This window comes from Capricornis sumatraensis, chromosome 9 (genome assembly GCF_032405125.1).
Source record: "Capricornis sumatraensis isolate serow.1 chromosome 9, serow.2, whole genome shotgun sequence".
Classification (NCBI taxonomy): domain Eukaryota; kingdom Metazoa; phylum Chordata; class Mammalia; order Artiodactyla; family Bovidae; genus Capricornis; species Capricornis sumatraensis.
The window spans coordinates 43,551,186-43,690,116 of record NC_091077.1 but is presented as its reverse complement, the minus strand read 5'-3'; the positions used below and the strand labels follow the sequence as shown (position 1 = coordinate 43,690,116).

At 56.4% G+C, this 138,931-nt stretch overlaps 5 protein-coding genes across 8 annotated transcripts; 4 read left to right on the top strand and 1 right to left on the bottom strand.

Moving 5' to 3' along the window:
* Window positions 1–31,686: 31,686 nt before the first annotated feature.
* On the top strand, window positions 31,687–62,088 carry TCF3 (transcription factor 3). 3 transcript variants are annotated; one of them, XM_068979398.1, is made up of 18 exons: window positions 31,687–31,775; window positions 34,868–34,940; window positions 46,930–47,003; window positions 47,221–47,299; window positions 49,641–49,708; window positions 50,813–50,942; window positions 51,198–51,247; window positions 52,457–52,559; window positions 52,639–52,802; window positions 52,884–53,013; window positions 53,344–53,402; window positions 53,503–53,581; window positions 54,304–54,377; window positions 54,724–54,882; window positions 54,969–55,071; window positions 57,273–57,402; window positions 57,557–57,792; window positions 60,007–62,088. In XM_068979398.1, exons 1-18 carry the CDS (start codon window positions 31,704–31,706, stop codon window positions 60,147–60,149), a joined length of 1,926 nt encoding a protein of 641 aa, XP_068835499.1. In that variant the 5' UTR covers window positions 31,687–31,703; the 3' UTR covers window positions 60,150–62,088. The 3 variants fall into 3 exon arrangements, with proteins under 3 accessions (XP_068835499.1, XP_068835497.1, XP_068835498.1); XM_068979396.1 differs by lacking the exon at window positions 57,557–57,792 and adding an exon at window positions 59,582–59,808 and having other exon boundaries at window positions 54,721–54,882; XM_068979397.1 differs by having other exon boundaries at window positions 54,721–54,882.
* A 12,515-nt stretch (window positions 62,089–74,603) lies between these two features.
* On the top strand, window positions 74,604–83,116 carry MBD3 (methyl-CpG binding domain protein 3). Of its 2 annotated transcripts, none has more exons than XM_068980251.1 (7): window positions 74,604–74,665; window positions 78,874–79,033; window positions 79,531–79,668; window positions 80,490–80,580; window positions 80,847–81,024; window positions 81,659–81,856; window positions 81,940–83,116. In XM_068980251.1, the coding sequence occupies exons 1-6, from the start codon at window positions 74,652–74,654 to the stop codon at window positions 81,849–81,851; spliced, it is 774 nt and encodes a 257-aa protein (XP_068836352.1). In that variant the 5' UTR covers window positions 74,604–74,651; the 3' UTR covers window positions 81,852–81,856; window positions 81,940–83,116. The 2 variants fall into 2 exon arrangements, with proteins under 2 accessions (XP_068836352.1, XP_068836351.1); XM_068980250.1 differs by having other exon boundaries at window positions 74,618–74,761.
* Window positions 83,117–88,296: 5,180 nt separating this feature from the next.
* MEX3D (mex-3 RNA binding family member D) lies at window positions 88,297–96,368 on the top strand. The gene is made up of 2 exons (XM_068980572.1): window positions 88,297–88,900; window positions 94,448–96,368. Exons 1-2 carry the CDS (start codon window positions 88,297–88,299, stop codon window positions 95,815–95,817), a joined length of 1,974 nt encoding a protein of 657 aa, XP_068836673.1. The 3' UTR covers window positions 95,818–96,368.
* A 10,945-nt stretch (window positions 96,369–107,313) lies between these two features.
* Window positions 107,314–114,191, bottom strand: PLK5 (polo like kinase 5 (inactive)). Its single transcript, XM_068981079.1, is given in 16 exon segments — window positions 107,314–107,415; window positions 108,207–108,318; window positions 108,418–108,541; window positions 109,412–109,463; window positions 109,466–109,563; window positions 110,103–110,189; window positions 110,427–110,475; window positions 110,629–110,729; window positions 110,887–111,013; window positions 111,144–111,342; window positions 111,967–112,062; window positions 112,160–112,247; window positions 112,363–112,502; window positions 113,126–113,244; window positions 113,397–113,510; window positions 114,078–114,191. Coding segments are annotated over 16 exon segments (1,722 nt in total).
* A 12,422-nt stretch (window positions 114,192–126,613) lies between these two features.
* On the top strand, window positions 126,614–131,663 carry ADAMTSL5 (ADAMTS like 5). The gene is made up of 12 exons (XM_068981078.1): window positions 126,614–126,669; window positions 127,062–127,134; window positions 127,235–127,326; window positions 127,559–127,619; window positions 127,763–127,871; window positions 129,206–129,333; window positions 129,680–129,791; window positions 130,121–130,207; window positions 130,334–130,497; window positions 130,697–130,886; window positions 130,960–131,031; window positions 131,362–131,663. Exons 1-12 carry the CDS (start codon window positions 126,614–126,616, stop codon window positions 131,661–131,663), a joined length of 1,446 nt encoding a protein of 481 aa, XP_068837179.1.
* The last annotated feature ends 7,268 nt before the right edge of the window (window positions 131,664–138,931 follow it).

Sequence of the window (138,931 nt, the reverse complement as noted above, 5' to 3'; positions counted from 1 at the left end):
AAGGACCACCCATTCTGAAAGCAAGAAATCAAGTGTTATTCAAGGTGCTAAAATGCACAGCTTTCTCCTTTCTCCCTCGGTGTCTCTCTCTCTCTCTACTTGTCATGGTTTTTTCCATGAGCTTTTGCAATTCAGTGTCTTTTTAAAAAATACATCAATAATTACTTACTTTTTGTTTTTTCTTAATGTATATTTTATTCAAGTATAATTGACTTACAGTGTTTCAGGTGCACAGCCAGGTAATTCAGTTATACATATATGCATATTATTTTTGAAATTATTTTCCATTATAGGTTATTACAAGATATTGACTCTAGTTCCCTGTACTATACAGTAAATCTTGGTGGCTTGTCAGTGTCTTTTAAGTAAAGAAAAATTACAAGTTTGAATGGTCAACAGGAACATGACCATATATTATGTGCAACACAGATCGTACACACAGATACCAGATTGCATGTCCTGTAGGTGCAGAATCACATCAAAGACACAATGGATTTCACACCAGAATCACACCAAAGACATGCGGGATTTCATAGACTGTGCATGCATGTTTTGTTCTCATCAGAAGAGATGAAACAGCCCAAAACCTGGGTGTTTTCATCTCACACTGGGTGTTTTCTTCTGGACATGGAAATATTCTGCCAATGCTGCAGAGGCTGGTGATGCAAGCAGGGCGGCAGGAACTGGGGGGCTAGTGGTCCGTGTGTGCGTCCTGAGCTCAAGCCTTGCTCCATAGTCCCCATGGACGTCACTTACCAAGCACAAGGTCAGAGATCAAATGATCAAGAAGAAGCTCAAGATGGTGGCAGCAGAGTGTTAAACCAAGCGTGGAGGCCTGGGAGACTGCATAGGTCCCCTGCTTGCAAAGCTGGCCCTGCTGGAGAGGCCTAGTACACAGCCAGTACTCGATAAATGCTTTTTGAGTAAGTGAGTGGTGGGAGGAAGTTGGAGATCATCTAATCCCAGGGGCACAAAATGTTCCTGCAGTCGCAGAGGCTATGAATGGTGTCCTGGTTGCAAGGTAGGCACGGGATGAGGGAGGGTGAATGCGGGGCGGGGGGTGTCCTCTGTGGTGGTCTGAATAGTGGCCCCCAAAGACATCCACCCCTAACTGCCAGGCCCCAGGGACACGTCACCTCATGGGGCAGAGGGGACTTTGAATAAGGGATTAAATTAAGGCCCCTGAGATGGGGATGACCCTGGATTCCGGGGGACCCAGTGTCATCACAGGGTCCTTATAAGAGGGAGGGGGGAGGGTCAGAGGCAGAGAGAGATGCCGGGCTGCTGGCTGTGAGGATGGAGGGAGGGGCCGTAAGCCAGGTATGCGGCACCTCTAAAAGCTGGAAAAGGCCGAGCCGGTGCTCCCTTGGAGTCTCCAGAGGGAGCAGCCCTGCCCATGCCTGTGAGACCCATGTCAGAGTTCTGACCTCCGGGACTGAATCAATGCATGTGGTTTAAAGTGCTAAGTTTGCGGTGTTTATGACAGCAACAACAGGAAGCTCACACGTCCTCAAGCAGCAACCCCACCTGGAGTAGATGACCCCACTTTCATCCATCCAAACCAATGAAAGTGTGAAAGTCTTAGTTGCTCTATTGTGTCTGACTCTTTGTGACCCCCTGGACTGTAGCTCGCCAGGCTCCTCTGTCCATGAGATTCTCCAGGCAAGAATACTGCAGTGGGTTGCCATTTCCTTCTCCAGGGGATCTTTCTGGCCCAGGGATTGAACCCAGGTCTTCTGCATTGGAGGCAGATGCTATTACCATCTGAGCCACCAGGTAGCCTTCTGCAAAGCGATTGTCTGAAAAAACATTGTTCTACTGCGGCATGTAAAGATTTGAAGTCCCAGTCTGACCCCATCTGCCCACTTGTCAGATGGGGAAGCTGAGGTCAAAGGGGGAGTGAGAGGGTCTGAACGATGGTCTGGCTGAGTTGGGCTGGGCATCCACCTCCTCATGCCTCTTGGTTTCACAGCCCCACTTTCTCAGGTGGCCATTTCTCCCCAGAGGATGAAGGTGAAACTCAGGAGCTGTGATGGGGCAGCCCCTGTGTGAAATAACTTGGTGGTTCCTGAAAAGAAACAGAATCGCCGTGAGACCCAGCAGCCCCACTGCCAGGGGTCACCCAGAGGAACGGAAGGCAGGGCTCAAACAGAAATCTGGGGACCTTTGTTCATAGCAGCCAAAGGTGAAAGCAACAGAAGAGACCACCAGCAGGTGACAGGTAAACTGTTGTGGTCCCTCCACACACAGGAGCGTCCCTCAGCTGTCGAAAGGAGAGAAGCCCTGACACTCGCTACCACGTGGACAGACCCTCAGAACACGATGCTCAGTGAGAGAAGCAGACACAGAAAGACACACAGGGTGTGATGCCACTGATGGGAAACGTCCAGAACAGGCCGACCCACAGACACAGAGAAGGAGTGGTTGTCAGGGGCTAGGATGGCAGCAGGTAGGGGTGGCTGCTGATGGGAACGGCCTTCTTTTGGGGTTGTGCAATATTCTGGAGCCAGGGGTGGTGTTTGCGCACCATTGTGAATGTACTGAAAACTAGTGAATTGTTCACTGCAGAATAGTTAGCTTTACCTGAAGTCAATTTTACCTTGACTTCAAAAAATCCAGAATGGCAACCTGAGGCTGTGGCTGCCCTGGGGGTGGGACCGCAGAGCCAGGGGGCGATGATTGTGTAACTTCCCAGGGATCCGGGAAAGATCCCATCTCAACTACCCCATCTCACCTCCTCTCCCACCATGACCGAGGACTCCAGTTCCTCTGCCTCCAAAACTTCTCACTTTTTTTTTCCTGTCTGCTTCTTAGAACCATTCTGATCTATGTGAAACCTTTGATATCTGTGGCAGAAATTGGGCGCTGGGGATTTCGAAAGCTAAAGGGACCTATCAGTGATTTCCAAGGGGGTGCTGGCATGCCCAGAAGTTAGGGATGCGACATCCTGAGGGGAGAGTGGGCAGAGCCTTAATGGAGAGGGTTGCCCCACAGAGACCGCTCCAGTGGGCCTCAGGGACACCCGTGGGGGGCTGCAGGCCTGAGTCTAATCCCCTCTCCCACCCCCCACCCACGCGCTCTGGATCCTGGGAGAACTGGTTTTCAGGTGGGGGTGGGGATGGGAGGATTGGGGGTCTCTCTGACCAAGGAATATTCCTCCTTTTCTGCCCAGTTTCTCCCAACACCAGGGCAAGGGCCCCCCTTTTATCTCAGCCCACCACTACTGGCCACCAGAGCCCCACCTTCCTTCTGGACCACCTGGGACATGTAAGGACTCAGGTGTGAGCACTTGGGCAAGGATCGGCATCTTGCCTCCCAGGGGGCCCTGGGAGGGACCCCAGCTGTGCACAATAATCAAGCTGGTCAGCCTGGAGCCTATGGCGTTCACTCCCAGCCTGACATCAGAGTGGCCCAGCCACCCTAGGGCTGCCAACAAGACACCAAGGTGGGGGGGTGGCCCAGGATTGAGTCTGCTTCCTGGGCGTGGCACCCAGAGAGGTCAAACTTTGGAGGGTCACCTGTGTCTAGCATGACCCTGGGCCAGGGCAGCCAGGGAACATTTGGGAGGAGGAGCTGTAGGTCAGTGTGCCACCCCCTCTGCAGGATGGGGAGGAGACAGCGGGCAGGGCAGGCAGGGTGGAAGCAGTCCCAGATTTGTGCTGAGTAGACATGAATTCTGGGCTCACGGGGTTGTCAGCCCAAAGCAGTGAGTGAACCCAGGGAGGGAGGGGCTGAGGGCAGGGCAGAGAGCCATCAGCTCAGAATCTTGAGGGACTGGACCGGGGGGAGGTGGGCCCAGGGCCTGGAGGAGAAGGATGGCAGCCCCCTGAGGAAAGGCAGGAAGTGGGAGACACTGGCCTGGGTGGAGGGCTATGACTGGAGACGGGGAAGACGGGGAGTGGCAGGGGGAGAGGGAGGACTGTCAGGGGCCGGCGTCCACAGTGGTCCAAGCCCCCTGCCCGTGTCTGGCTGCCAGCATCTCCTGCTCAGGCATCTTCCCGCGTGGTGGGGGAGCATTTCTGAGAAGGGGAAGGAGTCCCTCAGGGTCTCGGGGTTTCTCAGAACTGTCTCCACCTTTTCTCAGAATTGCCTCCCCCAGACCTATCCCCAGGCCCCAGCCTAGCACACATCAAACTTCCACTGCAGGCTCTGGGGAGGAGGTGAGCTCCCTGTCCTTCTGGGGGTGCAAATAGCCCAGAGCCAGGGGCCCAGCTCAAACGGGGCAGTCCAGTCAGCATGACCATTTCAGAGCTGGGAAGACCGAGGCTCACAGGTACACAGACCTACGGTACATTCAGGGAGTTTAGAGAGATGCTGATCCCCTAAAGGGAAGGAGCAGCCCCTCCTTTCATCCCCTCCCTGCCTGCCTGCCTAACAGCTCTGGGGACACACCGAGGGGAGGGAACCTGACCTCCCCTCCAGGAGGCGAAGTTCTAATGGAGGTAGAGCTCATTTCACACGGGTCACCTCTTCGCTCATATCCAGTCCATGGCTCCAACCTTCAGAAGCCAGCCTCTTGGCACAAACCATGCCCATTTCACAGGGGGCGGAAAACAGGCTCAGAGAGCCCAGTGGCTGGCCTCAGGCCCCTAGCAGACCAGTCAGGTGGGACATGGATGCAGGGCTGGCTGTCACTGGGTGTGTCTGCCTGGGACCCTACTCAGCCAGCTGCACCTTGACCATCATTTTCCAAAGGCATCGTTTTTCTCTATCTGCCAAGATTCTTCCTGTCAGGCCCAGAGAGGAAGGTCAGTTGGCCCAAGCAACAGGGTATGCTGGGAAGCCCCTCTTGGCTGCATTGGACATGTATTATTATTATTATTGGTATTGTTTGCTTGGTGACTTTGGCCACCTGGTGCAAAGAGCCAACTCATTGGAAAAGACTAATGCTGGAAAAGGTTGAAGGCAGGAGAAGGGGGCAACAGAGGATGAGATGGTTGAATGGCATCACCAACTCAATGGACATGAGTTTGAGCAAACTCAGGAATTGGTGAAGGACAGGGAAGCCTGGCGTGCCACAGTCCTTGGGGTCACAAAGACTCAGACATGACTGAGTGACTGAACAACAACCGGATCCAGATGGGGAATCTGAAGCTTGAAGGGGGCTCCCTATGCTGACCCTTCCCCTGGGTGGGACTTTGTCTGCCGTCTCCCCAGGGTGGAGCTCATGCTGGGGGTGGAGGGGTCACCCCCAGCCTCCCTCTCCTGCCAGCAGAGCCCCCATTAACAATCTCTTTTCCAGGCCAGTCCACATGAAGCCCCACTGCACAGAAGGATGGATTGAGGCCAGCCAGGTGGAGGACCCGCCTGTCTGGGTGGCTGTTTGGTGCTGGGCCAGGAGAAGCAGCTTGCTTCCAGACCTGGCTGAGCTCACAGCACAGCAGACGCGACCGGCAGACACACAGGGCTGGGATCCCAGCTCAGTGGCTGGGCCTGAAATATGTTTATGAGTAATAATTCCAGGCAGCCCCCAGCCACTGAGATCGAAGCCTTCTGTCTGGGCTCTGGCAGCTGTGAGGGGTAGGGACAGGGAGCCCCCCTCAAGTCACGCCTCTCCCCTCTGGGTGGGGTTGGTCCTGAGGGACTCTCCAACCCCCTCTTAGAACGAACCCTAATCTGGCCACCTCTCTCCACCTTTGTACCCCTATAGGCCATGGCACCCCTGTTTCCCGCCTGGACCTCAGTCCCCCACCTCCACCCCTCTTTCCTCCTTCCTGGGACAACCTCCACCGGGAACTAGAAGGATTTCCGAAAAGACAACTGCACTGTAGCCCCTCACCTCCTGAAAGCTCCCCCCACTGTCCCCGAGCTCCTCGTGGTTCCCTCCCTTCTCGGTAAAACCCATATCCTTGACTGCCCTGCCCACTTTCCACCGGGGTTTTAGGGGTCTTCAGCTCCCCACCCCCCACTCTGCCTCCACACAGCAAGCTTCTTTGCTGTACCCTCTTCAGGGCCTTATGCACATGTGCAGAACCGAGTCTTCCTGTCACCCAGCTAGTCCCGTCTCCTTCCTCAAAGCCCTCCCCTTGCAGGACTTCCCTAGTGGTCCAGTGGTTAGGAGTCTGCGCTTCCATTGCAGGGCGCATGGGTTCAATCCCTGGTCGGGGAACTAAGATTCCACATACACTGGCCTCATCACCAAAACAAAAAAAAGTCCTCTCCTTGGGGAGCCCTCCCTGCCCCCCAGGCAGAGCCTCTAATACCCCTTAGGCTCCATCCCCTCCCCATTCCGTTCCTCGCTCGGGCCCCACTCTACCCCACAGGCCTAGCAGCCCGTGTCCCCCGACTTCTAGACAAGTCTCCCGGGTCTCAGTTTAGTCCAAATTCTTCTCCTGTCAGGAAATACTGCTACTGAAGCTCTGCGCTCAGAGGGGTGACCCTTCCAGGCCACGCCCCATAGCGGTCACTCCCACAGAGGCCACGCCCCACATAAATTCGGTGTGATGCAAAGCCAAGTGAAAAGTGAAGTCTCAGTCCGACTGAGTGAAGTCCGACTCTTTGCGACCCCATGGACTGTAGCCTACCAGGATCCTCCGTCCATGGGATTTTCCAGGCAAGAGTACTGGAGTGGGTTGCTATTTCCTTCTCCAGGGAATCTTCCCGACCCAGGGACCTAACCGGAGTCTCCCGCTAACCTGGGTCTCCCGCATTGTAGGCAGACCTTTTACCGTTTTACCATTTTACCGTCTGAGCCCCCAGGGAAGTTTCCAGCTGCAACCCCAGGCCCTCACCAAATGCCCCACCTCACTGTCTGCCTCCCAACTCCGGAATGGCTCCAGGTTTAGGATTTTTCTTGAACCTCTTCACACCTCCCACAGTCTCCACCTGCGATCTACCCTCAGCCACCCCTCCTCCTTAGCCCTTCCGCCAGGTCTCAGCCCAATGCCCCCATTTCCAGGAAGCCCTCCCTGAACCCTCCATGGTTTTCTAAGTAGACATTCATTTGTTTGTCTCTACCTCGGAAAGAGGCCACTTCCCACATTCTCACTATAATGTTCCCACCGCCCTGACCCGGGGTGGGGGTAGGGGGGCCGGGTTGGTGCCCAGGAGGTTTTCATGATACCTTTGTGTAGACATGCAGGAATGTGGGGCCTCAGTCCCCATTCAGAGGGCTCCTGGGGACCCCTGCCTGGCCGTTTGGCCTTGGCAGGGCAAAGGAGCTGCCAGCACCCTTCATGTCCTAGAATTCCTCCGCCCTGTTCAAGAGCACTGACTCCAGAAGACTTGGAGTGCCCTCTTTCCTCATCTGAGTTTGGGATACAGGGTCTCCTGGGCGATTCTCCAACCCTCCCTGCCCCTCTCCCAAAACAACCGGTGCATAACCAGTGCCTCAGGTGACCACCCCCAAAGTCCCAGCCCTTGGAGCAGGAGACACCTTGAGACATGGTTAAACTACATCCTGGAGTTTGATGCCCACTTTACATGGCCTCTTCTGCCCTCAGCTGACACATTCAAAAACTGGAGTCTTGTAGCCCTTCACCAGCATTAAATTAAGTGATACTTAGCCCCAGGATGGCCCCATGGCCCACTGGAGCATTACTATTACCTTACTCCTTCCTTTGCAGGCTCCTTGCCTGCCTCCCCTCATCTGAGCATCACCCCACTTCACAGATGTGGAAACGGAGACCCAGAGAAGGGCCGCTCCTGCCCAGACTCCCGTGGCCGCCTGGGCCTGGTTGGAGAAGATAAAGCCGTGAGCCATTATCAGCCAGAGTGACTTGACGGATGAGCCAGAGGATTCCTTGCTGCCGTCCAGCGGCCCATCGATCGGGCACTCCAGCCTCCGTGGCCAGCCACGATTAATTTATGTGGGACTGGAGAACACTAATTAAGTCTGTTTAAAAGGAAGTTAACTTTAATACCCTGACTGCCCACCTTGTGCACTGTCCGAGTGGCCAGGAGTTTCTTCGGGCATTGTGGAGACCCCAGATGTGGACCAGCGCTGGTCTGCCACACATGACTGGTCCACTCCTGGCCCTGCAAGCCCCAGCCGTTCCAGCTGTTCACCAAGGCAGTGAAGGCCCTCCTGGGTGCACCATGGGAGCCTCCGCTGGCCTGGGAGGCGGGCCCAGCTGTCTGGACGTGATGTGGGCAGGACCACCGCCCCTCACATGCCAGCTCCAGCCCTGTGCTGTCACCTCTGAGCGTGAGGTCAAAGGCTGGTACACAGTAGGTGCTCAGTTAATCCTCACAATGTCGCTGATTCTCAGTGGAGCTTCTAGCTCCCACTTGCACCCACAGTGGAGTTATAAATCTGGGAGGCAAATCAGGGGCCGTGCCCTCCCTGGCTTGAGCACCCCCCATCCCACCGCAAGCCCTCCTCCTGCAAGAGAGCAGAACCCTCAACAGGTCCTGGAACCTCGGCTGCAATCTGAGCCTCGCTGTTGGGAAGATGCCCTGGGGGAGGGCATGGCAACCCACTCCAGTGTTCCTGCCTGGAGAAGCCCATGGACAGAGGAGTCTGGCAGGCACAGTCCACGGGATCACAAAGAGTCAGACGTGACTGAAGAGACTGAGCACAAGCGCACGTTTCGCCACAGCCAGGCAAGATTTCTAAGAACAGGAGGGCTTTCCAGACCTCTGCACCTTTGCAAGCACTGGTCTTCCTACCAGAAATTCCCTTCCTCTTCACTTCCTCATCTTTCAAGTCCTCCCCCAGGTCTGGCTCTCAGCCCCTCCCTGACCCCCTGCCCTACCCCCAGACCTCTTTCTCCCACCCTGACCTCCACGGGGCTGGGAATGACTGTGTCCAGCTCTCTCTCCACCCCATCTGGACTCATCAGCTGGGGCCCCAGGTCACCCAGGGATCAGAGAGGTGCACCCTGGGGGGTGTGAGTGAATGAATGAACTGACCAGTTCTCACCACACCCCCGCAGTGAGATATTCTCATTGTTATTGTTGTCAGGTGTGCCTGGCAGGGAAGCCTGCTGCTTTGGCTGAACCTCAGTTTCCCCATCTGTATAATGGGCACTGCAGCCATCAGAGGCCAGACCAGAACCAAGATAGAGGCCACAGCTGGGAGGGTGGAGGGAGCTGCGGGCTGGCCTCCCCAGGGCCCCTTGGACAGGCCCACTGAGGGGACCAGCTGAAATCTCACAAAGTCCTGGGCTCGGTGGTGGGGGTGGGGGGGTGGGGGGTGCTGGGCTGGAACTCAGCCTTCAGAGTGAGCAACAGACAGAGGGGGTTCTGTGGCTGCCAAGACAGGGAGGGTGGAGGCCCCAAGACATGGCCCCGTGGGCAGCAGGGAGGTTGTAGAGCAGGAGCGGGCCCTGGATGAATGACTGTTAGAAAAGTCTTGTGTGAGAGGCTTCCTTGGTGGTCCAGTGGCTAAGACTCCATGCTCCCAATGCAGGGGGACTGGGTTTGATCCCTGGTTAGGGAACTAGATCCTGCATGCTACAGCAAAAGAGCCCACATGCCACAATTATGATCCAGTACAGTCAAATAAATATAAATCTTTTAAGAAAAAGAAGTATCTTGGGTGAGAGAGATGGAGACCAGGATTTCGAATCCTGGCTTTGACACTCACCTGCTGTGTAACCTAGCCACACGGTGCCTCAGTGTCCCCTTCTGGAGAAAGGAGACAATGATCATGTCCATGACACACTCAGGTCCCTGTGGCCAAATAGGTCAGCCAGGTGAGTTTGGCAAGCTTCTCAGATGGCTCAGTGGTAAAGAATCTGCCTGCAATGCAGAAAACCCAAATTCGATCCCTGGTAGGGAAGATCCCTATAGGAGGAAATGGCAACCCACTCCAATATTCTTGTCAGGGAAATCCCATGGACAGAGGAGCCTGGTGGGCTGCAGTCCATGGGGTCACTAAAGAGTCTGATACAATTAAGCACACACACACACACCACCAGGCTCTTGGTGGAAGAAGAGAGAATAAAATCTGCCCCAGGCCAGCAGGGATCTAGAAATTCCTCAGGGGCGAGTTGCCTGCCTCCCTTTGCAGCTGCCATGCCTTCCTGGAAGAGAATAAAGCTGCAAACCCTGAAAATCACAGAATCCCAAGATCCTGATATTCCCAAATCTCCGCATTCCAGAGTTCTGAGATCCCAGAATGGCAGAGAATGGGATGAGCAATAAGACGGGTACCCTGGAGTCTGTACACCTTCTACACCCTCATTCTTGTGTCTTTGCCATCTCTGTGCAGATTTCAATGATTACCTTATTTTTCTTTCCTTCTTTTTTTTTTTACAATGGCAGAGTCCGGAGCAAGGGGATTGGAGAGCTTTGTGATGTGGATTTCCTGTCCCTGGACCTGTTTCAGAGACGCCAATCACAGTGTCTCAGAGTTGGGGGTCCCAGAAGCTGAGCCCAAGACCAGCTGAGTGAGGGCAGGTTATGCAGGAGGCCTCCTGGGAGGGAGCTGGCGGGACACGCCCCAGAGTGGTCACTACCAAGGACAAATGACAGGATTTATCCATCAGGATGTGGAGGGACATCGCCCCTCACCTCTGTTCCCTCCAAAGCACAGAGGGGGCCCCAGGCTCACTGGGGACAGACAGCTGCAGCTGTGTTGAAGTGACAGGGGCCCCAGTGCCACGACCTGAGACCTCCCAAAGTGTCTGCTGCAGGGTGGGGTGGCATTTGCTGCCTGTCACCCACACTCTGGGCCAGACAAGTTCCCTTCCTTCAGTGAGGTGAGGCTGGCAGGGAAAAGAGAGGACAAACAGATAAACAAATCACCAGGACAGGGTCATGGGTGCTAGAGATGTGATGGGGACGCCTTTGAGTGGGGAGGGTCGGCAGGGGTCAGCGGAGACAGATGCATCTGGATTTCCTCTGCAGGGCACTGAAGAGCCATAGACTGCTCTTGAGCAGAGAGAAGAGGAGTGTGATCTGATTTTTGTTCTTGAATGTTCCCCCAAGTCCAAGTCGGCAGGCAGGCCAGGAGTGAGGGAACGATGCACCAGGCAGAGGGCACAGTACAAACAGGGAACAAGCCAGCCTTGAGCATTTCAGCCCGTGGCTGGCTGGTGGGACTGCACAAGGAGGGCCAGAGAGCAGTGGCATGTCCTGAGGGGTCAGCCTGAGTTCTCCCCACCCTCCCCAGTTGCTACAGGGCCTCCAGGCATCTCCCCCTCCTGCTCCAGCCTTGGTCTCCTCATGGGCACAGCATGTTGGTGTAACCCTGAGCTGCTGGGACATATCACCTGTACATCAGCTCCCCGGGCCCCAGAGACCCCTAGACCTAGGCCCGAGCCCCTTGCCTGCAACCCCAGCCCCACCACCCACCGGCGTCCCCTCTCAGGCAACATCTTCATTACGGAGCCGAGTTGTTTAAATAAATGAATTAATATTGACGAACCATCAGTGACCTAATAAATGATTAGTTAAGGCGCACATACATCACGCCGCAGGGACGCCGGGAGCCCTTAATTACTGCTTCTGAGGGGCCAGCAGGGCCATGGCCACTGCCCTGCACCCCTTCCTGGCCCTAGGCTCCTTCCTGGCACCCCGTTCCTCTGGGTGTCAGGGACTGGGCAGGAAGGCAGATCGTGCTCTCCATCCTTCCCCAGTTCAGATATTCACATGGTCTCAGAACAGCCTCATCCCAGCTGGCCTCCTCCTATCCCCAGGGTTCCTTCCCTCCCCGTGCCCAGCCTCACCCCTCCATCACTCTAATGCCTCCTGGGGTTCCCCAGTGAACTCAACAAAAAGACCGCAGACCTCCCCATGGCCCACAGGTCCCTGCAGCCCAGCCCGGATGGTGTCACAGTCTCCCTCCTTGTCCTACCTCCTGCCCCACTGCTGCCCCCTCCGGACCTAGGCCACCCTGCTCACCTCAGCCTGCAGCACCTGGGATGGATCTCGATGGATCTGTGGGTGGGACCACCTCAAGCCCAAGCCCAGAGGCAGTGAGGGGAACACCCAGCCCCAGGGGTACTGGTCCTCCTCTGGTCCAGCACCCCTGACTGCCACTGCCCCAGCAGGATGTGAGTGGAGGGCCCGAGGGAGGCATCATACCTGAGGGACTGGTGGGTTCATTCACTCTCCTCTCCCACCAGCCGGTGTCTGCTCGCCATGGTTGCCTGGGACCCCAGACTGAAGGACACAGCCAGACAACAGACTCTCCCAGCCTGCATTCAAATAAGGGCTGAGCCAGTTTCTGGCTTCCCGGAAACCCAGCCCTTTGGGAGTTTACAGCCGGGTAACACTGTCCAGAGAGGGCAGGGGCTGGGCCAAAGCCACAAGGCCCAGCAGCCTCAGACCCCGCTCTGGGAGGTGCAGGGAGTATCTGCGGAGCTTCTCAAGTCATTGAGGCTGGGAGATTGTGGGCTGTCCTCTCCAGCCCCCAGAGGCTCTTCATGCCCCAGAGGCTCTTCATGGCTGGGGGCTGGGCACCCGGAAAGGCCATGGCCACGGGCACCTGGGAGGGCCTGGGGAGGGGGTGAGCCGGAGCTCAGAGGTGGGGAGATGTGACTGCAGCCAAGCCCAGAGACAGGGAAGCAGAGAGAGGGGCAGAGAGACAGATGGACAGGGAGAGACAGATGCAGAGAGACACAGGTTTACGAAAGGACACAGAGAAGGCAGCTGGGAGAGGCCCACACTGCGCTTTGCAGGGGTGACTCCAGGAGGACAGGTGGGCCCCTCACCCCTCCTGTGGCCCAGCCCCCAGACAATCCTTCCCATGGTCACTCCTGGGCCTTGACTCTACATTTCTAATTTATTAAAAAACAATAATTTAGAAATATTTATTTAAAAATTTAAATATTTATTTATTTATTTAAATTCATTTGGCTGCTCTGGGTCTTAGTTAGATATCTACTTCCCTCACCAGGGATAGAACTGGGTCCCCTGCCTTGGGAGCTTGGAGTCTTAGCCACGGGACCACGAGGAAAGTCCTCCACCTGCTTCTATCAAGTGCCTGCTGTGTGTGTGTGTGTGTGTGTGTGTGTGTGTGTAGGGCCCTTCTGGTTGGCTGGTCTGGGGTCCCCTCCCACTGTGGGAGGGCAGGGGCATGCTCCCTTCCCTGGACCTCCTTCTCCTGAGACCCTTCGCACAAGGATCAGTCCCCTTTCCTGTGGATGGTCCCAAGGTCACACTGTCTGGTTGTAGCCCACACCTGGCTCGTCCCACTTTTGCCTGAACTGTTTCCTGGCTCCTCCTCAAAGCTCTGGGAGACACCTGGGCCTCTCCTTGGCTCTGGGCCTTAGTGTCTCCGCATTCAGAACCTCAGGACAAGAGATCAACCCCTTTCCTCAGAGACAAGCTGAGGGTCAGACACAGATGGATCTGGGTTTAGAATCTCGTCTTCTCAGCTCTTTGAGAAAGCTCCCCCACCCCACCTCCCTGACCCCATTTCCTACTTTGTAGACCAGGTTGGTCATATTCCCAGCCTCACAAGGATGTTGAAGGGATGAAAGCGGTAGCTGGGGCATACAGTTGGCACTCAATAAATGCTGAGAATGATTGGATAATAGAGGTTTTTGGAATGATGAGGCTGGGCGGGTAATCAAGAAGTGACATCCAAGGACTTTCCGGTGGCCCAGCGGCTAAGACTCTACCCTCCCAATGCAGGGGGCCTGGGAACTAGATCCCACATGCTGCAACTAAGACCCAACTCAGCCGAATAATTAAATAAATTTTTTTAAAAAGAAGCTACATCTGGTCTAAACTGTTGTTATTTAATTTGCTGCTTGATCCCCAGGTTGGGAAGATCCCCTGGAGGAGGGTGTGGCAACCCACTCCAGTATTCGTGCCTGGAGAAGCCCCATGGACAGAGGAGCCTGACGGGCTACAGTTGGACATGACTGAGTGACTAAGCATAAGCACTGTTGCTACTGCTACTGCTAAGTCGCCTCAGTCGTGTCCGACTCTGTGCGACCCCAGAGATGGCAGCCCACCAGGCCCCCCTGTCCCTGGGATTCTCCAGGCAAGAACACTGGAGTGGGTTGCCATTTCCTTCTCCAATGCATGAAAGTGAAACGTGAAAGTGAAGTCGCTCAGTCATGTCCGACTAGTAGCAACCCCATGGACTGCAGCCTACCAGGCTCCTCTGTCCATGGGATTTTCCAGGCAAGAGTACTTGCCTGGAATGGTAACAAGCACAGTTACCATTATTGCTAAGTACTATTATTTAGTCAATTGACAAACGTTGACTCTAAGAGCATGTGGAACTGGGCTTCAGGGCGCCTCCAGGGTGAACGTGGGTGGACGCAGGGATCCACTCTTACTGCAAGTCCTGCAGGTAAGCTCAGGTGAGGGTGGGTGGGGGTTGCGCCTGGGCACACAGTAGGTGGTTAAGGAAGCCACTTGTGGTCTCACGCAAGTGGGCAGGCTTGGATGAGTGGAGCTTTCTTCCCAGGCTTCAGAATTTGGTGATGGAGGTGGCGCCCCAGCCACAGACTCGGTGGCCCATCAATCCTCCCCGCTCTTTGCTTCCCACTCACCACCTGCTCAGCCCACATTTGGGGAGGGGGTTGTAAATCTGCCTTCAGACCAACCCACCAAGCTCAAATGCCTCCTAGATGCCTTTGGCGTTGCAGTACAAAGTAGGGTTGGTTGAAGGGCTTGTCCCCGCAAACCAGTCTCTTCCCTTTATAAGTGACTCACCTGGGAGGTGCCCCAGGAATCAGAGGGGGAGGGGGGCAATTCGTGGGGAGGGAGGAAGCTACATGTTCTGGCTCAGCCCCTGAAGCTTGCAAAAGCTCAGGCCTCAGTTTCCCCATTTGCAAGATGGAATCATAGGCTCCCCCACCCCATACCAGTTGTCACAGTGATCAGAGTGGACTCAGATAAAGGCTTCGTAAGACAGCAGGGATGATTATTTATGATAATAATACTATTCAATGACGTTTTTCTATATAGTGACTGTTGAATTCACGCTCCTCACATACATAAGGTGCTCAATAAATGTGCTGGACAAAAGCGCACCCCTCTGTGCGCCCCAGTTTCCTACTCACAAAACGGAGGAATCGATTATCCACCCCTAGTATCTGGAGCACAGGGCCGCCGGCACCCGGGAAGCCCCCAGCATCGAGCCCCGGAGACCCAGCCCCAGTACCCTTCGGGGAGCCGTTTACAAGAAGCCTGCTTCCCCCAACGCGGCCCCCGCCAGGCTGCCGTTCCCAGCCGGGATAATCTAATCGTGTTTCCAAGGCTGCAATCGATAACCCCGAGGCCGCGCCAAAACGAGTCTCTTAAAGGGCCAGCAGCCCCGGCCGGCGGGGAGGGGGTCCCCAGCTGCCCCCTAGTGCCTGCCGCACTTTTGCATCAACAGAGCCTGTCGCAGAGCCCCCACCCCTGAGGCTGTGTGGTTCTGGGCCAGTAGCCTGATGTCTCTGAGGTGGAGGTGCTTCCCTTGGATAGAGGGGCCCAGGAGGCCCACCGCAAACCCCCTCCACATCTTCACCTCCCGGATGGGGAAAGTGAGGCTCGAAAAGAGGAGAACACGAATGAGGTTATCTTCTGTGCTGTACTGCACCCCTAGCGTCCCCAGTCAGCCAGCGGAGGGCCCCCCCCATGCCCCATGGCTACCTTGGCCCTGCCTTGCTTCCCCCAGGGCCAGGGCTAACCTGTCCCAGGATCTATACAAACGCACTTAGTGATCAATGTTCTCACAGGCCAGGTTCATCGACCTGTACCCAGGGGCCTCTGTGGCCCTCACCCCTGTTGGCTGCTCTGCTAAGCTGTCCCCACGGCCGCTGAGGAAGGGAGAGAGCCCATTCCTTCTGGTGTGTTTGGGAAACTTCTATGACCTGATCCCAAAAAGGAAAAACCTAAAGGCCCCTGGAGGTAGACTCTTCAGAGCTGTGATGGTACAATGTTCTAGAAGTGGTGATGAGAGGGGTATATTCTAGAAGCATTGATGGTGGGCTATTCTAGAAGCTGTGACAGTGGGCTATTCTAGAAGTGGTGATGGAGGAATATTCTAGAAACAGTAATGGTGGGATATTCTAGAACCTGTGACAGTGGGCTATTCTAGATGTGGTGATGGGAGGAATATTTTTGAAGCAGTAATGATGGAATATTCTAGAAGCTGTGACAATGGGGTATTCTAGAAGTGGTGATGGGAGGAATATTCTAGAAGCAGTGATGGCGGACTGCTCAGTAGCAGTATTGGAATCTTCCAGAAGCTGTGATAGCAGCCAACTCAGGAATGTGGACTTGCCTGGCGTGCTGTGGACACAGCCCTGATTTTCAGGGCCAGCTGTGACCAGGGCCCAGTCAGGCGTCCTTGTTGTTAGCTGCAAACTGGGACAATGACTGAGCCTTCCTCCAGGTCCTCGCACGTAGTGACTAGTGCTGGGAAGAACAGGCCTGGGCAAATCTTGAAGTCAGTATGTGCCCAGGGCTCACTTGACCTCTTACTCTGCTGACCATACCACCAGAGACCCTCTCTCCCTCTCCACGCCTCGCCACCGCTGCCCTGGCTGAGGGACCCCTGTCCTAACCCCACAACATCCCTCCAGCCCAGACCCCAGGCCTGACCCTACTTCCTTGTCACCTTCCGGGTCCAGGGTCAGGGCTACCCGGGTGAGAGGAGATTGATCCAGCCACTGACCCCATGGACACTGTTGCCAAGGAGATGGCCCCCTGTGGCTGGGGGTATGGCCAGGCCAGGGGTGACCAAGGGACAGAGGGAGAGAGGAGAGGGAGGTAGGGATAGAGGGAGGGGACAGACAGGCAGAGGGAAGGACAGAGGCTCAGGGGAGAAGCACAGTAGAGGGATACACTGCTCATATCAGAACCTCCTGAGCAGCTTGTCAGCTCTGCCAACCGCTGCAGGGCACCCAGGAACTGGCATTCACCCCTCCCTGGAGTCCTCTTTTGATGCACCACTGATGGGCTTTTGTCTGTACACTTGGCCTGGACCACTCGCCATCACCCTGCCTCCATGGCAGCCTCTCATCCATTCACCCCCAGGAGACCAGGTGAGGCATCCTAGAAGAGGGACCAATGGAATAGGGCCCTACAGGATGAACAGAAGTTTGATGAGAGGAGAGGGAACCATTAGGGAGAGAGATGAGAGTGGAGAGGACACGGGGGCGGCTGGATATCAGGCAGGCTCTGCCATGGTGGAGCCTCTCCAGGACCGGCTGACAGTGGCTGGGTTGTCAGAGCACGGCATAGATTCCCATAATCAAGGGGACCGTGGTTGTGTCCTTCTGCCAGTTTCTCAGGTAGGTGTCCCTGGGATGCCAGAAATCAGGGGTGACATCACAGAGCATGACTCCTCATGGGGGACAGGCAATAGCCAAGACCCAGATTAGGACAACAAAGGAAAGGAACAAGCTTTCCTTGTTCTTGGACGCGGTGGAGGGCAGCACTGGCTGGAGGTGACATTGAGCTGGGGACATGTGAGCAGCTGGGGAAGTTGGGCCAGAAAGAACGGCCACAGCAAAGGCCCAGATGTCAACACAGCCAGACGCTCCCTGTCTCCTTGTAGGTGACATGTGACACCTGCAGGTGACACAGAGCCTGTGACCACCAGCGGGAGGAGATTGGGTGGAGGCCAGAGAGGCAAGAACGGGAGAGCAGGGAAGGGGCAAAATGCACGTCAGGACCTCAGGGAGGACCTGTTAGAGAGTTCTGACAGCTGACTGGTGGGAAGGGGTCCTGCTGGGAGCAGTGTCTCTGAAGGGGGACTTGAGTGTGAGCTGTGGCTGTAAGCACAGGTACATGCATGTGTGTGTTAGTCGCTCAGTTGTGTCTGACTCTGTGACCCCATGGACTGTAGCCCGCCAGGTTCCTCTGTCCATAGGATTCTCCATGGGGATTCTCCTCCAGGGGATCTTCCCTACCCAGGGACTGGATCCGGGTCTCCTGCATTGCAGACAGATGTTTTACTGTCTGAGCCAGCCACCAGGGAAGCCCTGACATGGAGATATGCATTAACATCCCCGAGCACACGTGTGTATATGTGCCCCATCACAGTGCACACGTGAGCATGCACATGTGTAAACACTCAATAAACATGCCAGAATACGTGGACACGTGTTTGCCAGGACTTGCGCATCTGCAGATATGCCGGGCAGTACTTGGAGACGAACAGGTAGGACCCCTCTCAAGGGCAGGCAGACAGATCGATGCACAAAGGAAATGGGGACGTCTGGTTATGGCAATCCCAGGTGCACACGCGTGGATAAACAGGCCTCACAAGTGCAAACAAAATTGTGCCCGCCTGTGCCCAGACGCGCCAGGTCCTGAGCACACGGTACCCAACCAAGCTGTTGCAGGGCAACGTAAACACGTTCGAGCACATGAACACGCCAGCGTGCCGGTAGGACCGAGCGCGTGAGCACAGCTGAGAGCTGCGTACACGCGAGCACAGTGCACTCACACGTGGGAGATCCCAACCGGGCACAAGTGGACATCACAAGCGCAGCGAACACCCAGAGCCCACAGGCACCGGGCACGCACGTGCGCAGACGGCTACCGGGCGCAGCAGGCCTCCGCGGGTTTCTGGGCAGCGGACGCCCCCTGGTGGACACTGGCCCCGGGGCCCTCAGTGCGTTTTTCCCGGGCGGCGTAGGGGAGTCTCCCCTGCCCCGCGCTCACACCTTGCACCAGGTCAGGCCAGGGGTCTGTGTGGACATAAAATGTTCAGATTAGGGTGACAATGGAACGGGAAGCTTTGGAGCAGTCACAGGCCTGACGGGAGGGATCTGGAGAAGGTCAGGACAGGGCAGCCGGGTCGGGCCTCCATTTCCTTCCTCATCATTGAAGCCTCTCCATCCTGCCCATTGCTGCCCGCGCCCCCAGGCCCGTGGACTGTGGCCCGCCTCGGTATCCCTGCACCTGAGGACTTCCTGGGTCCCCCAGCGCGCGCTGTGCTCCTTGGAGTGGGGTCTCCGAGGCCGGAGGAAAACCTCAGACCCACCTCAGGGCACCACCAGGTGGCAGCACGCGCCCAAGTGCGCACCTCAGGCCTGAACCGCCGCAAAGACCCCCAGGGTCCAGCCCCCATCCCCGCGGCCAATGGGAGGGGAGTGGTCTGAGGGGGGGACCCTGTGTGACCTCGCCAGCCTGTGCCTCGGTCTCCCAGTTTCGGGATGGGGACCTGGAGGGTGACAGGGCTAAACAGGCGCGCGGGCAGGGTGGCCTGGAGGGCCACAGCAGAGGTGAACTTGTAGGGAAAGCAGAAGCATCTGGCGGGGGAGCAGCATGTGCAAGGGGGAGCTGGAAGGAGTCCTGAGGCTGGGCTGAGAGAGCCTAGGGCCACAAGTGGGGTAAGAACGCCCCTCTCCCCGACCGGGGCTGCAGGGAGTGGTGGTGGGGAGCGGGGTTTCCGGCCTGAACTCAGAAGATGGAGATGATGCTGGATCCAGAGTCTATGACGGAATCCAAAGATTTTACGGCAGAGTCTGATCCTCAGTTCTCGACTTTCCCACCATGGGATGCTCAGGATAGAGCTCCCGACAGAAAATTCCAGACTTCCCATTGCCCCACAGCCCCCAAGGTTGATGCCCCAATTTCAAGAGCAAAAGGCACAGAGACTGGGGGACCCCACCCCTGTGACCCAAGGGGCAACGGTTGAGATGGAGGGACAGGGATCCTGTATCTGGGGACCCAGGCCCCCCTTCCTTACTCCTGGTGAGGAATGCCCCCTCCTCACTCCTCAGCAGTTCCAGCGTTTCTGCACCTTTAAAACAACGTGGCAGAATTAGCAGCTCCACCCTCATTAATATGCAAAAATGCAAATCAAGGGGGTGATCAAGCCACAGCCCCCTGGGGATATTTCCTCTGTGTCGGAGTCTATTGTCAGGGAGGTTTCAGGGGATGGCTGTACTGGCAGACGTGGGGGAATGTAGAGACTGGGCAGTCAGGGCCCTGGGGAGGCAGTCACCCTGCTCCCTGCTCACCCCCAGTGCCCTCCTGGCTGCCTGCACACTTCCGGGGTGGGGGAGGGGTCTTCACGTGGGGCAGTGGGCAGATCAGTCTGCTTCATGACCTCGGGTTGAGGACCCAGGAACTTGGCTGAGGGTTGCCCCAGGCATCAGGGCCTTTGCATTGGCTGGGCTTCTCCCCACCCCACCCCACCCCCCTGCAGGATCACTTCTGGCCTCCGTATCCCCTCCCCGGGACTCTCTCGTGTCACTAAAGTAGGGGACCCCCCCCCCCAGGACAGGTTCAGATTCAGATGCCTGTAAAGTGGCTCCTTAGTGACTGTTTCTTCCCAGACTGGCTGTGGCCCACCCTACCCCTGGCCCAGAGACGATGCCCACAGACTTTGCATCTGGGAAACTTGCTCAGGGTCCCCCAGCCCACAAGAGGGTTGTCCCAGGCTCCCTATCTTGGGAGGGGTAGAGACCACAGCGGGGGTGCAGAGGTGGGGGTCCTTCAGTTCATGTGATTACACCCAGCAGGTGGAGGTAAAGGGGAGATCCTAATGACCTGAAATGGGGCTAGTCCCCCAGCTCCAATGAGAGACAGATAGACAAAGAAACACAGAGAGGCAGAGACCAAGAAAGACAGAGACACACACAGAGGGAGATGGAGAGACAGAGGCAAAGAGAGAAACAGAAAGAGAAGAGACAGGGAGATACAGAGACAGAGGCCAAAAGAGAGAGACAGAGACAGTCCCAGGGCAGCCCCACCCCGCGGAGGTTCCTAACTGGCACAGGGCCAGGCGCCAGCTGCTGCTCCCCCTCCCCCACCTCCCACTCGCACTCCGAGTGGGGGTTGGGCCCCAGGAGCCCCAGCTGCTGCTGCCACACACACAGGCCCCAAGACCCGTTAGGCGCCCCACCAGCTGCCCTAGGACCCCACAGCCCCCTGAGCAGAAGGAAATGCCTTTGCCCTGGTGGAGAGGGGCTGGGCAGGGGGGCACTTCTAAGTGCCTCTCCCTGTCTGACCTCTGGCCTCTCCGAGTTGCGATTTTCTCACCTGTGAAATGGGGACCACTGTCTTGCCCAGCCTCTCCACTGGGTGGGCTGGACTCTGGGGACAGTCTGGTAGGGATGGGGGGCATTTGCCCTGCAGGAACTGGGAGGGAGACATTGAGCAAGCAAAGCTGACAGTCTTGGGGATGGATGGGTTGAGGAGAGAATGAGGGAGAGAGGTGCTCTGGGCCAAGAGGCCAGCCATGCAAAGGCCCTGAGGTCAGCATAAGTCATGATGTCCAAGGAGCAGGGAGGGGGCACCAGCATGGATGGGGGGTCTGGGGGGAGCTGGCTGGAGCACACCCTGTAGGTGACCTCAGTTTGCTCCTGCTCTGGATTCTTCCTGCACCCCCAACCCCAGGGCCTGCCTGGACCTCAGCCCTGACTGCAAGTGTCGCTGCCAGCCTGACACAGCCAGACCCCCAGGCAGGGAAGGAATTAGGAGCTGAGGAGTGAATTTCTTATTCTTTGTGCCTGTGTGCAGACCTTATAGGTGATGCACGGAGGGGTTAGGAGCCACCTAGGCTGGCAGGGGGTGGAAGGAAGCCTAGGAACACTCTGGGGCCAGGCCCCGCCCACACAACAGGGTCAAGGGAAGGCCCAACATGAGAAACCAAGACCCTGGTGGTTCTGGGTCCAAGGCATGCCCTCCACGCTTCTCCAGGTTCCCCGCAAAGCGGGGGAAACTGATACCTTTAAAGGGGCAGTTCTGTGACCCACACAACCCAGTTCCTCTGTGCAGTGCCCGGGGCCGTCCCTGCCCCTGGGGAAGGGGCCGCCCCTCAGGGCTCCCCCAGCACCTGCCAGGAGACCAGGCGGCCCAACCTGGTCCCTGGTGGGTGGTGAGATCTCCAGTCCCCTTGAACTGATGAGAACTTGGGCTCTGAGTGAGGAAGTACCCATGCCAGACTCTCTCTGCAGTGCTCCCTGTACTTGGCTTAGGCTCAAGGTCACCCAGGGGGCCCCTCCCCAGAGCACCAGGGGTTTTCCCCCAGAGGACCCAAGGGGCATCTGGAAGTCTGCCCCCTCCAGGGAACTCCCAGTGAACCCAGTTCCTGAAAGGAATCTCGATCTCCCCTGTGGAAACCCACCCCACCCCTTCCCATGGCTCTTCAGAGACCCAACCTCAATCAGGGATTGACAAACTTAAAAATGCCAGAACAGACACACTCACACCGAAAACACAATCCAACCTCTAAGTTCATCCCACCTCATGAATATAAATATAAAATAAGAACTGAAAGTTCCCCCCCACACCAACTCCGCACCCAGAGTAACCGCTGAACCCTTGGGGCATTTCCTCCTCCTGTGTTTTTTTGATACACACATTTTTGCTTCACACAAACTGTGCTCCCAAAATGGTGCTGTGGGTCTCGAACTTATATCTAATCTGAACAGTCCACCTCAGATGTCCTTGGCTCAGAACATGCATGCAACACTCCCCTGCCCCATCAAGCAGCTCAGTTTTCCCTGTTCAGCCACGGCTGGGATCCTCTCTCATCCCTGGTGGTTGGTATGTGCTGTTTCCGAGTAATAGCTGCCACAAACCACATTCTAATGAACACCCCTGCTTGCACTATCATTTTTAATAGATTTCTGAGTGTTAGGGCTGGAATTAGAGAGGGAGTCCAAAGGGATGCAGAGCTTCTTTATTAAGCACACCCTGAGGACCTCCACACTTAGCTTCACTATTGCAGGACATGATCAATCTTTTATCATTTTGGCAACTATCAGAACAAAATGTGGTTTCTTATTTGCATATTTGTTTACATTTCTTTTGTCACGAGTGACTTTAAGCTTCCTTTTCTGTCTCTCCAGCAGCCATTTGTGTGGCTCCACATGTAAACTAATTGTTCCTTTCTTTGTCCAGTTTTCCATTTTGGTGCTTTTTTATTGATTTGTAGCAACTCTTTGTATATGAAGGGACATAAATCCTTATTCTGTTACTAGGTTGTGTTAGGTAGGTAGAACAGGGAAAAGGAGTCCAAAATGGCAGTGGCTAAAAGACAAGGAAGGGAAAAGCCCACAAAAATAGAACAAAAGAAGGTCTGAGCCAGTGAGGACCTCCTGGCTGGCCCAATTTACATAGGACAGGCCCAGGGAGAGATACACATACAAAAAGAGGAGCCAAAGCTAGCTCTCTCTCTCTCCCCTCCCCACCACCCCCGCACGCTGGGGTGCTCTTCTCGTCGTGTCTTTGGATCGACGTGCCCTCATGCCTTGAAGATGGATTTTCCTGCTATCTTCTAAATAAAATAGAGCTGTAATACTGAGCTGTAACACTGATTTGTCTAAGAACTATAACATGGTCCATTCAAGACCTGAGAGCTATAACACGGTCTATCCAAGACCTGAGAGCTGTGACACTTCATGGAGGCTTTAATGTCCATCACTCCAAATCTTTGTTGTAACGAGACAAAGAACCGAGGAACATACACTCGCATGACAGTTGAAAATAGTTTCTCTCCATATGTCACATCTCATCAGTGTGTGTGTGTGTGTACTAAGTCGCTTGGTTGTGTCTGACTCTCTGTGACCCTATGGACTGTGGCCTGCCTGGCTCCCCTGTCCATGGAATTTTCCAGGCAAGAAAACTGGAGCAGGTTGTCACTTCTTACTCCAGGGGATCTTCCCAACCCCAGGATCGAATCCTCATTTCTTGTGTCTCCCACATTGGCAGGTAGGCTCTTTACCACTGCACTACCTGGGAATTCCCATCTTGTCTGTCGGTTTGTTACATGTCAGAGGCATATCTACAGAGTCACATTTGAAGACTTTTGTCCTTTTGTAGCTGTGGCCTTTGTGCCTTTTCCACCCCTAAGGAAGGCAAGGAGGTGGGGGGAAGTGGGCAGCCAAACTTTTCAGTTCCCTCCCATCCCTGGAGCACAGAGAGCTCAGCTGATTAACAGACCCCCCTCCCCCCAACATCTCTGCCACCTGTGCAGCACCAGTAGGGATCCCAGGAGATGCCCAGCAGAAAACCTGCATCCTGTTAATGGGTGACCCCATTGACCTGGCCCTTGTAAACACCCACCTAGGGACCCAGCCCTCAGAGGGTTCTGGGGTGCAGAGCTCCAAGATGACACGTCCAGCCATGCACGCTGGCGTCTTACAGCCAAGGCTCATGGTGGGGAGTGGGAGGTGGGACTTGAATCTGTTGGCAAGCGAGACCAAGAGGCTGGGAGCAGAGCTCATGGGCTGTGTGCTCCTCTAGACATCCACCTGCCTGGCTCCACGTCTATCCCCAAGAACCAGGAGCCCCACTGGACCTCAGCTGCCTCTCTGCCACTCCCTGGGCCTGTGCTATCCCCAGGATGCTCTGAGCCTCATGGGGCAACAGTGAGCAAGAAAGCCTGAGCCTTGCCCTTGGGGGCCCCTGATCTGGTTCGAGTGATAGGGTGACAGAAATGGCAAAAAGATGAATGGTGACAGGAGTTATAAGAGAGGAAGGGGGCCTGGCCTGCTCTGGACAAGGAGGCTTCCTGGAGGAGGCAACACGGAAACTGAGGGCCGAAGGATGAGAAGGAGCGAGCCAGGCACAAGTGAGAGAAAGGATGACCCAGAAGGAGGGCACAGCCAGGGCAAAGGCCTGGTAACTTACGGTGGAAAAGGGGAAGGAGAGACCGGTGTGGGGTCCTGGCCCCACACAGGGTGGCCAGGACTGGGGTGGGTGCTGTTCACTGCCAAGTGCTCTCCAGGGCCCCCAGCACACACTATGGAAGGGCTTTTCCACCCCAGGCCACTCCCAGCCCCAGCCCCATGCCCTCTTCCTGAGCACCCTCGCCAGCCTGGGACCAACTCAGCATTTCAGGTTCAGCTCCCCTGTCTCCAAGGAGACCACATTGCCCCCATGACTTTCCCCAGAATCCTTGAGTAAAACCCACACACCTTAGTGTGGCAAGGTGCTAATCGCCAGGACGCTCTCGATTCCAAAAGGCGCCAAGAAACAGGTGAGGGCTTCCCTGGTGGCTCAGATGGTGACGAATCTGCCTGCAATGTGGGAGAACTGGGTTTGATCCCTGGGTTGGGAAGATCTTCTGTAGAAGAGAATGGCAACCCACTCCAGTATTCTTGCCTGGAGAATTCCATGGACAGAGGAGCCTGGCAGGCTACAGTCAATGGGGTCGCAAAGAGTCGGACATGACTGAGTGACTAACACACACACACATGCACACGAACAGGTGAAAGAGCATGGGCGGGCATGTGGGCCATGTGTAGGAGGCTGGCCTGCCTCAGGCAGGGGCTGGAGCCTTAGTTTCCCTGTCTGAACAATGGGTGGTTCCTGCTGCCTCCCACAGGAAGCTCAGGAACCCCCATGCCTCCAAGGCAGAGGTCAGTGGGGCCACAGGCGTGGGCAGTGGGAATCTGGCAAGATTTCTTGTCCCCTGCCCTGCCCCCCTCACTCCATCCACCCCCAGGGGAACTGGGCCGGATAATGCCTGGGGGCTGGTCGGGAGGCACCCCATGTTTGCACAAGCTGCCCCGGAATGTGGTGGGACAGGCCCCCGGGGGCCCTGAGTCAGGAGCTGTGGGCACCCGGCCAGGAAGGGGAAGGGCTGCCCTGGACAGGTGGCACCAGCCCTGGGGGTGGACAGGTATAGGGCAGGGAGAGGTGGTAGTGGGGGGCCCAGGTGGGAGAGGTCCAGCGCAGTCAGGCTTGGTCCAGGGTTGGGGGCTCAGCCTGGGCTCAAGGTTCAGTCTAGAATAGGGGAGCAGAATTGGGGCTCAGGTTGGGGCTGGGGTTTTTAGATTAGGGTGGGCACTCATTCATTCACTCATGAAGTCCTTCATGGCCAAGCCAAGGCTCTGTCCCCTGGGGCCTGGACAGGGCGGGAATGTGGACTTCCTGTGCCCCATTCATCTGGTCCCTGGCCCTAAGATACCCCTGCTCCAAAAAGGGCACCACTATTCACAAACTCAGGTCCCCAGCCCACACCCAGCGCCCATGGATGGCTGCCTTCTCACCCCCACCCCCGGGTAAGCCTTCCATCACCCCTCAAACCTACCTCCAGTCCACCCAGCTCATTACCCCCAGGACCAACCCTTTGAATCCACCTCCAAATGTAGCCATGGGACCATGTCCCCCCTCCTGCTCAGACCCCCACCATGACTCCATAGCGCACCTGCCATGCAGACCCAGTGCCCCTGACTGACCGTGGCTCCTCTCTGCTCTGATTCTCTGGGCTCCAGCCTCATGGAGTCCTAAAGTACACCACACAGTCCCTTGCCCCCCAGGCTCCTTGTTCTTTGCCCACTGACCATTCTCCTGGTCACACCCAAGTGTCGTTGCCCCAGGGAACCCACCCCAGAGAAGGGAACTCACCCCAAACTCTTCTGATAACCCGACAATGGAAAGCATGAGGCTGGGGCTCCAGGCACCCTCCTGGCCCACTGACGCCCCAGGACAAACCAGGTCCAATCACTGGGTCCCCACCCCTCCTTACGCCCGTGGCTCTGAGCACCAGGGAAGGCAGGCTGGGAGGTGGGAGCATGGCCAGCAGAGCTGCTGCTTGTCCATCATCCGCTTTGAGCCCTCCATGGCCAGCACTTCCTCCCTCCTCTGAAGAGGGTAAGAAGCCCCCCACCCCACATCCAGGGAGAGCCCCTGGCCCCAGGCCCAAGAAGTACACCCTGCAGAGACCTCCCTCTCAGAAGCCAGGGAGAATGAATGAATGAGGGAACCCCAATCAGATCTGTGTGGGAGGAGTCACGGAGAGCATGGACAAGCCAGGGCCAGGCCCCTCCAGGGGGTCCAATGGCCCATTAAGACCCCAGCTCTAGGCAGTTGTCCCCCACCCTGTGCCCCCCCCCAATTAAGGACCATGAACCAAGGTTTGTGTAAGGGGTCTGGCTTGATTGATAAGGGCCCCTCCCTTACTCCTGGGCTAAGGAACAGCAGGGCGGGGCTGGGTGGGGTGGGAGTGGGAGAGTGCGTTTGGGGGGTCCGTTCACACCCAGGAGAAGGTGCCCACTCTGGAGACAAATGAAAATGATGTCAGAAGAGTGGCCCTCAAGTCCTAAATCCATGGTTAACTCAGGCGTACCAATCTACTGTCTTCTGGAAGTTTCCATCACCATTGCTGTGTTCTGTCCCCAGCGACCCCACTCACTAGTGGAATTCTGTCCTCAACATGAGTTTTCCGAACCAGAGTTGGGGTTGTCTTCCTCCCGAGGTTCCCAGGACAGCACACAGTAGGTGTGACTTGGGTGGAGGGAGGAAGCCCCTACTGGAGGAGGCAGGTCCCTTGCTCCTGCCTGGCCCCAGGTCTCTGGCGGGCACCAGAGGAGAACAAAGGCCAAAGTCAGACAGGCGGGGGTGGGCGGGCTGTGGGCTGCCCTTGAGGGGCCCCTGGCACCAGCTGCTGGCTGCCTGTCCCTGTGCCAGTGCCCTGTAGGGCACACCCGGGCCTCAGGGCTGGGCAGAGGCGGCAGCCAAGGGGGGGTGGTGGTCCCCCATGGGCTGCTCCACCCGGTGACTCAGCCCCAGGCTGGGCCTCCCCAGGGAAGACAATGGTGGCCTGTGGGTCCTGGGAGAGCCTCCTGGCAGGTGTGAGCCCCAAGGTGGACTGGACCCCAGGGAGGAGCTCTCTGAACCTCAGTTTCCTCATCTGTACAATGGGTTTATGGGTTTAATCACTCAGGATTGAGGACCTGACAGCTGAACATATGGATAGAAGAAGTACATTTGGGACTAAAACAGCGGGCCTCTGACAGTTCATCTTGCCTTGGAGGAAAGGAGTAGACAAGTCATAGTCATCACTGCGATCCCACACCCAGCACCAAGCTTGGCATACCCTTGGTGCTCAATAATTGCATGGCCTATGAATGGATCATTTACCCCCTTCAGGGGGTGTGTCAATTCCAGGAATACTGGCCCCAGTTCTGTCTGTACAGGTTAGACCCTTAGCACTGTCAGGGGAAAGCGTGCTGGCCCACCTTGAGTCGGCTGGGGGTCCAGAGGGTCTGCAGCCCCAGCCTGGTCCTCAAGAAAGCCTCCCAGGATAGGGGCAAGCCAGAGCAGACCCTGAACTTGTGGGATCAGGGTTGGTGTGGGGAAAGGCTGTGGTCTGGGAGCCCTCACTCCATAGATTTGGGTACTCCAGTGCGGAGAGGCCACAGGATAGAGGCACATGCCCTTGGCACCTACACAGTGACCATCACTACACTCTCCCATTTGCCTGATGGGAAAACTGAGGCCCAAAGTAGCAAGAGCTTGAGCAAGTGATCCCAGGTGGGATGAGAGATTTGAACCCAGACATCCCCAAATCCTCAGTCCCCTCTTGAGACCTGTGGCACATGGCAGCACTTTGGCGCTGAGGGTCAAGGGGAGGGTCAGCCCGGGCCCCATATAGCAGGAAGAGGCTTTATTAGGAGCCACCTGAGCTTCCCGCCTGCCCTGGAGTCGTCTCCCCTTCCCCTTCCCCCTGGGCTCCCACTTTTCCCCCTTGCTTTCAGTCCTGCTCCTTGAATCTAGGGCCTCCCTGACTGCCCTGAACTGTGGGGACCTGGGGCTCCAGATGGGGTGGAAAAGCCTTTCAGGCAGAAGGCACAGCCAGTGCAATGGCCTGGAGGTGAGAGTGAGCCTGGAAGGTTCTGGAGGCCACTATGGCTGGAGCCCCTTGGGCCAGCGGGACATTGTCTTCTTCCCAGCCTGGAAGGGACTGTGATTTTATCTCTGCGGACACGGGGCGGGGGGGGGAGGGGGGGAGCACAAATCGTGTTAGAGTGTGTTAATTTTCCTTTATAATAATTATTATTTCCATTCTGTAGCGTCTACGATTCCCAAAAGCTCAAGAGCTCCTGGCTGTGGAGTGAACTTGGGATCTCAGTGAACTCACAGAGAGTCAGAAAGCTTTGTGAGGTCTCATTCAGTTCAGTTCAGTGGCTCAGTCGTATACGACTCTGCGACCCCGGAACCGCAGCTGAGACTGTCAGGTCTCAGTCCAGCTCAAACTCAGGCCCAAATCCTATTTAACAGATCAGTAAATTGAGTCTCAGGCAGCCAAAGGCAACCAGCAAGTCAGAAGCATAGAGTGGGTTCCACGCGGAGCTCTCAGACCCTAAAACGGAGCTAACGCCGTGGCCGCAAGGGTAAAATGGGTCTGATTCGTTCACTCCGGGCATAGGATGCCCGCTCGCAAAACCCAGCACTAGGGGCCAGACCTAGAAACTCAGATACGACCAAGACGAAGAGACTGTGCGGGCGGCCACGCAAACCCGAGAATAAAACACCAGCTGTTCCCCGCCCCGCACAGCTTCTCGCGGCCTTCAGCTCGGAGAGTCCCGCCTCTTCGCTAGGCCGAGCGAAGTGGGAGGGGAGGAGGCGGGGCCTAGTCACGAACTGCAGGCAGCCTTGCCAATCACGCTTTCGCTACCTCCGATTGGCCCCGACCTCTCCGCCTTATCTTTCCATCTCACGGCCCTTCCCGCTTGCGTCACAAGTATACTCCCAGCTCTCGTGCGCCTCCGCTCTGAAAGATAGTTCCTGCCTCCGCGCCCCCGCCGTTGGCCGACAGATCTCTGGCGCTCCCCTTCCAGGCGCCGGGCTCCGCGGGTCCCCAGCCGCATCTAGCGTGCGCGTATGGGCGGGCGGCGGCGGCGGCCGGGCGAGCGGGCGGTGGCGGAGGGATCCGCGAGAAGCGACGGGGCGGGGCGCTCGGGGCGGGGCCTGTCGAGGACGGGGCGGGGCGCGGGGCAGGGGGCGGAACATGTCTCCCGCCGCAGGAAGATGAGGCAGCGGCCGCGGGCGTAGCGGGCCGGACCGAGCCCAGCGACGCGGCAGGAGGGCACCGCGGGCTCGTCGCACGCCATCTCCGCCAACTCCAGGGCAGCGCGCAGGGCCCGTGGGGCGGACACGCGGGGAGCCGGGCCACGCGCCGCCGCCCACGCGCGCCCCTCGGGGCCGCGACGCCTCTTTGTCCGGGGGGGCCGTTCATGCCACCGCCCCCCGCGCGTTGCGGGCCGGGCCGCACCGAGCAGGTGAGCGCGCTGGGACCCTCCGCCGTGCGGTGCCCGGCGGACCGGGCCTCTTCGCGCGGCGCCGTTAAGCCGGGACCCGGGGACGCCGGGCGGGGGCGGGCTGGGCTGGGGGCGGCGCGGCCGGAGTCATTGTTCTCCAACTTTGCGCGCCGGAGGGGGCCGACGACGTGGAGAGCGCGCTCGGGCCCGCGCGCCCCCGCCGACCGGCACTTCGGGAAAGTTTGCGGAGCTGGGCGGGGGTGACGCGGCGCCGCCCAACTTTGTGGCGGGGCAGCAGCGCGGGGGCCGCGGGCGCCCCCTTCCCCGGGGGCCCGGCCGGCGGCGGAGTTTGGAGGGGAGCGAGCGAGGGAGAAGGAGCGTCCTTTTGTCTGCGGGGAAGGTGCGCCGCGCGCCTGCGGGCTCGGGCCGGGGCCAGGCTGGGGGACACATCTGCTCTGCGCTCCGCGGGCGCGGGCGGCGGGTGCGCCCCAAGCTTCAAAGGGCTCCCGGGCCGCGCCGCGCCGCCCGCACCGGCTGCGGGGGGTGGGGTGGGGATTGGTTTCCCGGGCCCCCTGCCGCCCCTTCCCCCCCCCCCGAGGACGACGGTCCTGCCCCTCTCCTCCCAAAGTGGCTTCGAGCCCCCCAAAGTCCTCGTGACACCCTGGAAGTATCTCACCTCCCCCAGAGAAGCATGTTTCAGCCCCCCCTCAGGTCTGCTTTAAAATCGGTTTCAGCCACCCCACGAAGAAGTGCGGTTTCGTACTCCTCAAAAAAAGTCAGTTTCACACGCCCTCCAAAAAAGAAAAAGCTTCGCGGGGGAGGGGGTGCGCCGGGGCATCCGTTTCACACCCGTCTCCAGTTGGCAAACAAAGCGGGGGTTTCTCCGCTTCTGAAGTCGGGTCTCCCTCCACCTCGGAACCCTAGCTTCCCTCGTGGCCCCCACGGTTTCTGCTTGCCGCCCTCCTCCCCCCTGGGGGCCCGGGAGGAGACCCTGGAGGGGCCTCGCTGTCTGACTGTGGGACGGGGACCTGTTCTCTCTCTTCTGGGTGTGGGATGGTGCCTGGCAGGTGGATTCCCCCTCATTCTAGAATGGAGCCCCTAGGGACCTTGGGGGGATGGGGGAGACTCGGGTCTTGGGACCCCCTTCCCCCAGGGCAAGAGATACTTTTAAAGTTGCTTAAAAATAATTGCCAGATATATCGTGACAATAAAACACCCTAGGGTGGTGGTTCTCTTTTCAGAGTTCGGTTGTTTTTCGTGGTGGGAAGTTTTGTGGGTCGGTCCCTTTGCGGGACACCCCCGCTGCCAGTGTAGTCGTGGGACAGGAAGGGGGCTTTGCAGTCTTGTGAATTTATTTTGCTTTGAGTTTGGGGGTGACTAGGCCTTCAACGTGTTCTGACAGCTGTTGGGGGGGGGGTCACCAAGTTTCCCTTGGGGCGGGGCTGGGTCGCCCCTCCCTCTTCGCGGGGGCGGGGCCGGGGCTGGTGGGAAGCGTGCGGGTGGGAGGAAATAGGAGAGGTGGCGGGGAAAGGGGCGGGTTCTGACCTATCTGGGAAGGGACCACTCTGCCCCGCATCCAGTGTAACATTTGCAACTTGATTCCTTGGTGATCGCTGAGGGAGTTCAGGGGATCTGCTCTGTGCTGCCTGAACCCCGTTGTTCAAACTCCCCCATGGCCCTGGGGAGGAGTCTCTAGGGGCCACAGTCCCGGAATCCTGGCTGCGAAGGACCCAGACCCTGGGAGCATTTAGAGGGGCTCTTAAACGGCCTCCCCATCTGTCCACCTCGGCTGTCCTCACTCATGCCTCTTCTCTCCTTCCTCCTCCCCTCTGCCTGCACCCGTGGTGGCCACCACGCAGGGCTGTCTCTAGGCCTAAGGATTTGACCCCGGCCCCTCGTTGCCCCTGGAGAATGAACCAGTCGCAAAGGATGGCGCCTGTAGGCACGGACAAGGAGCTCAGTGACCTCCTGGACTTTAGCATGGTGAGCGACCCTACCCACCCTTCCTCTCCACCTAGCTCTCCAGGGCCCTAGGACCATGGGAAGAAGCCACTGCCAAAAACATCTCCAGTATCTGGACCTCAAACTTGTTTGGGTCAAAGGACCCCAGGTGGGGCTGGGGGGATTTAGGGAGCTGCCAATGGATGGGTTGACACCTCCACAAAAGGGTGCAGCTTCAGGGCACCTGTCACCCAACTGTATGCCTTGGCACAGAGTGGGTCCAGCCCACTCCTTTACAGCTGGGGAAACTAAGGCCCAGAGTAAGGGTGGGGCTGCCCAGGGCCCTCAGTTCCTCCTTGCGGAGGCTTGGCCCTGAGACCCCAGCTTGCTTTGGGCATGCAGTGATCTTGACAGTGATCTTGCTTCTGATCTATAGGATGGTGTGATCAGGGTTATTCATAGCACTGTCGATGCAAAAAAATGGGAGTGCCCAACGTGGGGGCCTTCTGTGAATGGAGAGAGGACACACTCAGTAGACGTGTGATTGTAGTGCAGTGTCACCAGGAGCTGGGGTCGTAAGTGACCAAAGACCTTGAGAGGAATGCACAGGAATCTGGAGGGATGGGAGTGTGGGGTGTGGCAGAGGATGTCCCTACACTTCCCAGGCAGTGTGCTCCACCAGCCACAGCCTGTTCCCTGGCCAGGTGGATGGAGCTTCAGAGAGGGTGCTGGCTTCCGGAGGTCACATAGCTCAGACAGGCCTGGGGGTTGGGGGCTGGAAGCTAGAGCTTCCCTTGGAGGAGTGGGGGCCTTGGTTTGCCCATCTGTAAGGTGGGCTGCCTGTGACAGAAGTAAGCCTGGGGACTGCATGTGGACTTCCTAAATCCTGCCCCTCTCCCTGCCCCACTGAGCACCATTTTGGTTTGATTCTTTTGGTCTGAATTTGATCATCTGCTGGTACGAGGCCTAGGACACTGAGGTCTGTCAAAAACAAAAGTCCCCAAGCTGAAGCCACCCTGCGGAAAAACAGCCCTCGGGACAGAGCGGCCGCGGCTCCGGAAGGGCCAGGCTGGTATTTTTAAGCCCCGTTTTATTTTTTCCTCCGCGGGTGAGTAACCAGGGGTGCTACTCAGTTGTTTTTTTGTTAAACTGACAAGTCACAGACTATTGGGCTGGAACAGACCAGCTTAGGGGTCAGGGGAGGGGTTGGCCCCTTCCCCCTGCCACCCGACAGCCCCAACCACTTGCCCACCTCCCCTTTCTGTCTGGAGGGTCCAGACTGCCCCCTCCCCCACCAGCTCAGAGGCAGCAACCCACTTCATGGATAAGGAGACTGAGGTGGAGTGGGAAAGGTGCCCAGTGTCTATCCTCTGGGGAAACCCAGAACTGGATCTTTTTCACTGTCCTTGTCATCATGGGGAGAGAGGTCCAGACACAGCCCCGGTTGCGGCTCACAGCTCTGCCTCCCACCTGCCCCATAGAAGTTGACTTAATTTGTTTTTTTAAAACAACCTAATTTCGACTAAAACAAAAAGATTTTAAAGGGAAGCGTATCTTTGGGGTAGGTTCATGTGAAGGAAATGAGGTAACTGTCACTTAAACACCAGAAAAGAAAGCTGCCCCCAGCTGTTAAGATCCGTGTCCTCCTGGTCTGGGGCTTCTTGTTAGATGGGTGATCTTGAGTGCATGTGGGCTCTGAGCACTGTCCCTCAGGTGAGCCTGAGGTTGTCCCCAGCCTGATGATGGCCTGGAACAACTGGGGGCCGGGGAGGGTGCTGTGGGCAGGCGCTGGCACGGTGGTCCGACTGTACTCCTCTGAGCCCTGTGCATGCCCCCATGTGGTTGGGTTTCACAACAGCCTACGCGTCCTGAGCCCTGAGTCCCATTTCACAGAAGGAAACACTGAGGCTCTGAGCAGTGCGGGGCTCTGTCTGGGCTGATCACAAGACTTGAAGCACCTACAGGACACGGCCCAGTGCCCCCTGTGGCAAGTGCCACGTCAGCGGCCCCCGGCACCCTGGAGGATGAAACAGAAATGGAATTGAGCCCCTGCTCCTCTAGGGGAGCTTGACTAATGACCCCCAGGCCTGCCCCTCCCCCGGCGCAGGCCTAGGGTCCCCAGTGGGAAAGGGGCCCACCTTGAGGACAGGGCCCTGGGTCCAGTGAGCACCGCACTGCCCCCAAAGGGGACACAAACCCCAAGAACGCACATCCAGCCTGGGTGTTCACCTGCCATGAGCCTCTGCACTCACCCTGCCAGCTTAGCCTGTGGCCTCAGTTTCCCGTTCTGTAGAATAGGGTGTGCAGGCAGAAACCCCCTTCCTGGTCCTTCCCCAGGCTCGTGATGCTACCCCCAACAGTCACACCCACAAACCCCACACCCTCACCTCTTGGTTGGCCAGGGAGGGTTTGGGGGCCATCAGCCGCTCCCCAGTTAAGTCCTAAGCCCTGATTCAGGCCAGTCTGAGTCACTTGGGGCCCAAAAAGAACCTCTGAACTCAGACCCTTGGGGCAGGGCAGGACTATGTTTTGTTTTTTTCTATGGCACAAGGGTTTGTTGATGTTGGGTTTTCCCAGTTAATGCTGCTAAGCTGTTTAATCTTGAGGGACTTAACACCGTGGGTTTGGGTGAGTGAGTGGGGAGGCCAGTGGGGGTTGGGGGGTGATGTTCCCACACTGGGTGCCCCCACCCTCAGGAGAACTGCCCAGTCACTGGCAGGGAGGGGTACAACCTCAGAGCAGTGCCTAGAATGTGGGGCTGCTCCCCGTCCCGGCAGTGGAGCCTGGGTGTCCTCCCCTCACCCTGCCACTTGCGGGATCGGACACAAGGAGAGGTGGGAGCCAGGCTGGTCAGGGAAGGTCAGGGTCGGAGGCTGGAATACCAATGCCTGGGGGTCCGTCTGAGGTATAAATGATCACTTTTATTTAAAGCTGGAACTTAAAAGTGTATCCTTTCTAAGAATAGGGATTATATCAAGTGCTCTTAATTCATCTTTGGAAAGCGGTAAACAGGAGTTTTTGAATTCCACTGGTGACTTTGATCTAGGAGGTGCTCCTTGGGGGTGGGGGTCCCAGTGGGACAGGACCCCGGCAGAACTGTGATCCCCACTTACCCTCTCCCTCCCTTCCTGCAGATGTTCCCGCTGCCTGTGGCCAACGGGAAGAGCCGGCCTGCCTCCCTGGCTGGGACCCAGTTTGGAAGCTCAGGTAGGAGGACCCCATTGCCTCCTGGCTTTGTGTTTGAGGGAGGAGATCACTGCTTGGAGGGTGGGCCAGGCAGCCTAGGACCACCACTGTTAGGGGCTGGTGCACCAGGCACCAAGGGAGGAGGTGTTTGGGGGCAGTGCTCAGGCCCATCAGGTGGTATGGGGATGAGGGGCTTGGGGTAGTGTTTCCAGGCTCACAGGTAGGCGTGAGATGGGGCGACAGTGAGCCTGAGGGAAGCTGAAGAGCCAGCCGTTGTCATGGTCTTCTGATCTGCCATGGGGCTAGGGGAGGGAGTCCAGTGGTTAGCGCAGAGTTGTTGTCCGGGCTAAGGTGGGCACTTGGGCCTCCAAGGTCTCCCTGGTCCCGGTGGGTTCTGGGTCTCCAGTCCCTCCCCAGGGGGGAACCCGAGGCCAGAAGGGGTGTGGTGTGGAACCCCAGCTCTCCACATCCTGCCCAGCTCCTGGCTGTTCTTGGTCAAGTGTGTATTTGGCACATTCTGTATACAAGACCAGGCTTTGGGGTGAGCGACTGGCCTGGTGTGCTCTAGATCTGGGGGTTTGAGTGTTTACACGGGATTGTCCCTGGCACTCCTGGACGAGCTGGTCACCCCTGTGGCACCAAGTACAGAGGGTGGACAAGGAGGATAGACAGGCCGCAAGTAGCTTACAGCAGGGGTTAGGCAGCAGAGTGCTGGGAGAAAGCTACCCCGGAGCCGGGCAGAAGGGCCGTCTCCGGGGAGATGTCTGAACTGAGGCTTGTGAATGCCGAGCCCCCGGGGCAGGACAGTTCCTGAGGTGCTGGAGGAGCAGAGGGAGGAAGGGTGGGCAAGTCATGGAGGGCCTGGTGGGCTCAGGGGAGGACTCAGGCTTTTCCCCTAGGGAGGTGGGAGCCCTGGAGGGCTGTGGGCAGAGAGACGAGCTCAGTGCGTGTTGGGGAGGATGGCTGGGGGTCATCTCCTTGGGAAGGCTGGTGCTGTATGTGGACTTCAGTCTCTTTCTACGGCCCTGGGATGGAGGCTGTGTCCTTTCATGTCTCTGGGGTCACGATAGAAGTGTCTATCTTCTCCAGATTCCATTGGGGTGGCTGCAGGGAGCCGGCTGGAGGTGGAGAGGGTTTCGAGGGTGGTTTGTGCTCACTCACCCCCACCTCCTAAAGGTGGGGGTGGTATTGTCTGCTGCTGCCCGGCACTGGCCTTCCTCTCCGCCGGAGGAAGTGGCCTCAGGGCTGGCTGGCGTCCTCCTGAAGTGTGGAAATCCCCACCGGCCACCCTGCCCCCCAAACAACCCTCAGGAGCTGGGGTTGCTGCTGCTTTCCTGCTTTAAGCAGAAGGCCAGGTCCTGGGAGGCTTCCTGGAGGAGGTGGCGTTGTCCTTCCTCCTCAGGAAGGTGAGGTGGCTCCCTCACTTTTCCCCAGGCCTCTTCCTGACCTCTTCCCTTTTCCAGGGTTCGCTTGGGGCCAGGAGCCCCCAAGGAAAGTCCTCCAAAGACACCCCACACCTGGCCCAGCTTGGAGGCCCCCCCGTGGGTTTTTCAGGTTGATTTTCCATGGTTCTTGCAGACCCATTTCACTTACAGCCCCATCTGACCATGTTGGATGGGAAGGGTCTGGTCTTGACCCCTTGTATGTCAGGGCTAAGCTTTCTTGCCCACGAGGGTGTGGTGTGGCTGGACCAGCCCGAGGTCCCTAGTTCGTTTCAAGCCATTAGTGCTGCCAGGAGTGAGGGAGGGGACCTGGGGCTGGGAGCCCTAAGACCTGAGCTCAGGGGCCCCCTCCTTGGTGTCCTGTCAGACACAGGGCAGGCTGTGTCACCTGACCCAGGTGACGTGCCTGCATGCCTGTTTCCTCATCTATAAAACAAGTCTCCCTGTCAGCTGATTCGATGAGTCCTTAGGCGTGAAGGTGCTTTAAGACCTGAGACATAGGGCCGTCTCCATGTCTGCCTTGAGCTCACAGTAAAGGGGGGTCCTGCTCCAGATGTGAGAACCCCAGGAACAGAGACTGGCCCCGTTAGGGGGCTCTCCCTTGCTCCTTCCCTGGTGGAGCTGGAGACCCCAGGAAGAGGCCAGGGATGAGTGTCGGTGGTCAAACTGCAGGATGGGGCTTGGGGAAGCCCCCTGCTTTCTGAGCCTGGGTCACCGCCCTCCAGACAGGCAGGGTTGCCTTAAGGGGATGAGAGCTCCAGGGGGTCCTGCCAGCCCAGTCCTCCCTTTCCGCTCTGTACATCCTGGCTCAGTGTCTGCTTAGAATTCCTTCAAGCCCACTTGCATTTTCCTAGACCTGCTCCAAAAAAGCACTTTGCATCAGAAGAGCAGCTGCCCAGGCCGTGGGGAGGGGTCTCCAGCAAGAGGGTCTCGGGTTGTATGGGCTGAGCAGCCACCCTGCCAATCTGTGCTGTCTCTGTCTAGAGACTCTGTCAAGACATGGAAGACACACTAACCTGACGTGGAGGCTTGCTTGTGTTAGATTAGAAGGCTGTAGAATGAGAATAGTTTTTCCACCCCTACCCTTTTGGGAAACCCCGAGGCACAGCTGTCTCAGTGGCAGCACCTCCTGTGCCCAAATATAGGGTCAAGGGCCCCCTACTCAGAAACGTCAGGAGGCACTGGCTGACCCCAGAGGAAGGGCTTCTCTGTTGTCATGTCTCTGCAGCTCTCCTGGTTTGTGTTTCTAAATGTTCATAACACATTCTTGGTACAAACCTCACAGGCAGGCAAGGCGGCATCCGCCCTGGGTCAGCACGGACGTGTGGTTACAGCCTTAGCCTAAGCTCCAGACCAGAACCGCTGGCCGTGGACCTGTGTCCATGGTGAGGATGTCCCTCTGGCATCCCAGGGTCGGCTCTTACCCACCTCTTCCAAATCCGCCTCTTTAGCGGGCACTAATGTGTTAATGAGCGATTATCTTTCCAAAAGCATATTGGTCAGATGGGTTATTTTATTATGAATTTCTGATCACTGTCTTGAGCCCTTCTCCCTTTTTACTTGGATTTAGTCAGCATTTTATTTTGAAATCACAATATATTCATGGGAAGTTGTAAAGAAATGTGCAGGGCAGCCCCAAGCCCCTCCCCAGCCTACCCCTTCCCAGCCTCCTCTCATATGACACGGAATCAGGAGACCGACCGTGGTACAAGCCACAGAGTTTACTCAGTATTTTAGTTTATTCATGAGTCCTGCGTGCACCATTTGTGTGTCTGAGGCTCCGTCCAGTTGTATCCCACATGTAGCACCATGAAGCCACCCCCACGGTCTCTTCAGGACTATTCCATTGCCCTACGACCTCCCACCGGCAGCCATTCACCCCTCCCCACCACGTCACCCTGGCAACCCTTGATTTCCTCTTCTCCATCTTCCCAGCTTTGCTGTGTTGAGGATGTTGCATACATGGAACCACACAGCATGGAGCCTTCTGGGGTCAGCTTTTTCCACTGATCACACTTCCTTGGAGACCCATCCAAGTTGTTGGATCAACAGTTTGTTCCTTTTTATGGCTGCCTGATGAATTTTTAAACAACAGCAATAGTAACACTTACCAGCAACTTATATCAGCATTTCTCAAGCACTGTACTCCAGGAACCAACCCTAGATCATTCGTTCTGAGTCCTCAGTCCTCCTGGGGTGGTGAGACAGGTGCAGTCATCCCCCCCATTATACTTAGGATAAAGCTGAAACTTTGAGAGTTTAGTAACCATCCCAGCTAACCACCCAGTGCTGTATTCTCTTTGTAGCGTCCTGTGCCCTATACTGTTCTTACTGATTTGCAGGAGGCTTTTATAGGAAGGATATTAGTGTTTTGTGATCTGTGTTGCAGCCTTTTTCATAAGTTTTAATTTATAACTGTTGTTGATGATGTAGATTTTCAATTCCTCTCAGTGGTTTACAGGTTTCATTTTTATGTTGTCAAGTCTTTCCATTTGTTCTAGCCTTGGTGCCATTTCTGAGAAATTTTTAAGAATTAGATGACAGTCCATTCTGCAGGGCAGATGTGACGGTCATGAATGTGCCTGTTCCTCATTCCATCAAATTGAGGAATATACAGGAAAAGACGCTGGAGGGCAGAAAAGGACGCCTTTACAGCTTTTGTGAGAGCAAAGAAGTGAAAAATAAGTGGGAGGTAGAGAACCTCAATGATAGAGTGATCAAGATTGAACTTACATAGCAGTTCCTGGCCAACGGCACATATCCTGCTAACCTGTGGGACTGCTCAGAACAGACACTCTTGGGCCCTTTTCATCAGAGATACTGATGAAAAGCCTGCAATGAGGCCTGAAAGGCACCTTCAGTTAGAAACACTTATCCTTCAAAGGCCATGCCCTGTAAATAGGAATCACACTTCTTATAAAAATAGATCACATTTCAAGCATAATAAAAGGATGTAACAAACAAAAGTGACCAAAATATAATTCCTCATATTCTTGAGAACAATGCAGTAAAACTACAAATAAAAGACCAAAAAATGCAGAAATAAACAAAAAGCCTAACTACTTGGAAATAACAAAATTCCTTTTGTCTGCCTGTTGAGTTAAAGAGGAAAGTACAACACAGCCAGGCTAGACAGAAATCAGCAAGAATGTAAACATAAGAAACAGGTGCAGTCAAAGCTGTACTTGGAGAGGAATCATAGTCTTTGACAGTCTTCAGATACAGTGGAGAGAAGTGGAGTAAGCATTTAATTTAGGAAGTTCTAGAACAGAATAAACTCAAGAAAATCTTTCTTGGTGGTTCAGTATGCCTCAGAGCATTTCCTAAATTGCCATTTAGCCATGAATTTTTGCCTTAAATTTTTACTTTCCTATAAAAATATGAATGTTTTACCTCAGTACTACCCAGTGTTGGTTACTATAGCTTTGTGGTGTATTTTATAGTCTTACCTCAATTTTTGTTTTCCAGGTCCCCACCCACATATTTTGAGATATGCTGATTCTTTTCTTTGATCTTTAGAATAATTATGTCTCCTCTCATCTCACATCCCTTCAAAAAAAAAAACCTGTCAGGATTTTGATTTTATGTTAAATTCATAGATAAGTTTAGGAAGAACTGTTTGTCTTTATGGTGTTGCATTTTTACATTGTAAGAACCTGGTGTCTTCTCCCTTAAATTTCAACCCTTAGTATTAAGTTTTTAAAATAAACTTTGAAAACTGAAATTATAAGGCACTTAATCACTTTATAGTTTTTGATTTTTTCTTAATTTGGTCACATAATCCTGCAGTGAGGGTTGTTTCTAGATGTTTTAGGACTTTCTATACTGTGGTTGGAGAGCCGACTTACTGGAAAAGGCCCTGATGCTGGGGAAGAGTGAGGGCAGGAGGAGAAGGGGACGACAGAGGATGAGATGGTTGGATGCCATCGCTGACTCAATGGACATGAGTTTGAGCAAACTCTGGGAGATAGTGAATGACAGGGAATCCTGGCGTGCTTTAGTTCATGGGGTCACAAAGAGTCAAGCATGACTTGCAACTGAACAACTGTTGTTTGGAGATCTTTTTCATCATATTTTCTACGTGGTTGCCTCCTGACATCCCCTAATTAGGTTCTTCCCTTGGCTTGGTTTTCCAAGTAAACCACCTATAGGCACCCGGCTTCCTCCATCCTGGTGAGGATGCCATGTGCCTTTCTCATCAGCCAGTGTTTCTGGAACCACACAGGCATGTGCTGTTGTGCTGTTTGGCTGTTGTCAGCAGGACCGGGCCTGATCCTGGCTGTTGATTTGAGATAGATCTCTCTGACTGTTCATCATGTTCCGGGCATTTCCTTCTGGTCCTATACAACTATCCACATGAGTGATTGGCATCATCGTGGTGTGTTGGGCATCCCAGGACGGCCCCTGCTGTCCTCCTTCCCCACATCCTGACTCTGTCCAGAAATTAATGGTTTTTCTTACCCTGAAGCACCCTGAATTTCGCATTTGGTCTATATCCTTGTTTAACTGCCAGACCAGATCTGCCAGCCTCATGTTTGCGTTTTGCATGTCATGTGGGGTTCAGCCTTTTTATTTTTTAAATATTTATTTATTTGGCTGCATCACAGGTTAGTTGCAGCACATGGGATCTTTCGTTGTGGCATGTGGGCTCAGTAGTTGTGGCACATAGGCTCTCTAGTTGAGGTGCATGAGCTCAGTAATTGTGGCACATGGGCCTAGTTGCCCTGAAGCATACGGGGTCTTTGTTCCCTGACCAGGGATTAAGCTCATCTTCCCTTTGGTGGCAGAGTCTTGCTAAATTGGAAGGCATAGTCTTGACGACTGGACCACCAAGGAAATCTCCTTGTATCTGTTTATTGACTTTTCTTCCAAGGAGTCTACTTCATTGTGGAATTGATGTTTATCAGTTGACTGCTTTTCTCTGCCCTATTTCTGTATTGTTTTATTTTACTTTCTCACTTTCTTTATTTTTTGGCCATGCCATGTCGCTTGTGGGATCTTAGTTCCTCAACCAGGGATCGAGCCCAGGTCCTTGGCAATGAAAGCTTGGAGTCCTAACCAGACCATCAGGGAGTTCCCCACTACTTCTGTGTTTAGTCCTCCTTTTTTGTTAAGTTTTTCTTTTTACTTTTGAATTGAAGTCTCATTTGTTTACCTGTGTTGGCTTGAGGGTTATAAATTTCCCTCCGAGGACCACTTTGGCCATATCTCGTTGGTTTCAATAATGTGTATTTTCATTATTTTTAAATGTAGATTCTTGATAATATAAAAAAAAATTTTTTTTTCCCTTCTGGTCAAGTTCTTTCAGAGATTTCCAGTTTTCCAGTTGGGGAGTGGAGGGTTTGTTCCTCGACTGGCTCGTTTCTGGGTCAGTGACGCAACAAGTAACCATGGCTTGGGCTGTTGCCACTGCTGGGGAGGTGCGGGGTCTTCCTGCTTGCCTGAAATGGCCCTCTTGTCATTCTTTCCGAGGCCTTGAAGGGGCACTTTGACCCAGAGCTGTGAGAGCTTCGTCTCTGCTCATCGCAGTCAAGCTTTTCATTTGTCCAATGTCAAGGACACAGGACAGTGGGGTCCTGCCCACTGTCAGCAAAAACCCACCTTCCATTCCAGCGAGAGTTTGAGCCTTGAATTCAGACTTGTGTATAAATGTCTTGGTCCCTCCATTTCACTGGTGTTATTTGGTATGTCTGTGTGCATCTGATCGTCTTCCCGAGTCACTTGTTCCAGAGCGCTTTTCAGGTTTCAGAAAAGTCGAGTCTGCATCCCTCTCACACTTTTCATACACTGATGGTAGTTTTTCTTCCTTGCCATCCGGGTCTGGTGTACTTTCTTGGGTTGAGTTTGGCAGCCTGTGGTGGTTTGCAACTCTATTGGTGGGGGTCCAGGGGGATCCTCCTGGATCAGGCTGTTACTTCCCCAAAAGTGAAATCACATCTTCGTGCTCTGCGGGAAAGTGACCTTCCCCTGGCCTCCTGTTTGGTTTGAATACATTGCCACTTTTTAAAAATGTCATTTCTCTTTTCAAGTCCTGTCCTGTGTGTTTGTATCCAGCTGGGAAACACGTGTTCTTGTTATATTAATTCTGCCACTTAGGAGACCTCAGTTTCCTCATCTTTGAAGTGGGGATGATGGCAGCTGCTCAAGGGTTCCTTGGGAGAAACCATGGGGAGTCCCCCGGGCAGTGCAGCACCTGTGCACTCCGGTGCCCACTCTTGGTGGGATAGTGTCTTAAATTCTGTTTAATGTGTGGGTCAAAGGTGCCCGCTCATCACTTCCTCCTGACTGGAGTGGCCTGTGCTGGGATTACCCTCCTGCCTGGAGCGCTTCCTTCTGGATGTTCTACAGGGAGGGGCTGCAGCTGATGTCACCTTGCTTCTGCTTTTCTGATGAGCAGCACCTGGGCACCTGCCTCCTGTGAGTGGCAGTGGGTTGGGATGGGATTGGGGCTGGTACTCCCCAGGGAGGCCTCTATATACCTCCCTGAGCTTCAGTCCCATGCGTTGTATTATTGCGTGGGGATGCGAGCACGTGGTGTCCAAGAGGTGTGCGCATTCCTCCAGCTCTTCACTTTTCCCTTTGAGCAGCTAGGTTGTTTTTAACTCGGTGTTTTTGAGTTTGGGTGATTTTTCCCTTGTCCTCCCTGGACGCCTGGGGTCTCAGAATGCCCCCTTCCTTGGTGTTTGGGGGCATCCCCAGAGCCCGCCCTTGTGTTTCATCACCTCTTCTGCATTGTCACTTCCGCCTCCCCACCTCTGATGCTGCTTTTGCGAATGTGCTGCAAAATTATTAGTTTCTCCTGTTTCCTTTCTCCCGGAAGCCTTATCTTCTATCCTTTTCAGGGAACCCACAAGCTCTGCAATTTCCTTGGGAACGCACATGCGATGGTGGTAGTCTTAGATACCCTTCTGTTTCCTGGGATCGATCCTAAATCCATGAACATGGCTGTCTTCCGTATTCTGGTTTTGTTTTGCCCTGTGCCTGTTTTTGCAGGGAATTCCTGACTGGGATTCTGAACTTAGGTTTGGTGGTGGGATGGAGTTGAGACCCTCCCACCCGGCCTGTTAGACTGGAACAGAAGGGGGTCTTTCTGCTGTGGTTTATGAGGAATCTGAAATTCATAGGAGGGGCGGGGCAACTTCTGCACCTGAGGGACCCCGTTTCTCTGCATTATCATCTGTTTGTGGGGCCCCCTCCTCCACCTGAGGGCCAGCTCCTTCCACTGGGGAAGCCCCTGGGGTTAGGGGTTTCCTCTCCAGGGGTTCATGAGAGGTTGGGCTGGAGTGAAGCCTTGGTTTGGAAGTGGTGGGGTGTTACTCCCACTGACTTTCTCTTTAGCCTCAAATCTTGCTTGGAGGCAGTGCGGGAGCCCTTTAGGTGCTGTTAATTTTTTCTCAGGTGTGATCATGGTGTGTGTTGTGGTTTATATCGTTATTATTTAGTTTTTATTTGGGTGGTTCACATGTCCAATGCAGCAGTCGCTAGCCACTTACGTCCATCTGAGTGTGTGTTAATTAGCCCCTGGTGGTGGTGGGAACTCTTCCCCAGTCCTGGAGGCCACAATGCAGGCAAGTAGTCACCACATGTGACCATGGGAGGATGGCACAGCAGATGACGTTTTGATGGTTTCAGTAGCTGTCGGATCAATGGAGGGGGCCACGGGTGTCTGTGGAGGTTATTTGGGGGCTAGCCCTGTGCAAGAATCGCTGGGGACAGAGGGGGACAAAGGGTCATCAGGTGTGGGGACCACCCAGGCAGACCTTGGGTGGGGTCGAGATCTGCTCACCTGCTGGGGGTCAGGTAGGAGTGAGCTGGGAGAGAACTGTGGTCAGGGAGGAGTCTGGTCTCTACCCTGAGGGCAGTGGAGAGCCCTGGTAGAGGCTGGAGGGAGGGAGGAGAGCTAGCCTGCCCAGGGTAGTGGGTGCACAGGGAACCTGGGGGGACACTGGTGCAGGGTGGTGGCTTGACCCAGGGGACACACCCTGGCTGAGCCAGGGTCAGATTGCAGAGTGAGCGTTGGAGTGAGGTGGGGAGAGGATAGCTCCTTGGATTTAGCCTGGGACCCAAGGCCTGGTGCTGCAGGATAGAACCCCCAACAGCGACCATGGCTGTACAGCTGCAGGTTGAGGTGGGGACACTGCAGGGCCCTGCTCAGCTGCCATGACCATCTTCCCCACACTCCAGGTACCAAAGTCCTCTGGTCTGGCTGCTTTATACAGGGGGACTGGCTCTAGGATTCTCCATGCTCGGGTCAGCTCACCTTTCTGATAAAGAGCCAGACAGTATGTGCAACTAATCTACAATGACAAACACTGTTGTAGACAGTGTGGGAACAAATGCCCGTGACCTTGTACTAATAAAGCTTTATTGACAAAAGGAGGCAAGGGCTGGACTTGGTCCAAGGTCCCAGTTGGCAGACTTGCTGTGGAGGAATCACCCAGTACCGAGGCCCCTCAGAGGCGCCCTCCCGCCATGTCTCCTGGCCAAGGGGGCAGCCAGCTGGGGTGCGGGCTGGGCGAGTCCCTCTGTGCCGCACCTAACCCCCCAGCCTTGTGCTCCGTCCATCTCTTGCCTCTTGCCGGGGTGGTGGGCCAGGATTGAGCAGAGAGGTGATTTTTCTGGGTGCGGCCCTACCACTACTTCATCTCCAGCTTTATTAAAATAAGAGTGTGATTATTTAAAAAAAAAATACACTCAGACTGTGAAGTCTTATTCTATTAGTACATATTAATTGGAACATGAACAAGGGATGTGTTATGAATATTCATGATGGGTTATTAAAATGTGTAATTAACCCGTGTGGGGGGGATAATTTAATGGGAGTAGTGGGGGAGGGGTCATCCCTATTTTTGTCATTTCTAGGAGGGGGGAGGCTGGGCCTGGGGGAGGAGATTTTTACCTGAAAGGGAAGAGCAGGGCCTGATTGCCTCTGCCTGAATCTTGTGGGGCCTGTGTTGGCTGGGTCCCTGGGTGTCAGGCCCCAGGAGCGCCCCTCAGCCCTGCCAGGCTTTGGGGTGCAGGGAGGCTTGGCTGTGGCCTTGGACCTGGCCTCCTGCTCTTGCTCGAAGTTCCTGGGGCCTGTTGTGAATGCCCACGGGAGTGGGGGACCTAGAACAGAATGAGTTCATCTAGGAGAGGGGCTGTGCTAGAGGGCAAGGGGACGACAGGTAAGCAGGTGTGGAGGGAAACTGGGGCTCAAGTGCTGGCCCTGTGCCCAAGGTCACCCCCCACCACCAGCTGCTGTAGTTCCCGTAGTCCAAGTGAAGGCCCAGAGCCTTGGGGAACAGATACCCCAAACCTGGTGGCAAATGCTGGATGGATTCATGGAGACCATGGGAGCTCCCTGTATGACCCCCTGCTTACCATGGCAAGTCTCAGCCCCCCATCATAATCCCACTGGAAATTTTTGATTAGAAAACAAAATCTTAAGTGAGCTATGTGAATATTCATCAGAAGATTAATATGCACGATTATGCAAATTAGACAGCAATTAAACACCAATTCTCCAGGCGAGATGATTAACACAAAGGCACCAAAATAGGAGGCTGCAGTTTGAAGTAAGTTTCTGGTACAGATGAGCAAAGGAAGGCTGGGTGAAGGTTCCAGCTAGGGTGTTCTGGATGTGTACCATGCAGGGTCAGGGCGGGGGGGAGGGCTTGTCTTTTGGCACAGCCTACAGTGCTGGGCACGGCCCTCCTCCCATCTCTCGCCCAGCCTAGCTTGGGGAGCTTTGACTCAGTGTCAGATGTGGACACCCTCAGTCCTGCAAAGTGGGATGTGTTCATGACCCCACTTACTGAGGAGAGAAACTGAGACACGGGAGGGGCCCCAGGACTGCTCATTTTTGCTCTTCCGGGCCCTGAGCCCTGTGGCCCCTGATGGGCAGTGTTGGAGACAACCCACCCCTCCCCCATGAAAAGCACGAGCACGTTCTGTCTGCCCCGAATGAGCTGGGGAGAGTCCTCCGCCGTGCCTGGCGAGTGTTCAGGGAGATAAGGGCCCCACCCTGCTCACCCCTCCATCCACGGTCCTTGTCCCTAGTTCCAACTGGTTAACCCCTGCCACACCTTGGGCTGGGTGAGCGGGGTAAGCTCCTGTCTTCCAGATTGGATTCCACTTTCCCAGGCGCCAGCCTATGTGCTTGGCGGGGAGTCAGTGGTAGCTGCTGCTGCTGCTCCTTTCAACAAAGGCACGGCCCCACCTTTTGAATTGGCAGCTACTGGAAAGGGGAGATGAGAGCTCATCCCTTGTTTCCCGTCCCCCGCCCCCTGAGAGGCCCAGAGACCAGTCAAGGGCTCCCATCTTTCCTGACAGGATGGGGGCCAGTCCCGGATGGGTGGAATTGGTCTTCTTGGTACCCGTGTACCCAGGGTACTTGCCGCTGGTGGTGGTGTCACTGTGGGCAGAGTGGGGTGGGTGCATCTGAATAGGCTCCAGGGTGGGTCAGAATGGCCTGGAAAGCATCCCAGGTTGAGTAAGGGCTACCCCACCTCTCACCTCTGGCCAGGGGTGGGGGCTGGTGTGGAGTGGGCAGGTGAGGCCCCTGACCCTGCCTTCCTGCCCTACAGGTCTCGAGGACCGGCCAAGTTCGGGCTCATGGGGCACCAGTGAGCAAGACAGTTCCTCCTTCGACACTGGCCGGGTGAGGGGCCGCTAGAGGCCGAGACCCTTGGTTTCCCTCCCTGGGGTCGTGTTGCATGGGGGGATGGGCCCAGAGCAGTGAGACTGGATACCAGCCTGGTCTGCAGAGACTCTGGGCTCTGCATTGCAGGGTCGTGTCCTGACCCAGGCGCCTCCCCAAGCCTGTCTCCCAGCCCTGAGGCTGGGGTGCCTCCCTCACCCCTGCTGTCTCCCCGCAGACCTATAGTGATGGCGCCCACTTCGGTGAGTCCCACAGCAGCCTCCCTTCTTCCACATTCCTGGGTCCCGGGCTCGGAGGTGAGTGTCTACATGTGTGGCACCCGTGCCCCCCACACTTCCCCACACGCCCACTTGGTCCGGGGGGTGGTCAGTGTACTTGAGTGCCAAGGCTCCCAGAATATCCATCCAGAGAGAGGACATGGGTAGGGACCCTCCAAGTGCAGCTGGGAAGTGAAGTCCTGACCACTTCAGGACCAGGCTGAGGCCTGTCCGCCCTCCCTGGAGCGCCCACGTCCTGACTGTGGGGATCGGGATCCGGACGAGGGTCCCCCAACCTGAGGCCTGGCTTCCTGACCCTCCGGATGGGTTGTCACAGAGCCTTCTGAGAATTGGCAGTGATTACTCTGCAGCTCCCCAGACCCGAAGGCCCACCCCCATCTTGCTCACCAAGAAGGGACCTGGCCCCCAGGACCCTTGTCCCCATGAGCCCTGGTCTCCCTGTTCTGAGGGAAGCATTGGGGCTAATGGTGGAGTTGGTATCTCTGGAGGTTGAGAGGGGCTGGGGGGGTGGGGTTGGTTCCCAGGCCAAGGGTCATGGCAGGATTGGCGGTCACTGGGAAGGTGGGTGAACTGGGGGTCCCCAGCAAACCAGCCAGGGGGCAGCCAGTGTCAGGGGGCTTTGGGGTAAAGCCCTGTGTGGCTGGATACACCGAAGGAGCCAGATGGATGAGTGTGGCCTGGGCGCGGCCCTGGGAAGGGGGTTGGGGAGAGCAGCGTCCAGCACCTGCTGTATCCAGCGGGCATCTGTGTGTATCTCCCAGCCTGGGAGGTGGGGCCTGACCCAGGAGCCTGGGGTCACTTCTGCACCTGCCACGACAGAGGATCCCCCATGGGCCTCCTTCAGCCTCTTCCAACATGGGCAGTTCCTACAGCCTGGCCTGGTCAGCAGGGCCCAGAGCCCAGCTGTGTCCGCGCCCACCACATGCTCCTGTGGCCAAGGAGCTCAGAGAGGGCAGCAGGGAGCCCAGGACACACCCAGGGAACTAGTGGCGATGTGGGCGAGGTCTCACGTCCTGGGGCCCCGGTTTTCTCACCTGTCGACCAGGGCTGGAGGGGCTGTGGTGGGGCGTGGGCAGTGAGTGCCAGGGCCCTAGGGGTGGGGTCAGTCTTTCAGTGTGGTTCCTAACCTGGTCCGGCTCCTTGACGAGCCCTGGTGGTCCTGCCCTGATGTAGGGGCCTGGTGCATGGCTTAGGCACCTGCTGTATACCCACAGGGCTCTGGTCACTGCGGGTCCCATCCCAGAACTTCTGCTTCCTCTCCTCGTCTCCTCATCTTTCCTTTCAGGATACCCCCTATTTAGTGCCTGCCCCATATTTGATGGGGGGTGGAAGGGCAGGTGCCCAGAGCTCTGGCTGGGCTGGCCAGCTCTGCTTCCCACAGCCACCCGCCCTGGGAGGAAGGAAGTTCACTCTCTGGACTGTGGGGCAAGTTCCTCTGGCCTCCAGGCCTTAGTTTGTTCATCCCTACATGGGCCCATTGTTGCCTGCATGGAGGGGTCATGGGAGGTTGAGCTGCACAGGAGGGTGCGGCCTGTGGGGTATCTGCATATTGGTAGGAGCATGGTCCCTCTGCCTGCCCCCGAAACAGCATTTCTTCCAGAAGTCTACTTGGAATTGTCCTTTAAGATAAAAGGGAGATTCCCCCCCCCAATTTGAGAATAAATCACGTTAGTCAGTCAAATATTCTGAGTCCTTACTCACAGTAGGGCCGAGTACAGTCCATCCTCAAAGTTGGTGCTCAGCAGAAGCCAGAAACAGACTTGAATGGCTCAGGTACTGACTGATCCAGGGACCTGCTTCAGACAAGACTGGATCCAGGTGTTTGTGTAGCCGCAGCAGTCCCTTCGCACCAGCAGTTCTCTCTGACGGGTTGTCCCCCCACAGCGGGGGCCTGCCCACCCACGTAGAGGGAGGGCCCGTTCACCGAGTCACCTGACTTAGCATCCCCAGGGACATCACTTGCTCACTCATTAGCTAACCCTGGCTGGAGGCTGGTGAAGGAGCCTGAGCCCTGGGTGCTGAACTAAGGCAGTAGCGGGGACCCCAGCCTGTCCCCTGGGAACCCAGCACTCTGGGGAGTTGACACCTCATGACGTTGAACAGAGGAAACCGAAGCTCGGCGGGGAGGGGCAGATTGGTGCTGTCCCAACTTGGGGGTGAGACGAGGGGGGCCTGGCATGTCTGCAGGATACTCTGCAGGTTATCTGGGGGCAGCATCTGGCTGGACCCCCGCTTGTCCCTTGGGCCCTCGCTACCCTGTAGGGAGAGCAGTGTCCCACCACGTTTCTCAGTGTGTTGTGCACTGTGGAGTCCCTACTGTGTGCAGGCAGCTCTGGGTGACCCTCCTTCCTTTCCCCAGGCAAGGGCAGCGAGCGGGGTGCATATGCTGCCTTCGGGAGAGACACCGGGGTCAGCAGCCTGACGCAGGTGAGGCAGTGTCTACGGAGAGGGCATGGGACTGCAGAGCCTGGAGAACCCCACTCTCCAGACTGGGGGGTGGTACAGGTGGGCGGGGACGGGGGGAGCACCTAATCTCTCGTCAGCACCTTATATTCTCTAGTTTTAATTTTAAACAAATTCATCCTGATTTCCTCCTGATCTGTGAAGCTGCTTTGGCTGAGCCGAGTGCTGGTCACTCGGCAGCAGCAGCTAAAACAGGCCAGGCCTTGGACCAGGCCAGGTGCGTGTGGAGGAGAGGCTGGGTCCAGCCTGTGGGCCCCCTACACAGCTGAAGGGGCTTCAGGAGACACCCGCCCACCCAGCTTCAAGTGGTAGACAGGGAACCTGAGGCCACCTCAGCCCTGTGGTCCGGCCCACAGCTTCCAACCTGGGCAAGGTTGTCACCCCTGCTGCAAGGCTGATGGGGCAGTGACCCAGCATAGCGGTCCCCTGTGGCCTCCTGTCCTGGTCACCTCTCTAGGCCTTCTCCCCCACCCCTTGGGGGCTTTAGTCTTAGGCCCTGCTGCAGACAGCACCACCCCTGTGCTAACCAGGCCACAGCCAGTGTGGCAGCTATCACAGCCACAGTACGCCTGCTGGCCACCAGGACCCCTGCCCAGGGAGACCTTGCCTGGCCCCGTCAGTCCCCACAATGACCCCTGAGCCGTGTAGTGGCTGGCGTGCCCATTTTACAGACGGGAAGGCTAAGGCTGCAGCTGTGGGCCTTCAGCCCCAGTCATGCCTACTCTCCAGGAAAGAGTCCCATTTTATACCAGTGTCTGCAAGTTTAAACTGTTTGCCTTAAAAAGGCAGAGTGGAGGGATACATACAAAGTAAACCGGCTGATTCCCTAGGCACAATTGTGTGTGTTAGCGCCCAGACCGCGCGCATCTTCAGGTTTGACAGTGTTTCTCTGTCTTTTGTATCCGTGCCTTGATCAGAAACACTCCATAGGTGCTGGCCAGAAGGGAGCTCCTCCCCAGGTCGCCCACCCCAGGACCTGACTTTGGCCTTTGCACTTATTGTTTTAACCAAAATTGCCTGGGGGGGTGGGGGTTGACTGGTGACACCTCCCCCACCTCCCTCCCTCAGGTGGGCTTCCTCCCCAGTGAGCTGGCCCTCAGCAGCCCAGGGCCTCTGTCCCCCTCAGGCATCAAGGGCGGGTCCCAGTATTATTCCTACTCTGGGCACCCTCGGCGGAGAGCAACGGATAGCAGCCTGGGTGAGTGTGCCAGGGTGACAGTCCCCTTGAGGCCCAGCGGTCGCGTCCTATGAAGTCCACATGCCCACCCCCCAGGTTCTGTGCGTGGACAGAGACTTGAGTTGTTCTATTAGAGAAAAGCCCCCAGTTCCCCTCTCTGAGCTGTGGGTGGTGGGGGAGGCTGTCTGCCACCCCTGGTGACAGACACGTCTGGTGGGAGGGTCCAGGGTGAGGGTGGGAGCCGGGCCGGGGTTCTCACTCCTCCTGTCCCGACAGACTCGCAGCCCAAGAAGGTCCGGAAGGTGCCGCCTGGCCTCCCGTCCTCAGTGAGTCGTGGGACAGATGAGCCCTATGGGTTGAGTGCCTCTGTGACACCCCCCAGGGTGGGCCAGCCCCACGTGGGTTCTGGTGAAAGCCCCAAGGGCTCGGGGGACTTCTGCCCTGAGGCCCCAGCTCTGAGGGAGTCAGGAAGTGCTTTTTTGGGTCTAGCCTGGGTCTCTTGTGTTTTAAGATAAGTGGTCTCCTGTGGCTGAGGCTCCTCAGAAAGGGCTTGAACAGGTGTCCTGGGCGCGGGAGCTGGTGGGCATCATGGGGGCAGTTCAGAGGGTTTCCTCCTCCCTGTGCCTGGCTTGGAGCCACCCTGCATCCTTGCCCCTTTGCCTGTGGTTGGCAGGGAGCCAGGCCCAGCAGATGGTGCCGAGCTGTCAGTGGCTCCCAGTGCTGAGCTCCTGTGACTTAATCACGCTGAGAGAAAAGGCAGTTTGCCGGATTCCCTGGATCGGTCACTGCCCTCTCTGCCTGCCTCCCTCACTGGCCACCAGCACAGCCCCCGAGGCTGACCCAGCCCACTCCAGGCTCAGGGTTACCATCCAAGGTTGAAATCCTGAAGCCTAGGGGTGGGGGGCAGGCAAGTGGAGGTTGTTTTAAGCCTCATCTCATGATGTCACATCTGAAACATCAGAGTGAGATGCCCCTGAGCCCACTCCATCCCCCCTGATGCATCACTTGCTCCCCGCTCTCTGCTCCATTGCCTGGGCAGACGTTGCCAGTCAGTCCAAGCACTCTCCAGACAGTGCCAGCTGATCAGGGTTGGTGCTGTTCCTAGAAGGCCTTTGCTCTCTTCTTTGGAGCAGCTGGGGCAGAAGGTTTACCCAGGGCCCTGCCTCTGAGGCTCCCAGGTTTCCTGTGATGAGGGCTGGTCGGAGGGAGGTTCCAACGCTGGGGACAGCACTGCTGGGCTTTGATGGATCCATAGGAGTTCGTTGGATTAAGGAGGGAAAAGGTTGTCTGGGTGAGGGTGAGGTGTCTGATCTACAAAGGCCTCAGGTCTGAATCTGGGACTCTGCAGAGTGGGCAGGAGGCGGGGTAAAGAAGGAACTGCAGATGGCTGATGACACCAGCAAGCCGCAGACACTGGCCACCACAGTTTTGGAGGGAGGGGTTGGAGCTGTACAGTGTACAGGGGGGTGGGGTGGAGGGGAGACAAGAGTTAAGCCCCAGTCCTTCCTGCCTGACCATGCCCGCGGCCCCTGCAGGTGTACCCCCCCAGCTCAGGGGACGACTACGGCAGGGACCCCACGGCCTACCCATCCGCCAAGACGCCCGGCAGCTCCTACCCCACCCCCTTCTACATGGCAGGTATGGGGGCTCACCCAGGCTGCCTGGAGCAGGCCGGGGGTCCCTGTGCCCACCCACCTTACCATCACCCTCTCCGCAGATGGCAGTCTCCACCCCTCCGCCGAACTCTGGAGCACCCCAGGCCAGGCGGGCTTTGGGCCCATGCTGGGCGGGGGCTCATCCCCCCTGCCCCTCCCGGCAGGCAGCAGCAGCTCTGTGGGGGGCAGTGGCGGGTTTGGTAGCCTGCACCAGCATGAGCGCATGGTAAGCTATGTGGGTGGCCCTTGGCAGGTGGGGGGCAGTGCCCTGGGGTGACCCCTCTGACCTATCCTTCCCACCCTGCAGGGCTACCAGCTGCACGGAGCAGAGGTGAATGGCGGGCTTCCAGCCGCACCCACCTTCTCAGGCCCTGCAGGCACCTACAGCAGCATCTCCAGCCACACGCCCCCCGTCAGCGGGACGGACAGCCTCCTGGGTACAGCCCCTTATCCCCCACCCCCATGGGCTCAAGATTAGTATTGTTGGTATCATTATCAGTGTGGTCCTGGTTATCATTGTTACCATCGGCTCCTCAGCCCCCCTCAGCTGTTTCAAAATGGCTCTTTCATTAGGGGCCCCCACTGGGGAAACTGAGGCCCCCAAAGTGTGCTGTTCACACGGCTCTACAGCCCACCTGGCCCCAGAGCCCTGCAGAGGCAGGTGCTGGACGGCAGCAGACCCCGACTGGCTGGACTGCCCAGGGCCAGGCTGGGGCATCTGTGCGGTAGCCTCTGTCATCCAGGGCCTCCCATCTCTCCGCTCACAGGCTCCCGTGGGACCACATCCAGCAGCTCCGGAGATGCCCTTGGCAAGGCCCTGGCCTCGGTGAGGCGTGGGATGTGGTGGGTGGCTGAGCCAGTGACCCCAAGAAGCTGGCCCTGACAGACCACCTGGTGGCTCTTTTTTTCTCCTTGTCCCATCACAGATCTACTCCCCGGATCACTCAAGCAATAACTTCTCCTCCAGTCCCTCCACCCCCGTGGGCTCCCCACAGGGCCTGGCAGGTCTGTGCAGGGTGTTGGGGGAGGGGTTCAGGGCTGGTGACTGCAGCCCCAGTTGGGTGGGGAGCTGGACCAACCACCTGCCTCAGCTCATGTTCCCATGGTTGTCTCCCAGGCTGTCGAGGAGGGCAGCCTGGAGGAGGGGGATCTCAGGTCACAAAACAGACTTAAGGCTGGGAGGGAGTGCTCCATGCACTGCAGAGGCAGAGGGATCCAGGAGAGCCCTGGGGTACCCAAGAGCCAGAGCAGACATGGGCGTGTTGGCGTTTATTCACCCCTACGGTTGTTAGTTAGACGCCCACTGTGTGCCTTGTGCTGTGTTCTGGACGGGGACTCAGGTCCGAAGAGAGAAGACGACCAAGGGTTCTGGGATGTGTGGGCAGTTTTAACAGTACCCATAGGCCTGTACAGTGTTCTCAGGGCTTAGGTACGGCGGGACTGGGAGGAGCCTCCTTCCCCATGGGTTTCATAGAAGTGGTAACTGAGGTGCAAAGATGTGACCTTCCCACTGGGTGCACACCCCAGATAGGAGCTGCCAGGTCAGCTGGGCCAAGATCCAGGCTCAAGCCCTTAGACCGACCTGCGGGCGTGGGAGCCCCCATGTGGCCAGTCTGAGCATTGTAGCCTGGGCCTCCTGGTCCAGCCCTGCTGCTTCCTGTGTCAGGCTGCGTGGCACACACCTCAAACCTGTGCCCATTCACTTGCATGTCTCCTGCCCCTTCCAGGGACATCCCAGTGGCCCCGACCAGGAGCCCCCGGTGCCTTATCGCCCAGCTACGATGGGGGTCTCCATGGCCTGGTGAGCGTCCTGGGGGCTGGGGAGGATGCGCCATGGTGGGAGTGTGGGGTAGGTGCACAGGGACAGATAGGAATACCTGTTCCAAGGACGGTGGGTGCCTGAGGAGGTCCATTGATGGGGGGGGGGGGGGCAGGTTGGCTCAGCAGTTCGTTTCTGCCATGGTCACGTGGAAACCATGTCCTGTAAGAGCCCCAGATGTGGTGGAAACAGCAGAATGTGTGACAGGACAGGTGCCCCTTGACCAGAATGGACGTCTCAACTAATTTATTGGGGATGAGGTCCAAGGCAGTGGTCAGCAGGGTCGCTGGCGGCTGTTCCCAGCCCTTCACCACCTTTCTTGCAGCAGAGCAAAGTGGAGGATCACCTGGATGAAGCCATCCACGTGCTCCGCAGCCATGCCGTGGGCACTGCAGGCGATGTGCACGGGCTGCTACCTGGCCATGGGGCACTGACCTCAGGCTTCGCTGGCCCTGTCATGCCACTGGGTGGGCGCCATGCAGGCCTGGTAAGTGCTGGTGAGGGCAGACCTGGGAGGAGGGTGAGTGGGCTGCACAGGCCAGGCCAGCGCCAATGACCCCCCCTCATCCACAGGTGGGAAGCAGCCATTCGGAGGACGGCCTGTCTGGCAGCAGTGGCCTCGTGCACAACCATGTGGCCCTCCCCGACCTCTCCCGGCCGCCTGACTCCTACGGCGGTGAGTCTCAGCAGCGTTGTCTGTGCTGAGGGCCCACCAGTGGGCTGACCCCTTGTTCCTCCTCTGGAAAAGGGGGCTCAGGACTGTCTACCCCCATTTCCAGTTGAGGAAACTGAGGCCCCAGGGTACTAAGGAAGGGGCAGAGGAATGTACTCTCCACATCAGTGCCACCTTCAGCCTCGCCAGAGAAGCCCTACTGGGCCTGGTCCTGGGGTCCCACAAGGCTGGGGTGGGGGCACTGCTGCTTCTGGAGCTGGGGAACAAAACAGATTGAGCAGAGAAAGGGGGTGATTTGTGTGGAAGTCGGAAGGTGAAGTGAGCGTGTCAGGACACATGCTGGAGGGAAAGTTGGTGGGCGGGGAGGGGGCGCTGCAGAGTCTGCAGTTTTAAAGTTAGGAGTGAGCAGGCAGGTGCCAGGGTGAGTACGTGCAAAGGCCCTGGGGCAGGACCATGTCTAGCATGATGGAGGAACAGCTGGAGCCAAGTGAGGAGAGGGAGGAGGGGAAGGCAGGTGGTTCAGGGCCTTGTGGGCCATGGGAGAACTTGGGCTTTTACCTCGGAGCAGGTGGGGAGCCTGGAGAGCTGTGGACAGAAGAGGGCCTGGGATTTTGCTCGGGTGTTCACAGGCGCCCTCTGGTGGCTGCTGCTGGGAGGACAAACTGGGGGCAGAAGAGACTGCTCCTCCAGGAAGGAGGGTGTCAGTGGCTGCTGGGGACCAACCTGGGCAGAGGCCATGAGGGGCAACTTCCAGGGGCTCTGAAGGATGTGAAGACATGGTAGATGAGGTGGGGTTCCAGTCTGGAGGTGGCATCTAGGCGTCCTTGGCACATGTTGGAGTTGGAGGGTCCCAGGTGGAGTGCGGACAGGGCAGATCCTAGATCTGTGCATCGGGGCGGGTACTGAGGCTTGGGGAGGAGGGCACACTGTGTCAGATGCTGAGCTGAGGACCCGGCCAGGGCAGGGGGGCCAAGGTCAGTGGATTTCTGGGGTGTTAATTGTTCTGGGAAGCAGAGAAGTCAGCAGTAGCGAGAGGGGGTGAGGTCAAGAGGGTTTTTTTCAAGACTGAGGGAGTGGCAGCATGCTGCGTGTCCCGCAGTCAGCAGGGGAAAGCCGTCTACTTCGCAGAATGTTAGCAGAAAGGGGTAACTGGCAGGCTGCCCACTGGGGTTTGGGGCCCTGAATCTCATGGGGGCTGCTCCATCCACCCTGCCCTCAGCAACCTTGTGAAAAACAGGTTGTGAAGTGACATAGTATGCTATGCAGACTTGACAAGGCCCCCACCACACAATCTTAATGCCTGCCTGCACACCCCACCCCTAGAACCAGCCTGGCTCTGATTTGTGCTTCCTGGATGTCTAGATTGCATCCCTCCACACCCAGGGTCTCATCCTGGGGTTGGAGGGCCGTTGTCTGGTGGGGATGCTACCCAGCCCCGACAGGGCCCAGGACGCCCAGCCTGGTGCCAGCAGGGCCAAGAGACCCGAGTTAGTCTCTTCCCAGGGGGTCACCCCTTCCTACAGGACAGCCTAGACCTTCCTGGGATCCACAGTGACTTCAAGCAGCTGTATACCCTCGCCGCAGGTTGCTTTATGTCGCCATCCTGCTGGGTGCCCTTCCCACCCATGCAGGGACCACCCTGGCCTCACGGGACACTAGGCCCCTCCCCACCCTGGGCCCTTGTGCTGGCACTTTCCAGAATCTCCTGAGCAGTGTCTCCTGGTGTGGGTTGGGATTTCCGGGTCTGTGTGTTGCTGCTTTTTCCAGGTCAAGCCAGAGGGTTTTCCCAAGAGGTCACACCCACGGTGCTAAGACCCATGGTGTTTCCTCCATTAGGGGTGATGGAGCAGCTGCGGTGCCCAGATACCCTGCCTGCTCCCTAGACACTCTGCCCTCCCCTCACTGAGACTCCTCCCTTTTCTCAGCTTGTGGGTGAGGAGTCTCTGTTCTGTGGCTCAGCTGCTTATTTTCTTGGTGATGAGATGTTCTCAAGTTGGATATATTCAAGTTTATTGATTTCTGTTTCGAGGACAGTGCTTCAGTGTTTTAGGAGACTTCTCCGGCCCTGAGTGGCCATAACCTCTTTGTGTACTTTATTTCCAAGGCCTTTTGGTCCTCGGGGTCTGGGAACGGATGCCCGTGTGGGGCTGGGGACCAGCTCTCCGCGGGCTTCCACATGGCCTGCTGACCCCTGCCTCTTGCAGATCTTGGGCGCGGCACTGCCCCGGGCACCACCGACATCAAGCGGGAAGAGCAAGAGGATGAAGAGAACGTGGCGGCTGACACAGCCGAGGATGAGAAGAAGGACCTCAAAGCTCCACGCACCCGGTCCAGGTGCCGCTCTCCCCCACTCCCGCGGCACGCCACACACGTGCACAGGGCCTCCCGGGGGTGCACGTGCACACGCCTGGGACGCCCACTCCCGTGGCAGCGGCGGGTCCACCCCCAGCCCTGCCTCACTGTCTTCCTCTGGCCCCTGGCCCCATAGCCCAGACGAGGACGAGGACGACCTTCTCCCCCCAGAGCAGAAGGCTGAGCGGGAGAAGGAGCGCCGGGTGGCCAATAACGCACGGGAGCGGCTGCGGGTCCGAGACATCAATGAGGCTTTTAAGGAGCTGGGGCGCATGTGCCAGCTGCACCTCAACAGTGAGAAGCCCCAGACCAAACTGCTCATCCTGCACCAGGCCGTGTCGGTCATCCTGAACCTGGAGCAGCAGGTGCGAGGTCAGTGGGGGCGCGCTCCCTTCCCTCCACTGCCCTTGCTCGCCCCCCTTTCCTGGAGCCCACCTCCCCTGCCTTGATCTTCCCTGCTATGACCTCTCCATGCAGTGATGTCACCCCTTGCTATGAGCGCCCCCCTGCAGTGATGTCATCCCGTGATTTCCCTGCAGAGACGTCTCTGCTGCTGTGACATCACCCCCTGCTGACTTTCCTTCTCCTGCAGTGGCCATCCCTCCCTCAGTGACCGCTTCCCTGCTGTCACCATCACCCCTGACAGTGACCACCCTCCCTGAAAGTGACTGTCACTGCAGTGACCACTCCCCCAGTGACCATACCCCGCTCCTGATCTTGGCCCTCTGCCTGTCTTGGCCTCATTGTCCCCTCTGAGATGGGAAGAACAGACTCCAGATCCCTAGCTCTCTAGACCTGGGCACTTGGGTGTAAAACTGTGTCCCCAGACCCCAGAGAACCCTCCACCTCCCCAGCCCTTCCTTCTCACGAAGCCCAGAGCTGGGCTGGCAGCAACTAGCGTCCCCTGGGTCCCACAGGCTTCTCTGTCGCTCTAAGCAGGCACTCTATGGCCACGAGAGCCCATCAGCCCCACCTGCAGGGGGGTTCACCCCCATCCCAAAGGCTGAGCGAGGCCCCCCACCGCTGCCTCCTTAACTCCCCCACCCTACCCTTGCTGCCCTGTTAACCCTTTCTTTTCTGCAGTGCTGTCGCTTGGACTGGAGCTAGGGCCCTGGCCTGTTGTCCTCTATCCCCTCAGCTCTGAGGTTTCCACATCTCCATGGCAATGTGTGTGTCATGCTGTGTGTGTGTGTGTGTGTGTGTGTGTGTGTGTGTGTGTGTCCCACCCCCCGCGCCTGCCTCTTTGCTCTCTGCCTCCCATGCTCCCCCTCCCACAGCCGCCCTCCTCACCTCGCACTTGCGCCCAAGCACTGGAGCACTGGATGCCAGGGCTATGGCCCAGGCCTTTCTTCCCCCATGGCCCCTGCCCTCCAGGACCTGAGGGAAGAAAGGGGACCTGAGGCCTGACTGTCAGTTTGGTCTGCGCGCTTGTCCTGGGCTCCGGCCGCTGCCGCCACCCACAGGGGTCACTTAGGCCTGAGGGGGCAGGGTGGGCAGGTAGAACAGGGCCCCAGGCCACAAGGTGGGTGTCTAAGACTGGCCCTGTGCTGGGAAACAGGCAGAGATGGCTTGTGCAGCGCCCCCTGCTGCACAGCGGGGGCCTGAGCTGGGTGTTGACCACGTGGTCTCCAGGTGGCAAACTGAGCCCCTGTTACAGACTGGGGAGGGCTCGACACTGCCTCCACCTTATAGCTTTCACAGTGCAAGTACCAGGCTCCAGGGGTCTGCGGGCAAGACTCAGGGTGGCTGTCGGGCAGCCAGAGTCCAACATGGGGAGAGACATTTCTGGGGGCCCAGGGTGAGGGGTCTCGACGCTGTGAACCCTCCTTCCAGGGGTCCCAGGCCCTTTGTGCCTGAGGTGGTCCAGCTAGGCCCAGCTCCATCATTCAGCAAACAACTGCTCTGAAGGGGAAGGTCGTCATCCCGGGAGGGGTTATGGGGCCTCCCCTGCTTCCTGGGCCATCCTGGGCACGGGGAGCAGGCAGGGGGCAAAGACTGCGCTCCAGCTCCCTGTCTACCCTGGGGTGGAGGTCGAGGCCCTGCCTGCAGCCAGGCACAGGGCGTCCCTGGAGCTTGCCCAGGGCATGCGCCCACACAGCCAGCGGGTGCCCTCCCCACGACCCCGCCCAGGACTAATGGGGCCCCCGGTGCTGTGACTCAGCAGTACGGAGGAGGTGCTGTCCCTGGAGGAGAAAGACCTGAGGGACCGGGAGAGGCGCATGGCCAATAACGCGCGGGAGCGGGTGCGCGTGCGGGACATTAACGAGGCCTTCCGGGAGCTGGGGCGCATGTGCCAGCTGCACCTCAAGTCGGACAAGGCGCAGACCAAGCTGCTCATCCTGCAACAGGCCGTGCAGGTCATTCTGGGCCTGGAGCAGCAGGTGCGAGGTAGGCGCCCGGCTGCCCCGCCCCGCCCTCCCCACCGGTGGCGCTCCGCCCACTTTGCAGACCCTGCTCCCACCCTGCCCACCGGCGCTCTGCCCACTGTGCCCCCGCGGCCTTATGCGGATGGGCGGAGAAATGGAGGTGCACTTCTTCCCCTCTCCCCGGTGGACCCTCTCCCACAGTGCTCTCCCTTCCCCTCAGAGCGTAACCTGAACCCCAAAGCGGCCTGCTTGAAGCGCAGGGAAGAGGAGAAGGTATCAGGCGTGGTTGGAGACCCCCAGATGGTGCTGTCGGCTGCCCACCCTGGCCTGGGCGAGGCCCACAACCCTGCCGGGCACCTGTGACAGGAATGTTACCCGGACAAGTGACCCCACCTCGGTCTTACCTGAGACGGTCACGCCGGAGGCCAGATCCCCACGTCGCCCGAGGTCAACCTTGAGCCAGCATCGCCCTGGGCCTGGCCACCAGGTCTCCTACCGGATGGATCCTGAAACTGTGTCTAGGCCCTGCCGCCCAGGCCTGGGCCCAAAGGAGCATTTTTGTTTGTTTGTTTTTGGCAATAGAACCTGAAACCAAGCAAGAAAGCAAGCCAGAAATATATACACTTTGTCAGAAAAGAAAAAAAAGATGCCTTAAGTTAAGTATGAGGTCAAACATGCTGCTCACGGGAGGGAGAAGCTGTTTGGAGCCAGCAGCAAATTGTGCCTAAGCCTAATCGTTTTTTTGTTTTTAAGGAAAATAAAAGGAACCTTAGTTACGAGATTTTTTTATATATATATAACGTAGAAGAAAATTAGAATGCTTTTTTTTTTAGCTTTTTTGCATATGTTTTGTAAGCAACAAATTTTTTTGTATAAAAGTGTCTTGTCTCTCGCTATTTCTGCTGCTGTTTCTAGAAATTAGCATTGCATTTCATTATCAACCAGATTATTAAAAATTGTATTAAAATGACCCCAGGACTTCCCTGGCGGTCCAGTGGTTAAAATTTTATGCTCCCAATTCAGGGACATAGGTTCCATCCCTGGTCTGGTAACTAAGATCCCACGTGCAGTGGAGCATGGCAAAAAAAGACCTCATGTAGACCTGTGGTCTCCAATTCTCTCTGGGAGCTGCTGGTCCCACGGGTGGTTGCTGCCATCTTGTTCCAGTTCTAACGTGGGGGGCCTGTTCTCTAAGATTTGCTCTCTGTGAAATGGTGGGTGGGCCTTACCCTGATGGGGAATCTCAGTGGAGACAGGGATGATCCCAGCTCAGAAGGTCAAGGTTCCTCCCCCGTAAGCAGCTCCGTCCCTCCGTCCCGCTGCTAGCCCCACACTGAGCCCCGAGCCTGTGGACTTCTCCAAGATAGGACTTTGTGAAAACCAGCATTCCTGGGCTCAGGGCCTGTACATCTTCATCTATTTGGCCAGGGGACCTGAGCCCCTGCTTCGAACTCTAGCACAGAAACCCCCGCTCCCCAAGTGGTTGTCCTGATGTGTATGTTGCGGGGGGGGGGGGTATGTACAGGGTGCCTGCCTAGGAAGGCCCTTCGTTTGTGTGTTTGCAACCCTGGAGGGTGGGCTGCCCTCAGGCTCTAAGTGCCAGCTCTCAAGCCTCCCCAGGTACCCTTCTCACCTGTGTTCAAGGGAGCCGATTCAACCTGGACTGCTGGGACCATCCCAGACTTAAACTGAAAGTCCAAGATGGTCACTCTGTGTCACCTAGGCATGGAGTCAGGCCCAGTGGGATCTCACATGCCCTCCCTTCTCTCCTGCACAGAGGCCTTATGGACCCCCCAGGCTGGCTGTGGGCACCCCACACCACCAGCATCCCAGGCATCTACCCTAAGACTCCCACCCTCATTCCCCAAGCACTGGGGCTGCTTGTCCCCCAAGACTGGAATGCCCCTGTGGCTGGGTCTCCCATGAGAAGCTTGAGGAAACCCCAAGACCAGGATGGGTGGGATATCCCAGCTTGGGGGGGGCCACCTCTGGACTCCTGGGGTTCCCCTGGGCTCTCCTACCAAGACCAAGTCACACTCCTAGGTGATCCCGCTGGTCTGTGGGTCTTATCTCTGGGGAAGCTGCCTCAGTTTCCCTCTGCAGCTCCCTGAGGCCCACAGATTTCTGAACTCTATCACATATATAATTTAACTTTTATATGTTATATATATATATATAATGAGATTAACCCAGCCCGGGGAAAAAGCCTTGAGGGAGGGGGAAGAATCACAGTTACAGGAAAATTGTGCTCTGAGTGCCTCAGGATAACTGACTTTTTTAAAACAAAAGGAAAAAAATTTAAGTAAAATAATTTTATACAACTCAACACAGCTGGCTGGATTCTTTTAATAGTGATCCTCTTTAAGAGTCGATTTGGCAACCTGTCCTGTACATAACAGCACTGTAGCAATAAATGACATTTTATGACAATACTTGGCTCTCCCTTGATCTTTCAGCTGTTTTGTGCTTCTGGATGAAAAGAGGGGTGAGGAAGGTGATGCCCAGGTGTCACTGGGCATACACGCCCCAGGGATGGCGCCACTTCCTGTGTGCGCTTGCGTGGCTCCCAGAGCAGCTGAAACAGCTCCACGAGGGCCTAGGGGATGCCGGGGACGGGGCTTCAGGCGTGGCAGTCATGCTCCCTCCTGGCCCTCGAAGGAGGGTCCTTCCTGCCTCTTGCCAGCTTCCAGGGGCCCAGGGTGTGCCTTGGTTTGCAGCCTCATCACCCTGATCGCCACCTCTATTTTCAGGTGGCCTCTCCCTGTGGGTCTGTGTCCAGGTACCCCTCTTACCTGCCATTACATTAATTGTATGTAATGTGAATTTAACATGAGAAAAGAGTTCGGTTTCCTGAGGGCCAAACGGGGATCCTACATGGAACCCAGGGGTAGCTAGGGGTGGGGGTGGGAGGGCAACCATTCTTGCTTATTCACCATCTCTCTGGTCACAGAATCCTGGTATTCTATTTTGGGACTCCTCCTCCAATTTTAGCCCACATTCTCAAATGAGAAGGGCCGGCTCTTCTGTTTCCACAACATGCTAGTAAGGACCAGCTTTGGGGCATTTTCTGAGATTATTGGGAAAGAGGTGCTATCTTCCTACAAGGGCTGCTGGAATGTCAACCCGCAGCTTCTATGTCAACCAGGAGTTTCTGAGTGCCTCTGCTCAGAGTTCACCAGAGAGTACAGGCAACACAGAGGAAAGCAGGAGTTGAGAGATGGAGACAGCATGTAATGATATTGCTAGACTCCTGGATGCAGCTGAGCCTGAAGCTACCCAACATGCCTTATTTATTTCCTCTTAATCTGATATTTATCACTTGAAATAAAAAAGCATTCTGCCCCCTGAGCTGAAGTGCATTAAGCACAAGGAGCAACGTGGCAGAGCTTCAGAAATTGCTGGATCCAGGACCTGCAGCCCGAAGGCCTCTATGCCCATGTCTGCTCACCTTTGCTAATCTCTGTCTCAGATTCTAGTCTTCAGGGTGGCCCCTCAATCCCACTTTTTAGGTTTTCCATCAAGGACAGAGCCTATTTCAGGTCCTCTCTGATCCCAACGTAAGAAATCCCAGGGCATCTGAAAAGGCAGAGAAACTATGTTCAACTCAGCAGCAACGAGCATCCGTCGTGCCCAGACCGTGGTCTCTAACCAACCCTTTGGTCAGCGGCCAGGGGCAGGTTTGAGGCTATAGTCTCAGGAGGTGCCCAGGGCGGATCCCAGGAGGATGGGTTGGGCTGGCCAGACAAACTCCACGGTGTCCAGTATGCATCTCCAAGCCTACATTCGCTGCTGGAGCCCCAGAATGACGAGGATTCACCTGTCCTGGGTCCACCAGCTAAAAGGTGCTATTCTGAATGCACACAGCGCGAGGAGCCAGGCCCCCCTCTGCTGCTGGAATGAGGAATATCTCCCAAACGAAACGTGCAAACAATTTTGGGCCCGCCTCCGAGCAACACACAACTTAGTGCCAGCAAACCGAGGCTAGAGGAAGCACTATCATCTGGCCAAGGTGTCACACGCAGCGAGTCCAGTGACAACGCCCAATTCCTCCAAAAGAGAGTTCAAATCGCCACCCTTCCCCTCTGTGCGACTCTGGACGAGTCGCTTCCCCGTCAGGTCTCAGTTTCTTTAACTAAAAGTAAAGTTCTAGCACCTAACTGGGACACAAACACAAAACGCCGCGAATTGCGGGGTGCGCACCTTCCGGACGCTCTGACAGCCAGAGGCTGAGCCAGCTTTGCGCATCACGTGATCACAAGGCCCGGCCTCCAGGGCCCGCCCATTCCAGTCTGAGTTCTTCAGACCGTTCCCGGAAGTTAGTGTAAATAGCTTGTGAATCTGCGTGCGCAGCGGCGGCGGTCTCAAGGTGTCCCACTGCCAGCCCTCCCTGGAGCGGGCGGAGCAGGGCGGGGCCTCCCTGCGGGCCTGCGCGCTGCGGCTAGCACGCCTGCGCAGTGCGCCCGAATCGGCAGGGCCAGGGTCACCCTGAGCAGGGAAGGCGCCGCGATGCTGACCAGGTTCCTGGGCCCGCGCTACCGCCAGCTGGCCAGAAACTGGTGAGGACGTAGCCCGAGCCCCCGAGCCCCTTGTCCTTCCGGGTCCCAGATTGGGAAATGAGGCACGGACCGGCTGCGTGGTCTCCCCGGGCACACTCGTGTGGCGGGCCCCCGACCCGCTCTACCTAGGGGCCGCGATGGTGCCCACCCTGTCCGCGCCCAGCGCCCCCGCTCAGCTCCTAGAGCCTGGAAACCGACCCTGTGCGCTCCTGGCTTTTCTTTTCTGCCTGACGTTGCTGTGAAGCCGACACTTGTATCTGTCCCGGGTCCCCGTGGGGGACGGGTGGAATGGGTGTGGCCCCACGTGGCAGCGGGATTGGGGAACCCACAACGTGGGGCGCTGAGAAACAGGGACCTGTACTCGGCAGTCGTGTCCTCTAGCCCTGGCAGGGAGAGTGAAACGTGGGGACTGTCCCTAGACGGCGGCGCTGCTAGGGACCTTCGGGTGGACAGTGACAGTGGCGCTTTATAATTGGGGCAACTCAGGCCGAAAAGCGGTCCCTGGCGTCGGGTGGGACCACCAGAGACCCCTACCGCCCCTCCCCCGGGGCAGCTCGAGCCCTCGATTACCGTCTATCTATCTATCTACCGTCTATCTATCTTTCCCTGTCTGCCTTATCAGAGCAGCGACACCCTCATCAGCACCCAATGAGCACCAGTGTGTGCTCTCACCTAGCACTGCGTTGGGTGCCAGAGACAGCGGTAAACGGAACCTTGCAGGCTGACACTGTAGTCCCTGGACAAGGAAAAACTAAAACGGTATGATCCATGACAGGAGATTGATGTAAAAACTAAAGAGGAATGGGTGCAGCCTTGCACTCTACACTGGCTTCCGGAGGCCGGGAAGCAGGACTCACCGCAAGGAGGCACTGTGCGGTTGTGTCAGATTCGGAGCATACATGCTCACCAGATGGGTCAGACCCTGCATTTAGCCCCTCTCAGAGCCCTGGTGTCTTCCTGTGAGAAAGTGGAGGAGAGGTGTTGAGGGTCTAAGGAAGGCCCACGAGGGACTCTCAGCAGCATCACCTTGGGTGCCGTTTGGAGGTCAGGTTCGTTGCCACCTCCCTCTGTGAGCATCCACAGGCCCCAAGGCCAGTGGCCAGGACGGTGGGGTCAAGGGCAGGTGGCTCTGATTCTGTTGTTCGGTTGCTAAGTCGTGAACTCTTTGCTACCCCATGGACTGCAGCACACCCAGGCTCCTCTGTTCTCCACTGTCTTCTGGCGTTTGATCAAACTCATGTCCATTGAGGTGGTGATGAAACCATCTCATCCTTGGCTGCCCCCTTCTCCTTTTGCCTTCAACCTTTCCCAGCATCAGGGTCTCTTCCAATGAGTCAACTCTTCACATCAGATGGCCAAAGTCAGTCCTTCCAATGAATGTTCAGGGTTGATTTCCTTTAGAATTGACTGGTTTGATCTCCTTGCATTCCAAAGGACTCTCAAGAGTCTTCTCTAGCACCACAGTTCAAAAGCATCAATTCTTTAGCACTCAGCCTTCTTTATGGTCCAACACTCACATCCATACATGACTACTGGAAAAACCATAGGTTTGATTATATGGACCTTTGTCGGCAAAGTGAGGGCTCTGCTTTTTAATATGCTGTCCAGGTTTGTCAAAGCTTTCCTTCTAAGGATCAAGTGCCTTAATTTCATCCCTGCAGTCACTATCCGCAGTGATTTACCCCTCTCCATATTTTATTCATTAGGGGTGTGACTGGGTCCAGCTGACACTCAAAGGGAGGTATACAGTCCAGGAGGTGGGATTGTTGGGGATGTCCTTGACCATGCCCATTGCTGGATGTAAATGTGGGGTGTGGTAGTCTTGGAGCCCCTGCTTTGGCTCTGCACCCAGCGGGCTGTGTGTCTCAGGGACATGGCTTGCCCTCTCTGTGCCATGGTCTCATCAGTAGGATGGGTCCCTGACAACTCTTACCTCTGTCCATCGGCTGTCTCGGGGATGGAGCTGCTGTAAACTGCATTCGTTAATGTGTCTACCTGCAAGCTTTTTCTGTCCTTATGGTTACAAGCTTGGGCTTGGGCTTTTCTTTTCTTAGCAGAATTCCTCAAATAAAACCTTAAGCAGATCTTGATATGAAAGCAGACGGGAATGGCCTTGCCTTGGGGTCATCAGCAAGATGTGTCCCACCACACGTGGGGCAGGGCCAGGTGCAAGGCGGACACCTGATGAACAGCTGCGTTGGAGGGGTGCTGAGGCCTGACCCCTGCTGTCTTTGCAGGGTCCCCACGGCGAGCCTGTGGGGTGCCGTGGGTGCTGTGGGGCTGGTATGGGCCACTGACTGGCGGCTGATTCTGGACTGGGTGCCCTACATCAACGGCAAGTTCAAGAAGGATGACTAAACTCACAACCTCAGGCCCCTCTGGTGAGTTTCAGCAGCAGTCAATGGGGGTAGCCTGGGATACCTGAGCAGCAGGGAAGCAGAACTGCCTGCAGGTCCATGGCTGGGGCAGCAGGTGTAGGGGGCTCACCTGAACAATCCTGAGGGCAGGGCCCTGCGCCAGCCCCCTGCCTGGTAGTACAGAGCTATAGGATGGCAACCTGAGTCTATGGGTGGGTGTGGTCCCTTGGGGCTCTATCCTGGAGTCTCAGCCTGCCTAGGTCTGGTCGGGGTGGAGGGATGCCCATCTCACAGATGGGAAAGCACATGGCAGTGGCGTCTGCTCACCCTGCTCTGTCCCCCCTCCAGATGTCTGCTGTGCTGCCTCCTGCCATCTGCATCTGGAACTGCCCAGGCTCTCTGGATGGACTCTAGAAAGTCCCTGGCACGAGTTTATTTCCTCTTTTGGTGGAAATAGCTTCTGTGTGTGGACACACACGGCATTAAACCTCGCTCTGAAACCTGCCCGCCTGCACGTGCTCATGCTGGGGTGCAGTGACCTGGGGACCCCTTCAGTGCCAGAACTGCACAGGTCTGGGGTTCCCAGGGGCTGGCAGACATGGTTTGATCATTTCAGATGTGTGGTGGGTGATACTTGCATGGTGTTTTTATCTCTTGCTGCCTAAACATTACTTCTGACTTGGTGGCTTAGGACAAACATTACCTCACAGTTGAGAGTTTGAGAGTGATCTGTCTGAGGGGTGCTGGCTGAGGGGCCCTCACGAAGTTGCAACAGAGTCATCAGCTTCATGGTGGGGGTGGGGGTGGGCAGGTGTTGGGGCTTCCGTGAGGCCCCCTCACATGGCTGCTCCCCATGTGGGCCTCTCAGGTGTGACTTGAGCCTCCTTACTACATGGTGGGCAAGGTTGGGGGAGTTGCCTTTTACAAGCCACTCAAAAGTCTCAGGCCATCCCCTCCACATCTCGTTCAGGGGAGACTCTGTGTCTTGAAGGGAGGGATCTGAGAACCTATCTGCATAGGCACAGATACAAACACGAGCAGGTGCAGGAGGATGGACTGTGTAACACCTGCCAAGTCCCGGAGGAGGCTAGAAACATCCTCTCTGTGAAAACAGCCATCTCATGACTCTGCCTGCGCTGCCACCACAGAACAGAGGCCCAGCCGCCGAGGCTGCAGTGAACCTCTCCTGGTTCTGGAGGCTGCAGCCTGAGCTCACTTCTGGAGGCTTGGTTCAGCCGCCTCCTCACCACGTCCTCACGTGGCCTTTCCTTGATCTGAGAGCAGGGGAGCTCTCTGGGGACTCTTCGGACACGCTTCTTCTAGGGGATCAGTTCCCTTTTGACCTCATTTAACCTTGACGGCGTTCTTGGGGGCCCGTCTGCAGATGCAGCCACACTGGGGGGCTGGGGTGTCAATATACACACACATTTCAGGGAGACATACTGACACATACTTTGAGTCCACTGCAGCTTCACACATTTTAACACAAGGAGTGGCGTGTGCTACGTACTTTTGTGCACCAGCCTTTTTCACCTACTGTTTATTTCCTGGAGGCCAGGGTGCTTCAGAAGGAACCCAGCTTCATCATTAAAAAGTCTACAGATAATAACTGCTGGAGAGGTGTGGAGAAAACGCAACCCTCCCACACTGACTGGTTCAGCCATGGTGGAGAATCGTTACGGAGGCTCCTTAAGAAACCGAAAGTGGAACCACCATGGGATCCTGCAGTCCCACTCCTGGGCATATATGTGGAAAAGATGAAAACACTCATTTGAGAAGATACATGGATCCCAATATTCATAGCAGTACTATTCACAATAGCCAAGACATGGAAGCAACCTACATGTCCATCAACAGATGAATGGGTAATGTGGTATATATATACAATGGAATATTATTCAGCCATAAAAAGGATGAAGTATTGCAGCAACGTGGATGGGCTTAGAGATTTTCATACTAAGTAAAATAAACGACCGAAAAATACAAGTCTATAATATTGCTTATATGTGGAATCTTTAAAAAATGATACAAAAAACTTACTAAGAAATAGGCTCACAGACATAGAAAACAAACTTTATGGTTACCAAAAGAGAAAGGGTGGGAGGGAGGATAAATTAAGAGTTTGGGATTAACATGCACACACTGCTGCTGCAGCTACTAAGTCGCTTCAGTTGTGTCTGACTCTGTGCGACCCCATAGACAGCAGCCCACCAGGCTCCCCCATCCCTGGGATTCTCCAGGCAAGAACACTGGAGTGGGTTGCCATTTCCTTCTCCAACGCATGAAAGTGAAGCTGCTCAGTTGTGTCCGACTCCTAGTGACCCCGTGGAGTGCAGCCTACCAGGCTCCTCTGTCCATGGGATTTTCCAGGCAAGAGTACTGGAGTGGGGTGCCATTGCCTTCTCCAATACACACACTACTATATATGAAATGAACAAGGACCTACTGTATAGCACAGGGAACTACATTCAACACTTTATAATAAACCATAATGAAAAAATATATACGTGCATGTGTATAACTGAATCACTTTGCTATACACCTGAAACTACCACAACATTATAAATCAACTATCCTTCAATTAAAACCCACACCGCATCCTCAGTTTTTAAGCAGCTGCCTGGTACCAACATTTATTAACGAGTCTACTGTATGCACCTTCAGTTGCTTTTGTGGTGTCCCACTCTTTGTGATCCCAGGGGCTGTAGCCCACCAGGCTCCTTGTCCATGAGGATTTCCCAGGCAAGAATGCTGGAGTGGGTTGCCATACACTCCTCCACGAGATCTTCCCAACCCAGGGATCAAACCTGCATTTCTTATGTCCTGCATTGGCAGGTGGGTTCTTTACCACTAGCGCCCCCTAGGAAGCTCAACCAGTCTACTGAAGTGAAAAGTGAAAGTCACTCAGTGTGTCCCACTCTTTGAGACCCCATGGATATAGTCCATGGAATTCTCTATGCCAGAATACTGGAGTGGGTAGCCTTTCCCTTCTCCAGGGGATCTTCCCAACCCTGGGATCGAACCCAGGTCTCCCACGTTGCAGGCAGATTCTTTACCAGCTGAGCCACAAGAGAAGCCCAAGAACACAGGAGTGAGTAGCCTATCCCTCCTCCAGAGGATCTTCCTGATCCAGGAATCAAACCGGGATCTCCTGCATTGCAGGCGGATTCTTTACCAACTGAGGTGTGAGGGAAGAGTGAGACATTCTGTTCCTGTCATTTGCCATTATAACTATCTGTGGAGTGATGTGATTTCAGACATCACCTAAATCTCTGTATTTAATAGATGTCACTTGAGTACCAATAAGTGATGGATTGTGAGACAAGTTACACTTATTTTATTTTTTTAACAATATCTAACTCGCAGGTGTGGACAGTCCCATAGGCCCCATCAAAGCCTGAGACAAAAGGAAATGTGAACCCGCCATACATGAGTTTTTCTGTATTTTCATGACGGTTAATAGTTTTAATGAAAATATCAGAGTTTGCTCCTGCAAAAGCCAAAAAAGTAAAATTCTAATAAATGCAGGTTTGGATTAAGTACAATATTTAGGCTAACTTTTTCAACCACTTTAATATTCTGGGAGAGAAAAATAAACCATCAAAAACTATATAAAAACACATATAAAGGGCATATCTTCCTCATTTTGTCTCAGACTTTAAAACAGCACTGTTCAATCTATTTAAAATTTTGACATTTTGTATATAAACATTTCCTACAATTCAATAACAATCCAATTGAAAAATAGGCAGAAGTCCTAAATAGATATTTCTCCAAAGATGGCCAATAAGCACATGAAAAGATGTTCAACATCACTATTAGAGAAATGAACATCACAACCACAGTGAGGTACCACTTCACACCAGTCAGAATGGCCATCATTAGAAAAATCTACAGCTAATAAATGCTGGAGAGGATGTGGAAACAGGAACCCTCCTACACTGTTGGTGGGACTGTAAATTGGTGCAGCCACTATGGAAAACAGCATGAGATTCCTTATAAAACCAAAAATAGGGACTTCCCTGGTGGTCCAGTGGTTAGGACTCTGTGTTTTCACTACCAAGGGCCCAGATCTGATCCCTGGTAGGGGATCTAAAATCCCACAAGCCCATGGTGTGGCCAAAAAAAAAAAAAAAAAGAGTTGTCATATGATCTAGTAATCCCACTCCTGGGCATATAGGAAAAACTATAATTCGAAAAGATACATCCATCCTATGTTCATAGCAGCACTATTTACAACAGCCAAGACATGGAAGCCACCTAGGTGTCCATCAACAGAGGAATCGATGAAGATGTGATACACACACACACAATGGAACATTAGCCATCAAAAAGAATGAAATAATACCACTTGCAGCTACATGGATGCAACCAGAGATGAGCATAATAAGCAAAGTAAGTCAGAAAGACAAATACCATATGATGTCACTTAATATGTGGAATCTAAAATATGACACAAATGAACATATCTTTGAAACAGACTCCCAGAGATAGAGAACAGAATTGTGGTTGCCAAGGAGGAGAGGGAGTGGGGAGGGAAGGACTGGGAGTTTTTGGGACAAGCAGATGCAAACTATTATATATAGGATGGATAAACAAGATCCTACTGTATAGCAAAGAGAACTCTATTCATCCCATGATAAACCATCATGCAAAAGAATATGAAAAAAAATATATCTACATATAACTGAGTGTGCAGTATAACTACATGTAACTGTGCTGTGCAGCATAAACACTATAAACTATACTTCAGTAAAAAATTTTGACATTTTGCTCATCATGGATTTTTTCATTTTGAAATGTTAAAATAGTACATTAAGTGCCATAAATCTTGACGTTTTTGGTGCTCACTAAATTTTCTCCCTGAGGTGAGTGCCACGCATACCTTGTATCAGCTTGGAGGAACCCTTGGCTGGGGATGTCTGTAGTCGTCATGACTGGGGGGGGTCCTCCTGGCATGAGTTAGGATGGGAGGGGGCAGGGATGCTGCTCCATACCCCACAGGGCCTGGGACAGCCCCTCCATGGTAGCAGATGCAGGGGAGCGAGACCCTGCCTCTGAAAGTCTTTCCAAGGTCCTCATATGGTTTAAGCCTCCCGGTTTGATTTCTACCTTTCACCTTGTGGAGATGGGCAGGAGAGGGTGTCTGCTCAGGGACTGGGCCAGTAGGCCAAGGCAAACAGAGTTTATTTCAAAGAGCCAGTGGCCACCCAACAGGAGAGTTGGCCAGCCCCTGTCCCTCTCTTGCAGTGTTCCTGGCCTTTCCCCTTGGCATCTGCCACTGGCACCCCGGGTCAGCCACCCTCCTTGTCCTTGAGGGACTGCCCCAGAGGCCTGGCTTGGGCCAAGTAGCACCCACAGGCCCATTATCTATGCTCTGGGGTCAGCTTCCCTGAGAGGCAAGAGACTGGCGGGGCTGGTTCTTGATGTCAGATGCTGTGATCTGACACTACACACCTGTCGTGTGCAACTGTCAAAACCCACAGACTAACCCTGGAAGGTGTGGAAAGATCAGAGCCTTTGTTCACTCCCGGGGGGAAACAGAAAGGGCGCAGCCACAGTGGACAAGAGCCTGGCTGCTTCTCCAAAAATTAAACAAAGGGCCAGTAGGCATATGAAAAATTGCTCAGTGTGATCAATCATCAGAGAAACACCAATCAAAACCACAATGAGGTATCACCTCACAACTGTCACAATGGCTATCATCAAAAAGTCTACCAATAATAACACATGCTGGTGATGATGTGGAGAAAAGGGAACTCTACTGCCTTGTTGGTAGGGATGTAAATTGGTGCAGCCACTGTGGAGAACAGCAGGGAGGTTCCTCTGAAAACTAAAAATAGTACTACCATAAGATCCAGCAATCCCACTCCCGGGTATATATCAAAAAACAAAACAAAAATAAAAATAGTAATTCAAAAATATACAAGCACCCCAGTGTTCAGAGCAGCACTATTTACTGCTCTGGCTATTTACAATAGCCAAGGCATGGAAGCAACCTAAATGTCCATTGACAGATGAATGGATAATGAAGATGTGGTATATATGGATGTCTCTGTGTGTATGTGTGTGTGTATCAATACAATGGAATATTACTCAGCCATAAAAAATAACAAAATTCAGATGAAGAAAGTAACTGTATGCTAATTCATATTGGCGGAATCTAAAAATACAGCAAACTAGTGAATATAACTAAAAAGAAGCAGACTCACATATATAGAGAGAGAACAAACTAGTGGTTGCCAGTGGGGGCAGGAGCAATATACAGGCGGGGGAGTGGGAGGTACAAACTGGACAAGCTCAAAGATGTACTGCACAAGGGGAATACAGCCAATATTTGGTAATAACTGCAAAAGCAGAGTAACCTTTGAAAATCGTATACAAATAAAAAGTTTAAAACAATGTTTTGCCCTTCTCAAAAAATCAAAACAAAAAATTAAGAACACAGGATCACCAGATGACCTAGTAATTCCAGCTGATGTGCACCCAAGAGCAGTAAAAGCAGGGCTGGAGGCTCCTGCGGCAAGAAGGATGACAACTTTTTCCTTTAAGCGTCTTCACCCGTGCTTTCATTGATTACAATGCACGTGTCTATCTTCGCAACTACGATTTTAAAAAGAAAAATAAAGTCACACACGCTGGGAGAAAATACAACAGTGACCAGCACTGCCCTCCCTGCAAGGCCAGGGTCCTCGAGGCCTGGATTTGGGCCTGAACTGCACACGAGCATCCAGTGCTGGAAACCAGCTTTGTAACCGGATGACCGCTCACCCATCAGGGTGCCTGCCCGGCCACCTTGTCCTTTGTTTGTGGGAGAACAGCCCAGTTACCCGCCTTGGGGAACCCAAAAGAGAAAGGGACGTAACGAATAAGTTGCAATTACCGGGGACTTTAAACAAGTGGCACCTGTCTGCCTCGATCTTTGGGGTTCCGCCCAGGCACCGCCTCCAAGCAGAGCAGAGACCGGGAGACCCAGGGCTGCACTTGCAGGGAGTTAGGGCCTTGCGGACCCAGCTGGTTGCCCTCGGGGGAACCCAGACTCTTCCCACCCGCATCCTCCCATCCCCCACGGGCCGGAAGCCCGGAAAAGCCTGACGGGAGGCCCAGCTCACTCCTGGCACTGACCACAGCTTCGCCCACTCACTCATAAGTCTTTTCTGAAATACCTGCCCTGGACCGCCCAGGCTCAGCCCTGGGGGAGCAGCGGAGCCAGGGGAGCTCCCAGGGGAGTGTGAGGGGACATAAGAGGGAAAGGAGATTTCCGAGGAAGGTCCTAGAGCCCACGAAAACAGAATGCGGTGGACCAAGGAGGAGGCGGAAGGGGCTGGCGCCTGGGTTCTGAGGTGTCATTAAAGCGTCGGGTGGGCCTTGGGGTGTGGAGGTGGGTGGTCACCTACAATGCGCCTAGACGTGGATGCCAATGACGAGACTAGGGGAGCAGCAGGATAGCAATCCGGCACTGGACTGGCATCCCGAAATACCAGAGGGACCGCGGAGGAGGTTCGGGGAAAAGACCACTCAAGGCGGGCAGCTGAGACCGGGCGCTAAGAGGAACGCGTGGACCGCCCAAAGCGCACGCGCATAGCGGACAAGCCGCGCGCCGCCGTAGGCCCCGCCTCCAGGACGCACGCTGATTGGCGCCGCCGTTAAGGGGCGGGGCCGGAGGCGGTGGTCCGGGCGGGGCCTGCGCGGCGCCTGCGCAGCACGGGGCCCCGCGCGCGGGCGGGTGGGCGGAGCGGGCCCCCCGAGCGGGGGCTGGCGAGCGCGGGGAGGGGGCCGAGAGGGCGGCAAAGCCGGCGCACGCCCGGCTGGGGGCGGAGGGTGGGGGCCTGCGGGCCGGAACAGCCGCGGCAAGTGGCGGCGGCAGCGGCGGAGGCAGCTAAGGCGGCGGCGGCGAGCGGGGGTCCGGGCGGCAGCGGCGGCGGCGGCGGCGGGCCGAGGACCCGGGCGCGATGGAGCGGAAGAGGTGGGAGTGCCCGGCGCTCCCGCAGGGCTGGGAAAGGGAAGAAGTGCCCAGAAGGTCGGGGCTGTCGGCCGGCCACAGGGATGTCTTTTACTATAGGTGAATGAACGTGCCGGCCGGGCAGGGCCCCAACGGGCGCCTCCCAGCGGCCTCTGCGGCGGCCTGGGGGCCCGGACCGGGGCCGCGGCCTGGGCCCCGCGCGTGCGTTGTGCGTGCATGCGTGCGTGCGTGCCGGCGCGCGGCGGGCGCTTTGCCCATTGCGCGTGCGTGCCCGGCTGGGCCGAGCCCGGTGCGCGTGCGTGTCCGGCGAGGTCCTGTCTCAGTGCGCTTGCGCTTCCCACGCGGCCGCATGGCCCTGGAACCGGTCCCGGGCGCGCGGAGGCCTTTGTTCGGCGGCCGCAGCGAAGCGGCCGGCTGGGCAAGGGGCACCCCGATTCGAGCCAGATGCCGCTGGGAGGCAGGGGTGGGGGCTGGGCTGTCCCTTTGATCCGCGTGGGGCTCTCCCGAGCCGGGCGCAGCCTGGGCGGATGGGGAGCCAGGGTTTCCGGAAGCAGTATTGGTTCTGGGGGACCAGGGAAGGCTGCCTAGGGATGTAGATTCCTGGCCCCTTACCAGGGCTGCTGGGCTCCAGAGTTGCATGTCTTTTAAGATCCACTCTTCTGTCCTTCGGCACCGTGGGTAGTGGCCCTTGCAGTCGCCAGACCAGGGACACGGCCTTTGTGAACCCTCCCCCATACCCAAACTGGACGGAGACCTGCCCTTGGCCTGGGTGAGGTAGCACGGACCCACACCTCTGTGACACAATTAGTAAGAGGCTGGAACCCCAGCCTCAGACCGTCAGCCACCTGCGGTTTGCTTTTCTGTTCCTTTTTTTTCTGATTGGTGAAGATGCTTTGTTTCTGAGCCGGCTTTGATGGCTCCCTCCCCTTTGCTTCAGGACCCTGGTGAAAGGAAGGCAGGCAGGCAGGACACCTGCCACGTGTTGAATGCCTGCCAGGTGGTGAGGAGTGTGCAGCAGGTTCAGGGCCTTTGCTAGCCGCCTTTTGGGAGGAGTGAGGGAAGTGAGCAGGAAAGGGATGGCAGTTCGCCCGGGACTAGCTCAGGTTCTCACGTCGGAAAAGCGGAAAAGCGCTGGTAGCCCTCCAGTGTACACTGTGATTGGCTGTCGTCTGGAAAGGTCAAGCAGGAGATAGTGGGGTTACAATCAGCATCTCTTAGGGACCTGTATGTATATTCCCCTTCACTGTATCTGACTGCATGGCTGGCTCTTTAGAAAACTTGAATCCTGGTTCTGTCCTCCCACGTGCCTGAAGTGGCCTCTGGCTAGGAACCACGTGCCCTCATTTAATTCCAAGCACACTTGGGTACTTACTTCTTCCTTTTAGATCCAAAGACTGAGGCAGGTCTCTGTGCCTTTAATCCATTGTTAATTTAGTAGACGCCTTTGTAGCAACTGCTGACTATTCAGCTGGGAACAAGCCCTAGGTCTCCTCTCCTGGGTGACAGCTGGTGCCCCAGTCATCAAGTGCCCCATTGCTTTCATAGTTACAGGTGATGACATATGCAGGGGACTCTGAGGGGTGAATGACAGGGTGCCTAGCTGAGCTGGGGGTAGGTCAGTGAGGGCTTGTCTGAATAGGTGGTCCAGAGCTGAGCCGGGCCTTGGAGCCAGGAGGAGTGTCCAGGCAGTGGGAGGAGCCTGCGAGGAGGCTCAGGAGCTGAACGGTGGCCAGGGTGGCTGAAAGGCCCCGTACTGCCATCATCTTAGGTCTCGTCCCCACCTGCTCCCTACCTGGGAGCCTCTCTGGGCCTCAGACAGTGGCACCCCACTCCAAGGCCCTGGTCCTGAGCACTGGGATCTGGTGGTAGGGAAAGCCTCCAGAATGGGACTGGACAGATCCCATGAGAGGTGACAGAATGGGGGTGTGGGGTCCAGTGGCTCTCCCAGGCCTCTGGTCTAGGTAATCTGCATGGTCCCAGGAAGTGGGAGATCTGGGGGCTGTGATAAGAAACCCACAGTGTTCTCTGGGATATGGATCCTTGGCCTTCTCAGCCCCCGATGTGGAGCCAGGTGCCCAGGCAGGAGCACGTGGATTTCCCTGGTACTCTTCTCGCAGAGGGAAGGCAGCTCTCAGGACTGTTGAGTCGGACATAGCTGCCCTTGGATCCTAGCCCGGCCCCTGGGCACATGGAACCTTGGTGTCTTGGTCCACAGAGTATTGGGGAGACAGTGTTCTTTGTAGGAGAGGTGGTGTCACCTCACATACTTGGGGAGGGATTATACACACACACCCGCCTCCAGCTTGGCAACCAGGCCCTGAGGACTGGGAGATGAGGATGAAGCAGCTGACTACAGCTGTGGCTGTCATTTACAGTCCAGGCAGGAAGTTGAGGACTTGGCAGTTAGCGTCACACTTTAGGGTGAGTGGAACAGAGAGGACTTTGCGGAGCTCGTTTTAAAATTTGGAATACCCTTAGGAAAACAGGTGGTGCTCAGCAGATCGGCCGCCTTCCCTGAACAGCAGGCTCAGCTTGGCTGGAACCAGCTGTGTCTTGCTCTTAAGACCTCACAAGGCATCTTGGGTCACAAGCTCCCTTATAGGTCTGGGGTTGCTGCCCACTCCTCACCCCTCCCACAGCCCTTTGTCCACGCTGGGCACTGGCTCCCACCCCCACAACACCCCAGTGCTTCAGGGGACCCTCCATCTGGCTTCTGGCTGTCGATCTGCTCCCCGGGGTGGGCCTTGTTCTGTAGAAAGGCCACTCTTGTTGTATGTCAGGTTTTACCAAATCTAGATTTTTTTGTTTTGTTGGATAAAATACCTCGGACATCTTTATGTACCAATACAAGTCTGCAAAAACTGTTTTTAAAAAGGATATATAGTTCATGTTTTGCATGATTCAGTTTTTTAAAGTGTCCAGCTCAGCAGTTTTTAGAACATTCACACACATGGTGCAGCCATCACCACTGTAGTTCTGGAACGTTCTTGTCACCTAGAAGAGACCCACATCCATTAGCTCTCCAGCTGCTGGCAGCCCCCACCTACTTGGCCTCACTTTCACTATTGTGACAGCTTTACTGAGGTAGGAGACATCTGTACTGTCACCTGTGTAAAGCATACAGATCACACATAGTGCAGCTGTCACCATGGTCATGGTAGACCCTTCTGTTCTTCCAGAAACAGCCCTAGACCTCAACTACCTCTGCCCCATACCCCTGCTCCCAAGCCCTAGATCTGCAGCCTGGATTTCTGTTTCCCTGGCCTTGTGTGAGCAGGACAGCAGTGGGTGGGGGCGAGGGCTTGTCTAGGTCCTGCCTCGGCCCATGAAGCTGGAGTCAGGATATGAACTCTGTTCATGTCAGCCAGCACAGGGAGTAAGGGAAAAGCAGATCTTCTAGAAGAGTCCCCAGCGGCCTTGGAACCCTGGGGTGGGAGGCGTGGAGGGCAGAGCTGGCATTGCCCAGCTGATATTCAGCATGGGTTCCATATTGTCGCTGGTCTGCAGTACTCAGGGACACCTGGAGGGGGCAGGTGTGGGCTGGCATGAGCTCAGACTAAAGGCCTTCAGGAGAGGTCTACAAAATGTAGCCCTCATCAGCCTCAGATGGAGAGTGGCAGGGACAGAGAGCAACAAGGATGATTTGGATGGGTGCCAGGCCTGCTGGAGCCTTCACGTGTACAACTCACTAGTTCTTGGGATTTTCGTGGCTGAGTGAGGTCCCCTGGTCGGGGGACACCCAGGCCATTTCCCTCGGCCAGTGTAAGTCAGCTTCCGTGAGTGACGAGGCATCATTGTTTTTGCCACGTGTGTCGTGATTCCTTTTGGATACTTAGAGGTGGACTTGCTCTGTAACCATTAGAGGAACTGCTGGACTGTCTCTCAAAGTGGCTGCACCCGTCCTTGTCCCCAGTGACCAGTCCTTACTGCTGGTGCAGGGTCCCATGCTGGTCACCTGCGGTGTGAGCTCTGAGAGGCGAGGCAAGGCCTGGCCCGGTCCACGGGCTGCACAGGTTGCAGAGCCTCACAGCCAGGGCTCAGGCTTCCCAACAACACTGTCTGCTTCCGGAATGTTCCAGAAATGTCAGCCAGGCTCCCAGGGCTGGCCCCATCCTGCCATAGGCAGGGGCATCTGTCCCTGCTCTTGGCCTTGGCATCTGCTGTGCTGGGGGAATGGGTGCCTGGCCTCCGCTGACCCTCTGTGTCCGCAGCCCAAGCGGGAAGAAGTTCCGAAGCAAGCCTCAGCTGGCACGCTACCTGGGCGGCTCCATGGACTTGAGCACCTTTGACTTCCGCACGGGCAAGATGCTAATGAGCAAGGTGAACAAGGGCCGGCAGCGGGTGCGCTACGACTCCCCGAGCCAGGTCAAGGTGAGCCCATGGGAGCTGCTGCTGGGGGCAGCGGGGGGAGCTCACCCCCCACCACCACCACCACCCCCTGTCCTGGAATTAGATGCGTGGCTGCTCCTTGGGGGAGACTCAGCAGCTATGGAAAAGCAGAAGGAAGATCGGGACCTGCCCATCACCTACCCAGGAGAGGCCCAGCTGCAGTCTGTGCTTGGGCACCTAGCACCTGGAGTGTCTACAAGTCTCCAATAAACAAGTGTTCAGGGACTTTGTCCCCTGCCCTGATTGCAGGACAGAAGTGGCTAAGGGCGCCGGCCCATGCTCTGCAGAGAACGGGGCCATGAGGCAGGAGGGGGCAGGTGTGTGTCCACAGCCCCCAGCCAAGCTCACCAGGCCTGGGCATAGCATTGCCTCTGGTCCAGAGGTGCTGGAGGGTGTGCTGGGGACCCTGAAGCCCTGGAGCACAGCTTTCTCACTGACAGGAAGGCACTCTGAGGACCTGCCCCATCCCATGTCCACAGGGCAAGCCTGACCTGAACACAGCCCTCCCAGTCAGGCAAACAGCATCCATCTTCAAGCAGCCAGTGACCAAGATCACCAACCACCCCAGCAACAAGGTGAAGAGCGACCCCCAGAAGGCTGTGGAACAGCCCCGGCAGGTAAGCCTGCACACACACCTTGATGCTTGCGGCAGCAGGCCTGCCTCTGGGTCAGGTGGGCTCTGGAGCTTGGTTCACTCTTCAGAGCCCAGTTGGTGGGCCCAGGGCCCCCAGCACTGTTGATCAGGAACTGTCATCCTGGAGTGCACTCCCACAGGAAGCAGTCTCCCCCCTCACACACACACACAAGGGGCCTCCTGGGCACCACTGTCACGAACAGGTCAGTGATGTTTCACATATGCAGTGTTACTGTTTTCCAAAAACCAAGACTTAGCACGTTTTCGCATGTGTTACAAACACCCAATAGATAGCGAGATGTGGGGGTACTGGCCCGGGTCAGGAGGCCATGGCTGGCAACAGGGGTGACACTTGGGAGACCTGCAGGGCAGGGGTCTCACTATGGGCAGTGCCCTTGGTGCCATGTGGGCTGCAGCCTTCCAGGTAACAGGTCAGAAGCCTCTGTGTTCCCACCCTCCCATTTAGGTCTTCACCCCTTAGACACCCTTCCCGGGTCTCAAGGTAAAACCTGAGGGTGCGAGCTCACTGTATGCCCAGGGCCTCAGGCCCGGGCTCAGACCAGGTGGAGATGGCCTCCTGACCCCCAACCCTGGGGTGAAGGGACCACAGACCATCCAACAGCAAGTCAGATGTCTGGGGTGTTCATCCTGCTGGAAATGGGGTTGGGGTTTCTCCGCCCTGGGGTGCAGATAGCCCCAGCAAGTGTGGGGTCAGAGGTCACGCTGAAACCCCAGCCCCTGTGTTGCCTTCTATGGGGGCGGGTGGCCTGGGAATCGCCTCGCCTGATATGTGTCTGGTGGCAGCTTTTCTGGGAGAAGAAGCTGAGCGGCCTGAATGCCTTTGACATCGCGGAGGAGCTGGTGAAGACCATGGACCTCCCCAAGGGTCTGCAAGGTGACCTGCCACAGAGGGAGCAGGGGACAGAGGAGGGACAAGGCTCTGGCTCCCCCAGCCTGGGGCCAGCCAGGGTGCACTTGACCCTGGGGACGGGACTGTCACTGGTCCTGAGAAGCCTTGGGGGTCTGGTTTCCCTGCTGTCACTGCGAGGGCAGCTTGTGCTCCTGTGTCACTGCAGGCTGCCTACTGCAGAGAGAGGTTCGGGACAAACCTGTAGAAGGGCTGAGGGGGCAAGGCTGGTAACCATCTCCCATGCCCAGCAGGAGTGGGTCCCGGCTGCACAGACGAGACACTGTTGTCGGCCATCGCCAGTGCCCTGCACACCAGCACCACGCCCATCACCGGGCAGCTCTCGGCCGCTGTGGAGAAGAACCCTGGGGTGTGGCTCAACACGGCCCAGCCGCTCTGCAAGGCCTTTATGGTGACTGATGAGGACATCAGGTAGTTGCCTCTTGTTCCTCCTTCCCCAAAGGCTATGTGCTCCAGAGAGCCCAGGTCTCTTGGCCATGCAGCAGCTTCTCTGTGCTGGGCTGTGAGCCCCTCAAGGGGCTCTGGGTGGGGGGTGGGCAGGAGACTGCAAGGCAGAGCAGCTGCACCTAGAGTGCTGGCGGTTGGTGAGAGGGGAGCCTCGTGAGAGGTGAGGACCCCTGCTTAGACCACACACACAGGCCTCATGTGGAGGGAGTGGGTAGGAGGTGACAGAAGTGATAGGTCAAGACACAACTGTGTGAGAGTCTGGGCGACGTTTAAAGCACCACTTAGAGAAATAGAGTCAGCAAGGTGGGGACCACAGGGCCCAGGCAGGACTGTGGCCTTGGTCCTGCCTGGAGGGGGCCCTCTTGGCCATCAGTGTGGGGGCACCGAGGATGGGCTGATGATGGTAGGAAGTCTCGTCCATATAGAGGGGGCAGGCATAAAGGCAGGGAGGGCCCAGGGGTTGTGGGCCCAGGTTGACAGCGGCCCTCTCAGCAGAGCTGGTTTGGGGAGGGGCAGCGGCAACTGCAGGTGGGACAGCGTGGGGCTCGGGTCTGTCTGAGACCGGGAAACCCTGGCCACTGGGTCCCTGTGTCCCCAGGAAGCAGGAAGAGCTGGTGCAGCAAGTCCGCAAGCGGCTGGAGGAGGCGCTGATGGCCGACATGCTGGCCCACGTGGAGGAGCTGGCCCGGGACGGTGAGGCACCGTTGGACAGGGCGGGCGCTGATGAGGAGGAAGACGAGGACGACGAGGAGGAGGAGCCCGACCAGGACCCAGAAATGGAGCACGTCTAGAGCAGGTGCCACCAGGCCTGGCCTTTTGTGCCTGTGGCGGCAGCTCTGGACTGGCCAGGCACTCACGCCACTCAATCTGTTTCTGCAGGGGCCCCGCCTGCCAGCCTGCCCGCATGGGGCCACCTCAGACTCGGCCCTCACCCTGCCCTGGTGTGCCCCCTCCCCTGGGCCACAGGAGCTCGGCTGAAGGACAGCCCCTCGCCTGACGGACCCCCCACATCTGCTTCTCTGAAGTGCCCGGCCCGTCCGCAGGAGGCCCCTGCTCAGGTGGTTGCTCCACACCGCACTCAGGCCAACCTGGTCCCCACGGCCACTGCCCTGAGCTCCTCACACAGGACAACTGCCACCAGGCTGTCTGCGAGGGTTCCTAGGACTGGAGAAACCTATGTGGAACAGTCTCGCCTCTAACTTGTGCCCGTGAGGGGTGATGTCCCAGACTACATGTCAGCGCTCCCAGAGGCAGTACAGGATGGCTCCCCAGGCCCACCAGCTGGGCAGCGGACCCACAATAAACTCAAGGTCCCCCGGGGGCCAAACATCTCCGTTGCTGCGAACCTTGTGTTGGCCGCACACAGACGGGAACTCGGGCCTCAGCGCCTGAAGACCTCGCTGTCTCTGACCTGGCCTAGCCTGACGGAGAACTGCTCACAGCCAGACTCGGGCCAGGCTCCAGGCTAGCGCCACCCTCGGGCCTGGGTCTCATCAGGTGCATCTCCGGCCAGCTTGGGCAGCGGCCTCCGCAGAACAAGGTGAGCGGAGTCGTGTTGCCCCAGTCCGAGCAGCCCAAGGGCCTGGGCAAAGGGAGACCCTGCTACCTGAGTGGATCCCAGCCAGCACCCTTGCTGCAGCCCATCCATCAGCATGGAGGTTTGAGCCATGGCCAGTGTGGCCTGTGAACACCAGACCTGTCCCATGCCTGCCGTACCTGTGGCCATGACTGTCAGGAGAGGCCCGGGTCACTGCCTCGTTTGGACTTGTCCAGACTCCCTGGGCTGTTTGTGGCCTGCTGGCGGGGTGGTAGTGGCCTTGGGAACCTCCGGGGGCCGGGTCACACTGCCGGCTCCCTCTTGAGGACACCAGCCCGGGAGGCTGGCTGACCCTGTCCTCCCAAGTTCAGTCAAAGCACAAAGCCTTGAAGACTGGGCACTGCCCCGTGGAGGCTGCAGCACCACTTGCCCAGGTAGCCACAGGCCCCAGGAAAGGCCCTCCGCTGCAGCCCTGAGGGGAGCCAGGAGGCTGTGGGAGGCTTCTGTGGGTGGTGTCGAATAAAGCGTGTCAGGCGAGTATGGCCTAGGGCTTTGTGTCAGTCCAGATCCGGGGGTTTTGTGTCCACGTGCCGGGAGCCTCCCTCAAATTCATCGTCTCCCTGAGCCAGAGAGTGGGAAGGATGGTGGATGGCTTCCCCGTGGCCCTAAGCGGGGTCTCCTGATGGTCAGGCCCCAGCAGTGTGAGCGAGAGAGCTGGTCCCACCCACCCAACTCCAGCAGCCCCTCCACCCCTAGGGGAGTGGTCATGGCTGGCTTTTCTCCTGACCCAAAGCCAGACTTAGGAGCTGGGAGAACCCTGGCTCCTCCACTGCCCGGCCACCTAGCCTGGACCCTCAGAGCTTCTGTCTGCATCCACAACTGGTCAGGGCTTTGGTGGCCTGGGCCCTCCTCACTCCTACTCTGTGGCTCTTACAGGCATGGGCAGGGCCAGTCCCACCAGAGACTCCAGGGGAGCACAGGCTCCTGCCTTTTCCAGCTCCTAGAGGTGCCGCATCCCCAGCTTGTGGCCCCTTCTTCCCTCTATCCTCACAGCAGTGCAGCATCTCCTGCCCCCCTCTTAAAGGACCTTGTGTTGACACTAGGACCCCCAGGGAATCCAGGGTCATCCCCATCTCAGGGGCCTTAACTTAATCCTTCCTGCAAAGTTTTCTCTGCACTATGAGGTGATGTGTCCACAGGCCCCAGGGTGACTGGGGGACATTACCCTGAAGATAAGTTTCCTGTTCAGTGGAGGCAGCTCCTGCCTGGCCATGTGGCCAAGCCCCTGCAACCTCAGCTTCCCCCAGCTCACTGTAGCCTCTTGGGCCTTGTCGCTGCTATCCCTTCAGGGGATAAAGAGTTGTTATGGAAGCCCTGGAAACCTATCACCTCAGGATCCCCCAGGTTCATGGGCCGGGGGTGACGGGACAGTGATGCCTGGCAACAGGGACTTTCTGGTCAGAGGAAGCAGCAGGACTCCCACCAGTCACATGTGGCCATGGATATAGAGATCGGTGACAACTTAGGCACTGCATTCCTCAGCTGCCCTGGCCACATGGGGCTGGGGGCCATGACGACAGTAACAGAACACCTCCACACTGTCCAGAATAGGGATGCTGATCCTCGGTGGGGTTGGAGGGAATCAGGGGTTGATACCCACTGTATAAGATCAGGTGAGGCTTTTCAAAAAGTGACTGCCAGGGCTTTCCTGATCGCTCAGTGGTAAAGAATTCCTCTGCCAATGCGTGAGACATGGGTTTGATCCCTGATCCAGGAAGATGCCAACATGTCCCAGCAACTAAGCTTCTGCGCCAGAACTGATGCTGGTGTGTTCTGGAGCCCGTGCTCCACGACAAGAGAAGCCACAACAGTGAGAAACCCTGAATCTCAACTAGAGAGTAGCCACCACTCTGCAAGCAGAGAAAAGCCTTTGCAGCAATGAAAAGCCAGCATACCCAATAAATAATTTTTTTTTTTTAATGATGGCCAAAGTGTCTATCCAATGGTGAATAGAAAAATCCAGCTCCTCCAGACACAGGAGTGTCACTTGGCCACAAAAAACAGAGAAGCCCTAACACTTGCTACCATGGGTGTGGACGGGCCCTGAGAACACGCTGGTCAGTGAGAAGCCAGACATAACCACGCCATGATGTTAATTTTAGGGGTCAACTTGACCAGGCTGAGGGGCACCCAGATAGCTGGTAAAACATTTCTGGGTGTGTCTGCACAGATGTTTCTGGAAAAGATGAGCGTTTGATTCAGTAGACCGAGAAATTCATCCTCACCAATTTGGGTGTCAGCCGACCCATCAGGGACCTTTTGCAACAGTTTCATTCTGATCTACTAGACTTTAAGAGCAGGGGTTGAGAGCATTTTAAGTGACCATCCAGGCCCCCCACGCCAGATGCGTGGGTGTGGTGGGGGGGTGGTGATTAGCGGTTCTCAGCTTGGTGATTCTGCACCCAGGGAGGTCTGGTGCATTGCATTGTCCCCTCAAAAGATACATCCGGATCCCAGCCCCTAAATCTGTGAGCAGGACCTCGTGTGGAAATAGGATCTTGCAGACGTCACTATTAAGATGAGGTCACACAGAGTAGAGTGACCCTGAACCCAATGCCTGGTGCCCTTATAAAAAGTGAGGACATAGCCACACAGGGAGATGAACACCCTGCGATTCAGGGGTGGAGGCTGGACAGATGGCGCCACAGAAAACTACTCCAGGGAGTAGAGGAGAGGTGACGACTCCAGGCATAAAGTGGGTAGGGCCAGGAAGGCTGCTCCATATCCCACAGCGTCCCCCCATTCCCTGCGGATGCTGTTGATTAGTTGATCAGTCGTGTTCAACTCTTTGCAACTCCATGGACTGTAGCCCCTCCCCAGGATCCTCTGTCCATGCAATTTCCCAGCAAAAATACTGGGGTGGGTTGCTATCTCCTCCAGGAGATCTTCCTCACCCACAGATCGAACCCATACCTCCTGCATTGGCAGGTGGGATTCTTTACCTCTGAGCCATCAAGAAACACCCCGCCACAAATGTCCACAGTGCCAAGGGGAGTACCCTGCCCAGGGGTCCAGGACTGCCATTTCATTTGTAGCTTCCCCCAACCCCCATCCACCTTTCTGTCCATCCCTCCCTTCATCTTATTTCTGGTACATTTCGAAGGAGACACCACCCCCTGCCCCTAAATACTTCAGCATGAAAAGCACTTAAGAGATTGGTGGTTTGCAGTTCTGAACGGACTTTTATTTTTTATTAAAAGGATTTTTAAAGCACATCACCACAGGGCCATCATGAACAAATCCACACGTACATACAACAGGTCATTGTTCAGGTGTCTCCAACTGCATGTTGAAATCAAGGCCCCAGAGTCCCCATTCCCCCTTTTCATTCTTGTCCATTTCTTGCCTGACAGCCTTCTTTTAAAATCGTAATCTTTGCTTCTGATGATCAGTTCCCCTCAGTGGCCTCAGTCAAACCCCTCAGATGATCATCCAGCCCCACAAAACTCACCTTCCTAGCGCAGCACCTGTTTCTTCATTTACTTACTCCCTTTTTTTTGCTGGAGTGCATCCTGCAGTATACTAAGCTAATCTGTGATGACCTGCGGCCTGAAACATCCTGATTTCTCCTTCCTCTTGATATGGACCTTGGGGTCAGCCATCACTTTCCCTAGGAACCTCGGCTTTCTTCCTGATCCTTTGGAATGTGACCCGAAAGCCCTTAGTGGTCCCAGGACACCTGAGTCCCCAAACAAGTTGTGGGGTCCTAGCTATTTGGAGGCTCTGGCTCCACTATCCCATTATTTCCTGGACAACTTCTGTCCACTTTCCTCTATTTTCTCTTCCCCCACCTTTTGTCTCTTTGCTTGGGAGAGTTCCTGCTGATGGTGAACTCCTGCTACTGTGCTGTTAACTCTCACCAGTCCGAGCTTGTCTGAAGAACACATGTGTGCATGCATGAGCACCCACAGGGGTGCACCCAGGACAAGCCACTCTGGCCTGTTCCCCATCTGTCACCAGTAAGGGCTGGATACCACTCTGCCCCAGCTCAAACACTGTCTCCTCCATTCCTGGCCTCTCCTCTCCCCACCCAAACCCCTTTCCAGCATGCCACCCTGGGTGGGGTCCCAGGAAGGGGGAAGGATGAGCAGGCACCAAGGCCCCTCCCCACGCCCTGCCCCCAGGGGGACTTGAGGCTGGCCAGGTGGGCCAGGGCAGGTTCCCCTGTTCCCTGAACACCCGCTAAAGCCAGCAGAACTTTGGGTGAGGAGACAGGACAAAGCCTATGGCTGGAACAGAGGGAGGCATGGGAGGGAGTGCCGGGGTCACACACTGAGTGCTTCCTGGGAGCCCAGCAGTTCTGTAGCTCCAGTGCCTGCCTCCAGGAGCCCAGTCCTAGCGGGGAGGGGACACACATAAGTCAGGATGAAGTAATCAATACTTGAGAGCATTCAAACACAGAAAAGGAAAAAAGTTCCTCTCAGACCCCAGGAGAGAAGCTGGATGGTATGTAGCCTGGGGTCGGGAAAGGCATGAGAAGGAGGCAAGGAGCTGAGAGCTTCAAGGGGCAGGGGGCACCTGCCAGGAGAGACAAGAGTCCACGAAGAGACGAGACTAGGTGCAGCTATGGCTGAGGGACTCCATGGAATTCGGGGCAGGAATCCAAGTCCGGTGAGGATGGCAGCAGACCCAAGGCAGAGACCAGTGTTGGGCAAAGGGGCAGGCCGTCCCCTCTCGCACCCAAAGAGCCCATGCAACTGTCCTGAGGTTCCGCGGCATCCAGCCAGGGACTGGGGCCAAGGTCCCCTTGGCGACTCGGCGGGCCAATCCTCCTTCCAGCCCATCTATTTACATGTAAAGGGAAACCGGAAGGCTCTTTCGCCCCAAGGGCAAAAAGAAGCCCCCGAAGGGCCACTGGAGGCCACTAGGACAGGATGGCTTTAGGCGTGGGCACGCGGGGCCGCTCTCGGGGAATTTTACCCAGCGGCGCGCACGTCCGAGGGCTCTGGCCTGTGGAAACCAGCCAAAGCCCGGAAACACCACCACTTAGGGGATGTGGGAGCCCGTGACCTCCCGGGGGTGCCCAGAGGCCAGGTGTGCACGGGGGCCGCTGAGAGGAAGGGGACTGGAGTACCGAGCCAGGCCGGGGCGCTAGGGGTCTCCGAGTGGGGAGCCCGGGACCCCGGCGCAGAGGCGAGGATGGAGCCGGACGCCCTCGCGCACCCTGGGCCCGGGCCGCCGCAGGCACCTACCTGCGGCCACGCCCGCACGTGCCAGCGCGCCCGGCCCGCCCGTGCGCCCGCGGCAGCGGTGTCCGCGCCACGTGACACCCCCGCCCGCCCCGCGCGTGCGCCCTGCCCGGCGCCCCATTGTTGGCGGAGGCCGCGTCACGGGGGCGGGGCCGGGGCGGGGCGGCCGGCGGCCCGAGGGAGGCGGCGGGAGGGCGGAGGGAAGGAGCGTCCGCGCCGCCGCCGCCGCCGCCGACTAGCCTTCGCCGCCGAGAAGCAAGCAGAGCCGCGCCGCGCCGCGCCGCCGCCGCCCGCGCCCGAGCAGCCCCGCCGCCGCCCCGCCCCGCTGCTGGATGCCGGCGGCCGGCGGCCGAGCTCCCAGAGGCGGAGGGCGGCGGCGCGGGCGGCGGCGGCGGCGGGGGCGGCCGGCGACCGAGAGGCGGGAGCGCGGGCCCGAGCGCTAGCGCCGCCATGCCTAGCTCCACCGGACAGCCCGACGGCGGCGGGGGCGCGCGCGGCGGCGAACCCGGGGCGCCGGTCTGCGAGGACCCCAGCCCGGGTCCCCCGCCGCCGCCGCCGCCGCCCCTGCCCGAGGGCGCCGATGAGGCCGCGCCCGCGCCCCGGCCGCCGCCCGAGCCCGACGACGCGGCCGCCGCGCTGCGCCTGGCCTTGAACCAGCTCTCGGGGCTGGGGCTGGGGGGCGCGGGCGACCAGGACGAGGAGGGGGCGACCGCGGGCGGCGGAGACGGAGCGCGTGCAGCGACTGGGGGCGCAGACGGCGGGGCCGCGGCGGAGCCGGCGCCCCCCGACGGGCCTGAGACGGGGGCGCCCGGGGTGGCCGTGGCCCCCGGCCCGCTGCCGCTGCTGGAGCCGGACGTGAGTCCCCCGCCGCCGCCTCGGCCGTCGCCGCCCGACGTGTTCGCAGGCTTCGCGCCCCACCCCGCGGCGCTGGGCCCCCCGACGCTGCTGGCCGAGCAGATGAGCGTGATCGGCAGCCGCAAGAAGAGCGTGAACATGACCGAGTGCGTGCCCGTGCCCAGCTCCGAGCACGTCGCCGAGATCGTGGGGCGCCAGGGTGAGTGGCCGCCGTCGGGGGCGCCGCCCCAGGGGTTCCCGCGCGACTCGCCCCTAGAGGGGCCGCCCAGCCCAGCCGACAGCTGGACACCAGACCCCGGCCACGCCCCGCGTGGGCTCGGGCCTCGGTGGCCGCCTGTGCGCCTTTGTCCTGCCGCTGGCCGCGGGAGAAAGTTGGGCGCGGCCCGCGCTCCTCCCCTCGGCCCTCCGGCCCCGCTGCTGCCTTTGTCTGGGCTTCTCCAGCCTGGAGAGCGCCCTGCGTGCAGCTCACTGCTGGGCCGTGGGCTCCCGGAGGTTCCATCCCGGGGATAAGGAGGTTGGGGACGGGCAGTGCCCTCTCCACACCCAGAAATGGCCCGGGGCGGTTCGCTCGTGTGTGAGGGGGGCTAGGGGCGAGGGCATTCTGGCAGGGTCAGGAGAGAGATTTGGTGGCACAAAGAGGGTACACCTTAGGACTTGCCAGCCTGGGCACCCTGCTAGGGGTGGGGAGCAGGACAGGGTGAGCGAATATCCCTCCCGCTGTCAGCCCCCAGTCAGGGATCTGGGGTGTGCACAAGGACCCCTTGTGAAAGCCAGTTGGGGGGATCCAACCCGACAGCCCTCCTCTGGCCAGGGTGTGGGGGTCCCGAAGCAGCATTGTCGGAGGTCTTTGCAGCCGCCCCATTGTTCTCTTTGTTAGAGAGCCAGGCTGGGTGACATCAGGCCGGCGGCCGCTCATTGGCCCTGGAGCTGCGGGGCGGGCGGGCCGGAGGGTGGTGGGCAGTGCCCGTCCCAGCACATACCCACCCACCCTGTTAGCTGCCTGCCCACCAGCCTCAACTTTCTCTTGCCCACACCTCTGGGCTCAGGCCTCCCTGTTGGTCAGCCAGGTTCTAGAACTTGGGGTGGGGCCTGGGCGGGGCTTGTGATGGGGCTGGGGGACCCTGCCTCTGGGACCTGGGTCACAAGAGCTAGAGAAAGGTGTGGGGGGCTTGAATTGCAAGATGACCTGTCACCCTAACTGCCACGGGCAGAGGACCACAGGAATACCTGGACACCACCCTCTACTAGTTCCGGGTGGGTGGGGCCTTAGGGCCAGCAAGCCTGCTGCTTCGACCACAGGTACATTCAGTCATTCATTTGTCTGCCCTTCATGTGGACACAAGGAGGGCCAGGTGTGGTGCTAGGTCAGGGGACTGCCATAAGGGGGTCCTTGGCCATGGGCAGGCACCAAGAGACCCCAACTGAACACTTCCCCTCCCTGCCCTGTCCCCTCCCAGCACTGTCCCCTCCCTGCTCTGTGCCCTGTAACCGCACTGGGACCTGGAAGAAGATAGCCGCCCCATGCCAAGTGTCCAGAAGCCCACTGTGGGCAGATGTGGAGACTTGAGGCCAGGGATGCCACCCAAGGTCACTAGGCTGATCCGTGGATGGTGGAACATGAGGGCAAGCCCCCTGTGGATGCACCCGGCAGCACCTGGGGGCGTGGGCAGTAGGCAGAGGGCCCCGAGCCCTGGTCTTATCTGAGCCGCCTGGTGGCTGAGTCGTCAGGCTCCGCCCTGTCTTCTTACTTGTGCCTCTGGTACCCGTTTACCAGGTGTCCGCCTGGGTTCCCACTGATGGCAGGCAGCAAGGCAGGGAACCCCCCCCCCGCCCCACCGAGCTTTCCCTGAATCTAGAATGGCTCCTCCCTGCGACAGGAGGTAGGGGAGAGCACCTCAATGGAGGTTTTTGTGAAAATTCTCAAGCAAGATGCTGGTTCTCTGCCCAGTCCCGGCTGACACACAGTCGCCGCCCCGTAATAAGTCGGGTGCAGGGCCTCCGGGTGGAGCACACATGCCAGAACAGGTCAGCAACTTCAGCAGCCCTTGCTCCCCACTCTTGAAGTATCTGTGGCTCCCGTCTTCCCTCACCAGTTCTCAAGCCTAGCCTGGAAGACACACTATGCCCTTCTTCCAGTCACAATCCCCCACCCCGCCCCGTCTACCCTGTGGGTCCCTGAACATGGAGCCTGTCCCTTTTTCCTGCTTTGCTGGCCCGAGTGCAAGGGTCATGGCCTGCCCTGAACTTACTCTTCTGTCTGACCCCTGGTCCAAGGCCGCCCCTTCCCTGGAGTTCATGGAGGGGGTGTGCATTTGTCCAGCCTCCTCTGGCAACCAGAGCCACAGACCTGGGCTCTCCCTTTTCTGGACAACTCCATGCTCCTCCGTGAGCCTCAGTCTTCTCCCCGCTAGGTTTGTGCAACTTCTGGGCAAGGGGTAGGGACCATGACCCCTGTGGTGCTCTCTGGTCCCTGAGGCTGAGAGGCCTGAGGGACTGAGAGGAGGGGGCCTCAGCTTGCCCCTTGGTATCCCCTAAAGAGGACCTGCCACCTCCAGGCCAGGAGGGTAAAGCGGCAGAGGTGGAAGTGCAGCCAGAGCCAGCTGGTAGGGCCGGAATTTGCACTCTAGTCTCTCAGACTCTTTTTGCACTGTGGGGAGAAAAGGTGAGCTGGGAGAGAACTGGCTCCAGGGTTGGATGTGTCAGGAGCTGCCCCCTTTCCACAAACAAAAAAGTGGAAACTCAGAAGGACCAGTTGGGGGGTGTCACCCCAGCCCATCATCAGAAGTGGGCAGGGCTGGCACATATCTGCTGCCATTGACCTTGGCCCAGTTCCTTCCAAGACCCACCCCCATCCACCCCGGTGCCCTCCTGCCTGGCTCCCCTTGCCATAGTTTGCAGTGTGGCCATGACTGGGATGTTGGGGTTGGGTCTTCAGCACCAGGCCTGACCTGCCAGCCACCTAGGGTCCCCTTCATTGTCCCTCAGTGAGAGGGGCCTCTGCTAGCTATTCTCTGCCTGTGTATGGCCCCATCCCTGTGGGATGATCCTAGGGTGATGGGGGCCATGCCTTGATATTCTTATCTACCCACCCAGAGTGGGGAGCATAGGAAGAGAGCCATCCCCAGGCCCAGATTGGGGGTCGCAGCCTTCTCTGCTTGCACAACGGGTCCCTATTTCACACGGGAGCCAGCTTTGTCCCCAGACATCCGACTGTGACTCAGCCTTGCTCTGGGACAGCACCCCACTGGGTTGTCCCAGCACCCACCTGCTTGTGGAATGCTTTCCCCACTGTCCCCTTAGCCGGGAGCACTCCCCCAGCACACAGCCTCCTTCCCACGTGGCCTTGAGAGGTTCCCTGGGTAAGTGTGGTCTGTGGTCACCTGCATGAGCTCCCGTGGGACCTGGTTCCTTGAATGCCTAGTACACTGAGTGCAGGGGTGGCCTGGATCCTGGTCCAGGCTCATGTGAGCAGCAGGAAGCAGGACTGCCTGCAACTAGGCTGCCTGTGGGGACCCGAGGCCCTGCCTCTCTGAGGGGAGGTCCGGCCGCTATGGGGCTCGCTGAGGCCGGGGGAAGTCACCCGCCCTCCCCAGTTCTCTGAGTTGGAATCCTTGGTAGGGGCAGGGCCCAGGAATCTGCATTTCTGCTGTACCCACCAATTGGCAGTAGCCCTCAGGGTCACTCCTGGAGCCCCAGTTTTCCTGTCTTGTGCAGTTCCATGCCCCCAAGCTCTGCCACCTCTAGGGGTCTTAGTGGGGGGTCCAGTGGCTATCACAGCTGAAGTGGGGATCTTGAGCAGGGTTCTGTTTGGCCACTGAGGGCTCCACCCGAGGCTGCTCTCAGGTCAGGGCAGGATGGGGTCCCATGAACAGGAAGCTGCAGGGTTCCACCCTCCTTGAGGCTCCCCAACGAGGGCAGGCTCCAGTCCCTGGCCCATTAGATCCTGCCCAAAACCTGTGAGGCTGGGTCTGTTTCTGCTCTCTTTTGACAGATGAGGAAATTGAGGCATGGAACGGTCCCTCAGATGCCCAGAGTACCCCCAGTGTACCAGCCTTACATCACAGTCCCCCAGTCTCAGAGAGTTCAGAAAGTTAGACATAAGGTCTGAGAAGTGTGTACTGGGGCCTGTCCCAGTATAGTCAGGGTGGGCTTCCCTGGAGGAAGGCATGCCAGGCTCTGATGTGATGCAAAGAAGGAAGAGGATATGAAAGTAAAGTTGCACATGGGAAAGGTCAGGTGCAAGGGGACTGCAGGAGAGGCCCTTCCCAGCAGCAAAGTGGGGAGGAGACCATCGGGGCAGGCACAGGTCAGGGTGCCTTTGGAGTTACCAGAAAGGCTGGGCAGCCACCAACAGGAGGACCTCGGGTGGGCATGGAGGAAATGGCCAGGGACCAAGAGGTGAGGCTGAGAGATGGCAGACCCCTGCTCACCTACCCTGCTTTTATTCAGCTGTGGGTGAGGGCGCCTGCCCGGGACCCAGGCTCCATCACTCTGACTTCATCAGCGCAGAAGGCTTGCCCGCTAACTTTGTATCTTTTCTTGTTGAGAACTTAGCCACACTGTTGACTCCACTCAGAGCCGCCCTCTGTGCCGCAGGGAAACAATATTCTTGTGTCCTTCTGGCTTCGCAGTGCTTAGAAGGTGGGGGACTCCCAGTCTCCTGGGCCCCGTTCAAAATGTCTCAGAAGGCCCTGGGGTGGGGGTGGGGTGTCAGGGGCCTGGTTGAAACCACACCTGGCATTTCGATTTCTCATGGGTAGCTTCCCCTTAGCCCTGGGAGGGCTGCCTAGATGCTGAGTGAGGTGCCAAGTCAGGGACCCTGCATGACTGATCCTCTCCTCAACAGATGTCCCAGCCCTTTTCTGCAGGGTCAACCCTGCAGACTACGGCCCAGGGTCAGCTGGGCAGCAGTGATGATCCCCCAGGCCATGTCCCCGGCTTCCCCTCAGTGGCTGGGACCACTGGGGGGCCTGTGGAGGTGTTTTGACCTGGGGCGGAGGATCTGCTGTTGGGGGAGGGTCATGTGATGAGAAGTTCCCACCACCCAGGCCTTGGGTTCCCCTCCAGGCGGTCTGAGAGTTGGTGTGAGAGAGTCTGCGTTAGTGTCCTCTGTCCAGTACAGTGGACCAAATGGCTTGAAACTAGAACTGAATGCTCTGCAGGGTGGGAATCTGAAATCGGGGTGTCGGTGGGGGGCATGCTCCTTCCAGAGGTTCCAGTGGAGGGTCTTCTCCTGCCTGCCTCCAGGCTTCCAGTGGTGCTCACGAGTTTTGGCATCCTGGGGCTTGTGGCCACCTTCCTCCAGCCCTGGGCTCCGTCTTCACATGACTGTAATCTCAGGGACACTCTGTGTACCTCCCTCCACGCAGCCTCAGTGTCCGCTCTGGTCCTACAAACCCCTGCCGCATAGCAGGGGGATTGTCAAAAAGGCAAAGAGAGGCCCTGTTGTAGGTTGAAAGATGTCCCCCCAAATCCATGTCCGCCTGGAATGTCAGAATGTGACGTTACCAGGCAAGAGTCTTGGCAGATGTAGTTAGAGTGTGGTCATGATAGGTTGGGGTGGCCCTGAATCCAGTGACCAGTGTCTCTATAGAGGAAGGACGTGTAGAGTGGCTGTCTGGTGTTACAACTGGAAGGTGGGGGCGCCCACCCAGGTCACCGGCTGTCCAGTGCAGCTGCGGCCCTGGAGGGACTGTCCGGAGGAGGGGTCCCCACCCTCACCATGTCTCCCCCTCCCCTACCCCAGGGTGCAAGATCAAGGCTCTGAGAGCCAAGACGAATACGTACATCAAGACTCCAGTGCGAGGGGAGGAGCCAGTCTTTATCGTGACCGGCCGCAAGGAGGACGTGGAGATGGCCAAGCGTGAGATCCTGTCAGCTGCCGAGCACTTCTCTGTGATCCGGGCCACGCGGAGCAAGGCGGGCGGGCTGCCGGGTACGGCACAGGGCCCACCCAACCTGCCTGGACAGACCACAATCCAGGTGCGCGTGCCCTACCGCGTGGTGGGGCTGGTGGTGGGGCCCAAGGGCGCCACCATCAAGCGCATCCAGCAACGGACGCATACGTACATCGTGACGCCTGGGCGTGACAAGGAGCCGGTGTTTGCCGTGACGGGCATGCCTGAGAACGTGGACCGGGCACGCGAGGAGATCGAGGCCCATATCACACTGCGCACGGGGGCCTTCACTGACGCCAGCCCCGACAGCGACTTCCACTCCAACGGCACAGATGTCTGCTTGGACTTGCTCGGGGCGGCCGCAGGCCTCTGGGCCAAAGCCCCCAACCCCGGCCGCCGACCCCCAGCACCCACAGCCAGCCTTCGTGGGGACACTGCGCTGGGCGCCCCGGGAGGCCCTGAGTCCTTCTACGCAGGCAGCCGTGGGGGGCCACCGGTGCCTGTGCCGGTGCCGGACGCCGGCCCAGCCAGCCCCTACAGCGCTTCTGGCAATGGGGGCTTCACCTTCGGTGGGGATGGTCCTGGGGCCCCCACGGGGCCACCCGCCCCCGAGGACTGCGACTTTGGCTTCGACTTCCTGGCGCTGGACCTGACCGTGCCCACCGCGGCCACCATCTGGGCGCCTTTCGAGCGGGCCACCCCGCTGCCGGCCTTTGGTGGCTGCTCAGTGGTCAATGGGGCCCCCGCGCCGCCAGCCCCAGGTGCCCGACGCAGCAGCGGGACCGGCACACCACGCCACTCACCCACGCTGCCCGAGCCCGGTGGCCTGGGCCTGGAGCTCCCGCTGGCCCGCCGGCCTACACCGGACCCAGTAGGTGCCCTGCCCTGGCGGCCCCCACAGGGCTCCCTGACGTCCTTCTCAAGCAGTGCCAGCTTCTCTGCAGCCACCTCGCTGCCCAGCAGCTCCTCGGCCTCCTCGTGCTCGGCGCTGGACTCCAGTGCCCCCGAGAGCGGCCGTAAGCCCCCAGCGGCCCCGGCGCCTGCGGCCCCGGCGCGGGAGTGCGTGGTGTGTGCCGAGGGTGAGGTGATGGCCGCTCTGGTACCCTGCGGCCACAACCTCTTCTGCATGGACTGCGCCGTCCGCATCTGCGGCAAGAGCGAGCCAGAGTGCCCAGCCTGCCGCACACCCGCCACCCAGGCCATCCATATCTTTTCCTAGCTGGGCCCCTGGCGCGCCCGCGGTCCCACCCCCACCCCCGGGCCATCAATGGGTGCAGGGTGGGTGCGCAGGGCCTGGAGGGGAGGAAGGGGGTGGGGCATCGGGCTGTGTGGCCAGTGTTTACAGACGAGCTTTAACTCTTCCGGTCCCAGGCATGGAGACGACGCGGCCAAGCGGCACCTCAGTTCTTAACAAATGACAGTATTGAGTCGACAGGTTAAAATAAACCAGAGAGAAAAGGCCTGCTTGCCTGCTTGCACTTTTTATTTAAGACACTCCCTACCCCCTGTCCCCTCCAACCCCTGCCCCCAGCCCAAGGTGATCTTTTTAAGAAGAAAAAACAAAACACAATTTTTAGAACTCTGGGTTATACTTCTTTTGTATGTAGCGGATATCAATTTGACAGTGTTTGTTTTCCCACAGTCTCAACCTCTGTAGAAACTTCCAGGAGGAGGATGGCTCCCTTTGGGGGGATCATATGGTTACCCTGTAGTATGTAAGCCGCGCGCAGGCCGGAGGGGGGTGGGGAGGGGAGGGGGCGAGGGGCGTCCGGAACTTTCTAACTTTTTTTTAATTATTAATCCCTTTCTGCTGTGGTTTCTGTTGACAGTTTTTAATTTTTGTTTTTTTTTTTTTAAAAAAACTTTTACTTTTTACCTCTTGTGTATATGTAGGGAATTTATAGGGAAATATGTACTTTATGGAATAAATTTTAAGACTAAAATATATTTTATTTTAAATAAAGTAACGGACCTTTAATCTTACACAGCTAAATTACTGATTATATATTTGCTGAGCTGACCTAAGGGTTCAGAAAATTGTATCAAGAGTTTTATTTTTTGACTTCAAAGCCTTCTTAATAAAGTCTTTTTACTACACGTGAGACCTTGGCCTGGTGTGGGGTGGGTGGGCATGGGGGAGGGATCGGGGTGGGGGCTCAGATCCAGCCCCACCCACCTAGTCTTCCAGGTCAAAGCATTAGGGCTCAGGATATCCCGCTTCTAGGCTTTTCCACAAGCCAGGTGCTGTTGGCATCTTATCGGGGTTCTACAGAGAGGTGGTCCAGCCAGGTCCTCTTATCCTCAGGACCCCACATTCTAGGGGACAACCAACCATGGGGACAGCTGTGAGCCATGTAGGGGAGTGGTGATATTGGTTGCTTCCTGGGGCACCTGCCTGCTGCCGTGGCACTCCCATGCCCAGCAGGATGACATTGTATAGAGGAGGGGTAGGTCTTCCTCCCAGGAGGGGTCCTGAGGTCTCCTGGGCCCAAGGAACATCTGAATGATAAGCCTCAGGTGTTGTCCCCCAGGCATCTAGTTGGGAGCAGAGGACTCTGGGGTGTGGGGCTGCCAGACATGGTTCTTCAAGACAGACTGGCCCAGAGGCAAAGACTGGGGAACCACATATTGGACTGTGGGCTGCTGGCAGGGGCCACCAGAGCTCCAGAGGTGGGAGGAAGCTGTGGAGTGAGTTGAGGATGGGATGTGCTGACAGGGAGGGGCCCAGGACTGCTCCAGGGACAAGCCCAGGGGCCAGGTGACCACAGGCTGCTGGCTCAGGGAACAGGCACTGAGGGACCTGGAGAACACAGCCCACTAGGGAAACTAGGAAGACGGCAGAGCATCCTGGAGGGCTTTCAGGAGGCCAAGAGTTTGGGATAACAGGAGCATCTGAAGGGGCAACAGGGACAGAGAGGAAGCAGCCAGAGATGGAAAGGGCACCCCCAAGAGCAAATGGAGGCCACCTCGGACCTTCTGGTCGAGAGTAGTCACCCCAGACTGTGGAACCCAGGTGGGTCTCAGGACAGACCCCGTGCATCCAGGGTTCCAGTCTAGTCCTGCTGGAATGTCCCCATCTGTAAATGGGGAAACACCTAGGTCCACACTCCCGGCACTGGTGAGGCTCCAGCCTTGGAGTGCATTGGTACATTGGCCTCCAAAAGATACAGCCGTGGAACCTATGGGTGGGAGCTTACAGACCAGTCTTTGCAGCTATAGTCAAGAATCTTGAGATCATCCTGCATCAGGGTGGCCCTGTAAGAGAGTGTCCTTATAAGAGAGCAGAAGTCACAGATATGCGGGCAGAAGCTGTGTGACCCTGGAGGCCCCTCTGTCCATGGGATTCTCCAGGCAAGAATACTGGAGTGGGTTGCCATTTCCTCCTCCAGGGGAATCTTCCCAACCCAGGGATTGAACCCGTGTCTCCTGTGTCTCCTGCATCACAGATGGATTCTTTACCCTCTGAGCTATCAGAAAAACCTTCATCCTGCGTTAGGGTGGCCCTAAATCTAATGTCTTTGTAAGAGACACAGCAGGATCACAGACATGTGGGAAGAAGCTGTGTGACACTGGAGGTGAGACTGGGGTTGATGCAGCCACAAGCCCAGGACGCCTGGAGTACCCAGAAGCTGGAAGAGGCAGGAAGGACTGCCCACCACCCGCCCTGGAGTCTTCAGAGGAATCACAGTCCTGCCACACCTTGATCCCTGACTTCTGGCCTCCAGAACAAGAAAAACATATACCTGTTGTCTTAACCCACCCTGCTGCTGCTGTTGCTGCTGCTGGTGCTAAGTCGCTTCAGTCGTGTCCGACTCTGTGTGACCCCATAGGCGGCAGCCCACCAGGCTCCCCCATCCCTGGGATTCTCCAGGCAAGAATACTAGAGTGGGTTGCCATTTCCTTCACCCACTTTAAGGTAATTTTTAAAAGCTGCCCTGGGAAACTGATATGGTAGGTGGGCTAGATTGAGGGGTTGACTGGATGGCACAGTCAGGTGCAGATAGCATGGCAAAGACTTGGAGGTGATGAGATCCCAGGACACATCCAGGGAACATAGAGTGGTTGGTCAGAGGGACAGGTGAGAATAATGGGAGATGAGTTGAAAAGGTGAATTGGAGCCAGGCCTTGGAATTCCTCCTTTGATCTCTCCCACCTGTGTCAGGACTTTTATTGGGTCCCCATTTTTAGCCATGGTCTTCCTTACCCTTGGACCTTCCCCTTTACAAGACGAAAGACACACCAGCCCGTACTGAACTTCGGCCAAGAGAATTCAAATGTAAATAGCCCCAGGTGGAGGTTCCTCTGTGGGCCACATCTCTCTGGAACGTTCGAGTTCAGGATTGTCCCATAGGGCATCTTGTTATGATGGGACTGTTGTAGACCTGTACCGATTGGTACAGGAGCCATCAGCCACGTGGGTGACCCAGCATCTGAAATATGACTTGTGCAACCAAGAGATTGAATCTTAAATGTTGTTTGGCTTTACTTTAAATTGAGATAGCATCTAGGGAAGCTGTTTACTATGTAGACTCTTAAAACAGAGAAACAGGAAGGCCAGTATGCCCAGAGATTGTGATGAGAGTAACAAGGAGTGGAAGTCCTGATCAGAGTGGCCCCAAGGTGACAAAGCCACAGGTGAGGGAAAACCTGTGGGCTGATGTGGTCAGCAGCATAATAATCCCAAAGACATCACATCCTGATCCCAGGGCCTGTGGATGTGTCACCTCATGCAGCAGAGGGGACTCTGCAGGTGGGGTTAAGGCCCCTGAGATGCGGATAACCCTGGATTCCCCAGGGGGAGCCCAGTGTCATCACAGGACCCTTATAAGAGGGAGAGGGAGGGTCAGAGGCAGAGAGACAGGAGATTTGCACTGTTAGCTGTGAGGATGGAGGGAGGGGCTGCAAGCCAGGGATGCAGCGCCTCTAGAAGCTGGAAAAGGGGGAAGCCAGTGTTCTCCAGGAGCCTCCAGAGGGGACAACCCTGCCCACGTGTGAATCTGAGGACTTACGCCCTCCAGGACTGTTAGGGAGAATAAATTTGTGTTGCTTTAAGCCCCCACATGTGTGGTGCTTTGTTTCAGTATAGGAAACTCACACAGCTGTATTAAAAGCTGCCCCTGCACCTTGGAGAAATGGCTGATTCTATGCCCTGCACAGGGAAACTATAAAATAAGCCTAGACATCTTGCAGTGCCAGAAAGTAAGGACATCCTCAAAACACCCCATGAGAATGAGGGCATGTCCAAGGGACACCAAAGCCAGAGGCCAGAGCTGAAATAATGCATCCTAGAAGATAGAGGACACCCAGTGAACTTGAATTTCTAATACACAGTGGATCATGCTTTTAGTCAAAATGTGTCTCCAATATTGCCTGGACACCCCTCTTCCTGATGATCATTCAGTTATTTACCTGAAATTCAGATTTAACAGAACATACTATGTTTTTATTTGCTTCATGTGGTAACTCTATGAGGTATGGAGGGGGATGTGAAGGGGGATGAGAACCCACTGATTTGCAGGGAGATACATATATGCTGGAGAGATCCCTCCTGTGGTTCCTAAATTCCACCCTGACTTTAAAGGTGCAGAGCAGCCTAACAGGATGTGGACAATATATTAAAAAGCAGAGACCTCACTTTGTTAACAAAGGTCTGTAGAGTCAAAGCTATGGTTTGGCCACTGGATGTGAAGAGCCGGCTCATTGGAAAAGACCCTGATGCTGGGAAAGATTGAGGACAGGAGGAGTAGGGGGCAGCAGAGGATAAGATGGTTGGATGGCATCACCACTCAATTGGACATGAATTTGAGCAAACTCAGGGAGATAGCCGGGGCAGCAGAGGATAAGATGGTTGGATGGCATCACCACTCAATTGGACATGAATTTGAGCAAACTCAGGGAGATAGCCGGGGACAGCAGAGCCTGGTGTGCTGCAGTCCATGAGTTCTGAGAGGCTGGGACACCACTTAGGGACCGAACACCACCAGGATGTGGGGTGGGGACTGGCAGGTTCGTGAACCTGGAGCAGAATTAATTCCACACACATTTATGGATATGGACTGAACGCCTTGATCCTTGCCATTCCAGGAGCGGGTTTGCTCCGGGGCGGAAGCTGGAGGAAGCCAGAAAGCCCCAAGCACTTTTGCTGCTACTAACCCCTTGCGCCATTCCCAGCCGGGCCCCTCCAGCGGCCGGGAGGGACCAGAACTGCCTGTCCTCTGTCGCCACCGTGTGGCCGGAGCCGCGCATGACACTCTGCCCGATACAGCGGCAGAGCCCGCTCCTTATTATTTATGTAAAGTGGGCGTAACTGCCCTTGGCCCACTCCTGTGGGCTCCTCAGGACACAAGCCGGTCCCCTTCTACAGCCCACAATCCATCGCTCAGCAACCCTAAACGTTTGCGGACCCGATAGGGACCGCTGCCCCCTACCCAAATGAAACTGAGGGTTTTTTCTTTAGCCTAACCAGATCCCTAACCGCCTGACCTCCTGAGGTCCTGAGATACTGCACACATTTAAATACACACCTGAGTGGGAGAGAAGGTGACACAGACGCTGGAGGCCACCTGGTTTACACCATCTGACTGTTGGGAATTTACCCTGGTGTCCAGTGTGAGCAGGGCTTGGAGTTTATTTTTCCGAATAATTAATGTAAGTTCTCCCCCTAGGCACTGTGGTCATTTGGGGCCTGGATCATCCTCTGAGGGGCATGCTGGACACTGAGAAGGTTGACCAACATCCCTGCCCCTCCATTCGATCTCAGGAGCCCCCCTTTCCCAGTTCTGATGATGAAAATGTTCTAAAGTCTCCCCTGGTGGCAGGAACCTCCCCTCCCCCAGTGAGAACTGTTCATCCTGTTTCTCAGGGATTGGACCAAATTGGTCCTGAACAGGCTGTGTCCCGGAATTTCCCCACATACCCACCCACATGGAGGGTTCCGCTTGCAGAGTTGGAACATCTGATTTTCGTTTATTTCAAGCAACCCTTAAGATGGACTCATATCCCAGCTAAAATGACTTATGCTTGACTCGTGAAACTTTTTAGTGTTGGAAATGTCACATGTAAATCCAAGTAGAGAGGGTCAATCCAAAGGACCCAGCTTCAGCAAATAACCAATTCTCAAATTCCCCAGCAATTCTTGGCTGTTTCTCTCCACCTGCCCCACCTCCACCAGGCTCTGTAGCAAACTGCATTTGTCCGCAAGGCCAGGATGCTTACTGAGTAACACACGTAGCCACAATGTCACCATCAGAACTTAAAATTATTAACATTAACTTTTTTTTAAAAAAGTTAAGATATGTGGGATCTAGTTACTTGACCAGGGATCAAACCTCCATTGGGAGAGCAGAGTCTTAGTCACTGTCCACCAGGGGAGTCCTCATGGTAAGGCTGATTTCTTAACAGTAACTCTCCAGGCAGCATTTCCCTTTCCTCAAGTGTATTGTTATTGTTTACAAGTTAGTTGGTTTCAATCTGCGTCCGGCGCATACTCCCTGGAGATCTGGCTCTCATGGATTGTTCATGTACTCTAACCAGTGGTTCCCAACACAGATCCTCAGTGTGGATGAGGAGGTTTAAAAAATATCCAAGCCTGAGTCCTCCTAGTTATGCTATAATTAGTCTGGGTGCCATGTGGGCAGCAGGATATTTTTTCAATTGTAGTAAACATAACAAAATTTACCACTTTGACGTGTAGATTGAGTATATTCACAATTTGGCCCATCCATCACCCCTATCTCATTCCAGAATATTCTCATCACTCCAAAAAGAAATCCCACCTCCATTAGCAGTCACTTCACACCCACCAGTCCCTGACAAGCAGGATCTGTGTCTATAGATCGGCCTGTTCTGGACATTTGCCACCAGTGGAATCACACCCTGTGTGTCCTTGTGTGTCTGCTTCCCTCATTGAGCATCGTGTTCTCAAGTTTCATCCACAGTGTAGGGAGTGTCAGGGCTTCTCTCCTTTTATGACTGAAGAATATTCTAGTGTATATATGGACCACCTTTTGTTATCCATTCATCCTTGAGGAATGAATTTTTTAATTAAATGTTTTTGTGTTAAAAAATTAAAGAAAAATTTTTGGCTGTGCTAGGTCTTCATTGCTGAGTACTGGCTTCAGTATTTGAGGCACACAGGCTTAGTTGCATAGAGACCTAGGAATAAAATTACTGAATTATTTGGTAATTCTGTTTAGTTTATTGAGGAACCAAGGAATAGAGTTTTTGGGGTTTATTTTTAATTTTCATTGAGCTACGCTGGCATGTGGGATCTTAGTTCCCGGATCAGGGATCAAACCTGCACCCCTGCTATGGAAGCAAGGAGTCTTAACCACTGCACTGCCAGGGAAGTCCAATATAGAGTTTTTAATTGAAATTTTTATTGAGATCATTGTAGATTCCCCTGGAGTTTTAAGAAATAATGCTGATCCCGTATACACTCTGTCCAGTCTCCCCCAAAGTTTGCGTTTGCAAAACGACAGTCGGTACCTCCACCAGGATACATTTATATCTAAATCAGATTTCCAAGTTCCTCAGTTTTTCTTGTCTTTGTGTATGTGTGTGTATTTGGTTGTCTACAGTTGTATCAGTAGGGTAGGTACTTGTATATACCACCACAGCGGCCTATTTCCCTAACCTTGGCAACCACTCAAATGTCCTCCATTTCAAAAAGGATATCATTTCAAAAGTGCTATATAAACATAATCTTACAGTATATGAGACTGTGACATTGTTTTTGTTTTTTGCTCAGCATGATTTTCCGGAGTCATCAGAATTTTTTAAACTCTTCAGTGAGGCGGTCTGATATTATTCAGGTTGACCTACTTACAGCTGTTCTCCTAGCAACCCATGTGCCTCAGTCTTCTCATCTATTAAATGGGGAGAGGAAAGCCCCCAGCACTTAGGTGAACTTTGAGAATTAGAGTAGATAGGGAACCAGATGCCCGCAGTCAGGACCTGGAGCCTGCGAGGCTTTGTGATGGCATACCAGGTTGCCATGGCACCAACCAACGTGCCTGCCCGGGATGCTACAGCCCTGGTCCCGCCTCACTTGCTGGTGATTGGAGGAGGCATCGTGACATACTCTCACAGACCAATGAAGAGGTAGTCCAGAGGCTGGGTTCTACTGATGCTTTAGATTGGGAGAAAAGGGTAGAATTGAGTGAAGCCAAATTTTCCCTCACTCTTCAGGTTTAAATAGGCTTTGCATGGTTTCTTAAAAGAAAAAAAAAAAAAAGGCCTGGTCATCCCTGGAATGAATTTATTTCCATTTCATGAAGCTCCAGCCAGTGGTAAATGCCCCAAAAGGTGAGGCTAATAATTCTTCTAATAATTTTACTTCTTAAGACACACAGTTAACCTCTCTGAAGAAGATTCCAGAAATTTTCAGTGTGAGGGTGGTGTTGGCACTTTGCCATCTCTCGAAGTTCTCATACCTAGAAATAAGATTCGGCTTGGGAGGTTATGATACTAATATATTCCGTGGTTGGTTTATTTTTAATAAGCCACCATTGTAGGCTCAGGGTGTGGGCGATTTTCACAGATTGTTGCTGTTCTTACGCCCACAAACAGATGGAAATAAATACTCTAGGTAGGTCATTTTGCAAGATGCAGAGTTAAATGGACCGTGGATGTTTTGCCTCCCCTCCACTCCCAGAAACAAATGTTCGGGGCAGAAAGGGGGCTGGGTCCTTTTCATGTTTTGGCATGTGTATTAGTTAGCTATTGCTGGGTAATGCATCACCCCCAAACTGAGTGACTTGAAACATCCATTTATACATTAGAGTATTAGCCAGGAAAAAGAGTGACGTTCTGACACACTGCAGTGTGGATGGACCTTGAAAATACTGTGCTCGGGACTTCTCTGGAGGTCCAGTGGTTAAGACTGCAGGTTTGCACTGTAGAGGGAACGGGTTCCATCCCTGGTCTGGGATCTAAGATCCCACATGCTATGCAGCAAGGCCAAATAAATAAATATTTTTTTTAATTAAAAAAAAAAAAAGACTATGATACTCGGTGAGAGAAGCCAAACACAAAAGGCCACAGAGCATGTGATTCTGTTGATGGGAAATGTCCAGAACAGAAAATGGGAAATGTGGATCTCCAGGCAGATCCGCAGACACAGAGAGTGGGTTCTTGGTTGTCAGGGGCTGGGGGAGTGGAGGGGGTGAGGAGTGACTGCTGATGAGGACAGGTGTTCTGGCGTGATGGACTGTTCTGGAGGTAGACAGGGGTGGTGACTGTGCAACAGTGTGAATGCACTCAGTGCCAAGAGCTGCGCCCTTTAAAACGGTGAATTTCATCTCATGTTACCTCAGTAGTAATGATAGTAGCAAAGTAAAAAAAAAAAAAAACAAAAAACACACAATCCACACACGGTTTGTGTACTTCTCTCCTCACACCCCATTCCTCCAGATTCTCCAGGGAATCCAGGGAGATTCTAAACTCTCTCTCTTTTATGCAGAACAGTTTCTCTTCCCAGGTCTGACCACACTCAGGCCTGCAACCTCTCCTGATGGACCCGCAGCCCCTTGGTTCCCTCCCTTTACTCCGTTCTTCCACAAAATCATCAAGTGGGTCTTTCCACCCAGAGGCAGGAATGCACCGAGTCACAGGGCTGAGAGAAAGAGCAACACTGATGGTTTAATTTTTTCCATAGGAACATACTGAAAGTCACTCGGTCCTGTCTGACTCTTCGAGACCCCATGGACTATACAGTCCATGGAATTCTCCAGGCCAGAATACTGGAGTGGGTAGCCATTCCCTTTTCCAGGGGGTCTTCCCAACCCAGGGATTGAACACAGGTCTTCTGCACTGTGGGCAGTCTTTATCAGCTGAGCCACCAGGGAAGCCACAGGGGCATAAGTGCCTGAAAATGGGTAGAAAGATCCAGAGAAGGAAGGAAGGAAGAAGACCAGGAAGGAAGAGGACCAGAGATGAGAGGCATCAGCCCTGGGGATTTAGCTTCACTGTCAGGTTGCAATTTGGAAACTGATAGCAGGTGTGTGTGTGAGTTGCTCAGTCGTATCTGATTTTTTGCGACCCAGTGGATTGTAGCCTGCCAGGCTCCTCTGTGGAGAAGGCAACGGCACCCCACTCCAGTACTCTTGCCTGGAAAATCCCATGGACGCAGGAGCCTGGTAGGCTGCAGTCTATGGGGTCACTAAGAGTCGGACATGACTGAGCAACTTCACTTTCACTTTTCACTTTCATGCATTGGAGAAGGAAATGGCAACCCACTCCAGGGTTCTTGCCTGGAGAATCCCAGGGACAGGGGTGCCTGGTGGGCTGTCATCTATGGGGTCGCACAGAGTCAGACACAACTGAAGCAACTTGGCAGCAGCAGCAGCAGGCTCCTCTGTCTATGGAATTCTCTAGGCAAGAAGACTGGAGTGGGTTGTCAATCCCTTCTCCAAGGAGTCTACCCACCCAGGGACTGAGCCTGGGTCTCCTGCACTGATTCTTTCCAAGCAGGCAGTTCAAAGGGAAAAGCCTGCCAGGGGTGGGCTCAGGTTCCCAACTCTGACCTGCTCGGTGGCTGGCACAGGTCTCGTCCCTCTTCAGTTGCCCCTGTGCCCTGCCTGCAGGTGGGTGTCTGTGGGCCCTGGGATCCTTCCGGGGCTGTGAGGGGCCACCTGAACGAGGGCTGCAGCTCTGCCTGGGCCATGCCTCCAGCCCCTGAGACATCTGCCCATTGAGCACAGCAGATGGGCTTGAACCTTCCGCCTCCACATGCAGCCACACCAGTTGGCAAGGATGTCAACAAAGGGCTCAGAACGTTTGTTCAAAACCTTAGGATTGGAACCTCCCTGGTTGGGGAGCTAAGATCCCACATGCCTCATGGCCAAGAAACCCAAAACATAAAACAGAAGCAATATTGTAACACGTGCAACAGAGATCTTAAAAATGGTCTGTATCAAAAAATATCTTAAAAACAAAACAAAAAGCCTTGGGATTTGCTTCACCCCACCTGATCCTGACCCAGCACAGGGAGCCTGATGGATTGAAGAACACCTCCTCCTACAATCTGGGTTCAGGAAGCAATTGTCTTTTCCAGACCAGCCAAGCTCAAGCCTCTGAGTTCTCTCATTTCTGTTGACTCACCAGCCAGCTCTTTCCTGAACTCATCTTTCTGACACTATCCTCTCACACATAATGACCAGCTGTCCATTAACCAGAGCCTCCAGCTCTAGGAGCACACCACGACTCCAGTCCTCCCTAGGGCAAAGGTGCCAAATATCTTGCCCTGGCGTGACAGAGGTCACCATTTTCCCAGCCTCCCCATCCGTGTCTTCCCTGCCCATCTGTTAAGCAGTGTTCCATACTTCAGAGTTTGGGTCATGGCAGAACCACACTTTGGTAAGGATTTCTGTGTTGGTGACAATCTGGCCCATCTATCTGTGTCACAGACAGCAGTGGGCTCAGATCATGTCGGGTTTGGGTGCCCCCTCGCCAAAGTTCCTCAAATGCCCCAAAGAGAGGCAGATGGGGCAGGCTGCAGAGTCAAGTCTCCTTTAATGGAAAAAGAACAAATCCAGACACAAGTCTGGGTTGAACAGTCATGCCAAGAGGCGAGGCGAGGTCCCCCCACCCCCTCCACGCTCCCTATGCTGCCCCAAGGACGTCCCTCAGCAGGGAAAGGGGGGCAACAGGAGCAGAAATGGACCCTGGGTCCTGGGTATCAACATGCAGAGGTCCACTCTGACCCTCGGGATCACTAGATGCTCTGTAGCATAAGGATGGCATGCTGAAAGTGCTGGTGGGTGCCTGGGGCACAGCCATGGCCCCGCAGGATGCCCAGCGGGTAGGAGGTGCCAGGCTGGCCCCCAGTTCCCAGACTGTGTGAGCAGCAGCTCCTCACCACCCCTGCTCAACACGAGTTGTTTCCGATCTCTGCTGCTGCTGACCTGCCAATGTGGGGAGAAGCTGGGATGGAAGGGAGAAGAGGCCCCGGCCCTGGGGGGGCAAGTGGACAGGAGACTGGGGGTGCCCTGACCTGAGTTTCAGCAGATGCCCCACCTGTGGGGACTCCAGGCCAGGAGCCAGAGCTGTACTGCATAGACAGGGAGACCAAGGCTCAGATGGGACCCCCTGCCCATACCCACCCAGTGAGACCTCCTACTCAAGCCTGCGTCCTGGGGAACAGCAGCACCTCACTGGTGCCAGCTCTCCCCGCTGCTGGGCATGGCCATTTGAAGCCAGTCCTGCCCTCTGAGATCCAGCCCAGGTCAGGGCACTCTGGTCTAAACAGAGATGGGGTTTTCACTGTAAAATAAAATCATACTAATTTTTCTATGATAGTAAAGATTGTATACTACTGTGTTGGAAGTCTGTTTTAAGAGCAGCTACAATTTCTCGGAGATTGCCAGAATCACTCAGGAAAACCTACAACTGATTCTGCAATGAGATGACATTTTGCCAGCTGCTACCGGTGACCACATGGGACCATGATCCCCAGTGACATTCTGCCATCATTTGAACACATTTTATTTCCAGTTTTATGCTTGGGAGTCATGTCTCAGTTCCTGGCTCCACCAGGAACCAACTGCTTCCTAGGGCTCTCTCCCAAAAGCATCCAACACACCAGGCCCATTTGAGGGGCCCCCTGACCCCCTGCACCATCCTGTCACTGAAGAGCAGCAGCACCACCTGCCCGGACACCAGAAAGCACAGCAGGCAGAGGCCGGGTGCTACCGGCCAGCTGGGCATGGGCAGGCCCCTCCTGTGGACAGAGCCAGCTGGGAGGCCTCAGGGCCAGGGGTCCCCACCGCCTCTCCCCCCTGGCTCCCCCACATCCACCCTCACCTCTTGAAGCCACTACCGCATGGACCAGGCAAAGAGCCGCAGGACAGCCAGCAGGGAACCTTGTGCCCTGGGGAACAGCAGGGCGCCCAATTCCTCAGGGTAAACATCTGCAGCTTTCCCAAGTGGGGTGCGTAGCTCACCTGGTTGTTGTTGGGGGGCACAGGGCGGTGACCACGGAGTCAGGGTCTCCATCCTGGGCACCTCACACCCGAGGACACCTGCTCCTGTAGACCCTTGGACCATGATTTGAAACCAGCTCTGCAGGGTCCAAGCCCTCTCTATCCATCCAGTCCCGACCCCGGCCCTGAACTTCAGACCCATGGCACCTCAGACTTGGCTGTCCATGCTGAGATCCCGATGGCTCCCCCCATCTGCCCTCTTGCCACCTTCCTCTCTTGCCTGGTGGCCGCTCCATCCCCCCCACAAACCTGCAAACTACACCCAGATTGCAGCCCTTGCTCACCCCTCCACAGCCACCACCCCAGTCCGTTACCATCATTGTCCACCCAGCTAATCCAGCCACCTCCCTGCTGGTCTCCTGTTAATAAAAGTACAAGTCAGACTCCTCCTTCTTGCCCCAACCCCAGCAGTCACCTGTGAGGCTCTGTGACTTCATGTCTGCCCCCATGCCACTCCTCAAACCCACCGCACTGGGTCCCATCTTGGGGGCTTTGCACATGCTGTTCTCTGTGCCTCTGATGCTGTTCCTGACAGGCCCTTTCTCATCCCTCCTGTCTCACCTGAGCATCACTTCTCCAGAAATCCCCTCCCTCCACAACCACTCTGTGGGTTTGCCTCCACCCCCTGAATCTGTCACCTCATCTGCTTTATTTTCTTCAGAAAACTGCCACCAAAATCAATTTAGAGATTCATTTGTTTAGCATTGTTCTCCCCCAGCAGGCAGTACACACCTGTAGGTATGCACAGTAGGTGTTTATTAAATACTTGAGTGAATGAAGAAAGGCGAAGCAGGGAGGGCTTGGCCCCACAGGGGGTAGGAACTCCATGACCTATCCCCCTGGGTGGTGCAGGGCCATGTGGGTGCTATCCCGAACCAAGACCCTGTTGCCACCGTCTGACAGTTGGTAGCCAAAGCCATACTTGCTAGAATAGTCCACCCACTTGGGGGCCCAGAAGACAGGCTGCTGCTCTCCTGGGGGTCCTGCATGGCTGGGCACAAGAAGGAAGTGACATGAGGGGGGGTTCCTAAAGGGGCCTGGTGGAGGCACAGGAGATGGGAGAAAAGTCCAGGGCATAGAAAACCAACTCTTGGGGCTTCCTGGCGGTCAAGTGGTTAAGATTCCGTTTCTACTGCAGGGGAGCCAGTTCGATCCCTGACAGGGAGAACTAAGATCCCGCATAACACATGGCGTGGCCGAAAAACAAAAACAACCCAAGCTACTCTTGCCTTGAGGGGAGAAAACTGGGGGACTCTGGGGTCACAGCTGCTTTTAGCAATGAATAAATCTGAAACACGTGTAAGGTCCAAAACACTGCAGGGCTTTGCTTTATTTCATTAAGCATTTTTTTTTTTTTTTTGGCATTAAAAATAAAATCGCACAAGGCCATGTGGCAGCCCGGATTGAATCCTTGGAAGAGGAAAAAGGCGGGAATGGGGAGCCTAGGGAAATCCAGCAGCCCAGGGGACGGGCCAGGGGAAGCTGGAAGTCTGTCTTCCTGGCTTCTCAGCAAATCTTGTGCCGCCCCTACCTGGGGGGCCCGAATCCAGGCAGAGCTGCAGGTTTCTAATGGCTGCCTCTACCTCCTGCCTTGGACTCCCCTTGGGCCCTGGGGAGACAGATCTCTGTTGGGGGACACAGGATGTGGAGGACAACCCCACCCCCAGCTCCCACATCCAGAAAAGTCCCATGTTCAACCTAGGAATCCAGACACTGTCCTCACATTACACGTGGGGAAACTGAGGCCAGGAGAAGGGCTGTGATGCTAGCAAGGCACAGTCCTCACCCCGCACTTCGCAACCCTCACCCCCGCCCACAGTTCCTGTCTAGGATGGAGCATGCTCACCCACAAGGGCACTCGGGAGGGTCCCCTGGGCCAGCAGCTGGATGGGGCCCTCGGGGGCACAGAGCCCCACTCTCCAACAGGGAGTCCTGGGGAGGGAGCAGCAGATGCTGGGAACTGGGGGCAGTCTCTGGCCTCCCCATGGAGACTTCATGACTTCTCCCCGTGCCCAGCCAGCTGTGAGGACGCCCTCTGCATTCCCCACTACCTCCTCGCTCCCGGCGCTCACCTCACTGCCCCACTCCACGGAGTCAGGGTCTGAACCATCTTCTCCAGGACCTGAGGCCTTCTGAGAAGCCAAGGGACCTGCAGGGAGCGCAAGGATGTGGGGGTGGGGGAAGAGCCTGGCCCCACATGGAGGGCATCTGCCGTGGAGACGGTTTCAGAGCAGGAAGGGGAGATGACAGGTGTGTGAGATGCAGGGCAGGGAGGAGCAGGTGATGGGGGAAGGAGAGGTACTCACAGGGCGCCCGGCACTGGGGCAGTAGCAGCTGGCCCACCTTTCGGAAAAGTCTCCCCAGAGGCTGGGGGATGGCGAAGATGGGCAGGCTGTGGCAGGAGTGGGGTGGCAGCCGGTCCGGGGTGAAGCCCTTTAGAGTGGGGAGCTGGAGGTCAGCAGGCTGCTCCTGAGTACCTGTGCTACCTGGGGGTCCTGACCCTCACCTGGGGCTGCTGAGACACCCCAGAGAGGGGCCCCCCTGTCTCGCTGACACCCCGCACCTGTGTGAAAAAGTCATCCTGCAGCAGGTGGTCCAGGCTGGGCCGCTCGGCCGGGTTGGGGGCCAGCAGGCGGGCAATGAGGCGGCGCGCGTTGGCAGACAGGTGTGCAGGTTCGGGGTAACGGCCATCTCGGATGTTCTGGTACATCTCTGACAGGGGAGCCGCCACGAAGGGAGGGACGCCAGTCAGCACCATGTACCTGGCCGGGTCGGGGGCAGGAAGCAGGGCACCTGCTTGGATCTATTCTGGGCATCCAGGGTTGCTTCACACCTACCTGTGTACCCCTACCCTCAATCCCTGACACCATTCCTGCTTCACACTCGTTTTCTCACACCTGCCCTGCGTCCACTCTCACCTAGTCATTCTTGTCTGCACAGAAGACACCAGCATCTGTCTGTACACCTGCCTGCACCTGGGTTACACCTGGACACCTGCATAGACCTTTCCAGTTTTAATTTATGCTTGCTCACACCTGTTCCAATCCTGCATATACCTCATGTCAGGACAAATTTCCTGATCTGCCTGTGTACCTAAAACCTGCACACACCTGTCCACACCTCAGGGCAGATTCAAACCCGTCCTCTGCTGCACATACACCCTCCTGTATCCCTATTCATACCTGTAGGCTCAAGTGATGGCAGGTGCCTGCTCCTGCCTGCCCCCCAGCTGCATACACTGAGGTCCTATGTTTGCTCATACCTGCCTGTCCCCACACTCAACCTCCTCCATATATGCTTACACCTGTCCTTACCTGCTGGTGCCTGTCCCCACCTGGGCATTCCGGCCCCCTTTCCCTAGGCCTGGGGCTCCCAGAGCAACTCACATGATGCAGCCCAGAGCCCAGATGTCCGACTGGCAGGAATGTCCGTTTCTGGACACTACCTCCGGAGCCAGGAAGTTCGGGGTCCCGCAGAGCACTCTGGGAGCATAACGGGGGCTGAGGAAGACTGGGGGCCCCACACCAGACCAGGCCCACCTGCACCCACCCAGAGAGCCCGCTCAGAGCTTCCAGTCACCTGTGGCAGCGGCCCCCTGGCCCCATCCTGGTGGCTAGCCCCAGGTCTCCGATCTTCACCTCCATGTTCTTGTTCAGGAAGAAGTTACCTTGTGGAGGGGGATGCAGCGGGCGATGGGGAAGAAGCGTGGCTTCAGTGGAAGCCCCACCCTCACCCCGCCCTCACCCCGCCCCGAAGCGCCGCCCTGTAGCACCGCCCCGTACTGAGCTTCAGGTCCCGGTGGACGATGCGCCGCTGGTGCAGGTAGCTCAGGCCGCTGACCAGGCCTCGAAGATAGTAGCGCACCTCGGGCTCCGTCAGCGTCTGCCGTGCCTGCAGCACGTGGGCCAGAGACTGCAGGGGCCCGACAGGTGCCACACCACCGTCGAGGAGACGCAGGTGAGTTCCAGGGACCCAAGAAGGCAAAGGAAAATTCAGCCGGGCCCAGGTGAACGTGGCTATTGTGGCATGGGCATTGGTGAGCTCTGAGCCAGAGGATGAGCACAGGAGTTCAGTGGACGGAGGGGCCACCATGAGCTTGTAGGCCAGAGATAAACACAAGGTGGGTACAAGCTGGGCACAGATGAGCTTAGGTGTATTTAAGTCGGCTGAGTTCAAGGGGTCTGTGAAGGTGCGGCTAAGTTCAGTTGGGTCCAGGAACAGGCATTCCTGCCAATCAGACATCTGGACTCTGGGCTACACCATGTGAGTGGCCCTGGGAGCCCTGAACCTGGGGAAGGGGGCAGGGCTGCCCAGTTGGAGACAGGTGTGGGCAAGTGGGGCCTGGGTGAGTTCAGGAGAAGCACAGATGGGCTAAGATGTGCCTAGGTGAGTCAAGAGAGCCTCTGGGTGGGCAGAGGTGCATAGGTGGCCCTGGTGTGGTCTCAGGTTAAAACAGGTAAGGAGGGACAGACAAGGGTGGGGGGACAGATGAGCTCAGCAGACACGGGTGGGAGGGGACATGCCTCCCTCTCACTCAGCCCTCGCACCTGGCGACTGCAGTATTCCAACACCATGTATACATGGTCCCGGTCAGCGAAGTGGCCGTGGAAGGCCACGATATTGCGATGTCGCAGGCGGCTGTGTAGAGCGATCTCGCGTTCCACCTGCAGGCAGGGCACCATGTGTATACACCCGGTGGGCGCCCACACCCGAGGCATTCATGCCCCCACAGGTGAGCTCCACACCCCAGGGCAGGGACCTCTCTGGGGACCCGCTTCTGTCCTGGGGCCCCCAGGCACTGACGCGCAGAGAGTACCTTGCCGCGGGCGTTTAGCTGCGCAGCCCCGCCCCCTCCGCGAGGCACCACTTTGAGCGCGAACACAGCGCTGGTGGACATGTCGGTCAGCTTGTAGCAGCGGCTGAAGGCGCCCTGCAGAGCAGGAGAGTCAAGCTGGGTGCGTACAGGTGTGAGGACAGATGGCTAGGCCTTCTCACACACACACAGCTCACACCTTCCTACCTGCATCCCCAAAGCAACACACACAGACGAACACGAAGACACACAGATACATTACAGACGCCTCCATACCTGGACACGTAGAGTCCACAGAACCCCAACACAGTACCCGGACACATGCTACAAAGCCCGCACACAGAAAGCACAGACCTATGACACACGCACAGGAACAAGGGCTCCAAAACACACAACGCACCTATACCCTGGACGCATAACCCACGACACAGCACTGCACGCCCAACACCGATTCCCGCCACACAACGCGCGCCGGACAGCGAGTACATCGCAGACCCGGGCGTCCACCCACGCCAGCCCCGCACCAGCCTCCAAACTCCCGCAGACACGCGGACACGCAGAGACAAAAGCCAGGGCGCACACTGGCTCATCTGCGGGTCGAGATCTCACTTGCGCACCGCCGGGCTGGGACCCCGGCTCCGCCCGGCCCTCTTTGCCGCGGACTTGGAGTGCTGGAGTCCCCACCTTGCCGATCAGCTTCCCGCGCTTATACACGCGCCCCGAGCTTGGGTCTCGCAGAAAGACGGAGACCAGCGGGCAGCAACTGCGCCGCCGCCGCCGCCGCGGCCGGGGATCCATCCCTCCCTGGGGCCCTGGCTGGCGCACTGGCGCAGCCTCGGGCGCGACCACCACGCACAGCGCTGCTCCAGGGGCCGGGCGCTACTGGGACGCCTCTTATTGGCCGAGGGGGGAGGGGTGGAGTCCAGACGCTCCGGGCGGCCGGTGCGGGAGGGGGCGGGCGCGTGGGGGCTTGTGGGCATCCGGGGACGCCGGGCTGGCGGGAGTTCCAGAGACCAGAACGGCGCTGGCATCCTGCACGTAAACCCCGCGCCAGTCACAAGCGCTCTGCTCGCTGGCTTCTCGGATCCTGCGCCTCCCGCCAAGCTGTGAATTGTTCACGCGCCCATTTCTCTGAGTAGGAAACTGAGGTCAGAAGGTTTGTCTCATTCTTTCGAGGCCTCAAAAGGAAGGGTGGGTGGGAGCCCACCCTTGGAGGACCATCTTGGTCCTGGGGAGCCACAGCAGGTGCAGAGGAAGAGAGAGGAAGGGGAAGAAGCCCAATATCTCTGGGACTGGGGCTGGTGGGAAGGGCGGTGCAGCCCAGAGGGGCACTGCGAGGAAGCTGCTGTGAATAATGGACACTAGGCATGAGGAGCAGGGTTTGGGAACTAAAGGAGAGGCACTAGGGGTGGCAACTCCTGGCTCTGGCTTGGACAGCCATGGAGAGGCAGGCGGACAGAGGACAAGAGGGCATGCTTGGGCCCCGTGGAACTATGGTGGCACCTCTGAGCTGTGCCTCACACTTTTGCTGCCTAAAGTCACCCTTTCACTGATCCTGAGACCCGGGTACTGGCCTTGTCCCCATTTCACAGATGAACACACTGAGGCCCAGGGAGGTAAACTCACTTCCCCAGCCAGGAAGGGGCAATGCTGGGTTTGAATCCAGGCAGCTGCCTCCAGATGCTTCAGAATTAATACCCATATGTTACATAACACAATGAATGGGGAGGGGTTAGGAGGGCTCCATTTGGCTGGAATTAGGCCTTGGAATTTTCCAGAGACCAGATTTCAGAGTGCGGCCCAGCCAAGCCACCAGGGATAGGAAGCACCTTCTGTGTAGTCAGATGTCCACCTGGCATGTCAAATGGGGGTGCCCGGGGCATGGGGGGCTCTAAGGGGGCCCCAGTGCATTTGATGGGAGCCAGCCTCTGGCACCTTTCCAGGGGGGCTGGCCTCAGTGCCAGGGTCAAGGATTCCAGGCCAGTGCAGGGCGCGGGGGTGGGGCCCAGCTGACTGGGGCAGGGGAGCCTGAGTCTCCTGCTAATGAGAATCAGGTGCAGTGTGACCGGAGGAAGGCAGCTGGGGGGCCCGTGGGTCTGAGCTATCATGTCACAGTCGCCCTGGAATTTGCATGGGCAGGCAGGAATCCAGGTCCCTCTCAGGGCTGCACCTCTGCCACCTGCTAATTCAGGTATTTGTCCAGCACTTACTAGCGTGTGGAGCTTGTGCTGGGCTCTGTGCCCAAGACAGACCTGCCTAGCACTCAGGAATCTGTGGACAGAAGATCACCCAGACTTAACCAAAGTCAGGGGTCTGGGCCAGTTCTGGAGGCCAGTGTCAGAAATCCAGACCCCTTCCAGACAGTGGCACATCCCAGAGACTGGGGCTGTTCTTAGCCCCATGTTATAGATGAGGAAACCGAGGCTCAGGAAGGCGTATGGGAGCCAGTCACTGGACTGTGGCTGTGCTCAGTCTGGAGTGCAGGTTGGGGGATCCGGAGCCCCTGACCCCCCAAGTACTACCCCCTGGCTCCTTCCCTGGTGGCCCCAGGAGCACAGGAAGAACTCTCACACTAGGGCAGGCAGCTGAGCCCATTGGACCCCTAGAAGCCTCCTGGGGGAAAGAAATCCCAAGTTCCTGGCCCAGCGCCTCCCAGCAGGGCTGTCAGCTGACACCCTCTGCAGACAGCAACTCTGCCCCAGTCACCCGGCAGCCTGCTGTTTTCCTGGCTAAGCCTCCTCCACTGGACTGGGGAGACTTTCCATCCTCAGCCTGCACCCCCTCAAGCAGGGATGCCCTCCCCCAGCACTCTAGAGTGGAAAACTTTATCATAAAAGGAAAAACTTAGATGCTCGTAGCAGCCATATTCACAACAGCCAAAAGGTGGAAATAGCATGGGTGTTCATCAAAAGGTGATGGATAAACAAAACATGCTCCAAGCCCACAGGGGAATATTATTCAGCCTTAAAAAGGAAGGAAATCCTGACGCTTGATACAATATGGGTGATCTTTGCGGACATGATGCTCAATGAAAGCCAGACCCAGAAGGACACACACTGTCTGATTCCACTCATGGAAGGTCTCTAGAGGAGTCAGATCCACAGAGACAGGAACTAGATGGTGGGGTGGGGGAGGAGAGGGGGAGTCAGCATTTCATGAGGTCACAGTTTCCATTTGGGAAGATGAGAAGGTTCTCGAGATGATGGTGGGGTTGGTTACACAACAGTGTAAAAGTGTTTAATGCCACTAAGCTGTGCTCTCAAAAATGGTGATGATGGCAAATTTTGCGTGATGTATATTTTGCCACAATCAAAAGTGAAAACCATATTAGATACCACACCCCAAGGAGCCCTCAGCCTTAGGGGCTAAGACCCGTATTTTACTGATGAGCAAACTGAAGCCTCATATGTGTGGCAAGCTAAGAATTGTAGTTTTGCAAAGGGGCCAGTGTTGGGGTAGGGGGCTCAGTGGGGCAGCCTGACCCTCCCATGCTGACACCTGCCTGGGGCTCAGGAGGCTGAGGAGTTGTGGGCTGGGGCCCCAGGTTGGCCACACAGCCCCCTGAGCCCCCTCGCTCCAAGCCACAGGCTTGGTTTGTCTCCAGTCTGTTCTTTCTCTGACCTGAGATAACTCCCCAGACTCAGCAGATTTCCTGGGAGAAGCGCCACAGAGCCTTGCTCAAAATATAATACCTGCCGCAGGTGGAGGGGGTGGCTGCTGAGACAGCACTGGGGCTGGGCTACGGAGGCCTTCATCGGGGGGTGGGCTGGATCGGCTTTGGGGTCCACAGTGGTGTGACTCCTTCCTTCCAGAACCAGAGCGGGAGCAGGTGGACAGGCATAGGCATAACTCAGCCCGGCTCCTAGGTTCCTCTCTAGCCTCTGGTCTCCTGGACTTTGAAGTGCAGTGGACTCCCTTCTTCCTGCTTGTCTGTACTTGGGAGCCCTCAGCCAGACCTTGCAGGTCTCCAGGGACAGGCCCCATGAGCAGAGCGGGCAGGAGGGGACCCCATGACTGCAGTGCCTACTGCCTTGATGCTGGCCCAGCTGGCAGGGGTGATGGGGGCTAGGTGCCATGTCCCCTGAGTTTCCACAGGAACAGACCTCGTCCTTATCTCTCCCAGATTCCCAGAGCCCACTGACATTGGCTCCTTGTAGAAGCTCTGTCCTCTCGTGCCCTCCAGACCTCTCTGTAGGCTTTTCTCCCATCATTCTCACCCATCTTTCTGGTTCTCCTTTGAGGCCCCTACTTGTTCTCTTGGAGCCTGGGGCTCAGTTCAGAGGCCCCCGTACCCCTTGTCTACTCCCTCTTTCTGGCATGGTCTAGGCCAGCAGGAGACTCACGTGGGCAGCTTGTCTCTCCTCCCCTGTCTCAGTCTGGCCTCTGCCAAAAGCAGAGCCTGAAGCAAGGGTTTAGTGCAGTGAGTTGATTTGAAAAGCAAGGAGCGAGGGGCCCAGGAGGATGGGTCAGGGCAGGACTTGGAAACCACTATGGGCCCTTGAGGAATGGGGCAGATGGCTCCCCAGAGCTGCCTGTCCACAGGGAGGATGGGGAGTGTGTGGACCCCTGGCCTCAGCCCCTCATTAGCTGGGGCCTCCACCCTGGATGCTCATTGTCTGTATGTGCTACTTGGAATGTCTCCCACACGTGGTCTGACTGCAGCTTGGAGAGTGATGAAGTGATGCTGGGACAGGAGGGGTGTGGGGTGGGAGTCTCTGAGGGGCTCGCTGCCTACCCCAGAGCAAAGCAGAGCCTGGACTCAGTCATTTCAACCTCTCCCTTTTGACCTGTGACACTAAGACACATGTCCACACCTAGAGTGGGGGAGTGGACAGGCTCAGAGAGGGGATAGCCAGAGGAGGAGATGGAGCTGAAGACACCAGTGGGTGCTCCCTGTCATGATGCTCAGGACCAGCCAAGTCCCTGGGTCAGGAACAGTAAGGATAGCCACAGCCAGGTCAGGGGACACAATGTGTCTGGGCCATCTGAGGCTCACAGAACCAGGTGCTGGCTGAGAGTTGGACTCAGAGGACAGTCCAGCCTCTTCCTGACAATAAGAAGTCTTCTAGAACTAAATTGGATTGCATCTAAAAGCCTGCTAGTGGGCCTCCATGGCTCTCCCACACACCCACACACACACCCTGGTCCAACTACGCTGGCCTCTCTGTCGGTCTGAGATCCCACACCAAGCTCATCCCACCTCAGGGCCTTCGCACACACCATTCCCTTAGCCCAAAGCTCTCCCCGCCCCCTGGTCTTCATCCAGTAACTCCTTCTCATCTTCTGAGTTGCAGGCAAGGGCCCCCCACACCCCAAGAGCCCCTCTGGGGTTCCCACACAACCTGAAATCATGTTGTTTCCTTGCTGGTTTGCTGGGTTCTCCCCCAAGGACCGGGGGCTCCACGGTAGAAGCAGGTTGTGTTTCCTTGCTGTGTTTCCTGCAGGTGCTGACGCGTTCCCTGGGGAGGCCTTGGGCAAGTTCAGACCTTCCCCTGAGCTGTCCTGACTCCACCTGCTGGGTGGGCACCCTCAGGGTCCCTCATGTGAGTCTGTGCTGCTCACCCCGGGTGGAGGCTCTTCCCGCCATGTCCTCAGCTGGACACCGTCTCAACCTCTGTTCAGGGACATTGATCAACTCCAGCAGCAAGCAGAGTGCTGTGTGAGCATCAGAAGCAGCCAGATTTCCACAAGAATAATTCATATTTTATCTGCTTGGGCCTTTTGAGCAATTATGAAAGAAACAGCTCAGTGTCATGTGGGCTCCTGGATGTGATCCTCGAATAGAAAAAAGAAATTAGTTGGAAAAAAATAGAGGAATCCAAACAACATTTGGAGTTTAGTCAGTCATTATAGTAATTACTAATATTATTAATTAGAAATGGTGATATACCAATGTCACTTCCTTAGACATCACAATAGTCATTGTTTCCTATGGCTGTTGTAATGAGTTACAAACTTGTTGGCTTAAGAAAGCACACATGGGGCTTCCCTGGTGGCTCAGTGGTGAAGAATCCGCCTGCCAATGCGGGAGACGTGGGTTTGGTCTCTGGTCCGGGAAGATCCCGTATACCACAGAGCGACGGGACGCTGTGCATCACAGCTATTGAGCCTGTGCTCCAGAGCCTGGGAACTGCAACTAGTGAAGCCTGAGTGTCCTACAGCCTGTGCTCTGCAACAAAAGAAGCCCCTGCAATGAGAAGCCCACACACCAGAACTAGAGAGAAGCTCCCATTCGCCGCAACTAGAGAGAAGCCTGAGCAGCAAGGAAGACCCAACACAGCCATGATAAATAAATAAATATAAAAGAAAGCACACATATATTATCTCATGTCCTGGAGCTCAGGCGTGGGCAGGGCTGGTCCCTCTGGAGGCTCCCGGGGAGCACTGGCTCCCCCCTTTTCCAGCTTCTAAAGGCAACACATCCCTGGCTTGTGGCCCCTCCCCCCATCCTCGCAGCCAGCAGCACAGCATCTCCCGTTTCTCTGCCTCTGACCCTCCCCCTCCTTCTTATAAGGACCCTGTGATGACACTGGGCCCTCCGGGGAATCCAGGGTCATCCCCATCTCAGGGGCCTTAATCCCGCCTGCAGGGTCCCCTCTGCCCTGTTACATGATCACAGGCCCCGGGACCAGGATGTGGACATCCTAAGGCGTGGGGTGGGGACTATACTACTGATGACAAAGGATAGACAGAACTGATAGTAATATTTTTGTAACTCTCTGTAAATCTAATATTACTCCAAAATAAAATTTCTCTTTAGAGACTTCCCTGGCAGTCCAGTGCTTAGGACTCTGTGCTTTCACTGCAGGGGGTGCAGGTTCAATCCCTGGTCAGGTTAATAAGATCCCATAATTGGCAAAGTGTGGCCAAAATATTTTTAAAGTTCTCTTTAAAAAATAATTAAAAGGTGACAAGAAATTAAAAGCTCAAAGGCAGTGAGTAACTCAGAGTCACCTCTAACCTCCACCCCCAGATCATCGTGGGTGACCATGAGGGTTTATTCCTATCCCCTTCCTATCTGAGCTAAGGCTAACATAGATAACATATATAACTGCCATTGGATCCTGCATAACTTTTCTAACTTTCTCACCTAATGTTTCTTGCTGTTTCTGTGTAACTTTCCCATGCTCCTAGCCCCCAAGCGCTGTGAGGCAGGCCCCTGCCCCCCACCTCCCCAACTTCCTTTTCACCCCACTACACGGGCCTCCTCAGTGGGCCTGGTCCTCACCCGACTTCTCTGGCCCCTCGGCCTTTGCACGTGCTGTTCTGCCAGCCAGGAGCACCCTCTCTCTCACACCCTCCTTTGTTTAGTTCCCCCTCATTCTCCAGGTCCTGCCTCCAGCATCCCCTGGCTCAAGAGTGTCCCCCCACCCCCCTGCCTCAAAAGGAGCTCAGGAAGAACTCCCCTGGCGGTCCAGTGATTCAGAATTCAGGCTTCTTGTATGACTCAGGGAGCTCAACCCTGTGCTCTGGGACGACCTAGAGGAGTGGGAAGGGATAGGAAGGGGTGGGAGGGAGGTTCAGGAGGAAGGGGGCATATGTATACTACGTGATTCATGTTGATGTAAGGCTGAAACAAACACAATATTGTAAAGCAATTATCCTTCAATTAAAAATAAAATAATTAAACAAACAATGAATCCAGGCTTCCACTGCAGAAGGACTGGGTTCTGAGAACTAAGATCCCGCATGCCTTGTGGTGCAGCCAAAAATTAAAAATTAAATTAGGGACTTCCCTGGTGGCACAGTGGATAAGAATCCACCTGCCAGTGCAAGGGACAAGGGTTTGACCCCTGGTCTGAGAAAATTTCTCATGCTTCAGAGCACCTGAGCCCAGATGCCACAACTACTGAAGCCTGTGCGCCCGTGCTCTGCAAAAAGAGAAACCCGTGTAATGAGAAGCCTATACACTGAGACTGGAAAGTAGCCCCCGCTCTCCCCAACTAGAGAAAGCCCACGTGCAGCAACAAAGACCCACTGCAGCCAAAAATACATTAAGCAGTGTGTACATGTCAAGAAAATAGTTTGTGTTTAAAAAAAAAAGAAAAATTTAAAAAAGGAGCTCAGGACACCCATTCAGATATGAGTGTGAAGTCATCCCATGCCCTCCAAGTCTTGCTGTGTGTGACTGTTCCCCTCTGCTCCCCAGAGTCCTGACCCATGAGGTGGGGTGAGGATTTCTCTCATGGGGGCCGTGGGGGATGTCACATCAGATATGGAGGCCTTCAAGGCAGTGGTGACCTGTAGATGCGAACGACTCCATCACAGGGTCAGTGACCTAAAAAACAGGACTTGTCTGGTGGGTGAAGGTGATGGAAAAGATGCTGTTCTCTATTAGTGGGGACCCCTTGATGAGAAGTCACAGAAACTCAAAACTGCTCAAGTGAAACATAATGGATGGCTTCAGGTGTGGCTTTATTCAGGGACTCTAACAACTGTCTCAGAAGTCCAGCCCTTTCTGCTTCTGGCTGTTGGCATCTCCCTAGGGCAGAGAAGCAGTACCATCCCAGCTCACATGGGCTGCCCTTGCCATGGTGGGGCCCCAATCCTGCTCTACTCATGGCCAGGAACAGCTGGGCAGCTTCAGAGACCCAAGTTCTAGGGCAGGGTGACAGGACCCCTCCCACCTAGTCTACACAGGAGGCTGGAGGGTCCTGTGGACCACCTGGCCAGGCCTGAGGGATCACGGGAGGCTGCAGAGTGTTGGGGAGGGAGTTTGGGAATTTCGAGCTTGTGAGGCCACAGAGGGAGCCTGGCTGATCCACATCCGTCAGGACCCATATTGACTGGGCCTGATCCTGTCCAAGCCCGGCTTCAAGGATGGGGTTGAGGGTAGAGTTCAGTGTTGGGAGACCCCATAACCCCTGGGCCTAGGTCCAGGCCAGGGCATGAGTTGGGGGTGGAGAGACTCCACCGCATCTGGAGCCGCCAAACCTCACACCCACCCCTCCACCTGCAGCAGGTGTTGTGAATTGAGCGCTCAGCCTTCCCCTCTGGGAATCAGCTGAACCCAGCTAAGTTTCATCCTGGCTGGGGATGCGAGGCTGGAAACCTGGGGGGCAGCAAAGGCTGGGGGGACATGGGCAGGCACAGGACTCCACACCTTCACCTCAGTCGTATCTCGCCAGCCCTCAAGTGCTTATGTCCCCGTGCCAGGCACAGGCTTACTGTATACGCTCCCTGGAGGACCCAGTAAGCGCTGTGTGTTGTCCTTGCAGGACACAGGGGCTGCTGTATGCTCTTTCTACAGGACTCAGTGCCTGCTGTATACATTCACTGGAGAGTACAATGCCTGCCATAGACACTGTGCTCAGTGCCTGCTGTGTGCACTCCTTGCAGTGTGCAGTGACTTTTGTATACATTTTTTTGCAGGCTACATGTGTTGCATACACTCCTTGGGACGTTCAGTGTCTACTAAATGCATTCCTTGCAGGTTGCAGTATCTACTGTATATGCTCCCTGCAGGACAAAGGGCCTGCTGTATGCACTCTGCTGAGCACAATGCTTGGAATATGCAGTACTCGAAGCCTTCTGTATACCTTCCTGCAGGCACACTGTCTCCACCCCCTGGGGCTTGGGGCCTGAGGCACATGGGAGGGGGATGAGCTTGTCCACTTGGTGGCGCTCCTGGTCAAGCCTGATTTCTTTCTGACTCCGCCCAGGCCCCAGGTCCCAGCTTCGCACACAGTAGGTGCTCTGCGGAGGGTACCTGCCCTCACCATCACCCCCCTCCTCCTGCCACTCTCTCGAGCCCTGACCCACCAGGCTCAGACTTGTCAAGGTCACTGCCTCCATCGATGCTGATCCACCAGCTCCATCCTTACCTCACCCACACAGGTTACTCCTGCCTCCTGGACGCCCATTCTCTGGAGACCTCAGGGGACCCCAGTCTTCGTTCTGTCCACACACACACCCCGTGACCTCATCCACCATTCTCACCACCACTGTGTGCAGGGGATGCCCACGTGTCCATCTTTGGCCAGATGTGGCCCCTGGACTCCCAGCCTCTCCGTGCCTCATGCCTAGATCCATCCCCAGCTGACTTCTGAACTTGCCACCCCCATCCCTCCCTTCCCTGGCTGCTCAGGCCAGGCTCCTGCCTGCCTCCTCCCATCCAATCCCCCTGGGATCTGTCACACAGCCTGCAGACTCCACTCCCAGACTGCTGGGAACCACCCAGTGCTGTCCCTTCCCCCACCCCAGCCCTTGCCCCCATCATGCCTGCCGCTGCCTCCCCACTGCTTTCTGGAGCCCCCTTCTGCCCCCAGGATGCCAGAGGCAGGTGTTCCCAAATCACAGCGCCCTCCACCTCCCATGGCTGCCACTCCCCACACTGCTTTCTGATCACATCTCCACCCCAACCCTGGCTATTTGTTCCAACCACACCAACTCCCCTATGGTACTTTAGCCTCTATTCCAGACTCAGGACCTTTGCATGTGCTGTTGCAGGTGCCCTTCCGCCACCTCCCTGTGGCAATCACCTTCTGGGGAAGGGCCTTCCTGACCCCCCACCCCATCTGCAGTGGGCTTGGGCTATTTTTTCAGAGCCTGTAGGTCAGAAGGCAGCCTTGCACCCTTCTAGGGGATGCCTACCTCACTAGCCTAATTGGTGGGGTTGTTTCCCGGTGCAGCAGCACGTGTGTGGGCTCAGTCTTCAGTCATGGCTGACTCTTTTTGACCCCATGGTCTGTAGCCCTCCAGACTCTTCTGGGGGATTCTCCAGGCAAGAATACTAGAGTGGGTTTGCCATGCCCTCCTCCACGGAATCTTCCCAACCCAGGGATCCAACCAGAGTCTCCTGTATTGCAGGCAGATTCTTTACCGCTGAACTACACAGGAAGCCCGCAGTGGCACACAGTAAGTGCTCAATAAGTTCTGGACAAATAAATGGCATTGGACAGCCCTGCTTTGAGCTGCTCCAGCCTGGAGAACAGAGCAGGACCTTCAACGCGCCCTCCCTGTGGTCTGGGCTGGGAGACCCCACAGCGGGCTCCCCGGAGAAGGCGGCACTCAAGCTGAGCCCCGGCCGAGCCCATGAAGAAGGTCCGTCCTCCCTTCGCCCACTTGGTGACCCAGTCTCCTCAAGCCGCTCGCCAAGGGGCATCCCGGGACTACGGGGAGGAGCCAGGGGGAGGGGGCGAGTGCAGGGCGCCTGCGGCGTCCCTGCCAGGGCGGGAGATGAAGGGTACGCAGATGCTAAACCAGGAAAGGGTGGGATGGTGGGGAGCCCTGGGGTAACCCTGTCCTTGCCGATTGGCACAAAGTATCGCAGTGGAGATAGGTCCCCACGGGTCCCATTGCCTGGCTGGGGAACCTGAGGTCGAGGAGGGCGCGGCTGCAGCCACTTGAGAAGGGGACCTCCTCGACCAGGGCTAGCATCGAAGCCACGGCTCGCCGCCCGGGGCCGTGCAAAGAGGGCGGGAGGCGGGGTGGGGCGCGTCCTCTGGTGACAGCAGCGCCCGGGAATGCGCCAGGCTGGGAAGGGGCTCTCCGCCCCCCACGCCCGGCCCCTGGGGCCGAGCTTCTCTCCAGTGCTCTGGGGCCCTGCGCTCGGGGTGGTCGGGACCTGGGGCGGGAAACCCGCAACCGCAACCCCGAGTGGCCTTGAGGGAGGGGTAGGGAGAGGGATTTGAGGAGGTGTAGTGGCCGCGAAAAGGAACCTTCGGGGCGACGCGATCTGGGCGTCGGTGGAGAGAGGGCAGCGCCCTCCAGGAGCCACAGCAGGGCGCCCTCGGTGCGCGCACATTCCCGGGCCCTGAGAGCGGCGCCCGGAATAGCAGCCCCGAGGTGGGGGTCAGTTCCCGCGTGGCTCCCCTTCCCTGGGCTTCCCAAGGTCACCGGGACGCGGACGGTCGGACACCAGGCCGCAGTCCCGGGGCGGGGGGCGGGGCGCCGCTCGTGCAGGGTAGTCCCCTGCCGCAGATCAGTGCCCGGGCGCGCAACGGCCGCGCGGGGGCGCACTGCGCGCCGCCCCTCCGGACCCCGGCCGGGGCGCGCCCTGGGAGGCCGGGTGGGAGGGGCCGCGCCGGGCTGCCCCCGCCCCTCCTCGCGGGCCCCGCCGCTTCCGCTTGCCCAGGGGCCGCCCGGGGAGCCAGGACGAGCCGCCTGGGCTCTGCGTAGCCGGTAAGTCCCTCTTTCTATCCCCCCACTATCGCGGCCAGCGTCTTCTCCCCCACCCAAAGCTGGGGTTGAGGGGTGAGGCAACCATCCATAGGATGGGAAGAAGCCCATCCCCACTTCCTCCTGGGGAAACTGAGGCCCGGAGGCGTGGCCGCCCTGAGATTGTACCCACCGTGCGGCTTCTCGGGTAGGGAACCCTGGAGAGTGGGAACGGTGGTCCTTCTGGCCCCTCATGTTGCATCACCTAGACCTACCGCAACAAGCCAGTGCTAAGTAGGGAGCAGTTGTCAGAAGGGCCAGCCCCCTTCCCCTCCCTGTGCTCCCCGGCCCGGACTCTTTCCTGCTGCCTAAGCCAGCCAGGGCTGGGGTTTAGAGATGCAGCGAGTCACACAGCTCTAATCAGACGGGGTCCCACCCCGGGGTTGCCCCCCACTCACCCAGTTCCTCAGTGTTTCTGAGCCAGGAGAACCGGATAACCAGGGAAACAGGGGCTCAGGGGGGTCTAGTGAGCCGGCCTGACCCCACTCAGCGCCAGGACCTCCAGGCTGCAGGCCTCCAACGTCCTGTGTGTCCTCTGGGCACTGCTGGCTGCCGGGTGCCATGGCCCTGGCCCGAGAAAGGACTCACTAGGTGGCTGCTTCCCTCCCCCTTCCTCATCCAGTGCTGTGGTCATGTGGAAGGTGGGGATGGCAAGTGACTCCATCCTCCCCTGACAAATGAGGAAACTGAGGCCCCAGGAGGCAGAGTCTCTCTGCCACCGCCTCCTCTACCCCCACGCAGCTGCCTCCCTCTTCCCTCCACCATCCTTACTGGTGGCCCCTTTCCCTCTTACAGGCAGCTTGGGGGCTCCATCCCACACCCTCTGCACATGAGGCCATGAGGCACCCACTGGACCAGGGCCAGGTCACCCCTCCCTGCCCCTCACCCCATCCAAGAGCTCCTTGCTGTCCCACATCTGGGAGCTGAGGGAGCCCTGAAGGCTGGGGGCCTGCCTGTGAGGGGGTGCCTTTGCCGAGCACCAGCCCCAGCTCCCACCAGCCACACCCTCTGCCAGGTCTCATAGAATACTGGACAGAATCGAGCTGGTCCCCATTGCACAGATGGGGAAACTGAGGCCAGAGAAAGTGGAGCACCTGGCCCCTTGCCATACCAGAAGGTAGGCGCAAAGATGGTCGGGAGAGTGGGGAAGGACCTAGGACCCTAGAGAGACCCATGCACATCCCTGGAATGAATGATTCCTTTCATGGTGAGACACTAAATAAGCTCCTACTGTGTGCATCATGACAATAAACAACCAATAATAATAATTTTTACGTTTTCCTTCTCCATACCAAGCTCTGTGCCTCCCATTTTTCTCACCTAATCTGACGGAGCCCTCAAAACTTTCCTATTAGGTGGGCTCTATTATGACTTCTTTTTCAGAGATGAGAAGGGAAGCTCAGAGAGGATGAGTTACTGTCTGAAATCACACAGCCAGTCAGGGCAGAGCTGGGGTTCAACCCCTGGCCTGCTGGCACCCCCACTGCCATGCACCCTCTGCCCCCTCAGACCCCGCTCCCTCTGGAACCTTTTGCTCCTGCTGTGGATCTTCCTGAATTGTGGTTTGGGGGGCAGCACTCAGGTAAAAGGGGACATAGGCCCGGGGGCATGGGGACCTGGCTGCGGTGTGGGGTTAGCCAGCCTCCCCTCTAGGCTGACTGTGACTCTCTCTCCCCAAGTAGGGTCCAGGTGAGTGGACACCATGGGGTTCCTGGAGTCGCTGTTCCAGCTCTTGCGGGCGAGGGCTCTCAGTGCGCAGCCGGAGATGTATCCGGTGAGGAGGCTGCCCAGTGGAATGGGAGGGGGTCCCTGTCCCTCCTCTCCTGCCAGCCCAGCCCAGCCCCTGGCCACACCCTTGGCCTGCCCACACATGCTGTGACTTTTAATCTCACTGATCCAGCTGGAATGTGGGTGGGGTTGGCGAGGGCGGACTGATGGGCAGGCTGGTTTTGGGGAAGGGGTTCCCAGAGGTGCTGACAACAGTCTGGCCCCCTTGCTCCTCATAGGTTTCCAAGGGAAGAGCTGTGCTGGGGGAACACCCATGAGTACCGCCTCTGCCAGCAGCCTGTATGTTTTACCCACCCACCTCTTAAACTCAGTTCTCCCCAAAGCCTTCCTGCTTCTCTGCTCAAGCCCCCAAATATGGTTACCACCATACCAGGTGCTCTCGGGGCTGTCCCAGCCTCTGCTCCACCTATCTCTGTCCCCAGGACTGTCCCCCGGCAGCCATGCCCTTTCGAGACCTCCAATGTGCCCTCTACAATGGCCACCCCGTCCTAGGCACCCAGAAGACCTACCAATGGGTGCCCTTCTATGGTGGTGAGTAGCCCAGCCTCCTGTTAGTCCAGAGGGAACAACTCAAAACTGGCCAGGAAAAGTTGGCTTCTAAAAAGGAAGAGGAACTTGGAGGGTTGCAAGAAGGGGGCATTAGCACTGGGGCTTTGAAGGATACATAGGAGTTGGTGAAGTGAAGCAGAGAAAGCATGTGGGAGTTGTGAAGCAGGGGCAGAAGGAGGAAGGGTCTATTCTGCACAGGGTTGAACACCAAGCTGAGGATTTACTGGGAGCTGTATCCAGAGGCCAAGAGTTCTCAAACTTATACCAGTAGCAGGAAATGTTGTTGAGCTGAAAATAGCGAGTTATATAACTGTGTGCCCAGGGCAGCGTGCCTCCAGATTTAAGGGAAACAGGCAGCTTCAGATGCCACAGTGGGGGTAGACACAGATAAGAAAATCCTGGAATGGAGAAAGTTCCAACCATCAACTCATGTTTTTTTTTTTTTTTCCTTCACCCTAAGAATTGGAGGAAACTTGCCATGATCTCACCCCTACAGAGGCCCGCCAGGGCCAGCTTAGGCTCTATTCCAGGCAGGGTCTGCCAGCCAGCCTCAGGAAGTTGGGAGATGGAGGGAGTTTGAGCAGGGGTGGGGTGAGGGAGCAGGGATCAGGGCTGTGAGTCTGTGGGTGTGATGAGACTATCCATTGTGCCCCGCTGCCAGGCAGAGGGGGAAACAGAGTCCCAAGGAGGGACAGCAACATATTCAGGATATGCAGGGCTCAGCACTGAACAAATGCTTTTTATTGAGCACCTGCCGGGTGCAGGGTCCAAGTGCTGAGTAAGTTCTGCCCACCACTCTACCCAGAACCTAGAACATTGTCTGGGAAATGTGCTTGATGACTATTTGTGGAATGAACATTATGAAAAAATGAGTGAAGAATAGGTAATGACGTTAATATTGTGTGTGTATGCTCAGTTCGTGTCCGACTCTTTGCAACTCCATGGACTGTAGCCCGCCAGGCTCCTCTGTCCATGGAATTTTCGAGGCAAGAATACTGGAGTGGGTTGCCATTTCCTTCTCCAGATGACGTTAATAATCGGTCCCTAGTATTAGGACTTAACATGAATGAATGAATGAATGAATGAACGAATGAATACATTCCCAGTATACGAGTCTGGGACAATCCCAGGGGACGGGAAGCAGAAAGCCTAAGGTCCAGACCATGCTCTGCCTCAGCCTCCATGTGTGGCTTTGGCTGAGTCTCTGAGCCGCACATGCCCAAGGGGATGGCTGCCTGGGGGAAGACTGGCAAGGAAGGAGCTGGAATTCAAATATAAATCCCCCCCGCACGCCCGCCGACTTCTCCCATCCCCAGCTCCCAACCAGTGCGACCTCAACTGCCTAGCGGTGGGGCACGACTTCTATCACAGCTTCGGTCGCGTGCTGGACGGTACCCCCTGCAGTCCGGGCGCCCAGGGACTCTGCGTGGCTGGCCGCTGCCTCGTGAGGATTCCAGGCCCCGCCCCGCCCCGCCCCGCCCCGCCCATTTTCATCAAGGCCCCGCCCCCTAAACTCCACCCTCCTCTTCCCTCCATACCTCGCCCTCAAACCCCATTTATTTAGTTCCTGGTCCTGCCCTATTCCCTAGGCCCCGCCCCTTATCAAGTCCATGCCCTCCCCTGCCCCATCTGTTACTAGACTCCATCCCCAGCCTCCTCCCATGAGGACCTGCCCTCAAGGTTCCATCCTTTTAGTTCTTGATTCAGCCCTCTTCCAGGGTCCCGCCCCTTCGATGGCCTAGGCGGGCGGGGACGGTCTGACGGCGTGCGTGTCCACCCCACCCCTTTAGAGTGTCGGCTGTGACGGTTTGCTGGGCTCCGACGCCCACGAAGACCGCTGCGGCCGCTGCGGCGGGGCCAACGACTCGTGCCTCTTCGTGCAGCGCGTGTTCCGCGACGCCGGTGACCGCCTGCCCCGTCCTGGAGTTCTCCCAGAGCCCTTTAAGATGTCCCGCGCTGATTGGACGGTCTCCGCCCAGCACCACCCCCCATCATTCTGATTGGTCTTTGCCAGATTATCCCGCCCTTCCCTGAACAGACATGCGTTTAACTCTTCTGCTGCCCCACTTAAACGGTGTTAATAATCGTAACTCCAATCCATCGATCAGTACTGGTCTTCTGAGGACCAGAGCCTTGGCTAATCTCCTTACTGCAGCATCTCACTTAATCCTCAAACCAGCCTTCAAATACACCCTAGCTGCTCCCCAACACCTTCGTTCCCTCTCGCCCAGGTGCCTTCGCTGGGTACTGGAACGTGACCCTGATCCCCGAGGGCGCCAGACACATCCGCGCCGCCCACCGGAGCCGGAACCACCTGGGTATCGCAGGGTCCGAGGGAGGAGGCGCCCCGCTGGCCGCCCGAATCCCGCGGGGAGGGAGATGGCAGGGTTGGGGAGATGGGCAAGGCCGTTTCCAGGGAGCCCGGGCTGACCCTTCCCTTGCAGCGCTGATGGGAGGCGACGGGCGCTACGTGCTCAACGGGAACTGGGTGGTCAGCCCGGCCGGGACCTACGAGGCAGCGGGCACCCGCGTGGTCTACACCCGCGCCACAGGGCCGGAGGAGACGCTGCGCGCCGCCGGGCCCACCTCCGAAGACCTGCTCTTGCAGGTGGGGGCGGGCCTGAGAGGGCAGCTGGGCGTTGGGGATGGGGTCAAAGACTCTGGAAGGGGAGCAGAGGTCAGAGGGGTAAGGCTGGGGACTACCGGTCGGAGGGAGGAGGCTGGGTAGAGTGTGCGTGGGGAGAGTGGCCGGCCATCAGGTCCGAGTGCAGTTCCTTAACACTCTCCCCGCCCCGGCCCCGCCCCAGGTCCTCCTGCAGGAGCCCAACCCAGGCATTGAATTCGAGTTCTGGCTCCCTCGGGAGCGCTATGGCCCCTTCCAGGCGCAGGCTCAGGTCTTGGGCTGGTCCCCGCGGCAGCCTCAGCCTCGGGAGGTAGAACCTCAGCCCCTTGAGTCCCCCACTGTCATCCCTCCACGGACCCCGATCCCCACTCCAGGTGAGCTGGGGACAGCCTGGGTGGGGGGCCAGCAGGGGCAAGGCCCGCACCCCTGACTGCACTGCCCCTGCAGAGCCCTGTCCGCCCTGCCCTGACACCCGCGGTCGTGCCCACCGGTTGCTCCACTATTGCGGCAGTGACTTCGGTGAGAGGTCCCTGGCCCCCAAGTGACCTGAACTTGACCCATGTCCTGCTGACCTCTAACTCTGGTCCAACTTTACCCTTCACTCCTTGACCTGACTACAACTTGACCCGTTCTGACCCTAATTTTGACCCCCTGATCTGATCCTTTGCCCTAATCTGACTCCTGACCCCTCATTGATCCCTAAGCTGATCTTGACCCCAGGCCACAGCTGACCACAGTCCCCAAGAGCCTCCATTGCCCCACCTGACCCCCAGTTCCATCATCTTGCAGTGGGTGCATGGTTGGGACCCAAGCTCTGTCCAGCAGGGCTCAGCATGGTCCCACCCACAGTGTTCCGGGCCCGCGTACTGGGCCGCATCCGCCAGGCCCAGGAGACCCGCTATGAGGTGCGCGTGCAGCTCATCTACAAGAACCGCTCTCCACTGCGGGCCCTGGAGTACGTGTGGGCGCCAAGCCGCTGCCCTTGCCCCCCGCTGGCCCTCCATCGGGACTACCTGCTGGCTGCCCGGCGCCTCATCAGCCCTGATGGCACCCAGGACCGGCTGCTGCTCCCCCATGCTGGCTACGCCCGGCTCTGGAGCCCTGCCGAGGACAGCCGCGTGCGCCTGGCTGCCCGGCACTGCCCTCTCTGAGCCCCCGGACCAGACCTTGGCCACACCTGGGTGACTAGTCTCAAAGTCAGCATATGTCTCCTCTTGCTGTAGCTGCCAGGGAGCTAGGCACTGTTGGTCTTCCACCTGCAGCTCTATGACTCTCCCATCATCACACTCAGACACCCCTACATGCAGAGCCGCTCTCACCAGCAGGCCCACACAGGTGGGGACTCACTGAACAGACTTAATTCTGGTCTCCTCACCTTGGCTGCCAGGAAGCCCATAGCTGTTCTACACTCAGAGACTTTGTGTCTGCTTTTATTCCTCTTGCTTCACACTCATGTGCTCAGAGACATTGTCACACACAAGCCTGGTCCCAGGAAAACATGCCTAAAGGGACGTTGTAATGGTTTTCCCTCTTGTCCTGCCTACCAGGAAGTTCATCACTGTTTAACCCCCGACACTCTCTCCTTTCACGCTGCTACTTACACATGTACTCTCACGTTTTCAGAGACACTGTCACAAACAGGCATGACCCCCAGAAAACATGCCTACCCAGGCACTGTAACATACCAATTTCCCCTTTTGCCCTTGCTACCAGGAAGTTCACAGATAATCTTAACAGCTTCAGCAATTTGAGGGTGGGGTGGGCTTTCCTCCAGGCAACCCTGCTGTTCACCCTTTTTTTATTCCTATTTAATTTTTACAAGAGCTGTTTTTTTAAGAAAAAAAAACAAGCCCAGTTACACACACTTGGCCGCAGACACTTTGGAATGCGCTGGTAGTGAGATCCACAATCATGCTCCCTGCCCACCCCACCCCCCCCACCAACCCCCATGTGCACATGTGATCATGTGCCCTTTGTCCCTCCTCCTCCTGGTCCAGCCCCCAACTCCCTCCAGCATGACTGACCCTGGGAAGACCGTGATGACAGGAAATAGATGATACGGGAAGGTGGGGGTTCCTTAGGTCCCATCCCCATGCCCCTTGGGGCCACACATCCATCTCAGGCCATTTCGGGGGGGACCCTTCCAGCAGAGTAGGGAGGTCAGTGCCCCACCTTCAGCCTGTGCCTTGTCCTCGTGTTCTGGATGTGGTCTCCTCATAGCTTCTAGAGCCAGGAGGGTAGGCCTATGTCATATGGATTGGAAGTGTCTGCGGGGTACCAGCAAACCTCTCCTTCTGCCTCCCCACCCTGAGTGGGGTGGCTCATGCCATCATCTGAGACAACCTGCTCACCTGTACAGTCCGTGGTTGTTTTCCTCTGGGGCACAGGATGGTGGGAGTGTGCAAGGGGTGCAGGACATGCAGGTCTCAATGGACTCAACCCTTGACCTTGCGGGTGATCTCTGGTCAAGCCCTGCAGCTCTCTGGGATCTGTGTGTACCCTTTCAGCCCTACTCAGCCCTGACCATGGGAACCACACCCTTTGGGACTCCAGCCCTAGCCCCTCGGTCCGCTCGTGCCTTCCTCCAAAGACTATTTATTGAGCGCCTACTGTACGCCTGGGACCAGCAGCGCGTAGGGCAGCCCAGGCCTGGCCCCTTCTTCTGCAAGAAGTGATGAAGCCAGAGGATCTCAGGACCGCCCCCTCCAGCGAGGCTGAGCGGGTCGCAGCTCTGGACGGAGGCGTGTGGCCCGCGCGCCCCCTGGTGACAGGACGGGGAAGAAGGGATTCCGCGCTCTGGGTGTTACCTGCAGTCCCCAGTTCAATTCAGTCGCTCAGTCGTGTCCGACTCTTTGCGACCCCGTGAATCGCAGCACGCCAGGCCTCCCTGTCCATCACCAACTGCCGGAGTTCACTCAGATTCACGTCCATCGAGTCAGTGATCCCATCCAGCCATCTCATCCTCTGTTGTCCTCTTCTCCTCCTGCCCCCAATCCCTCCCAGCAGTCCCCAAGGGATCCCGAAAGGCCCAGGTGGGCCCCTCTGCCTCACTGCAGTGCGGGGATGGATCGGGGAAGTTCAGTCTCAGGCTTCCTGCGCCCCGGAGCTCTGTGGAGTAGCGCTGCCATCTACTCCCCAGCCAGCCGGACCGGTTGGCCAGGGCGAGGCGCCTGCCCGGGGTGGATTTGGGGGTGGGGGAAGAAAGACGCCAGTGCAGGGTTCAACTAGCAGACAGCGTGGCCTGTGACCCCACCAGCCGCGACTTCTCGAAGCCGCTCCTTCAGGCGGCAACATTGTTTCCGGAAATGACCATGTAACCAGGGATCATGGAGCCATTTAAACAGAGAACACATTGCAATTTTAAAGATACTCGAATTCAGCAACGTAGTTGAGGTCGAAACTAGCATTAGCGCTTGCCCAGCAAAAGTTCCACACCGCTTTGACGCTTTCCTTTTAAACGTGAATAAAAAGGCCAGGTGGTTACATGCAACAAAGGAAATGAGTGACTCAAGATCTGTTTCTTTGTGTCTTTACCATCCTCGGGTTTATTATTGACTGTGTCCACTTGGGTTAGCGACTGGATCGCTGCCCGGAGGGACCGCAGGTGATTACAGACGGAAACTCCCTCTCCAGGGAGGCATGCACAACTGAGTCCACTCAAGCCTCCTCCATTCTTCAAATGGACTTCTCGCAGGAGGCAATGTTTATTAAAGGATGAAAACTGGAGAAGGAAATGACAACCCACTCCAGTATTCTTGCCTGGGAAATCCCAGGGACAGAGGCGCTGGGTGGGCTACAGTGCAAGGGGTCACAAAGAGTCAGAGACGACTTAATGACTAAACAATAACAACTCCTTGGTCTTTGGTTCTGTGAAACTTAAAGCTAAGTTCTTGGGACTTCAACTTCCTAGCAATATTTTGAGGTTAATATTGGAGCCAGCTGGACTTCATCTAGCAGATTTGAGACAAATAAGGAGCTGTTATGGGGCTTCCCAGGTGGTGCTAATGGTAAAGAATCTGCCTGCAAATGCAGGAGGCATAAGAGATGCAGGTTCTATCCCTGGGTTGGGAAGATCCCCTGGAGAAGGAAATGGCACCACACCCCAGTATTCTTGCCTGGAAAATTCCATGAGCAGAGGAGCCTGGTGGGCTACAGTCCAGGGGGCCACAAAGAGTTGGACACGACTGAGCACACAAAGAATGGAAACAGGCAAGTTTGGAACTTGCTTTCCTGTTAATAAAACTGTAGTAATCACAACACCTAATTCACCCTCCCCACCAAAATTGTATTCAGCAGTCTTGCAGCATGCCAGCTATGGGGTGGGGGTGCGATGCTTTTCTGTTTTGAATTCTCTGCAGAGATCACCCCTCTGTTGGCTGTGCTTCTCTCTCACTGACCCTGTACCATCTGGCTGGCCCACAGGAGGACAGACATCCAGTTGAGGGGCTGCCCCAAACCCCCAAACTGTCTCACACCAAGAGGGTTAGTTGAGGGCATGGGGGTTAGGATGGTGTGACCACCTGGGTAAACAGTTTGGCTGTTTCTGCTACAGTTGAAGTAATGCTCGTGTACAAGGTTGAATTATCATGTTTGTGTCCTACACTCTAGAATCTGTGAACAGGACCTTTGGGGAAAGGGTCTTTGCAATGTAATTGAGGGTCTCAAAGGAGTACCTGGGTGAACCCTAAATCCAATGACCAGGCGCCTTGAGGAGGCACAGAAAGAGGAGATACCTGTGTGAAGACAGTGGCAGAGATCTGAGGGAGGTGGCCACAAGCCCAGGGATGCCTGGGGACGCCCAGAAGCTGGAAGAGGGAGGAAGGACCCTCTGCTGGGGCATCCAGAGGGAGCACAGGCCAGTGACACCTTGATCTTGGACTTCCAGCCTCCAGATGGTGAAAGGGAGAATTCTGGTTGTCCCAAGCCGCCTCGCTGGTGGTAACTGGTAGCAGAAGCCCCTGAGACTCAGAAGCTCACCCCACACCCTGCAGTCTCTGACAAATAAGAGTCGCTAGCTCCACTCACCAAAGGCTGCTTCTAGAATATTCTGAGCAGCTGTCATCACAATAGCCCCGACTGGAAACAACTCTAATGCCCATCAGCAGGGTACCAGATCATTCTCTGGCCTTCCCGCAAAATGACATGCTCTCCAATGACAAAGAATGACACCCAGGTCACTCCCATGGCAGCGAGGTGAGTCCGAGTCAGACAGGAGGCGACAGAAGATATCATGGACATTATGCAAGTGACCTTCAATGACAGAGGGGACCGAGGCAGGATGGGGGGTCCCTGGGTGTAAGTCACTGGGTGGGGCCAGTCCTGTTGTGTTATTTGCCCCCAAGTTGCTGGTTACACTTTTCTGTACATTTAAATTAAAAACAAGTCTGAAGAGTTAAATAAATGTCAGTGCTTCCACCTGGGAGACAGGTGTGTATCCGCTCACCTGTACTCCCAAATAAGCTGATGGGGTGGTGGCGGAGGCAAGGCCCAGAGACAAACTTCAAGGGGCACGAGGGGCAGGGCAAGGCCAGGTGCAGAGCGAGCCAAGGCCCCGTCTCCTGCCCCAGACCCAGGCCACACCACCAAGTTCAAACACCTGGGCCAGTGATAAGCAGATAATAAGATCCGCATCCCTAGAGCCAACGTGGACTTCTCAGTAGGGTGGGGGTTCATTAATAATTAGCCTTCATCTCTTCCTCCCAACAAATCCAACACCCTCTAGTAAAAGCCAAAGTCCTCACCACACCTTCCAGGGACCTGCATGCATCCCGCCACCCCCCCCCCCCCACCGCCTCCACAGACCCACCTCCTGCCTTGCCCTGGCACTCGCGGTTCCAGGCACATGGGTCTCTCTGCTCTCCCTCTAACCCACCAGGCATGGTCCTGCCTCAGGGCCTTTGCACAGCCCCCATGCCTGACCCACTCCCACCCCCCGTTCATAAAACTTATGCCCTCACCTTCTTCATGTCTCTACTCAAAAGTCACTTCCAGGGACTTCTCTGATGGCCCAGTGGCAAAGACGCTGCGCTTGTACTGTAGGGGGCACAGGTTCAATCCCTGGTCGGGGAACTAAGCTCTCACATGCCGCATTGCATGGCCACACACACACATAAAATCACTGCCATAGAGAGGCATTTTTTCAACGCTTCCAGCTCCTGCCCCTAGCCCCCTAGCTATTCGCTGAATATTCTCCCATGACACTCTTCTCTTTCTGATCTGTTATGCATTTATCCTGTCAACTGTGACATCCCCAAATTCTCAGGAGCAGGGGTTTTAGTTTCTCTGGGCCGTTACTCTACCCTTGGCTCCTGGAACAAGGCCGGGCATACAGTAGGTGTTCAGCATTTGCTGAGAGGTAATTGAATGAACTGGACCCACCGCTCACCGGCAGCACTCAAGCAGTGCCTCCTCCTCCTGCCTTGCTGGAATTCTCAAGGATGAGGACTCAGGGCTGCCCAGTTGGGGGTTGTGCAGAACTGCCTCCTTTTTGTGAAAACTGTCTGTGGTGGTGAAGCTACCACCAGCTGGAGGCAGACTGGGCCGACAAGGGGGAAGAGGGATGATGTGTCCCAGGATTGCAGGGAACTTCCTTGGTGGTGTATCAGTTAGAGAAAACCAGAACACCCTCCCTCTCCCAGTCATTCAAGTTCAGGTCCTTGGAAGCACAGCCTGACTCAGAAGGTGGGGGGTAGAGGAAGCTGAGCGATGTGGTGGTCTCAGGGGAGCCCCTGAAGCAGATACCCTACCTTGAATCAACCCCACCAGGAGCCCAGGGGCCCATGTTTGTGGTCAGGGAACTGAGATCCCACAAGCGTTGCAGCTCTGAGCAGCTGTCGTCACAATAGCCCCGACTGGAAACAACTCTAATGCCCATCAGCAGGGGACCAGATCATTCTCTGGCCTTCCCACAAAATGACATGCTCTCCAATGACAAAGAATGACACCCAGGTCACTCCCACGGCAGTGGGGTGAGTCCGAGTCAGACAGGAGGGGACAGAAGATATCATGGACATGATGCAAGTGACCTTCAATGACAGAGGGGACCGAGGCAGGATGGGGGCTCCCTGGGTGTGAGTGACTGGGTGGGCCAGTCCTGGTCAGGGAACTGAGATCCCACAAGCCTTGCAGCATGGCCAAACAAATATCTCCAGACATGGCCCAATGGCCCCGGGACAGGAACATCCCCAGTTGGGAACTACTGAGCTGCCCCTGGAGCCACCACCCTATTGGGGTCCCTGGTTTCTCCTCCTAACCCTCCTCTTGCACCAGAAGTGTGACCGACCAGAATCAGGGGTGTGCAGAGCTCTGGTGAGGGGCAGACTGTGTTGGACACTATGGTCCTTCCAGCTGTGGCTGCAGCCGCCTTGTGGGAGATCACCAGGGAAGCCCCCTGCTATTCCGGGACACATCATCCCTCTCCCCGTTTATACGCCCAGTCTGCCCCGAGCTGTTGGTGGCTTGTCAATCACAGACAGTTTTCATGAAAAGGAGACAATACCTGCTCCAGGGGCTCCCCTGAGAACACTGCCTCGCTCAGCTCCTATCACCTCCTACCTTCCGACTCAGGCTGTGCTGACTCAGGCTGTGCTTCCAGGAATGTGAACTTTAACAAGTGGGAGAGGGAGGGTGTCCTGGCTTTCTCTTGTTGAATTGGATTTGCTACTTTTTGCTCAGATGTTTTTGCACCTATGTCCACATGACAGGTGCATCACCTTCCTTACCTGTCCTGTCTCTGCCTGTTTTTATGATCAGGGTGGTGCTGGCCTCACAGAGGAAACCAAAAGCAGGTTGTAGGAGGTCCTGTCCCTGCTTACCCAGCTCCCGCCCCCCAATTTCCTAGGAGGCCAGGCAGACGTCCACGGCCAGTCTCCCGGCCTCTCTGCTGAAGGTTGCCTGGTGGCATCTGGTCCCATCACTTCATGGCAAATAGAAGAGGAAAAAGTGGAATCACTGACAAATTTTATTTTCTTGGGCTCCAAAATCACTGCGGACGGTGGCTGCAGCCATGATACTAAAAGATGTTTGCTCCTTGGAAGGAAAGCCATGATAAACCTAGACAGTATATTAAAAAGTAGACATCACTTTGCCGGCAAAGGTCTATACAGTCAAAGCTATGGTTTTCCCAGTAGTCATGCACGGATGTGAGAGTTGGACCATAAAAAAGGTTGAGCACCAAAATATGGATGCTTTCACAATTGTGGTGCTGGAGAAGACTATTGAGAGTCTCTTGGACTCCAAGGAGATCCAACCAGTCATTTCTAAAGGAAATCAACCCTGACTATTCATTGGAAGAACTGATGCTGAAGCTCCAATACTTTGGCCACCTGATGCAAAGAGCTGACTCATTGGAAAAGACCCTGATGCTGGGGAAGATTGAAGGCAGGAGGAGAAGGGGGCGTCAGAGGAAGAGATGATTAGA

Bases quoted from the DNA above. Each gene is read 5' to 3' on its own strand.
- MBD3 (XM_068980250.1), top strand. From the start codon at position 74,652: ATGGAGCGGAAGAGGTGGGAGTGCCCGGCGCTCCCGCAGGGCTGGGAA. The intron at 79,034-79,530 runs GTGAGCCCATGG...CCATGTCCACAG, and splicing joins ACTCCCCGAGCCAGGTCAAG to GGCAAGCCTGACCTGAACAC. The intron at 80,581-80,846 runs GTGACCTGCCAC...CATGCCCAGCAG, and splicing joins CCTCCCCAAGGGTCTGCAAG to GAGTGGGTCCCGGCTGCACA.
- TCF3 (XM_068979397.1), top strand. From the start codon at position 31,704: ATGAACCAGTCGCAAAGGATGGCGCCTGTAGGCACGGACAAGGAGCTC. The intron at 51,248-52,456 runs GTGAGTCGTGGG...CGGCCCCTGCAG, and splicing joins CGCCTGGCCTCCCGTCCTCA to GTGTACCCCCCCAGCTCAGG. The intron at 52,560-52,638 runs GTATGGGGGCTC...CCCTCTCCGCAG, and splicing joins CACCCCCTTCTACATGGCAG to ATGGCAGTCTCCACCCCTCC.
- MEX3D (XM_068980572.1), top strand. From the start codon at position 88,297: ATGCCTAGCTCCACCGGACAGCCCGACGGCGGCGGGGGCGCGCGCGGC. The intron at 88,901-94,447 runs GTGAGTGGCCGC...CCCCTACCCCAG, and splicing joins CGAGATCGTGGGGCGCCAGG to GGTGCAAGATCAAGGCTCTG.
- ADAMTSL5 (XM_068981078.1), top strand. From the start codon at position 126,614: ATGGGGAAACTGAGGCCAGAGAAAGTGGAGCACCTGGCCCCTTGCCAT. The intron at 127,135-127,234 runs GTAAAAGGGGAC...CTCCCCAAGTAG, and splicing joins GTTTGGGGGGCAGCACTCAG to GGTCCAGGTGAGTGGACACC. The intron at 129,334-129,679 runs GTGAGGATTCCA...CCACCCCTTTAG, and splicing joins GCGTGGCTGGCCGCTGCCTC to AGTGTCGGCTGTGACGGTTT.